Here is a 103296-nt window from a genome sequence, read left to right as displayed (position 1 = left end):
TGTCCTCACTCTGTGCGTGGAGTGACTGACATTTTCTGAACTACCTTTTCTCATGCACTTTTCACAACAACATTAAAAGGTGCTATCCCATTTTACAGATGAGGAAACCCAGGCTCAGCGAGGGTGAGGTTGGATGTGAGACTGGCTGTCTCCAACTGTATAGCCTGTGCTCCCCTGCACCACTCTGCTCAAGTCCCCCAAAGTCCCCCTGTTCTTAGAACAGCGGTGGGGATTTCCGTTTCCCTTGGTAGTGACTTTACTAGTTTTACCCCTTTTCATTGGTGTTCACAATCATGCCCATTATTGCTGTTCAAAGAAATAAAAGATAAAATGTAGGTTTTTAAAAGGTGCATGGGCATGTGTGCGTGTGGATTGAGAACAGAAAGCCGAGGAAGACCCCCCGCCGATCTTTTTGTGTACATGAGAATGAGGGTCTTCTAAATGGGCACAGCTTCCAATTCCATCACGCTGAGGCAGAGGAGCAAATGTTTGCTCGTAACTGGGTTGTCCGTGAAACCATGAGTTTCAGGAAGAGGGTTTGAGGCGACTCCCAGGGTGAGGGGAGAGAAAGAGGAGCTGCCATGCTGGGGAGGCTGGCCAGGCCTTCTCATCAGGAGTGATTAAGAGACACAGTTTCCTTTGCATTTCAAAAGGCTGCCTTGCTAGGACTTTTGGGGCTCAGAAAAGAGCAGCCTGCACTTACTAGGTGCATCACAGAATGAAATAAATATATGTACCCACACACTCAGTCTACAAAACGAAATATTATAAAGCCCATAACAAGACAAGTATGGTATGAACAGATACTGAGTACATTGATCATTCAGGAAAACACTTCTAGAATGTCATTTCAGAAGACAATCCTGTAAGCATGCAACATGTTATTCAGCACCAGGACAGAGATCCTAAGCTCATCCCTCCTGCAAACTCATAGAGCTAGTAAGAAAACTAATTTGCTCCTCCTGTAGAAGAGCTTTCAGCTCACTGGAAGAGAGGCTGTCCGAGCCCAGATGCAGTATTTAGGCTATGATTTATACCTGCACATTAATCTCTTAAAGAACACCTCATTCCGATTTGAAATGGGGCCAGGATGCTGAGTTTCGCTGGCTCCAAGAGCCCTGCTGCCACAGGTGTTTAATAACTCAGTGTCAGCAGGATCTTGATTTAATACCTGCCCAGTTGTAGTTGCTACCAGTGAGTGAAAGGAGGAGGTAACAGGCTGCTGTGCCTGTACTGAGATGCACCGAAGAGGGGGGTAAATCAATATATTTTTAACAGGACCTCTTAACTACTTCCTTTTATGACAAAGTTAGCATTGTCTTTTCCTTTGTTTTTCTGAGGCTTGGGAAGTAAAGCTTTATTTTCGTCAATCATCAAATAACATGATATAAAAGACTAAGAATTGACTTAAGAATTATAAAACTCAGCCGGGCCGGGTGTAGCTCAGCGGTTGAGCGCCGACCCAGGATCCAGGCCACCGGCCTTCCAGCCCGGTCAGGGCACAGGCCTGGGTTGTGGTCCCATCCCCAGTGGGGGGCCTGCAGGAGGCAGCCGATCAATGACTCTCTCATCATTGGTGTTTCCATCTCTCTCTCTCCCTCTCCTTTCCTCTCTCTGAAATCAATAAAGATATATTTAAAAATTTTTTTTATAAAACTCAGAAATACAGTACCAACACCGGTGCACTTAACACTTCCACAAGCATGTTCTGAGCGCCTCCGGTCCAGACACTCTTGCACACCGAGGGTGCCCCGCCCAGGGCGGAGAGGAGGCGCGGGCCGCGCGGTGGTGCGTTCGGGTGGGGGGCTGCCCCACGGCTCCCGCATCGCGCATTCCCTGAGTGCCCCTCGGGCCCGAGGCCCCCGCCCCGCCGTGAGGCAGCCGAGCTGAGTCAGAAAGAAGCCTCCCCCGTCACCCTGGGAAACGGGGCGCCGCCGCAAGGGGGCCGCGCCCTCGGCCGAGTCGCAGCGCAGTTAGTGGGACGCCTGGCGCCAGACCCTGCGCGAGGACCTGCTTCTGGGGCCCGGTCCTACCAGCAGAGCAGCTCCCTCGCTGTGATCTCTTGAAAGTCAGCCCTGGGCGCTAACGGCTTGTCCCGTCCTTCCCCCGCCGCCACGGGGGGATGGGGGGGGGGCGTGGCGCCCCGGCGGCGACCCTCGTCCCCGCCCCGACCCCGCCGGGGCCGTCGGGACGCGGGCTGGGACACGGAAAGGGGTGGGTGGCGGCTGAGATGGGCCGCCTCCCTCCTCCCCTCGCCCCTCCCTCCTCCCCTCGCCCCTAGAAAAAAAAAAAAAAAAGTCTCCTCCAGCTGAAAGCAGTGGGAATCCTGAGCAAATCATGCCTTCCAGGATCAGGGGCAAGAACTGAGCTAGAGGGTCCTGTGCGGGCACCGAGGAAGCAGCATCCTCTGTGCTAGCAAACTTTTCCTGCGAAGAGCTAGAGAATAAATAATTTAGACACTGTGGGCCATTTGGTCTCTGTTCAACTATTCATCTCTGCCACTGCAGGGCAAAAGTAGCCGTAGGCACAAGTGAATGAAGGTGGCCGAGTCCTAATACAACTTCATTTATAGACACTAAATTTTTAATTTCATATACTTTCCATGTGTTGTTAATTTTGTTCTTTGATTTTTTCCCCCTACCATTTACAAATGTGAAAACCTTCCTTAGTTTGCAAGCTGTTCAAAAACAGGTGTTGTATGGATTCGACTTGTGAGCCAGTCCAACTTGTGACGTTTACCATAAACCCTTGACCAAAGTCAGATATGGGGTCAAGAAAAGCTTCTCAGGGAAGGTGATTTGGATTTTTAATGAATAGAGAAGATACCAGGCTAAAAAAAGGCTAATGATGGGGGTGGGAAATGGGGAAGGACATTTAAGTTTGAGGAACTAGGGTGTTATAGAAAATAGTGGAAAACCATAGGATTAAGATATTTCCAGAAAAACATATATTTGGTAAATAGTATTTGTCTTTTTTTCTAGTATTGATAGTTTGGGTGAATTAAGAAGAGGACTATCCTATTGGCCTTTTCTTTTTACAAAAATAGCACATGATCATTAAGAAAAATCAGAGTATTTCTAAACTCTCACCCACACAGAACTACTGGTAAGCCTTTAACATATATCCTTTTACATCCTTTCTAATGCAACTTAAATACACATATAACTATGTTTTCTACAAAAAGGGGAAGATTTCAATAACTGTTGGGTATTTAGGTTATTTTGATTAGTCCTATGATGTCGGATATTTAGTTTGTTCCAACTCATCCCTTTGAGTTATTCTAACTTTTAACTTTTCCTAAAAACCCTTAGAAGAAATGATTGAATGATTGGCAGCTCACAGTTGACAAGAGTTATGAGGCATTATTGTGGTATACCCAAACTGGAAATTAGGTTTCAACCAAATTGTCATGTTTAGCAACTTTCTCTCAGCCAAATTATATGCTGATCTGAACCACAAAGGCATGCCTCGCTAAGAAGCATTTCAAAAATGCACACAAGTTTCTGTTTCTGCATAAAAAGGCTGGGCTGGATTGAGAGTCAGGAGCCGTCCTGAACAACGGAGTGTAAACTAAGGCACGTGCACTCAGCTATGAAAGTCGTGGGGAGCATCGAAGGATTGCAAAAGGAGTGACATAAGGCTTATGCAGGTTAAAGATCTGACTTGTGTAACTGAGAAGGGTGGACTCAGGGAGGCCCACACTGGTGCAGGAAGAACAGTTAGACCATTGTAACGATCCAAGAACACAGTGGTGCAGACTTGAACTGTGAACGCTGCATAGGTGTCCAGAGGTCAGGATAGATCAGAGACAGAAAGCGTATGCTCAAGAGTTCAGTTCCTGGTTAGAAGGGGCAGGAGGTAGCAAGCGAGGAATCTAGGGTGACACTTAATTCCTGGCTGGGCCATTTGGGTGAATAGTGGTGCCACAAAATGGGACAGGGAATACAGCAGGAGCAGATTTTGGATGAAAAAGATATGTTTAGTCTTAGATATATTGTTTTGGAGGTGCCTGTCCATTTGAATGTGTGGGTCTAGAATCATGGGGGTGGGATTTGGGCTGGAAATAAGGATTTGGGAATCATGTGATATGAGTGGCCTTTAAAGATGGGGGCTTAGATCAGGTCACTCAGGGAGAGTGTGGAGAAGAGCAGAGGCTGAGTATGACCAGAGAGAAGCCAGAGGAGAATCACGAGGCAAAGCTGTTACACTAAAGGAGCCGTCAGCAGCATATAATGCCTTGCAAGTCTGGAGCTTGAACAGGTGATCTTGGTGAGAGCAAGTCCATGGGAGCAGTGGAGATGGAAGCCGATTGTCGGGATAGAGTGGGAAACTCGCCAAGATGAAGTACATTGAGGGCATTGCTTCATAAACGGGTGTGTGACCTCTGAAGGGTCACAGGGCCCACAAATCTCAGAACAATAAAGGCACACCTTCCTGGTATGTCGCTTTCACTTTACATGAAAAATAAAATTATAATGTATGCCCACATATATACAGATATTTTTACTTGACGGGAGAAAAAATGGATTTTATGTATATATAATATTATTTATATATTTACACATAAATAGACTTATGTACTATATCTTTTCTCAGGTCAAGTAAAAATGTCATGTGTGTGCATATATATATAATGTCAGCTGGAAACCTCATTCCACCTCGGTGACAGCCCAAAGTCTTCTGCCAGATTTCTGAGAATTCCTAAGATGGAGGGTGGTGGCTGGAGACATATCTGCTCATGATTGTCTCTGGCTCCATGCTCAGTGCATGAATCTTACAAACCTGTGATTTAGTGGCCCAAATTGCACTGACCAAAATGGCAACTGACCTGTGGCAATCAGCCCTCAGTCTTGAGTTCCACAGGCTCGACACTGCATGAAAATGTGGGAAATGAAGGTGGGGTTGACATTACAGCAATACAATCGAACATGAGACATAACGGTTACTAGAAATCCTCTGGCTAACTCAACCTCAGAGATTTGCTTTTCCGCTGGTTACTTTAACCCACATAATAGTTTCTTTTCTTGCCAGTTTATCACTTTTTTCTTCTCTCATGATTCTGTCTCATTGCTGTCCTCCTAAATGACTGCTGGGAATTTGAAGTTCTTTTCAGGGTTATGCACAGCAAAGTCAGGTCCCCCTAGATCCTCTCCCAAAGAGCAGCTCCAGTCTACCTTTGCATATCCCAACTGGTCAACGTGGTGCAGATCAAAGAGCCTTTATTTAGCAGGAGCCAGCCTAAACTTATTTTTGTGAATAGAATTTCTCCCCTCTGAAACATGGTGTATCTCCTCTTCAACCATCACAAAAACTCTGTTGACCCACAATCTGTTATCTGGACTGTTGCTTCTGAACTGGTTTCTTCCCAACTGGTTCCTAACCAGTTTCTGACTAGTTTCTCTGTCTCCATGTGCACTCACCTGCAATTTGTCTTCAACATGCTAGAGTGAGATTTTTCCAAAATGCAATTCTGATCACGTCAATCTCCTGTTGGAAATTCTTCAGTGGTAACCCATGTTCTGCAGAATGAAGTTCAAAACCCTCTGCATGGCAAACATGGCCCTGGTTATCTGCCTCATCCCCCCTCACTTGTCCTCATGTACCCTGTGCTTAACCAGACTTTGCAAGTTGCAGTTCACTGAACAGTTGCTGCCCCCTCTGAAATACACCTTCTCACCTACCTTCTTACCTGTCTGGAATTTCCCTCCCGCTCTGTTACATCTGATTAGTGCCTACTCAGCCTTCAAAAAGGGCCTTGAAAGGTGAGAGTAGCTTATTGCCCCAAGGAGATGGGGAAGAGGCACCCTTCCAAAAGAGCCTCTGTTCTCCTGCACACTCTCCCTGGGTGATTTCATCCAAACTCCTATCTTCTTTATTTTTTAAATTTATCTTTATTGTTGAAAATATTGCAAGTGTCTCCTTTTTTCCCCATTGACCCTTTCCACCCTGCACCCACTCTCCGCCCCAGGCCTTTACTACACTATTGTGTGTGTCCATGGGTTATGCATATATGCATATAAATTCTTTGGTTAATCTCTCCCACCCACCCCCGCCTTCCCTCTGTCTGTTCCATGCTTCTATGTCACTGAATCTGTTTTGTACATCAGTTTATTATGTTCTTTAGGTTCCACATGTAAGTGAGATCATGTGATATTTGTCTTTCTCTGCCTGGCTTATTTCACTTAGCATATTATTCTCCAGGTCCATCCATACTGTCCCAAAGGGTAAGGCATCACTACATGTGAGAATGGCTCCCATCAACAAATGACATGTGCTAGCGAGGGTGTGGAGAAAGGGTAACCCTGGTACACTGCTGGTGGGAATGCAGACTGGTGCAGCCACTATGGAAAGCAGTATGGAGGTTCCTCAAATAATTAAAAATGGAACTGCCTTTTGACCCAGTGATCCCACTTCTAGGAATGTATCCTAAGAATCCTGAAACACTGATCAGAAAGAATATACGCACCCCTATGTTCATAGCAGCGCAATTTACAATAGCTAAGATCTGGAAACAGCCCAGGTGCCCATCAGTAGATGAGTGGATACAAAAGCTGTGGGACATTCACACCATGGAATACTATGCGGCTGTAAAGAAGGAGCTCATACCCTTTGGGACAGTATGGATGGACCTGGAGAGTATCATGCAAACTCATGTATTTAAACATCACTCCTACCACATGACCCCCCAATTCCTACTTCCAGCACAAATCCCACCCCCATGATTCTAAACCCACACATTCAAATGGACAGGCACCACAGACACAGCGTGTTGGAAACTGAACTCACCTTTCTCCTCCAGTACCTGCTCCTATTAGATTCTATATTCCAGTCTCACAGTCCGTTTTGTCTTGCATTACATACTATTTACGAACATGTCTTGATTTTTCCTTTATTGTACTGGATTTATATTTTGGAGATCAGAAACTGCATCTTATCTCTGTGCCTAATAAATCACCAGCACTCCGTATGCACATTTGAATAGCTGGAGCTAATTAGCTACTCAACGACAATGAAGAGAAAACACGATGGTATCTTCTCATCATTCCTCAAAGAGTGGCCATAAGTGGTATGGGATCAAAAAGGATCATAACTGAGAAACGACATTCGAGAGGCAACATTGGTCCCAGGGTCATGGACAGGGCAGGACCTGCATGCTGCGCTAAGGGATTCCAAGGAGCATATCACACAGGGACAGCCATGTAGGCACTCCCTGTGCGCACGCAGTAGGGCCAGAATTCTGAATGTCTATACCCACCCTCACTGGCCCTCCTCCTTCGAAGACCTCAGCCCTTTTCCATGTGTGATCTGGGGCAGTGGTCGGCTGTAGCCATGAGCGGCTGTACAGGATACACTTGGGAGAATGTACAGTCTCAAGAATGTTTGAGCAAACCAGGGACTGACAACTGGAAAATCCTGTTCCCTAAATAAACAATTCTGAAGTAAAATTAATATAACCATTAAAACCCTAACTCTTGAGCTCATAGTCAAATTTTCATTCTAAAGCAGAGGCTTTTACTTTTCTATATTATGTTTGTACATTGGTTATTCTGCACTAATTTTCAAATATCACTTATTCCAGATTTAAACATTGTGTAATCAGTCATATAGTCTTTAGTAAGAATTAAACAGTTTCTTAGACATTGGCGAAGTCACATATTTTTAAAAATTAGGCATGTAATGGGAAAGTACACCAATCTCTCAGATCAAAACACTGTCAGTAGCATAAACTTCTAAATTCTCTGTCGTCTGAATGAACTCTCAGATGACCCAACTGAGTAATCCCCATTACATAAACACAGAAACAAATGATCTAAAGGCAGTCTTGAATTTGCAAGTTACCTTCCCTGAATTGATCATGCATTGATTCCCCTTCAAGCCGGGGCTGCGTGGAGGCAGCACCCCACGTTAAAAACCAGTGCATTCATGTGATCAAGTGATCCAACAAATAGTAACTCAGAGGAACTCTTTACATTGAAGCAAAATTGTGAAAATTAAGCTTTTTTGACATTTAAAGAGAGGGAAAATACAATTACATGGATTTGTGAATGCCTTTCTAGGAGTTATACTTTAATCTCTGTAGCTCTCGCGTTATCAACATGTCACCAATTAGTTAGTTGTAAGACTATACAGGAGAGCAGCAGAAAGCTGAAAATGTCACATTCCAGAGGAGCAAGGTATCACTTACTAACACTTTCATTTATATTTCTCTAAATGCTGCCAAGAAATTTTGGTGACTCTTTTCAGACTCTCAGGAAGTTTATGACCTGTCAGAACTTGTTGGGATGGTTAACTATGCTTTTACCCCAGATGTCACTAGTAAAAGTTATTTTTAAAGAAATGCAAATAATTTTTATCATTTACAAAAAAAGGCAAAACAAACCATCTTCTCCATATGTAGTATTTATAAATTAAAAGTCACTACTAGGGTGATAAAGGTATGAAATAAATGGAGAATGCTTAAGGAAAGACGACAGACTGGAGAGATTACTTAAAGTTTGGAGAGAGGATTCTGAGGTAATTCCAAATAAATTCTTGTGTAATCATTTTGTTAAGCATTTGGGATTACTCAAACATGCCAGTTACCTAATCTCTCAAGTAGAAAAAAATATTTTAATGATGATGGAAGGAAAATTGGGGGTTGGGGATGAGCAAACCCTTTTCTATTCACTGAACAATCCAAAAATCTGGGGTTGTACTAATCTCAAAACTTGACTTGCTTTAGTGGATGCTGGTTTAGCTGCATTATTCTTATTTATGTTGCATTTATTTTATTTTTAAAAAATATATCTTTATTGATTTCAGACAGAGGAAAGGAGAGGGAGAGGTAGAAACATCCATGATGAGAGAGTCATTGATCGGCTGCCTCTTGCACGCCCCCAACTGGGGATCGAGCCCACAACCAGGGCAAGTGCCCTGACTGGGAATCGAACCCCGATCGCCTGGATCCTAGGCCGACACTCAACGGCTGAGCCACGCCCAGCTGGGCATATGCTGCATTTTTAAATTTGGAATACAGAATGACAGCATTTCCCTTTGGGTCTTTGCACACACATACATAAGCAGAAAAATCCCAAGCCTTCTACATTTGAAGAAAAGATACTGGAGTAATATTTTTTTCACCTAGCCAGGGGTGGGGAATGTCTGGCCCATGGGCCATATATGATCGTTGAAATCATTTGGTCTGGCCCTGCCAAGGCAACTGCAGGCGGGATTTGAAATTCATTAATCTAGGAGCTTTTTTCATAGCTAATTTTTAAGTTGATAATTTTGTATGGCCCACAAATAATGTCATAAATATCCAAATGGCCCTTGGCAGAAGAAAGGTGCCCCACCCCTGAAGACGATCACTGGTATGTTAATGCACCTGGAGGCAGGGAACTACATTGGTTTAGGGGGATAAATGGTGATGGGGAAAAAAATTTTTAATGAAACCAGAAAAAATAGGATTAAAAATATTGAGACTGTCACTTCTTAATTCTACTTGCAGTGTTCTTCCAGTCACCAATATCTTTAAAAATAAAATTTATTGATTGATTTTAGAGAGGGGGGGAGAGGGAGAAAAAGAGGGAGGGAGGGCAGCAGGGAGACTGGGAGAGCGAGGTGGGGGGAAAGGGGAAAGAGTGAGAATGAAACACCTATTTGACTCACTGCTCGGCCCACCCATGCACTCATCCGTTGAGTCCTGCATGTGCCTCCACCGGGATCCCACCTGCAACCCTGGCACATCAAAGCATCACTCTAACCAACTGCACACCGGCCAGGGCCTCCCTATCGCGAATCTTTAAAACACAAGTTCTTGCAAACACAAGGTCTCCCTTCTATTCTCTGCCTTAGACTCTCGTCCTAGCTAAAACAAACAAACAAACAAACAAAATAGAACAAACAAAAAGAACAGGTTATTTCTTTTAGGTTCAGAAGCTATTTAAGGGGCCCATTAGGATTGTCTTTTAGACACTTACAGAATTGAGACATTATAAATAGCTTTGTTTCCTTATAGTTAATTGTACAAAATGCCTTTTCCTTTCACTTAATTTGTTTCTTTCAACACCGCAGACACTAGATGTGCTTTATTTTGCTGCCTGTTTTCCAATAAGGATAAAGTACATGGAACCAAATTAGAAATCTCCCCTCTCTTACTACTAAGAAAACCAGAATGTTGCATTTAAGTGTTGTATTTGTCCTCATGCTCCTTGGAAGAACTTCCAGTCAGTAAACTGACAGTGCAGCTGTTGACTGAAAATTATACAGAAAGATTAATACATTCTCAAACTAATTTTCTGTCTGGCAAATTTATTGTAAGGGTTTACAAAATACGTATGTTTAAATAAAGACAATGCCCATTTACATTTATAAGACACTAAAAAATAATTTGGATGTAGAATATAAAGTTCAATCATTTCAACCCAGTACTAAATGACAGGAGTGTCTGGTGATGACTAAATGCTTGGACAATGTGGGATGACTGCCATCATTGAGCCAAAGTCTGATCACATGCTCCATTCAGTCAGAGGCTGGCTCCCTAAAGCAAGCCAGGTTTCCCAGGCAAACACAAGGACAGGATGCTGTGAGAGAAGGTGACCTGTGAGAGAGGGTGAAATTTGTAGCCAGTCTTTCAGAAAAGAGTAAATATGCAATTTATCCATAACTGAACAAAAGCAGAGAACACATGGATAAAACACTATTACAGTTCATAAAAAAGAGCAACAGAAGTAGTAGTCAGATCTGTCTTCTAATATTAGCTCCTTCTAACTGACCTTGGGGCAAGCCCCTCAACCACTCTGAACATGGGTACCTTCACCTGGGAAATGAGAGTAGGCTTGATGTAACTCAATGGTCTAACTGTCTTTCAGTTGTGAAATAAATATTTTAGATTTAAGGAGGGAATTTAAGGAGGGATTTACACCATTGTTATATTTTAATACCCATTACATAGTCTTAAATAGTTGTTTAAATATGGTGATATTGTTTAAAATTTTTTTTATACTTAAGCCTTGATAAAAATTCTCACACATCAAGCAATAACTAAGATAAAACTGAATTTAGGTCAAATATGTCAACCAATTCAAGACAGAAAATTATGTCAATATGACACTTGTAATTTCAAGTTCCATAATGCAACCTGATAGTGTTAAAACTGGACTTACTCTTAAAAAGTTAAAAAAAAAATCCTTATTTAAAAATTAAGAGGCCATTTCAAATTTACTAGATATTCATTAATACAAGAATATCTGGCTAAACTAAAAACCACCTACAAGGTACTATCTATTCTATTTTACTCAAAATAACTGTGTGCTATTCATATTTTGATCTGTCAATCTTAATGGTGGTATACATAATCAGTTTAGATTTACAATGGACTTGTATGAAATTAAATATTATAACAATAGTTAGTATGACTACTGATATATATATATTTAAAACAAAAAATTATGGCTGATTTATCTAGACATGTTTTGTTATAAAGCCAACATTTTCACTGGGCTCCCTCATGGCAATGGAGGGTACCATGTACCACATATAGAAAGTAAAGGCAGTCTTACTGTGAGCTACAAAGTATGTTCCCCATCATAGTCATAACTGCCCACTTATTACACCTTTTCCCAGTGGCTTCATGAGAAACAAAGTTTTAAAAAATTCATGAATAAAAGACCAAGATATTACAAGAGAATGCTATGATTTGGAGGTCAAGATGACGTCAATAAAATGAGCATGCAAAGTACAACTTCTTCACTTTTCCATAAGTGTTTTCTGTTGTACTATAAATAGGCCTTATCTCTATAGTTGTCCTTTAAAAACTTCCTTTAGAAAGAGTAAGTTATTTCAGGAATTTTTCTTGATTAGATAAATATGTGACAAGAGCAATTCCCAGGCACTTTTCTCTTTCAAACTTTTTAGTAAAGTTTGATTAATACTTTCTTAAGTGTTCACATTTGTACAACACAAGCAACTTTTTCATAGAACATATTATTCTTGAAAATGTTTGTTAAATTTGGCTAAAGCTCTTAGAAGGCATTTTGTACCATCCTACACACTGGATTCCATAACTTAATCTTCAGACACCCACTTGTTACAGGGTGAGTAGAACAAAAAACTCTATCAAAAACTGAGCTTCCAGTTTAAAGCAAGCACCATCTCTAATGCCATTTATTAAGAGCTATTAAATTCCACATGAACTTCTATATTTGGCTTTTACTGAAACTACCAGTAAACTCCAATATTCTGATTTAGAAACTTGAACATTTTGGCTACATGAAAGTTTCTTTCAGTTTGACCTTGCCGCGGGAATGCTCTGTATACAACAGCGGCTGCCCGGGGAGCTGCTGAGCAGCTGTCACTTCTCCCAGCAGGACAGGGTGTAACATTCTTTTGCTCTCCACGTTTACTTAATGGCACACTAACTCTCGGGCATGCAGTCTGCTAAAAACTTCAGCCATTATTGTTCACTGCTGTGTACCCTTTCCTATACTATACGGTTACAATTTTTTCCCCATTTTAATCTCTTAACAATAAATGAAAACACTATTTTATGTATATGGGTCAAATTAATTTTATTACGTTCCATGATGAATTGCCACCAGTGCAACATCCTATTCACTATACATTTCAAAAATAATTCACATACTAAACAAAATTTCAGTTGATAAATGGAAATGAATGATTGAAAGTCTTTATGAATCTCATACATACAATATGTGGCTAGCTGAAATTGTCTATCACATAGCATTTAGATTTAAAAAGCCTCATGCTAGTTTGTTAAATGCGAGGGCTGTCAGACACTCGTTTAGCTGGAGTATATACAGGAGGCTTCCAGACAGTGCACAGGTACAGTGCTGCCCACAGTGCAAGGCGGTGGAGACTGAAACATGCAGCCTTCACATCTAAAGCAGATTCAGTCTTCATGCCCGGACTGAACTCCACAGCTGCTGTGTTTCAACCAATAGTAACTTAAGACTCTGCGCAACAACAACAAAAAGTCTTCCTTTTCTTTAAGAAGGAAGAATAAACTCAAATACCTTTGGCAAATTTTTACCCATCTTACATGTTTAAAATCATGTTTCCAACTCAAAGACTTGATAGCCTCTGCTCAGAGCAGCTCCTGATAGTTATACCAAAGTTAGCTGGAAAACTGAATTCCCTGGCCAAAGTTGGAGAGATCTTAAATTGGCATTACCTTAAAGACATTTTTAGGATATGTAAAATTTTTTATAATGTTGAAAAGAAAAAAATGGAAAATATTTAATATTACTTAAAATAAGTATCATGTTCTATTTACTATTTGCACAAATTCCTAATTTTATTGGTTAGTAGTTGTCCAGCCTCATCCACACCAGACTCAACTGAGTTCAAGCCACAGTAAAAATTATAGTAAGCAGAAAAAGGTTTCCAGCAGCAGAGGGCACTGTTTCTGCAAGAACCGAAAGTCTAGAATCTTTCCCGTATGCTTAAATTACTCTTGCAAGGTAACATTCTTTGAATAACTTAACTATTTTACTGCACCACTTAACTGCTTTCAGCAACAAAACCTTTTAAATTATTTATGATAACTAGATGCATGATCACTAGAGTTATGTGATAACTGGTTAAAATTCAAGCCACATCTTGCAGGTCCAGCCTGTCAAGATCATGCCAATACTAGATTTTGGTCGGTACAATTCTAGAGAGCTTAATTTTTAATTGGATACTGTCACTACAGTAATGAAATACATTTGGAACTACATTCTGCATATGACTCAATGTGAGAAAAAATATGTCTTTATTTAAATCAGATAATTTTTCTATCTAAAATTTAAAGTAGGTAGGTATGATAATTAGTGTTATAAATATGAAAACCACCTTTAGGCAGATTAGTGTACTGTACAGAGGCAAGGAAACCCTAGTTTTAACATATCATTTACTATTCATAACAAATGTGCAGGTTGTAAAGTTTTATTTTATTTTTTTAAAAATCTATTATGTTTTCCAAGAAATTTGCCATTGGGAAAACCAATCTTATAAGAAAAATGTAACCCTTCACCTGAATTTGACAAAAGCTTGGAGAAATTATAAAAATTAAAAAAAATATAGCATAATAGATTCAACATTAGATTCTTATGGTTGCTATTTTTGAATACCTCAATCTATATAAACTGCAAAATAAAAATTGTTAATCTCAGATCACTTTTATAATGTTCTAATTTTTGTAGTATTCTTAACCAAATATTGAAGTAATCATAATACAGTTGCCTCCAGTTCATATGAAAATTATCCCCAAGATCCCCAAACTCCAATAATTTAAGTAACATTTGTTTGAGAATACCAAAAATATTTTTTAAATTTTTGCCAGAAGAGCCTGCCACATTTGCTATAGCATAAAAATAACTTCAGTCAAGAACAGGTATGTAAGGGCTCCTTATGATACCAGCCTCCAAATGCCACTGCTATACAGTCACAGGCAATATTGCTATAAGAGGTGTGTTACTGATTTCTCCAACTAGCATCTTTGTAGTGATTTTATGAAGAGCATATTGCTAAAATCTGAGAAACTGCATCAGTGTAGTGATGTCTAGAGAACTGTGCAATGTATCAGCTTCAACATTCATGTAGCATTGTGTTCAAAATAAAGGGGCTAAATAAACTAAGGTTTGCATCACTTAAAAAGAACGTAGTGCTATACTAGATTTTAATAAGAAAATTTAGGTACAGAAAAAGTAGGGTATGAAAATAGTGTTTTCCTTCTGGCATTATAACTAAATTACATTAAGGTTTTTGTCAGTCTCACATATAATATTTAAACTCCCTTGTTGATGGAATGAAAAATATTCACAAATTGAGTGAGCATCCTGTGTAAACTGGTACACAATAACTGGGAGTAGCTTTGCAGAGGATTTTGACAAACCTTTACAGATTAAATGAGGTATTGCACAGATTAATAAAAAAAAGCAAAAAATGCAACAAAAATATACAGCAAATTGGTAGAACATTTACATGATAATTTTACAGAATCCATAGACAGAAAGTAGTGTTTAGTATTTCACCTTAAAAATATATATATAATATATAGATCAATCTTCCCACTCATCATCGTCTTCAAAATCTTCTTCGTCATCCTCATCCTCATCTTCATCTAGAAGAAAATCACCAGACAAAGAATTAAAGCCTCTGTATAAATAAAGTATTACATAATTTTTGGGTGATTTCTCCAATTATTCAACTTCTGAAACACAAACCATTTTCTACCTGGAAGAATCTAGTTACTAAGACAGTTTAAAATGAATCTAATAAAAATGCATCTGAATAGTATGGTGACAAGTTAAGATGAGAGCAGGAGTCAAAAAACTTGGGGTTCTGGCCCCTTAGTATTTATATTACAAATTTCACCCTGTGTGTCTCTTCATGTGTAAGGTTGACCTCTCTGGATTTCAGATTCGCATATCGCAAATCCAACCTGCAGTCTTCACCGGATTCTCACAGTGGGAAGTTCTCAAGTTTCACCTCCTTCTCCAGCCTGCTTTTCCCCGGCCACCCTAGTCTGCACCCTGTCTCTCAGGTGTTTAGGCCCCTAGTCTGCACCCTGTCTCTCAGGTGTTTAGGCCCCAAACCTAGAAATTTTTACTGATTCCTGCTTTCCCACCACTCCATCCAATCTATCAAGTCTGCCCCTTTCCTCCACTCCCACTGCTGCTCCCACACCACCACAATACCTTGCTTGGATATTGCAACCGTACAGTCCATTTGCCTTAAAGCAAATGGAGTGATATTTAAATTCTAAGTTTTAAAAACATCATTTTTATTGATATGTGTCTGACTACTGTTATCTGAATAAAACGTGATGTTACCTCAGTCTATAAGACCCTACATAATTTTCCCAGTTATTGTCTTCCCACTCCCCCCAACTTTTTTCATATGCTATCTCCTAAAATTCACTGTTTCTAGATGCATGATCTTCTTTCCCTTAAACATGCCAAGTTTATTCTTGTTTTAGAGCTTTTGCAGTAGCTATTTCTCTGGCTGAGTCTTCTCATCATTTAGATTCACTCAAAAAACACTTCCTCAGAAAGGTATTTCCAGACCATCCTATGAAAGTATAACCTTCAGCCACAATCAGTAACCCTCCCATTTTATTTTTTCATAAGATCCACCACTACCTAAAATTCTTATATTTTGTTTACATATTTGTCTTCACACTAGAATATAAGCTCCAAAACAGCAGGGACTTGCCTATCGTATTTATCTCTGAATTCTTAGCATCAGAACAGTGTTTCAGTAAATACTTCAGTAAAACATCAGAAGCTGCTCACTAAATACTTGAGTGCATGAATAAGTAAGATGGCACCAAATTCTATAAGCAATCTTCTATATTATATACCAACTTTCCATAATTACTGACCTTTTAAAAACTATGCAACTCATAAAACCCGTGAAGGCCAAATTTGTGAGACAGTGGCTAAGCAACTGCACTTGATAATACTCTATTAAAGCACCAATAGGAGCTGAATATGTGACATATGTGAGCTAGGGCTACAGAAGACAGAATAACCTTTGCTGCCTATAAAATAGATTGTTTGAAGGCTTCTACAAAGAAGTACTTGAGTTCTAGTATTAGAACTTGAAAATTAACAGAAGCCAAACAAGAGCAAAGATTTCTTTTCTGAGCCCCTAAGTTTTACTTTTACAATAATAATAGTAATAATAACAATAATAATAATTTTAAGTAATTAAGACTTATGGTCAGCTCCAAATTGTTAAAAAATTTATTTGGAAAGGAGTTCAATCAACTTCAAGTTAGTTAACCTCTCTGTTTACATTACTAATAAGAGAAAAAATTTGTTCCTGTTAAGAGTAGGCAGCTACGTAGATATGAGTTGGAAGAGGTAGCTCAGGCTTGGAGGGAATATGTGTGAGATGTGACAAACTGAAAACTGACAATGGAGGTGGCAGGTCCCTATGTGAGCAGGAATGATTCAGAGTCCCCACAGGATGTGGTCTAACTGGTGGCACAGCATTATTAGAAGAAGCCTTATAACTTAAAGATAGTTTTTTTGTGTGTGACATGTGCGAGGGGGTAACTTGCTCCTTGCCTAGGGGCATTCCAGCCTAGGGATATAAATATCCCAAACCCCACCCAAGTGGGGCACTCAGTTTGGCTTCGCCCAGCTAAGCTGTCCCCTCAGGTTCTATCCAAGTGCATTATTTTCCTTGCCTGCTTTTGCTGCCATTTGTTGTCTTTGTTTGAATTCCTTCCTATAAGCAAGATAAGAACTGGGGGCGCAGAGTACTTTCTCTGGCCAGAGGTTATCTCCGGCTAGAGATCCCCATGACCACTGCTGACACTCCCAGAAGCTTTCACTAGACATGCTTTACAGAATTCACCTGGAGGAAGGCATCAAGTACACTCAACTATGCATGCATTTACACTGTGACAAATACAGGCATTTATCAGCAGCTATGGTGGGGAGGAAGTAGCTAATAATTCTATCATTAGGTACTACCACAGTGAAATAAAAGAGATGGTTCCAAAAATAAGAACCATGTTATATATTCATTTGATCAGCACAGCTATTATATAATGGTTATTTATATCTTTACAAAAACTTAAAATAATTTTTAGCAGAACGCTTAAGTGTCTTGAGTGGTATGAATACATAAGTGGATGAACTGAGACTTACTACAGATGTTCAAACTACTGCTGGTTATTACCTAACACCCAACCAAGAGGTAAAGATAGAGTGAGATAATATTCTATCAACAAATAGCAATTTAAGTAATTATACTTTTTACAGTAATGTCGCTATCAATTGCTGTTTTGAAAGAACAGTTCAGCTAACATTTTAGGACCAAATAGGTCAGAACGTCAAGTTTTTCAAGAGAAAAATTTGGTCACCTGCTGATTAGAAGAATGTAACCTAGTAGATGAAGGTTTTCTAAATAAACACTCAGAGAAGTAAACAAGTCTAGGGGAAAAAAAGGCATCTTTATTATCTTTAAAAGAAAGGCTGTAAAAATACAACCGACATACTGTTAAGCTACCAATTCCAGCGACAGGCGGGAACCTCATGGACACGAAGCCATAAAAGAAACAGACAGTTTCGCAACCCAGTCTCCCTTTCTACCTTCCTGTTCTTTCTTGAATCCACTGACCCTGCTCCTTCCAGGTCACCAATGACCTACTGCTGCTAAGCTGGAGCTTAATTCCCTGTTCTTGTTTTCTTGACCTATCAGACACATTTGACACAGATGATTACCCTTCCCTCCTTCAAAAATTTGTCTTTCTTTCAGTTTTTTATAGAGAAAAAGGGAGAGGGAGAGAGAGAGAAAAACATTGATGTGAGGTAGAAACATCGACCAGCTGCCTCCTGTACCCATCCAACCAGGAATCGAACCTGCACAGGACAATGCTCCAACCAACTAAGCCACACCAGGCAGGGCCAAAAATTTCTTCATATGGCTTCTAATGTACAACATTCTACAGCCACAGACCTTACAGACTATCTCTACTAACATCCACTTCTTTGCTGATCTCATTCAATTCCATAACCATAACTTTAAATACCTTATATATCCTAATGACATGAAAATTTGTATTAACAGTCCAGACCTCTCCCCTGAATCCCAGACAGATAACCAAATGCCAACTGATATCAACTTTTGCATTTTTAATAAGGATCTCAAATTTAATATGTATAAAATCAAACTCCTAATCTTTTTTCTCAAACCTGCTGCTTCTCCTAAATCTTTGCCCAATATGTTAATGAAAATTTCATCCTTCCAGTTGCTCAGGTCAAAAACCTTGGGATTATTTTCAAACCTCACTTCCAATCCATCAGCAAACCCAGTAATCTCCACATTCAAAATAAAATCAGGGTCCAATCACTTCTCACTGGTGCAACTGGATTCAAACCTCCATCATCTCTTGCTTGGATCATTGCCCTCCTGTTAAGAACCTTCCAGTTGTTTCCCATCACATTCCTGGCCTACAAAGCCTTACTATTGGCCCTCTACTACCTCTCGTTTTCCATTCCTTAGTATACTCTTTCCCTCCCTCACTTGCTCTAGTCATACTGACTTCTTTGTTGTTTCTCAACCTCAGGGACTTTGTACTTGCTGTTATTGTCACCTGACACCTGAGCACACGTTGCCAGTGGTTCACTCCCTGAACTTCTGGTATTTCCTCAATTGTCACCTCAGCTATGACTCATCACCCTATGTCAAAATGAACTTCCTCCCAAAGCCTATAACTCCCTGTATCTCCCTTTTCTCCTTAGCATATATATACTATCATTTACCTTGCTATATATTTTTACTTATTTTATTTATAGTCTTTCTCTCACTAGAATGCATGCTTCATGAAGACATGGATTTTTGCTGGTTTATTATTTTATAATTATTCACAATAAATATTTGTGGACTGAATTAAACTATCTTTATAACATATGGGAATACATATGACAAATTAAGAAAGACAAATGTTGCTCAAGGATCTTATTATTTTATTTAATCTTCACATCAATCATAGGATTTAGAATTCTCTCCATGTAACAACAAAATTGGGGTCCACTGAAAGTAAATGATAGATTTAATAAGAACAAAGATCTGATTCTAGTACACCATGCTGGAGAAGTTAAACCTCAACTCTGATATCAGCAAAACCCATGTTCTTGCTCTTTTTAAAAAGCAGTATTTATTTACATGTGGTGTGCACATGCTTAATAACCTCAGGATAGGTAATAGTTTATTCACATAAACCTTTTTAGGAAATGACCAAAAAAAAGAGGAAAAAAACCCAGGATTCTTTTAGTAAACTCCAGAAATAGTATAAATTATCTAATTTCTTAGCCCAAACACAAATCAGGAAAATCTCCTAAACTGTTTATGTCATAGGTATGTTCATGAGACCTAAGAATCTCAAGACTGCTTAGAGGATGTTTGCCAGGCATTCTGTCAGTATTGCCCGGTATAGGAAACAAAACTTCCACTTTTCCAAAGTTGTTCTTCCAAATTATAGTTATGGCTGTGGTGCCCTAACATCCATTAAGCTTTAGATAGACTAGTCATAGTGTTTGACAACTTTTCAAAATATGCCCTGGAATCCACAACAATAAGTTATTCAATAGAAGAGGAAAAGCTAGCAAAGACTGAGTCATAAAACAAACAAATAATAGGACTCAAAAATGCAAATTTATTAAATATACATGTACACATGCAAATATACCTGAAGAATGAATGGCTTTGCTCCTTTTCTGCATCACTTCCATTAATGCCCCCACAATTCCTGAAGTGGGTGCAGGTGTCGGTGGTGTAGACTCCTGGCCATCAGATACCTTGGAAAAGAAAGTTAGCAAAATTAGAAAGAAATCCTTTGCAAAAAATGTTGTCCCCAGAAAGTCTTACTTTCTTAGAATCAGTTCTTACTTTAAAAGAAAAACAAAACAAGCAAAAAAAATACCAAGCAAGCCCAGAACAGGATTAACTAAATTAAGAAGAAACAACCTACTGCCTTAAAACAATTACTGAAGACGTATTTCCGCTCCTTCGTAATGTATAAGCCATCATCAATGTATCTCCAAATTTAGAATAACAATCAAACCTTTTCTTGAAAAACACTTGCCCTTGCAGCTGAGTTATTTCTGTTTACTCCAGTACACAAAGTCTTAATTGATGAAACTAATAAACCAAGGTAATACTTACATTCCTAGAATTGTTAGGTGAGAAGCACACTTAAGATACCTATGAGCAACGGAAGCGATATATGTCCTCCTAGAAAAACTCAGCTTTACTAATAATTTAAAATGAACCTCCTTCTCATAGCATATAACTTCTCTTTAAGAAGAGTTGGGTAGCTTTCAAAATGTACCTATCTCACCAGGCAACTAGCCCTAACTAAAGTACTTCTCTCTGCTACAAAGTATATTGGGGAAGAAAAAAATCAACATCATAGACTCTCTTTAAAATCTAATTTTTACACAAAATTATCTTTAATTCCAACACTCATATTTAAAAAGATAAGATACAGAAGTCTGGAGAGATTCAGAAAAAAATACAATTTAGAAAGTACTGCTCAAGTACACTATGACAAAAATTAGTAGTTGTATATACAAAATATTTGTTGTTAATTTTGTCCCTGCACTTATGCATGTAAAGGTATTAATACTGGTATAAGTAAAAATGAAACATCACAGGTGTACTAAATAGTTATTCAAGTTTTAATATAAATAGGTAGATAACTATAATTTAAAATTCTAAATCATTTCCCAAAGAAAAATTACATTATTAGGATAAACTTTGTATTTTTGTCTTTACAAATCTTTTCTTAATAATCACTGTCTTTCTGGACTTCAAGATGATTTACTTTAAAAATATTCAAATTAGGGGATCCAAGATGGCAGTGGAGTAGGTAGAAGCTACAGTAACCTCCTCCTAGGACCAAACTGGAATTAAAACTAAATTATAAAAAAAATCCTGAATAACCAGCTTAAGACTAGCTGGAGAGAACATTTATAACCATGGATTTACAGAAGAAGCCACATCGAGACTGGTAGGAAGTGCAGAGGTTCAAGAGGACTAGCCAGGCTCCCACAGGCAGCAGCTGAAGTTCTAGAGAGATATCTCAGCTGTTGGGGGTTCCCCCAAGAAGTGTGTGGTCTAAATCCCAAGCTGGGCTCCCCACACTAGAGAACCAGAACTGGGAAATATGCCCACAAAGCATCAGGCTGTGAAAAGCAGCAAAGTTTCTGTCCATCTAGGAGAGATGGCTTAGAGACACAGGCACCCTTTTAAAGGGCCAACCACAATATTTCATGTGTAGCCACTCACCCTGGGCTCTGGCAGAGGGAGGGGAGAGCAGACTAGAGCCCTGTGAGGAGAGTCTGGAGTTGGTGGTACTGGGGAGAGAGCTGAAGAGTTAGATGCCAGGATCCCTGTGCTGATTCATCCCCCCATTCTGCAGAAGCCATCTTTCTCAGGCACAGTATTCCCCTCCATGCGCGTTATCAACCTGGGGGAAAGCAACAGCCTGACCCACTGGAATGCCTTGCCCCACCCTGTGGAGCTTACACCCTGCTGTAGAGTACAGCCGGAGGCTCTTTAAGTGACTAAGCCTAACAGACAGCCTGCAGGCAGAGGTGGATCTCTGGGTGCTCTGAGACTTTTGCTGACCTGCCCCCGGGTCCCAGTGCTGGTAAAAGCCAGCCTTGGTATGCAGCTTGGTCAATTCTGCATGCACCCAGGCCCAGCAGAGGGAGCAACAAGTGGAGGACTGCAGATAGCTACAAACAGATTTCTCAGGGCCAGTCACAGGCAGCATCTGACATAGGCTTGCACTGGAGTCCCTCTGGAGAGGCCCAGAACCAATACAACCAGTGGCCAGCTTCAGACAACAACAGAGCAAGATCCAATAAGCTTCACGAGCAGCATATCTACAGGGAGATCTTGGCCAGCACCAAACCCTGCCAACGCGAATTCTGCTTTGTGTGATCAGCACCTGCACAGCAGCCTGCACGCTGTGTTGGTAGTTGAGCCTCACAGTCAGCCAGCCTGACAGCTGACCCCATGCATGAACGAGCCAATAGCAATCAAAACTCAATTACAACAGGAGGGCCCACATAATGCGCACATGGGACATTCCTAGAGCACCCACATCAGCTGATCAGGGAGACTGTGCCACTGGGTCCCACAGGACACCTACTATATAAGGCCACCCTACCAAGACTGGGAAAAAGCAGATCTACTTAATACATAGAAATAAACACAAAGAGGCAGCCAAAATGAGGAGACAAAAAAAAAACAAACAAAACCAGGCCCCAAATGAAAGAACAAGAGAATTCTCCAGAAATAAAATGGAGGCAAGCAATTTTTCAGACACAGAGTTCAAAGTAATGATTATAAGGATGCTCAACAGCATGAAAAAAGACAGAAACCATACAAAAGTACCAGTCAGAACTGAAGGATGCAATATCAGAAATAAAGAATACACTGGAAGGAATAAACAGTAGGTAGAATGAAGCAGAAGATCGAATCAGTGATTTGGAAGACAAGGTAGAAAAAGACCTAATCAGAGCAGCAGAAAAATAATTTTTTTTTTTTTAAAAAAAGGATATTTTAAGGGACTTTTGGGACAACATGAAGCACAACACCCACATTGTAGGGTTACCAGAAGGAGAACAGAGCAAGGAAAAGAGACTCTATCTGAAGAAATAATGACCGAAACCTTCCCAATCTGGTGAAGAAAAAAGACACATAAGTTCAGAAAGTGCAGAATGTCCCAAACAAGATCTACTTAAAAAGGCCCACACCAAGACAGATCATAATTAAAATGGCAAAGGTTAAAGACAAAGAGAGAATCTTAGAAGCTGCAAGAGAAAGGCAGCTAGTTACCTACAAGGGAGCTCCCATTAGACTGTGAACTGATTTCTCAACAGGAACATTCTAGACCAGAAGAGGTTGGCATAAAATATTCAAAGTAATGAAAAGCAAGAACTACAACCAAGGCTACTTTACCCAGCAAGGCGATCATTTAAAATTGAAGGAGAAATAAAGAGCTTACCTGACAAGAAAGAAATAGCTAAAGGACTTTGATTCCACCAAATCAGTATTACAAGAATTGTTCAAAGGGGTGGTAGGGAAAGGAGGAGGAGAAACAAATGGGGGAACATAGTCAAAAAATGGAAGGAAAAAAAAAAGCTGGTGTAGCAATACTTATATCTGACAAAAATAGATTTTAAAACCAAGGCTATGATAAGACACAAAGAGGGATACTAAAGGGGATAAAGGGAGCAATCCAACAAAAGGATATAAACCTTGTAAACATTTATGCACCCAACATAGGAGCACTTAAATGTGTAATGCAAATCTTGATGGGCATAAAGAGAGAGAATGATAGGAATACAATCATAGTAGGGGATTTTAACACTCTGTTGACATCAATGGATACATCTTCCAGACAGAAAATAAACAAGATGACAGAAGTCTTAAATGATACACTAGATCAAATGAATTTAATTTATATCTTCAAAGCATTTCACCCCAAAGCAACGGAATATACATTCTTTTCAAGTGCACATGGAACATTTTCTAGAGTAGACCACAATTTAGGACACAAAACAAGTCTCGATAAATTTAAGAAGACTGAAATCATGCCAGGCATCTTCTCTGACCATAATGCTATAAAATTAGAAATCAGAACTTAAAATAAAAGCAGAAATTAAAGAGGAGAAATAACAACTCACACCAAAAAAAATCAAAGGATTGTAAAGAAATATTACGAACCATATGTCAACAAATTGGATAATCTGGATGAAATGGGTGAATTCCTAGAAACATATCATCTTCCAAAACTAAATCAGGAAGAAGCAGAGATTCTGAATAGACAGATTACAACCAGTGAAACTGAAGCAGCAATTTTAAAAACTCCCAATAACAAAAGCTCTTGACCAGATTGCTTCACAGGTGAATTTTACCAAATATTCAAAGAACTATCACCCATTCTTCTCAAACCATTTCAAAAATTCAAGAGAAGACTCCCAAGCTCATTTTTGAAGACAGCATTTTTTCTAATTCCAAAACCAGATAGACACTACAAAGAAAATTATAAGCCAATATCCCTCATGAGCATAGAGGCAAAAATCCTCAACAAAATATTAGCAAACTAGATCCAGCAACACAGTATAAAGACCATATACCATGATCAAGTGGGCTTTATTCTGGGGATGCAAAGTTGGTACAATATCCACAAATCAATAAACATGACACATCACATATAAAACTGAAGGATAAAAACTACATGATCATATCCATAGATGCAGAAAAAGCATTTGATAAAATCCAGCACCATTTCTGATAAAAGCTCTCAGCAAAGTGGAAATAGAGGGAACATACTTCAACGTAATAAAAGCCATATATGGCCAATCCACAGCCAACATCATACTAATGGGCAAAAACTACAGATGTTCCCTTTAAAATTAGGAACAAGACAGGGATGTCTGTTTTCACCACTCTTATTCTACATAGTACTAGGAGTCTTACTGACAGCAATCAGATAAGAAGAACAAATAAAAAGCATCCAAAACAAAAAAGAAGTGAAACTGTCATTATTTGCAGATGATATGATACTGTATATAGAGAACCATGAAGATTCCAGCAAAAACCTACTAGAACTGATCAATGAATTCAGTAAATATCCAGAAATCAGTTGCACTTTTATATACCAATAACAAGGTATCAGAAAGGGAAACAAACAAAAAAATCCCATTCACAATTGCTTCCAAAAGAATAAAATACGTAAGAATAATTTAACCAAGGATGTAAAAGACCTGTACTAGGGTAACTATAAGACACTGACTAAAGAAACTGCATATACTATGCTAATGGATAGGTGGAATTAACATTATTAAAATATCCATACTACCCAAAGCAATCTACAGATTCAAAGCAATTTCTATCAAGATACAAGGCGTACTTCATAAAACTAGAATATTCCAAAAATTTATATGGAACCAACAGCTATCTTGAGAAAGAAGAACAATTAGAGCAATTACACTACCAAATATCAAACTATACTACAAGTTCATAGTAATCAAAACAACATGGTACTGACATAAAACCAGCTATATAAATCAATGGAACAGAACAGAGAGCTCTGAAATAAACCCACTCCTTTAAAGTCAGTATTTGACAAAGGAGGCAAAAACGTACAATGGGCTAAAGATAAGTCTATTCAATAAATGGTGCTGGGAAAATTGGACAAATATGTGCAAAAAGATGAAATGACCACCTTCTTACACCATACACAAGAATAAACTCAAAATGGATTAAAGACTTAAATGTGAGTCTCAAAAACCATAAAAATCCTAAAAGAAAACAGTCAGTAAAATCTCAGGCACTTATTGTAGCAATCTTTTTTCTGATATATCTCCTTGTGCAAGGGAAATACGAGAAAAAATGAACAAACTGGACACCAAACTAAAAAGGTCTGGAACAGCAAAGGAAACCATCAACAAAATGAAACAACAACCAATGAATGGGAGAACATATCTGCTGATACTTCTGATGAGTTAATATCCAAATTTATAACTCACTTATAAAACTCAACATAACAAACAATCCAATTAAAAAATGGGCAAAGAGCCTGAATAGACACTTCTCCAAAAAGGACAGATAACCAATAGATATATGAAAAGATGCTCAACGTCACCAATCATCAGAGAAATGCAAGTTAAAATCACAATGAGATACCAACTCACACCCGTCAGAATGGCTACCATCAATAAATGAACAAACAAGTCCTGGCGAGGGTGTGGAGAAAAAGGGAGCCCTCATGCACTGTTGGTGGGAATGCAGACTGGTGCAACCACTGTGGAAAGCAGCATGGAGTTTCTTCAAAAAATTAAAATTGGACCTGCCTTATAACCCAGCAATCCCATTCCTGGGAATTTATCTGAAGAAACCCAAAACACTAATTTGAAAGAATATATGCACCTCTATGTTCATTGCAGCATTATTTATAATAAGCCAAGATTTGGAAGCCACCCAGGTGTTCATGAGTAGACGAGTGGGTAACAGTTATGGTACATTTACACAATGGAATACTACTTGGCCATAAAAAAAGAAAATTTTACCCTTTGCCACAGCCTGGATGGACCTAGAGAACATTATGCTAAGTGAAATAAGCCAGTTAGAGAAAGAAAAATACCATAAGATTTCAGTCATATGTGGAATCTAATGAACAAACTGAATTAACCAGACAGTCTCACAAATAAGGAGCAGGCTGACAGCTCTGCAGGGGGAGAAAAGAGGGACTGAGCAGAAAAAGAGAAAACTCCTGGACAGGAACAAGTGTAGTAAATGCAGGGTGAGGGAAGTGTGTGGAAGTGGTGGAGGACATGGGGGGGATAAATGGTGACGGGGAAAAAACAAAATAAAGAAAGGAAATATTCAAATTAGTTGCCCACAAGATACAGACTCATTCATTAGTATTTAGGCTTTCAGAGACTGTATATAAAGTATTTCTGGTATAGAAGTGCCACATATGAAAAAGATAACAGAAATAGTTTCAGAACTTTGAATTGCAGAACGAGGCACTACAGGAAGTATAACAGTAGCAAGGAGAATCATTTTGACCCCCTTTGAGAAATTTGCTAATACAAAGCAGTGCAGGAGCACAGCACTGTCATAAACATGGCTTCTAAAGCACTTTCTTGGACATGATGCTTTCTGGAGTACTATGAACATGGAATTCAAAATGTATATAAGTAAATACCTATAAACTTCTTGCTAGCATTTTAAATTAAATCTGCTGTTTTATGTTAGTCATATTCACACACTAAATTGATGATTTATATAGAATATTTAAACAAACGCAGCCAGAGAAATTTCAACAACAGATTGGTTATTTGAAGTAAAATTATGGACTCAGATCACATGTGTAACATGCCAATAATTTACTGATTATGAGTTTTACCGGCCAGGTAGCTCAGTTGGTTAGAGCGTCATCCCAGTATACCAAGGTTGTGAGTTAGGTCTCTGGTCACGGCACGTATAAGATGCAACCAATGAATGCATAAACAGGTAGAACAACAAATCGATGTTTCTTTTCCTCCCTCCCCCTTCCCCTCCCCTCCTTTCTTCCTTTCTCTCTCCCTCTCTCTCTCGCTCCCCCTCCCCCCCTTGATCCCTTCCTCTCTGTTTCTAAAAATCAATAAATAAACATTTTTTTTAAAAGACAAAAAAAGAGAAAACATTCTAAATGCAATAAAAAAAGAATTGATCATTTAAGATAAAAATAGCCTACTATTCTACACTTAGAATAAAAAACGTATTCCTCTCTAAAAATAAATTTAGGGAACAATTTATAGGTTTTACAGGAGGGGGGGTTGGGATGGAAAAAACGGGGAAAGAAATTAGGAAATAAAACCCACCAACTGTTTAAATTAAGAAAAGAGGATACAATTGTATACAAAAATAAATACCTTATTTTTACTAAATGAGAGAAAAAAACCAAAAGTTGGTTGTAAAGATGAGAGGAAATAGAAATGAGAAACAAAGAGTATGTTAGGAGTGGGAGATGGGAATGAAAGTGACATAGGAACTAGCATAGGTTACAAGGTAAAAGTGGAAAGTAAATGACCCTATTAAATAAAACCTATTATTCACCCAGGCTATGGTCATTTTGACACTAATTCTCCCCACTAACAACTATTCAAAGTTCTTCAACTGCCTCCTGAAGAACCTTTAGTCTGAACTAAATGAGAAGAGGAAGCAGAGATGATTGCTCACAGGCTGATTTAAGTATCAGCCTGAATATACGTCAGCAAAAAACCCAGATATATTTTAGCAATCAGAATTTTCTTAAATCTGTGATATGCTAATGTTTAAATGTTTTCATTGAATCTCTGTGTTCCTTATGCATCATTCTCTTTTGAGAAAGTTACCATAATTTTCTACATTCCAAAATAATTTTCAATTAAAATCTTCTTTAGAATGAATGAAGAAACCTGAGGGGGGGGGGGAATCTTCTTTCATCTCCACTTACTGCATAGAAAAATCCACCACTGATTACCTGTGTGAAGCCCTGAAGGGCAAACGTTCCTCTTGAACTCAGAGACTACATATATAGACTCAGAAGGACATTCTGAACGTAGGCAGGTTGCCCTAGGAAAGGGGTGGGCAAACTACTGCCATGAGCCAAATCTAGCCTGTCCTCTGTTTTTGTATAACCTTAAAGTTAAGAACATTTACATTTTTTAATGGTTGAAAGAAAATCAAAAGAAGAGTATTTGTGACATCTAAAATTCTATGAAATTCAAATTTCAGTGTCGTTGAGTTTCATAGAACACAATCATGACTCCTCATTTACATACTGTTTGTGGCTGCTGCTTTTGTGGTTCAATAGCAGAGTTGAGTAGTTGTGACAGAAACCATATGGCCTGCAAGCCTAAAGTATTAACTATCTGGTCCTTTAAAGAAAAAAGTTTGCCAGATCTCTGCTCTAGAAAAATAAAATGATCACCTCATTCGATTCAGAGAATTCAAAATTATCTCTATCTTGTCAGAAAGTCTGTTAGAACTCTTTCAATTTTCTGTGGAGTCTGATTCACTACTTATCTAAATTTACAAACACAGAAACTTTAGAATATGGTTTTGTTTTCATGAAGTTAGTGATTTGAATTTACCTAGGTAATCAAAATTGGCTTTAAGTAGGGCTATTTTTACTTCTCCATAGTTTAGTAAAGATTTTTCTCTAAAGTACCTTTTATTTAAAAATAAAGTCTAGGAAATTAATTGTAAACATACTGTGAAATTCCATTTATATGAAGTTCTAAAACAGGAAAAACTAATCAATCTATGGTGATAGGAACCAGATCAGTAATTCTTTTGGGGAGGAAGACTTAACTGGGAAGAGGCATGAGTGAACTCTGTGGGGTGATATTTCGATATAGAAGTACAGGTTACAAAAATATATGTATACATGTATGCATTTTATGGCATATAAAAACATCAAAAATTCATAGGTTAAAAAAATGAATACCAAGAGAAAAAGTAAAAAAAATAAAGACTTTTCAAAGATGTCTTACAAATTACTTTAAAAATCCATCATGATAGTCTAAAATGAAAAGAACAGATTACTTACAGATTTCAGTTGAATACCCTGTCGGATCTGGTCTAAAAGTGCATCCCTCCCAGAGCAGGACACCGGTCGATTGTTCTGTTCCACTTTTTTTAGCTGAGCACCCTCTCTAATTTGATCTAAAAGAGCTGCTTTGTTTCCGGAAGGAGCTGGAATTTGATGGTCACCATCAGAAGGGAGGCCAGGGGGAGGTGGTGGCCCAGGTGGAGGTGGAGGTGGAGGTGGTGGGGGTGGTGCCGCTGACCCTGCCAATGACAGAGGTGGAGGTGGCGGTGGAGGCCCTGAAGGTGCTGAGGAGGGAAGGGCTGGAGGTGGAGGAGGGTACATTCTATTTGGTGGCGGTGGAGGGACTCCTACGCCTGGCCTGGACGGAGGTGGTGGTGGAGGTGCAGCTGTGGGAGCTCTTGAAGGTGGTGGTGGAGGAGGAGCGCCTCTTCCTCTGGCAGGAGGGGGAGGAGGGCCTGAGCTATGTGGAGGGGGTGGAGGGGGAGGAGGCCCTCCCCTTGATGGTGGAGGAGGTGGTGGTGCTGAAATAAAAAAAAAGAAAGCATGTTTTGTGCCTATAAACGTCATAGTGAAAAAGTAACTCACTTCAACATACAAAGAAATTATACAAGACAACAAAAAAGCCTCATCTTTGTGTTTTATTTTGTAAAGATATCTGACCACATATGATATCTTACAATTCTATTTAGGAATACTCAGCTTAAAGATCACCTTCCTGTTGTTTCTTAAAAAAATATTAGCTAAAACAGTAAAATTTAGTTTTTAGGAATCAACACTTTTGAAAGCAAGGCAATAAACACTTTTTTATATAATAATAACAAAATAAGCATAGATTAAATATTTTTGTCAATAGCATTATTTTATTTTAGTAAAAATTAATAGATACCTTCTCTCTTTAAAGAATCAAATATATTTAGTTGTTTTATAAAATCAATTCACATTCAGAATTAAATAGCTAGTGTAGCATAACCTATTAGAATTTATTCAAAGTAATGTAAGCTAAACCCAAATATAATATTTTTTATTTTAAAATGTAAACCTTTGCCACTTAACTTACATTTTATTTGTACATTATGTCCTATATTTTCTATATAGGGTGTCCCCCAAAAATATATACACACTTTAACAGCTGATAGCTCAATTTTGAAAATGAAATGTATTTTAATAAACAGTACTTATAATTATTCAAAGTGTGTGTAGACATTTTTTTGGGACACCCTATATATAGACTATATAATAGCAATACATATGTTACATAAATATATTGTATATAATATAAAAATAATAAATAATGCAATATACTATAATAATACGTAACATAACATATATAATGTCCTATATTTCTAAAAGATGGTCAGGAATTCTCGTGATGGCCTTAGGGAGGAGGCAGGCTGCTCAGCTGAAATGTTCAACTACTTATTCAGGAGACAAGAACTATTAACAAATTAACTTGAGAATTTCTACACACTATAAAATTAAAGTTATTAATAAAATATTAGCATTACTCTGGTAGTAATGATAATTTTACTCTTATTATACTAAGTGAAAATGTAAGATATAATTGGGAAACCAGTTCAAAGTACCATTTTATTACAATTCTAGAGGCACGATTTTACCAACAGTATATACACATTTATATAATAATGAACTCCATTATTTCTCCATTCATTTTTAAAACTGAATAGAAAAATTAACTATTTTTAGGAGTAGAGAAATCCTAGAATCCAAAACAGCTATTTGTATTTGATGCAAATTCTAATATATTATTGATGGATAGTTCTACAATCTATCCAAATGTAATTACCTACCTTAATTACAAACAATAATAATGCAATGATACCAAAGAGAGAAAAAACTCACTTCAAAAATGAAATGGCATCTTCAAATTTCATTTGGGACAATCATGAGAAACATGCTATTAAAAATATGCTATCAAATACAATCATAATCATTGGATGAAGTATGCAGAAAGGCCAATAAACACAAGGGTATTGTTTCCTGGCATACAAACTTTTATAACTAAAAATAATATACAGCTGAAAACAGGAGCGTTATTCTACTTAGATACAGGCCATCACAGAGGGATGCTCCTATGATCTGCACTCAAGGCATACTGGAGATCTAAGTGTTGCAGCTAAGATATGCCCAATTTTCTCACCAGATCCAAAGCAAGGAGACCTATTCTAATATATTTTGTATAAAAGGGCAAAATCAAGAGGGAGTATTATGTATACTCCCTGAATAAGAGAGTACATACAATCCTTCAAGCAGATACAAAGCTTTCATTTTATATTTCAAATATTAATGATATTTGTCTAGACTGGCACTTTTATGATTTAGTTTTGTTAATCAAGAGGGAAAGGACCCACCCTATTTACTATAACAGATATTAGTCAACCATTTCTCGTGGTTTCACTGAGGACTTTCAATCCATAATCTTTTATATGTAAAATGATATATTTCTTCAACAGAGAGAAATTGCAGTAAGTACACTTATTGAAATAATTTGGGATCCAGCTAATACCCATTCAAATAGACACTAAATCATTGCTTAGGGGAGGAGCTGTAATTTATAGTGAAAAATGGTTAGCTGCATCCAGTCTGGGGGACAGCACAAGGTCAGCATTTCTATTATCTTGAAAAATAACTGGAAATGTCTCTATATTTTTTGTGAGGAGACATCATGCCGTATCCCAAGGTAAATATGTAAATTAAATAATTAAATTCACATTTAATTCTTGGCACAATGTTAGTTAGGTTTACATGCACAAAAATGTTTGCTAATCAGATACCACACAACACCACTATGAGAAAGTCTGATGGCCTACAGATTTTTAAAACTCTTAAGAGTCACCACAAACACTAGAATCAGAATGGCAATAATATTCCTTAGATGAAATAAAAACTGTTCTTAATAACAAAACTTAAGTTAAAATGAAAAAATATTGAAATTTACAGAAAATTTGATGGTATACTCTTAAGGTCAATACTTTAAAATAATTAAGTTTCGCCCGGCTGGGCATGGCTCAGCGGTTGAGCATCGACCTGGGATCCAGGGGATCAGGGTTTGATTCCCGGTCAGGGCACATGCCCAGGTTGCGGGCTCGATCAATGCCTCTCTCATCATTGATGTTTCTGTCTCTCTCTCTCCCTCTCCTTTCCTCTCTCTGAAATCAATAAAGATATATTTAAAAACTAATAATAATAAAAATTAAAAAAAATAAAATAATTAAGTTTCAGATATTAATATTAAGAGTAACTGGTAGGTAACTCTAGATATTTGGTATTTATAGAAATTATAAAATTATCTAAATTGCAGACAAAATATAAGCTCTGACTCATATAGAAATAAATTTTCTTTTTTACTTTAAGCATCTATATGTCCAAAACATTAGTTTGAGTAGAGGGCAGAAGATCCCACAGGATGACAGATTTGGTGGCAGGGTAAAATCAACTCTAGCTTCTTTGAAAATAAACACACCACAGCATGCAAAATTTAGTGCACTAGGTCAAATAACATCCCACATACATACCACTCCACTGTGGTGGACCTATAGGGGCAGATTATTATGAGTTAATGGACTTCAGACAATTGCACATATACACAAAGAAAGATACACAAGTCTAGTGTTTTTTATAAACCTAATTACATAATTTTACAAAATTAAGTTTTAAGAGATTTGATTCAACAGATTTTACAGACAACTTCATAAACTTCTCCCTCTCTAAATTTTTTCATACTTCTAAAAATCATTACATGCTCTGCCTAGAATATAGTTCCTTAATAAAAAGAAATATATATTTTTTCTTCCTTTAAAAAAATTTATCTTTTACAAAAACCACCATTTGGTATCTAAAAGGTTCCACACTAGGAGTTAGGTTCTTGAGTACATTAATAATTAACTCTGTTCCCAGTGCTGTTTTTTTAATGTCTGTGTCTTTTTTTGTTTTAGGTAATTTAATTGAGAAAAAGCCTTGCCTATTTTAATATTTTAAAATCGATGAAAATGACAAACAGTAATAACAGAGTTTAAAAAAAAACCCACAAACCCAATCAAGTTAATATAGTTAACTTAGTTACAGGTATTCAGGTGAAACAGTAGTAGTATGGATGGTCTAATAAATGTCAACAATAATTTATACTTAAAAAAACAGAGAGCTGAGACCCTGAGCATCATTTGGTGGTATGAGGTAAAGGTGAGTGGTAATAGTGGAGAAAAGGAGAGTCAAGGAGCACACAGGGGCCCTCAAGACCTTCCATCATCTGTACACTAACAGTAACTGACTTACTCTGGGAGCAGTTATAAAAACAATGGTACAGTGGCTCAAGGTGTTTTTTATTAAAAATCCACAGAAACTAGAAGTAGAATTATTTCACAAAGTAAGATAAATTAGCATCATACTAGTTTCAGTGGTACTAGCACGGCATTTCCACAATAGTAATTAAGACCAAATGCCTGTTTATATATGTTTCTGCACTAGACTCTAAGATTTCTGAGGACAGAGACCATATCTTTATATTTTAATATCCTGAGTAGAGACTAGTGCTGGCATAACAATATTTACTGAATATATGAATGAACGAACGAATGAACGGAAGATTAAATGAACATCAGCAGTGAAAAAAATTCAGGTAAGTCAAACACCTAAGTTAAAATGACAGGTAAATTCTTCAGAAGAATGCTTTAACTAGAGGCTTTTGGTCTGCTCAACTGTTTATTATAAGCATGCAAAAACAAAAAAGAGGAAAAGCAGCACCAAATAAATAAGGTGCCAAAGAAACGACTGCCATATTGGAAAATTTAGAGTTACTGTATTTGCATTTTATTATGACAATTATTAAGATACAACTAAAATACAAGGTGCTTTGATCTTAAAAGGTTGCAAATTATTTGTGCTTTCAGGTACCAAAGGACAAATTTTATACTTTATCTAAGAAAAAAGTTTGTATTTAAAAATAAATAGAAATATTTTCATTATTTATATTCTGAATATGCTTACACTTTACTGATTAGGTAGTATTATATTTAAATTACTACTTTTGTATTGTAATAAAAACAACTTTACTGGCTTCTAAGATTCATTAAGAAAAATATTAGGCAACCATACTTTTTTATTCTAAAATAGAACGGCCAGAAGATTCTGTATGAATTTTCATAAATTTAATATGACACTTTGATAATAAGCAAAACTTTGTCAAGGTTTTTAGTTATACAAAAATAATGTAAAACATAGTACACTGGGCCAAACTAGTTAGGCATAAACTCAAACATTTGCTTAAGGAAGGTTCACAATAATGTGTGTGGTTATCTTCCATGAAATTCACCTCAGGTTTCAAAAGAAAAAATAGATCAGGATTCCTAAATAGAAATAAAAGTTACCTTGCCTTCGTAGTTCATTTTTAACAGCTTCAACACCTCCTGTTTTTTCAATAAAGTCATATATGACTTTTGATGTTTCTCTGTCTTTAAGTTGTGCCTCTGAGATTCCACACATATCAAAAAGATTCTTCAATTCTGGATCCAAATTATTCAGCTACAACAGATAAAATAACTACTAACTATAAAATCTATCCTAATTTTTAAAAACAAGCATAATAAAATTTAATTCTCATCTGTGCTCTTTATGCAATTACTTTAAGTTTATAAACTTTTAATACAGTTACATTATTTATATGCTAACTAAACTTTCTTATTAAAAGAACAGATAAGAATTGATTTTATATTTTATCTCATCTTTTTGTTCCTTGCCTTCAAAAATAGGACATTTCATTTAGATTTTTTCTAACCCATTCATGATTCAGACAAATTTAATGCTCAACTATTCTACATTTTCCTAAATAAGATTTGGTTATAACCACAAATAAATACAAAAACACACAAATCAATTTGAAAATTTGAGAATGAGACCTCCTTATAACCTCAAGCACCCTGTATAGTGTCCAACACAAAAAGGCCCTCAATGCTGTGGAGTTAACATTGTAGTTTTAACAAAAACAACAAAAAGGATTTTTAACCTCAATCACAAACATTCCTTTTCAAAGTAATTCTTCCAAAGTAATTCTTTTCAAAGTAATTCTTCTTTCACTATTTGTCAATTGTGAAATACCTATTACTTAGGTAACCAAAATAGAGATAAAATACTGAACACCTTTTTTTGCCCCAAGTTCCACCCATCTTGCTCACAGTCTATAAATTAATTAATGAAATTACCAAAAAGAATAGAATGAAAACACCTAGGTAATTCAACAACTGGATATTCAGAATTTGATTATAGTACTTTCCAACAATTTGGCATATATTTATTTCCCTGAAATAACTATAAAGCAGAAATAATTTTCTTCTCTTTCCTTTCAAAACACAAGGATTTTACTTATATAGTAAAATAAAGCCAAGGCATATAAAAACTTTCTCTTTAGAGACCTAGCCATAGAGCAATACTGTGGTTTCAGACCTCAGTGGTGGTATGTGTACATAAACACAAGCACATTCAAATAAACACTAAAATTCACAAAAATAAATAAAAACAAAAATCTAAATATAGGCCATAATATTCCCACATATTTAGAGTAATGTTTATGGCTTGAAAAGACACTTACATCAAAGCCAGTATTTGGATCCCAACCAACATGTCCAATGTGCCTAAAGTAGAAGATAGGGAAAAACATGCACAAAGGGCATTAAAACCATGATATATATGAAATCCAACCCACTCACTGAATTGCTGGCCTTAGCTAATAGTTTTCATAGACATAATGACATTCAAGGAAAAACAACACAAGTAGGCAGGAGACCAGGATTCTAGCCCAGGCTCTGCTACTGAGTCTTAACATTTTTGCATAATCTTTCTGAACATTCATTTCCTTAACTGTCAAACTAGCATATTAATACAAACATTATATGAGAGGAAAGGAATTGTAATGAGCTAATAAAATAATAACTGCTTATGTATTCGGAGACTGTTTGTCTCCCAAAAATTCATATGTTAAAACTTAATTCCCAATGTAATGGTATTTAGAAGTGAGAATTTTAGGAGGCGATTAGGCCATGAGAGTGGACCTATCATGAATGGGGTTAGTGCCCTTAAAAAAGAAGCCCTAGACAGCAAGAAAACAGCTGTCTATGAACCAGGAAGTGGGGCCTCACCAGACACCAAGTGTTGCAGTGCCTCAATCTTGGACTTCCCAGCCTCCAAAACTAAGAAATAAATTTCTGTCGTTTATAAGCTACCCTGTCTGTGGTATTCTGTTATAGCACCCGAACAGAATAGGACAATGCCTCTAGGCAATTGCCAAATACCATTTTTTATAGAGAAAAGTTTGAGAAATCATTTTTATGTCCAATAATTAGTTAAAGAAACAACTTTATCTAATTTTTCTTTTCTAATAAGTGAAAAAGTAAAACAAACTTTAAGATTCACAAAAAGGCCACTGAACAATAGCTTAAAAAACAAACAACAACAAAAAAACTCCAGCAAAATCTGTAACTGAAAGGTATGCAAGTGATAAATGTAAGGGTTCTATCAAAAGAAAAGAAAATTTTCTAACAAGTTAAAAGCCAAGAGTCATAATGAATCAATCAAAAATAAAGAAAAAAAAAAAACAGCTGTATTACTGGAAATTGCTTGGTGTTCCAATATCCGCCTTTGTTAGCCTCTTCTTTTTAGCTTTCCCTTTTTTCTTTTCTTTGGTATGGAAGGTGTTGCTGACTTGTGAACCATAAAATCTATTGGTTGTGATTTCTGGATTTTTAATGTCAACTGTTGCCATGGGTAGATTAGGACCTGCAAATAAAGTCAAAATAATATTAAAAGGATGTAATTTAAGATAACAATGACTACCATCATAATTTATAATTTAAATGTCTTTTTCTGAAGGACCGCTTCATTATTATAAATTATTTAAATTTTAAACCTGCAGGCTAATTTTCATAAATAATGAAAAAAGTACTGCCTAAATTTTAAAAACCTGTAATAAATTCTTAAACATATCAGCATACATACATTATTTCAAAGCAAACTTGTATTTTTGTAACATTAAATCTCATGAAGGATACACATTTTCAACAAGAATTTAAATCTAATTTGTCTGGTCCCTTATATATTTACTGTAATTGCCTCACACCCAACACACTAGTCATTGATAAAGTGGTATATATCACATAACAAGAATAGTAACAAAGAAATCTAGTCTTACCTCTTCATTTCAATTTCAGTAGTTCATGAGGAAAAAAGTACTTATGCAATTACTGTTATTTTCCCCCCCAAAACTGCCATATTTAAAGTCCAGTAATATTTTCCCCATCAGTATATATATACTTTGACTTTCAGGAGTTAGAGCTCAAAAATTTAAGATGAAAAAAAATTCTCAAAACACTCATTTTCTGCAATGATCCAACAGTAAAATTATCTCAGGCACCTTCAAATATTATTAATAGCATCTTTAGAAGTTGCACAAAAAATAGAACAAAACCTGTTTTATGATTCACAAAAATATTTTTGGTCTTAAAAGTGTAAGTCTGAACAAAATGGCAGTCAACTTAAAAATTCCTTCTAAAATTACCTGGAGGGCAACACATGTTCCTTAGAAGTACCATTTTAATACATGAGTCTCCTTTTTATTGAATTTATTGGGGTGATAATGGTTAACAATTATATAGGTTTCAGGTGCACAAATCAACAACACATCATCTGTACAATGTGTTGTGTGTTCACCACCCCAAGTTCAAGTCTCCTTCCATTACCATTTATTCCCCCATAACCGCCTTCCCCTTCTCCCACCTCTCACCCCCAATTTCCCGGCAATCACCACACTGTTGTCCAAGTCCACGAGTTCCTTCTCCTTATTTTTCAAGCCCTCCAGTCCCGCAGCCCCTCAACCCCGCCCCCCCCCCCAGCTGTCAGACTGCTCTCTATCTATGAATCTGTCTCTATTTTGCTTGTTAATTCATTTTGTTCATTAGATTCCACATATGAGTGAAATTATGTTCCTCTGACTGGTTTATTTTACTTAGCAAAATGCTCTCCAGATCCAAACATGCTGTTGCAAAGGGTAAGATTTCCTTCTTTTTTTAGAGTCAAGTAGTATTCCATTGTGTAAATGTACCACAGCTTTTTTATCCACTCATCTACTGATGGACAGTTGGGTTGCCTCCAAATAACACATGATTTGAGAACAAAACCTAACAGACCAAATTCCCGAGATGATTACATTAATGACAACTTTCTAAATGCTGTATAAAATACAATCACAGTGTGCAGAAAAACAGTAAACACAGCAGGCCTGACACTACCCTTTGAAAGGCCTGCTTGCAAGGTTGGCCTTTAGCTGGTATCTGGAAAGTTGGATTTCAAGAGGGTTCTCAATATTCCCTGATAAGATTGGCTCACTATTTCTAAACTATTTGTGGTAACAATGTGATTTATGCTAAACAGCTGCTTCCCTTCTGGGAGTTTAGGATCTTGGTTATGTACTATGTGATTAGCAACCTATGTGACTAGCCATCAATAAACCCTGGACTTTAAACAATAAACTGAGACTCTCACGAGCTTCTTTAGACATTTCACATGTGTTGTCACAATTCATTACTGAAGAAATTAAACGTGTCCCCTGTGACTTCAATGGGAGAACACTCTTAACGTAGTTTCCCCCGAGGTAACCCTATGTGTCTTTCCCATTGTTGATTTTATTGTATGTCCTTTCACTGTAATAAACAATTGGCATGAGTACCACTATATGCTAGGTTCTCTGAGTCCTTCTAGCAAATCACCACCTGTGGAGGTGGTCTTGGGGACCTGAACACAAACATGTGGCAAATAAAAATCCCAAGAAATTACAGGCTAATGTATATTAAGTGATCACTAAATGCCAATTTGACTGTAATTCTTAAAAAATTGTGCTGAAAACCTCAAAGGTATCCTATTAAAGTTATCTGAAAGAAACATATTTACCTACATGGGTAAATTATAACCCTTTTTCTCTCTGCCATTAAAGATGAAATAAAATTACCATAAAATTATGAAAGCCATCTGCACCTTTCGAACAAGTAAACAATTTGGAAATATATGTATGTTTAATATCATCAAAACCCAGCTATTTTCTTTCACTATTTCCTTCACTTACATATAATATGCAAATGTCTAAAAGTTCTACTTATAATTTCATATAAAGTTCCACAGAAAGTTGCTTATGTTAGCAAGAAATAAATTCTTGGAAAAAATGAAAGCTAGTGAATATAATATGGATAAGATCATTAAGAGCTAATTCAGTGTCAAGAAATAATCTGAAAATAACTGGATCAAGAATTACAGGTTTAGTGTCTGCCCATTTTTTTAAATTGGATTGTTTGTTTTGTTGAGTAGCCTGAATTGTTTATATATTTTGGATATTAACCCCTTATCAGAGGTACTGTTTTCAAATATCTCCTCTCATTCGGTTGTTTGACTTTTTGTTTTGTTGATGGTTTCTTTTCCTGTGTAGAAGCTTTTTCAGTTTGATATAGTCCCATTCATTTATTTTTGCTTTTACTTCCTTGCCTTTGAGGTAGACTCCTAAGAAGACATACAAAAGGCCAACAGATAATATGAAAAGATGCTCAACTTCATCATCTATTAGGGAATGCAAATCAAAACTACAATGATATATGACCTCGCACCTGTCAGAATGCCTACTATTAATAAGACGAGTAATATGTAATAAGTACACGTTTCTAAATTTTTTACTTGTTCGATAAACAATTGTTGGAGAGGTTGTGGAGAAAAAGGAACCCTCATTCACTACTGGTGGGAATGTAAACTGGTACAACAACTATGGAAAACAGTATGCAAGTTCCTCAAAAAGTTAAGAATAGAGTTACCATATGACCCAGCAACCCCTCTTCTGGGTATCCACCAAAAAATTTTAAAATACTTGTTAGCAAAGACATAAGCACCCCTACGTTCACTGCTGCATTATTCACAGTGGCCAAGACCTGAAGACAATTGAAGTGTTCTTTCATAGATGATTGGATAAAGATACACAATGGAACACTACTCAGCCATAAGAAAGGATGAAACACTGCCATTTGTGACAACATGGGTGGATCTTGAGAGCACACGCTAAGCAAAATAAATCAGACAGAAAATGTCAAGAATCATATGATTTCACTCATATATGGGATATAAAAATGAAAGCAACAAATGAACAAAAACTCGTACACACAGACAACAGTATGGTGGTTACCAGAGGGAAAGGGGTGTGTTGGAGGTAGAAAGGGTAAAGGGGGTTAAATATCTGGTAATGAAAGGTGATCTGACTTTGAGTGGTAAACACACAATGCAATATACATATGATGTATTATAGAACCGTACATTTGAAACGTATGTAATTTTATTAACCAATGTCACCCAGATACATTTAATTTAAAAAAAAGATAAAGAAGAATTAAAGGTTAAACAATAAAGAAGGTTTATTAAACAGTACATAAAGACTTGGATTTTCAAAGTTGTTCAGATATCAGATTTCTGTGTTTGCTGTAATTTCACAAAACAAGGGGACTTACTGAGAAGACCCAGAATTTGCCTGTTAGAGGGTCGAACTGGGGTTCATACCCATACTCTCACAGACTTATCTAGTGATCTGATTTTACTTCTCATTCTCCCCTTTCTGCTTCCCTTCTTTTTATAATTTATCTTTACCATCAGTAAGAGCAACACTGTCCACAGTAAGATACCGCAAGTTATTATTTTTACTCTCTTATCTTGATACTCAATAGTATAAATAGAATAAGATTTAAGCACTGACTTAAGACAGATTCAGGAGTATCAGAGTTGGGCACTCTCTTTATACATACCACCCTTCCTAAAAAGGTGTTCATATAGCAGCTACAGGGTAGGGCAAAACTAGGTTTACAGTTTGAGCACGTGAAACAGAGAGTTTATTCTTGCATTATTACTTATTAATTATTATATTATTTTCCATAGGAACAACTATAAACCTACTTTTGTCACACTCTTAAAAAAGCAACCAGATTCACCATGAAAACAAAACAAAACAAAATTAACAACCATTCAGTTGATCCTTGAACAACACAGGAGTTAAGGGTGCTGAACCTGAGCAGTCAAAAATGTGTGCAAAACTTTTGACTCCCCCTACTAATAGGCTATTGTTGACCAGAAGCCTTACCAAGAACAGAAACAGTCAATTAACATGTATTCTGTATGTTATGTATACTATACATTGCATTTTTACAATAAAGTAAGCTACAGAAAAGAAAATATTATTAAGAAAATCATAGGGTAAAATATATTTACAAAACTGTACATATTTATTGAAAAAAATCCTCATATAAGTGGACCTAAGCAGTTCAAATCACGTTGTTCAAGGGTAATCTGTAATTAGCTTTTATAAAAAAGCAAATAAAAATATTTTTATGCTGCTTTAGCTTATATAAAATAAACTATTATACTACAGATGTTCTAAGGTCAGAAATGGGTAAAGTTAAGTTTAACAGTTTAAATTATCCAAGCTATTTAATTCTTTTCTGGGAAATAAAGTAAAGGTTCTTATAAGTGTAATTCATAACTCACTAGAGAAAATAACTCAGCCACTTCTGAAGAAAGTTCAAGGATGAAGAGGACAGAAACAAAATAAAAGCCGTATGTGGAATGAGCAACACAGCTGAACTCATACTGTACTCACACTGTGTTTCCATTCCTCCCTCTACCCAAAAACCAGAAATGGGTATATTGTTACACATCTGCCATACAGTTATAAAGCCCTGGCACTGGCTATTTAGTGTCATTACATATAAATTACATTAGTACTTGTTAAGACATTATTTAAGTCTATTTAAGAAAATCCAGATTAAAGACATGTATAGAAAATTACTATTAGCTGGGAGATCAGAGTTTTTCTAAATGTTTCATTTTATATATGAAAACTGAGGGCAAGAAACATCAGATGATCTGTCTAAAGTCACACAATTAGTATCAAAAGCGAAGGTGAAGTCTATCTTGGCTCCTAGATCACTAGGCCTTTCTGTTAACTCCTGTGCCTTCTACACAAACTTCAAATCATAAAGTGATTAATAATACTAACACTATAAATATTATCATTTTATCAGTTCCCTTGGTCTGTAGTCCAATAGTTCATCATTCAATAAATATTCACTAATAACTTTCACAATTCAGAAAAAAAGTTTTCTACACATTCAAGACATGAGGTACTTGGTTATTTTGGTTGACCATAGTCATTTACTTTAGAGTTTGAAGGTGTTGGGAAATAAATTTAAAATGGTGTTCTAAAGCCCAATTAAATAGTTGTTTCAAAAGTGACAGTAAAAAAAGTGATAACCAGTAAAAGGCAGAGTCATTTTTTAATAAGTAAAGTTTAGATGATCTGGCAACAGATACCCTTGAATCATTTCTAATGAAGTTTAATTTAATTATTCCGTTTATGAAATTACACTCATCCTAAGAACATGTACTAAGTAAATATATAATGGAGGGGGCTATTTCCTTTCCTTTTTTGGGAAAACAAAACAAAACCAAAAAAAAACAAACATCAAATTATCTTCTTCTGATTAAGGACAACTATCACAGAAATGGTTTTTTAATATTCTCATTGAATAGCATTTCTAGTTAGTTTTAAAACTAAAAGAATAAACTAAAGTCTTCCCCTTAATTACATAAAAAGCAGGAACTCTCACCAAGGTAAAATAGCTGAGAAACAGGTGGCCCAGAGGCCTCTGAGGTCAAGCAGGCATGAAGTTGAGAACAAATCTTATTGGAAAGTGTCTAAGGTAAAAGGTGAGATTAACCAATAAAGAAAAAAGAAAGATGTATGGATTAAGAGTCAGTGAGAAAGACACTGAATTGCATTTCAGGAATGTATGTTACTTCTACATAAAGTGTCCTTTTAATAGTTACAATTTGAAAAGCTCTGCTACACTGATACTCTAAATGATGATCTGAGACAAAGCATGGAAACTGCAAGGTGGTTAAGGTATCCATTGCCACCTAGTAGTATTGCACCAAATGCAGAAAAGTAATACACTGCTTCCAAAACAGGGGTCTCCACACAGTAAGGAGAATAAGACAAGCGACTGTACAACAAGAAAAAAATATTAAAATTTCTATTAATAATTATTTCATTACTTATTGTAATACATATAATATACATATTATATGTATATTTTATAAATAAATAAGTATATAAATATTGGCAATATATGCTGTGTATTTTTGCCTTTTAATGACTCTATTTTTTTAACTATCCATTTAATGAAAAAAAGTTTGGGACAACACCACCAAGGGGTCAGCTACAGATATAAAGATTTAAAACCAAGATCAATCTCAGAGAAAAAAACTACATTAATTATGAGTATCTCTCTTAGTAGAGGTAATAAAATTGTGAGACACCACTGTCACATAATGAAGAATATACAAATTCTATCTATTCATGGGTCACGTATCTCTTCAGAAATTGATATGTATTGAAAAGATTACATATTTTTTACAAACCATAATTATATCCTTTAATTATGTTATTATTTGTACAACTTCTACCTTTTAAAATCTTAGGTTAGTTTCTCCAAAGAGGCCACCACCAGGAAGCCTTCCCCACTGCTTGATATATGCTCACAGAAGGCAAAATAATTTAATAAACTAAAAAAGAGATTAAAATATTGAGCACACAACAAGGAAAAAGAATTACAATACTGCTTTAAAGGCTCAGAGATGAATGACTTCGGACTCAGCTGCTTCTTCCTTTGCCTCTGCAATGTACTAGCTGTGTAAATTGAGGCATGTTACTTACCCTCTCTACGTCTCCGTTTCCCCTTCAAAATCATCTTGACATAGCACAGTAGCTAAGAGGCCACTGGGAGTTCGATCTCGAGTCTGAATCCTGCTCCACCACTTACTAATTAGGTGACTTTGAACAAGTTACCTATCTCTGCTCCAGTTTGTTCATCTATAAAATGGGGATATTAGGAGCTACTTCATAAGGTTGCTGGACAGTTCCTGGCAGGTTGTCAATGATTAGTAAATAGTAGCTGCTATTATTATCATTGTTATTGTCTTCATCATAACTCATATTTATTAAGCACTATGCTAACCACTTTGAGTACTTTATTTACTCTCCACAGCAGCCCTATAAACTTAGTATTAAATTTTCCATGTAAAAGAGAAAGTCAAAGTATACAATGCTTGGCATATGGTAAGTACTACTGAAGGTAGTCAGACATTAAAAAAAAATAAAAACTGGTAAGGCAAGTAATCCAAAATTTAATACAACAATATTTGGGTCATGTTTTTATAGTGGAAAACAAATTTAAGGACAAAATCAGAAAGCAATATATCTGTTTAAAAGAAACAGGCCTTAACAATCATTAACAGTTATATATTAAGAACTCTATATTATATTGTTTCCATGAATAATTATTCTAAATTCTGATGAGAGGATGAGATGCTTTTAAAAAGCAGCAGCTATATTCCCCATTATAATGAAAGCTCCTGGGGCAATAGTTATTTAATTCATAGGGTCAGGGATACCACTTAAATGTGATGAAAGTCATGGATTCTCTCTCCCCAGAGAAAAGATCATATACACTTATAAAATTTAGCACACAATTTCAGGGAGGATTTATAGAGTCCAAATAGAATTTCTGCCCTAGAGGTCTGGGACTTAGTCATTTATATCTTGGTATTGCTTTCAGTATACAGTACTTTTTTTAAATAAATGAATCCATAATACTTCAAAGTGTTCATTATCAAATTGAGGAGGGTTATGTGCAGCCATTAGTAGTTCTAAACATTGAAAGGAGCTAGTTTCATATTACCAGTGTGAAAAGTATTTTGAAATAAGACAAAAAGATAAATCTAAAGTAAGAAATAAACAAATATGCTAGGCAAAATTTAGTGCCTTTAAGAAAAATATTAAAACTAGATTGTACAGTTTCTAAATTTACTTAATTGTGAATACAGAATTAAGATATAAGATTAGTGATCGTCACTCTAGAAAGTATTCCTTCATCCTGGAAAAAAGACAAAAAGCCAAATAGTACATTTCTAAGCCTCATCTATCATCTGTTATTTTAAAATAAGAACATAATAAACTATAGTATTAGATCAGATATTAAATATTAGTTATTAATGTATGATACATGTTTCTATAAGGATTAAACTATAATCTAAGATGTATTTGATCAATAATTATTAAAAAGCTTACCGTTAGGGGCGTCTCGTCTTTTCTCTGTTAGAAAATAGGTTAAAAGAATATTATTAGACAGATGCAATACAAACATTAACATAAAAAATTAATTTACCTAAACTCCTATCTTATCCCTACGTTGATGTACAGGTGGTTAAGGAAGGTTTTTCTGAGGATATGACAATTGTGCAGACATCTGAATAAAGTGAGAGAGGGAACAACATATTCAAGGCCTTAAGGAGGAAAGAGCAAGAAGGAACATCATGAAGATAGGACTGGAGTGAGAGAAAGGAAGAGTGGAACAGGTAAGTTAGGAGAGCCAGGGACTGGATAATGTAGGGTCCCACAGGCCATGGTTAAGGTATACAGATTATATTCTATGTATAATATGAAGCTCTTCTAGGGTTTTGAAAATGGCAAGTGGCATGATCTAATCTATGCTTTTAAAAGTTTACTTTGGCTACTATGTAGGAAGATAGTAGGAGGCATAGACTGGCAGCAGGGAGATTAGTCAGGGCATTAGAGTGGTCAGATGACAGATGATGGTGGCTTTAATTAAGGTGGTAGCAGCAGAGGTGGTGAGAAATAGATCCAGGACATGTTTTTGAATGTGGAGCCAATGAGACTCACTGACAGGATTTATGAGGGACCACAGTGAGCCAGAGTGATCAGGTGGAGCCGATGCATCTTACTGAGATGGGAAAGACTAGGCAAGGAGAAGAAACAAGTCTGGGGTGGGGAGCGCAGATCCAGTGTTCTACTCAGATATGTTAAGTTTCAACCCAACTAAAGTAGACAAATATGAAGGTCAGGGAGAGGTCAGTAGTGGACATAAAACTTTGGGAATCATCAGCATAGAGACAATTTCCAAGCTACAGGGCTGAATGAGAGCACAAAGGTAACAAGAATACCCAGAGATGTCTGAGCAATGGAGCAAACTAAAAAAATATTGAAAAGCTGTAGCCAATTAGGTAGGAGTAAAGCAAAGAGAACTGCTATCAATCCTTTGTATTCACACTCTCACATATCAGGTTTGACACAATTCTGGCTTTAAAAAATTCGAAAGTAGTTGAAGAATTTTAAACAAATGTAATTTCCAGAGATTTTCTAATACAGGATTATCCAAAATTATAAGAGAAAAACACGAACATGATAAAGTAATTAGATTATAAACAGCCATAAACTAAAATTAAGAATCCTGGCAATGGTAAATACAAATGTATTACTCCATCTGGTGGTGTGATGAAGTAACTCTCTGAAACAGTTGTAATTTAGCCCTATCGACGTCAATGAATGTCAATCTCCAATTTCCTAGGTGATGTTATCTCTTTATCCAGAGAAAATACTTCTTAAATTGGTGATGACACGGATATGGAAATATATTGAGATAAATATGAAGTTGAGAATGTAAGTTCTAAAAAGCATCTACTTAGATACATGACACTCTCCTGATTTAAGAGGCATTCATGTGAGAACAAAAAAGGGAGAGTTTGGTTGAACAAAGAATGGGAGCGAATGCTGTGAGTTATCTGCTAGAAACATTAGCAGAAGAGTGCTTCATCAAATCAAGAGTCATTTTAGTATTACTAGCCAGACTACTAGCCAGACTACTTTTGGAGTATGGTGTTCAAATCTGGTCATCATATTTGAAGCTGGACCATTTCTTCAAATCTGGACCATTTGAAGAAGACACAAAAGTAGATTCAGAGCACAATGTAATCAGGATGATGAGTCTGTAAACTACATCATGTGAGAAATAAGAAAATAGAACTGCTTAGATTCAAGAAGTACATAATAGATAACTTCCAAAATTACATACATGGCTACTGGGAGGAAAATAAAATAGACTAATTCTTTGTTGCTCCAAAAGTTGAACCCCATACATGTAAGTTAAAGAGAGGTGAGGTTGGAATTTGAGTTAGCATGAAGAGCTAGCTACTGAATGATGAATCAGCTGCCTCCCTAATACTGTGATCTTTCTCCTTTTGAAACACTATGTCTAAAAGCTCAGGACTATATAAAACAGAATTCTTGTACCAGATAAAAGAGTAAGTGAACTATCAATTTCAAAGTCACTATTATATATTTTAAGAAGTATTTTTTACTCTTTTGCATATTGAAAATGTCACATATTCTGACTAAAAGAAGTCTCAGGGAGCCCCTGGCCTATCACCACAGCTTTTCACTGAAATATGCACTGAACCACAAATAATTCCATAGCATTAAATCCTTTCCTAACACGGAATCAAGTGGTAAATGCCTTAGCCCCCAAAAGAAGTCACAAAAATAATAGGCCTCTAATAATTCTCCTATTCACTCATTACAAGAGGAATATAAGTGAGGCAACAACCTAGTTCATTTATTTTCATTTTTACCTCATCTTCTACTTGGAAACCCATTAAAAGAATAAAGATGTAAAAACTGAAATATATACTTTTACATTCCTGTTTTCCAGATTCAGTTTCTACCATTTTTTATGGCTTATTTCCTCTTATTAGTAAAATACAATCTTGAATACAGTGATCTTCAAACTGGGGTAACATGTACCCCTGGGTGTAAAGAAAGACCTTTCAAGAAGTATAAGGGAATGGCTAGTTTTAAAGGGATCTATTTGCTCATCTCAGCTCCATGTGTTATTTCTCCTACAATTGATCTGCTTAAGATGATTCTGAAGAGGTTCACCTTTCTTAATCACCCTTCTCCTACTTTACAACAGAAAGGCCTGGCACACTGCTGTCAAATAGTTCTATATCAATGAATGTAAAGCTCTGTAGTGCAATGCATCATCTTCTAATTGTTTTATATGTATTAGAGTCTTATGCATTAAGCTAAGTTCCTTATGGTTTCATTATTTACATTAGTGACAAAATAGAGACAAGGCAATGTTAAAAGATCTTGTTTACAACTTTGCTTATTTGCTTCAAAACTTGCCTGAAGTATTTGTTCACCAAGTATGAAATACTTTTTAAAATGTAAGTTACAAACAGTGCCATAAAAATGCAAATTTAGGTATCATTTAAGAATTAGTAATTTTGGGGGGAGGGTAAAGGGCAAGGTAGTAAATATTTTAGTTTTTCTGTGTGCCATTTGGTCTATGCTATTTGGTCTATGTGTTGTGGCAAAAAAATCATAGATGATATGTAACCCAACGAGTATAGCTGTGTTTCAAAAAAACTTTATTTACAAAACAGGCAGTGGGCCAGATTTGTTCTGTAAGCCATAGTCTGCCAGCTCCTGTTTACAGGAATTAAAAAAAAAAAGTTTACCAGATTTCCTTTGTCGTCGGCCCAACAAGTCTGTAACTGCTTTTCGAAATTTTTTTGCTTCTTCTTCATTGGCAAAGTTAAGAGCAACTTGACAAGTCTAAAGCATTTTCATCAAAAAGTAAACAACAAAAAACATGAATTTAGTTTTATATAACAAAAAAGGTGATAATCAGTAGAAGTACATTTCTGAAGAAGGAAAGTTTGACTTTATTAGCAGATAAGAACTCATTTTATGACCTGAGTAACTTAAGAAGGCAAAAAATAAAAAGGTAAAATAAAAGACTATTATTAGAAAAGTTACCTATCACAGTAGGTACTCAAATATTAAATTCAATATATTCAACAAAAAACAAAGTAGCAAATTGAATTTGATCCTTCAATAGAACTCTGAACATAATTTAGATTAGAAAAGGCACATTATTAAAGTTGATAAAATGCAGGTCAACTATCTTTACTAGTTTATGTTTTTATTTTACAGCTTAATAATAAGCATTATTTAAATTATAGCCTTAATTCAGGCAAATTACTAAAAATATGGAAACATACTGACATTAATTATTATTAATGGCAATTAATGTACTTTTAAATATATAGATATATCCTATCAAGAGAAATATAAAAAATCATAGCTAAAAAAGTACTGTCAGGAAACATAAATATATCATCTAATTCAAACCTCCTTTTTTTCATTAACGAAAATTTACAAAATACAAAAAACAAAGAAAATTGAACTCACCTATAATCCAGTTACTCAGTTAACCCCTGTGAGCATATGGTATAAAACTCCTTCTAATATTTCCCTAAGTATGTGCAATCAATTTTTAAATTGCCACCACCCTCCCCCTTCTACTGTATTTTAGCACTCTTCTAGGTCATAAACTATTCTTTCAGAAAATAATTTAAATGGCAACAGAATATTCAATATTTAAAAATTACCATGGATTAGTGAACAATGAAGACTTTGATTTTATGCGTAAGAGAACTAACGCCCCAAGCAGCTAATCTATTTGCCCAAAGTCACATGGATTAAACTACCTGCCCACACAGACAGGGAGGGTAAAATAAACCCAACGTCCTTCCACGCGGCAAATTACACTTACTGTTCCCTAAAACTTTCTATTTTTGCCCATAAAATCATAGCCATTTCTTCTGCTTTAGCTCTATGAAGTTTTTAAAAGTGAAAGAATTCTTTTTCTATGCAATGTTTATACAAAAAGCTCATAAATGCTTTCCACAGACAAATGTAAAAGGAATTACATTAAACAGGGCAATAAAGAAAAATACAACTTACATCTCCAGCAAAGGTATGAAAATATCCTCTAGGACTATTATATACAAAGTTATTGTATAGTTCTTGTTCCCACAATAGTTTCCCATCCTAGAAAAAAGTAAAAGTTACAGAGCTACCAAGAAGACAATCTCTAGGGAGAAAACAAGGAAGATGACTAGTATTAAGGGAATTATTTATATTAACAACAGCTTTTACATATACACATACGACATATATAATACATAAGTAACACATCATATAATTTAATCAGTAATTTCTTAATAACAAAACAGTAAACACTGGATAATGTTTCTCTCATAAAAAGTACATGCCAAGTGAGTTTAATTCAGTATGCTAAGATATAACCTCGTTAACCAAGCATTCCCAAATACAGTTATACTTGTTCAATTACATAACTAGAACAGTTACTAGATCAATGTTAGATAGGAGTAGATGCACTGATAATCAACGCATAATTTCATCAGCAATATTTATAGACTATATGCTATCAGATATTATAGGAAGACTTAATGTTCTTTATCTCAATTCTATGGATGCTGGGAGGGTTCTCTGTACTGCTCATTAACAATCTTTGAATTCCTAACTTTTGCAGAGTAGCCTCCTAATTAAACATTGGTATAAGTAGTATCAATCATGTGCAGGAAACCAATGATTAGAGTGCACCATGGTTAAACTATGCTTAAGAGAGCCATGGATAATTGTCATATCTATGGCCCTACTATAAGAAGAAATATAATTAACCTTAATACCAAAGGTAGCTAATTAAAAGTATTCAGCAATGGTTATGTACAATTAAAAATAAGTGGTTAGGGAAATATAATCATTGCCCAATTCTGAAATGCAGGTTATACCTACCACAATTTAAAAATATTTACAACATACTATACATGCATTACAACCATTATAAAGGAATTCCTTTCTTCTCAGTGGAGTTGTATGTGCATTCCATTTCTAAACAATGCTTCTCACTGGTGATAAGAAATACAGAGTGGAGCAAAAGTAGGTTTACAGTTGTGAGTATTTGAAACCAAGTTTATAAGTGTATTGTTATTTATTGTATTATTTTCCAAATGAACAACTGTAAACCTACTTTTGCCCAACTCTGTATGTCAAAGGACTTAGAGATTTCTTTCAAACTATGTGTGTGTTCCCCCACCTCCCAGAATCACTGCTATAGTAAGCCACTGTGAATAACAGGAGTATGCCACATCTCTCAGCTATCTTAGGGTATAGGGATACGGATGTTAAGAAGCACTAATTTACAAGGTGCAGTGCCCTGTCCAGGTAGCTCAGTTGGTTAGAGATCGTCCAGATATGAGAAGGTTGACGCTTTGATTCCCAGTCAGGGCACATACAAGAATGAACCAATGAGTGCATAAATAAATAGAACAACGTATCAATATTGCTCTCTCTCTCTCCCTCTCTTTCTCTCTCTCCCCCCCTCCCTCCCTCCCTAAAATCAATCAGCCAATCAATAAACAAGCAAAAAAAGAAATACTTCACTTGGCAATATTTGGCTGTTTTAAAAATACCCCCCCAAAAAACAAAGTGCAGTAACTTAAATCTCATTTAATCTCTGGGAAATACTTTGCAACAGACCCAGTTGGTTATCCCATTTTACAAATAAACTGAGGCCTAGAGAAGTAAAACAGTTTGACTACAATTTATCTGACCATAAGCATCATCCAAGAGTTCAAAGTCAATTTTAGTTTTTTGTGATTATAATTCCATTATACTTATTGCCACATACAAATACTAAAGAGGCTTACCTATGAAAAAGGTTTTAAAAGATAAAGAGAGACTTCATCTAAGCAAAAAGAGAGTTACTTTTATAATAACTATAATGGACAAATATCTGACAAAAGCCATCCAATCTAGGACAACATGAATTTATGTTTCAGAGTGAGGGATACAAAGCTGTAAAAATGTGAACATACCTATGTTGAGAAGGAACATAAGGAAAAATGGGTGGCAAATACATTATTATTATTATTAATCCTCACCCAAGGACAGGTTTAGAGAGAGGAAGGGTGAGTGAAAGAGAGGGAGAGGGGAGACGGTGGGGGGGGAAGGGAGAGGGAAAGGGAGAGAGGGAGAGAGAGAGAGAGAGAGAGAGAGAGAGAGAGAGAGGGAGGGAGGGAGGGAGGGAGGGAGAAAGAAAGGTCGATCGCTTGCTTTCTGGATGTGTGCAGACTGAGGATCAAATCTACAACCTGGGTATGTGCCCTGACCGGGAACTGAACTGGCAACCTTTCGGTGCAGAAGACAACGCTCAACCAACTGAGCCACTTTGGCCAGGCGCAAATACATTATTATAGATATTGTATAATTTTTTTAACCTGGGCTGAAGTACATGACAGTACATACCAAACTAAAATATACTTTTGTAGTTCCCTGAAAGGACTATATATGCTAGTCTATAATAGACAGTATGGCATAAAAGAGTATCATCAGAAAAGAAGAGAATGTGGGGAAAGCCTAAGACCCAAAGGCATAAAATGAACAAACAAAGACAGCAGAAAAATAAGATAGGGAGCTGTTCAAGTTCTGGCTTAGGACATGTTCCCATTTGGTCTCAATTTCCAAGCTTCAATATCTAAAACCATGTTTCACCCTTGTAATATTAATTTAAGTATAATTTAAATATTATATATGGGATAAACAAACCTATACTAAATTATAACTGAGGCAGAAAACCTAATTACCTACAGTTTAAAGAAGAAGCAAAACAAAACTCACCTTGATATCAAATATTCTTAAAAAATAAGATCTCTGTGGATTGTCTTTAACAAGACAAGCAACACCACTGCACTTCTTTGACCACATACAATTCCGATCTGCTGCATATAACTGTACCACTGCTGAAGACATAGTCTGCAACATGAAAAATTTACAGCCATTAGGTTCAAAATAACACTCAGCCCCTGCTGACATATTGACTGCAATCCCATGAGAGACACTGAACCAGAACCACCCAGCTAAGCTGCTCCTAAATTCCTGACCCACAGAAAAAAGGAGATAATAGTTATTTTAAGTCACTACTTTAAAAACAATTTCTTATGCAGTAATAAATAACTATACAATAGCTATACTAAAAATAATTATTGAAAGCTAACATTAACTGATGCTTAAAATGTGTTAGGAAATGTGCTAGACACTTTCAAATATAACTCCATTTAATTTTTGTTACTATTATATCCTCATTTTATGCTTGAGAAACTCAAGGTTAAAGAGAATAAATAATTTGCCCAATAGCACAGAACTAAGTGGCAGAGTTGAAATTCCAATGCAGATAATTTGTGAGTTCAAATCCTATATTCTTACTCCCTGTAAGAAACTGTTTTCCAATAAAGTGAACACTCAAGCAATTAAGTAGTAGTATTAGTAAAGGCTGGCTTCTGTATAGCAATTAATCACTTTAGTATAGGTATTAAGTCAAACTCGAAAGCAAGCTATATGATTACTAATTACAGTGCAGTAACCTTTTAGATGCATAGGAGAGAGCTAACTCATTACATGAAATGGACACCTTAGGTTTTCCCATTACACAATTTTGCCACCTCCCCCTCATAAATGTATCACAAAACAATGGAAACTTTCATTTAATTCTAAATTTTTTATATCATAATCTAGAATGTAACTATTCGGTCTTAAGTTTCTGTAAGAGTGGAACACACATATAAAGGTAATAGCACTTACAAATCCTTCAAACACAATAATCATGTTTTCTGATCGAGTAATTTCATTTCTAAACTAGAAATTAAGAAACTAATTTAAAATATAACCAAAAAATGCCCCTGACCAGGTGGCTCAGTTGGTGTAGTCCCACACACCAAATGGTTGTAGGTTCGATTCCTGGTCAGGAAACGTGCCTAGGTTTGGGGTTCCATCCTAGGTTGGGGCACGTGTGGGAGGCAATCTATCGATGTTACTCACAGATATTTCTCTCTCACTCTCTCCCCCTTCCTCTATAAAATCAGTAAAAACATATCCCCAGGTGAGGATTAAATAAAATATAACAAAAAAATGTGTTTTATTATGAATATAAAAAGACAAAATATGTATATAAAATGTACATTAATTTTTTTTAATAGAAAGAGTTTAAATATCCAAAAAAGGGAGATGATTAAATAGTCATGGTATATCAATTCAATGAATACTGGGCATTGTAATAAAACATAGACTACATTAAGATTTGGAGATAATGTTATTTTGGGTTATTTAACTATGCCTAGGGAACGGCCCCATTTGAAAAGAGGATTGCAAGGAACTATTATATATATATTTACAAGTCTTTTATAATAAAGTACAAAATGTAAGATCAGTATACTGTTGGAGATCAAAATTTCATAGAGTTTTCCCAATATCAGTGTTCCATATTATGTTTTTTAACTTTTGCAGACCAAACATCTATGAATTTCACAGTCAGTCATGAAGAGGACACAAAGTAGCAGGAAAATGTCCTCAAGAGCCATTAAAAATTATAAAAATAGCTTAGAAACTACGATATTGGCTTAAAAAAGGAGATTGAAGAATGTGGATATGAGATTAAAGATGGCAGCAGACTGAGTGGAAGGTACACTGACACTCACCCAGGACCAAATGGGAATTACAACTAAAATATAAAAAAACCATCCTGAATAATCAACTGCAACTGAAGCCGAGCTGGAGAGCACCCTCATCACCGAGGAGGAAAAGTGGAGACTGCACAGAGACTGGTAGGACGTGCAGAGGCGCAAGAGGGCTGGCTGGGCTCCCAAGGGCAGAAGCTGAATATCCGGAGGGAGATCTCAGCTGTGGGGGGTTCCCACTGGACTCTGGGACCTAAACCTCACACTGAAATCCCTAGCCAAGAGCACCAGAACTGAGAAAGGTGCCCGTGTAACTGGCTGTGAAAAGCAGTGGGGTTTCTGTCTGCCAGGGAGAGATGGCTGGAAATGCAGGCACCCTCTTAAAGAGCCAACACAAAAAGTTTTGTGGACAGCCACACACCTTGGGCTCCAGCAGAGGGTGGGCAGTGTGGACTGGAGCTGTGTGAGGAGAATCTAGGGTTGTGGGCTCTGGAGATAGAACTCAGAGAGTACTCCTCTGGATTCCACTGCCAAGTCAAACTGCAGAGGACATCTTTCACAGGAAGACATTTATCTTCCAAGCAGCTTTTGCCTGAGGAGGAAGCAACTACCCCACCCTGCTAGAAAATCTCTAGCCCTACCCAGAGGAGTTTTTATAGCCTGAGGCTCATTAAGAGAATCAGATTAATCAGCCTGCAGGTAGAAGCAGACCTCAGAGAGCTTTAGGTCTTTGCCTTATCTGCTTCTGGATCTAGGCCTTAGAAAAGCAGACTTTGTCATGCATTTTAGTCTTGTCCAAATACACCCAGCCCCAACGGAGGGGACCTCAAGCCATGGGTTGTTGATAGCTACAAACAGGGTACTCAGGCCAGTCACAAACAGCATCTGACATTGGCTGGCACCAGAGACCTTTCATAAAGACTGAGAGTCCTAGCAGGCCTACCAAATACACAGAAACAAACCCAAATTGGTAGCAAAAATGGCGAGACAAAAAAAACAAGCCCTAAACAAAAGAACAAGAGAAGTCTCTAGAAAAAGAGCTAAATGAAATGGAGACAAGCAATCTATCAGATACAGAGTTCAGAATACTGATTGTAAGGATGCTCCACAGCACAAAAAAATATATGAAACTATGAAAAATGAGCAGTCAGAAATGAAGAATGACATAGAAGAAATAAAGAATACATTGGAAGGAATAAACAGCAGATTAGAGGAAGCTGAGGATCAGATCAGCAAATTAGAAGACAGGGTAGAAAAAAAAATCAGAGATGCAAAAACAAAAAAAATAATGAAAAAACAGGACAGTTTAAGGGAGCTGTGGGACAACACGAAACGTAACAATATTCGCATTATAGGAATGCCAGAAGAGGTAGAAAGCAAGCAAGGGTTAGAGAACCTGTTTGAAGAAATAATGGCAGAAAACTTCCCTTAGTCAAGGAAAAAGTCACACAAGTTCAGGAGGCACAGAGAGTCCCAAGCAAGAAGAATCCAAAGAGGCCCACATCCAGATTCATCGTAACTAAAATGGTTAAAACTCAAGACAAAAAGAGAATCTTAAAGGCAGCAAGAGAAAAGCAATCTGTTACCTACAAAGGAGCTCCCATAAGGCTGTCAGTTGACTTCTCATCAGAAACTCTACAGGCTAGAAGGGAATGGCATGAAGTATTCAAGGTAATGCAAAACAAGGATCTGAAACCAAGAATACTCTATCCAGTAAGGCTATCATTCAAGATAGATGGTAAAATAAAGAGCGTCCCAGACAAAAAAAAGGTTAAAGGAGTTCATCACACCAAACCAGCATTGCAGGAAATGTTACAGGGACTGCTGTAATTAGAAGTAGAAATAGAAGCACTACAAGAAATGTTAAAGGGACTGCTGTAATAATAAGAAAAAACAGAGAGAAGCATAGGCATAAAGAATTAAAATGGCAATAGACAAGGACCTATCAATAATAACCTTAAAGACTTTAAGGGAGAGATCAACTACAATACAGTCATAGTCGTAGACTTTAACACCCCACTGACTTCACTGGATAGATCTTCCAGACAAAATGTCAACACAGAAACAGTGGCTCTAAATGGCACACTAGATCAGATGGATTTAATTGATACTTAAAGAACATTTCACCCTAAAGCTACAGAATATACATTCCTCTCAAGTGCACCTGGGTCATTCTCAAAGAAAGACCAATGTAGGACACAAAAAAAGTCTCTACAAGTTCAAGAAGACTGAAATCACGTTAAGCATCTCAGATCACCATGGCATGAAATGAGAAATCAACAATAGTAAAAACATTCAAAAACATTCAAACACATGGAGGCTAAATAGCATGTTATTTAAACAATGAATGGGCCACCAGTAAAATCAAGAAAGAAATCAAAATCTTCCTGGAAACAAATGAAAATGAACACACAACAACCCAAAATCTGTGGGACACAGTGAAAGCAGTCCTAAGAGGGATGTTCATAGCACTACAGGCCTACCTCAAAAAGTAAGAAAAATTTTTAGTAAACTATCTAATCCTACAGATTAAAAGAATTAGAAAGCTCCCCATGAAGCCGTCCAGACCAGGGCTTTTGTTTGCTGAGTTTTTTTATTGCTGCTTTAATTTCATCCATTGTTATTAGCCTATTCAGGTTTTCTGAGTCTTCCTGATTCAGTTTTACATGATCTCACTCATATGTAGACTCTAATAAACAAACTAAACTGAGGAACAAAATATATCCAGAGACATAGAAGGATGGAACAGACTGATGAATCTCAGTAGGAAGGCAGGGGTGGGGAAGTGGGTGGGAAGAGATTAATCAAAGAACTTACATGCATATATACAGTACCCGTGGACACAGACAATAGTGTGATGAAGGCCTGAGGGTGGGGGCGGATGCAGGGTGAAGGGGATCAATGGGGGGGGAAAAAGGGGGATATCTGTAATACTTTCAACAATAAAAATAAATTAAAAAAATTAAAAAACGGAATGTGGGTATGGCTTTGGCCTGCTCAAAACATACTGTGCTCTTCCTAAGTACAGTCTCAACATGAGAGCTCCACAGACTCTCTAACTCTAAACCTTAGCATTGAAAACTTCAGAAAAATGAATTTTGTATATATTAACCAATGGCATAAGCAGCAAGGTTAAAGAATTAAAAAATCATATGAGAAAATGTGTTTTGTAAGTAAATTCCTATAATTTCTAAGTAAATTGCAGCCCTTAGGATGTTATTATCCAAATGCATTCATTTCTAAAAAGAAAAGCACTTAGGAAACCAGATATCATTAGAGAGATTTAAAATCCTATTTTACTTTTTAACCAGAAAACAAGAAGTAACAGCTTGCAAAAGAAAAAAATGTGTTATTAAATAGAGTCTATACTTCCATTATGGAAATCCCTTGCCATAGGAGCACATATTAACATTGTAAAATACTGTCTAGACATGTATGTGAACTTAAAAAACCCCCACAAGCTCCCCAAACTAAAATTTAATTTTAGTTTAAATAAATTTAAAACAAAGTTTTAAAATATTTGCTTAAGAAATAGTGACCCATGAAACAGTTTTATAATTTCCCACACAAACAAGGTTGGAATTCTAACCTTATTCTAAAACAATTTATAAAATGTTAATATTAAAGAACCCAACTAATCATAAGCAATTTTCAGTAAGTGGATTATCAAAATTTTGCTACAACCTTTTGTTGGTCTATTTCACTCCTTATCTAAACTGGCAAAGTCTGAAAATTACATACCAGAGCACCTTTTAGTCTTTTCTAATTCAGAATTATAGTGAATGCAAGAATAGTTTTACCCACATAAAATTTAAGATACAAATGCTAGAAATAAAAAGTGACTATCCCTTAAACTCTAGATTGACAGTGGTTTAACTGAGTTTTTAAAAACATTCCTTCCATTCCTTTAAAGTAATTACAGCTAATCAACTCCATTACTTCTTGTCTTTCATAATCAAGAAGGTATTACTTGAAAAACAACCTAAAGACAAGTACTTAGGAAAGGAAATCTATTTCTTATTAGCTCAATGTTAGGGTTAAAATCAGTTAATTAAAAGTAAAAATAGTACTATATCAACTTTTGTAGAAATAGAGCCTATTTTATACATCCTGATATTATAGTACTGAGTTACTGCAATAATGCATTCATCCTCAGAACTTTCACTGCTGGGGCAGGAATAAGATGGAGAAAGCCCCTGGCCCATGTGGCTCAGTAGGCTGAACATCGTCCCATGTACCAAAAGGTTGCCAGTTTGATTTCCAGTCAGGACACATGCCTGGGTTGTGGGTGTTACTCTCACATCCATGTTTTTCTCTCTAAAAAACAATAAAAATATAATTTTTAAAAAGATGGAGGACGAATTCTGGGATGGGAATCTGTCCCACCGTCCTTTGGCAAGTCACTTTTATATGTCTCCTGGGATGACTCTGCACCAGTCAAGAGGTATTTCCAATTCCCTAATATGAAATTACTTTTTGCTTTTCCTTCATGTTTCCTTCATGCCTTTGTGTGTGTCTTGTATAAATCTTGTTACACATCTTATTCTAAAAATAGGATAATTTTCTGTATTAACTTATTATCTATTGAATATACTGTTATTCCCTTAAGAACCTAAAATAGTTTTGCAAACCTATACTTTCATTTCACCATTGCTCCATGTAAGCAAATATTTGTTAAATTATTTGTTAAACTGCATTTTCTGATCATGATAACGAATAAGGGAATGATCTTGATTTTAGGATACACACCCTGAAGTATTATAAAGGGACATCATTTCAGCAATTTACTCTCCAGTGACTCAGAAAAAGATACTATGTATGTATATATGGAGAGAAAACCATGGTAAAATGTTATAAACATTTGACTAATCTAGGTTAAGGATATATAAGAATTCTTTGTACTTTATTTGCAGCTTTTCTGTAAGTATGAAATTATTTTGAATAAAAAAAAAATTTAGAGCACAAATGATTCATTAAAAAGTAAGACAGTCTCCTTCTATAGCCATGACAGTCTTGGGAAGGCGGCTCTCTTAGAGCCATTGCCATCTCCACATATATTAGCCACTGCCACAATGACCCCGAACTAAGAAAGCTGCCACTTCCTCCAATTCCCTCTATACGTATACCCACTTTGTTAAAAAGAACTCATCCTGAATAAGAAATCACAAACATCCACCACTTATATAGTTTGAATTCCTTTCATATTTTCCAAACAACCACATTAAATAACAGGTCAGAGTAAGAATTTGATTAGGAAAAAAGAAGTCCCTTTTATCATAAAATCAGCTAATGACACGGGAAAGACTGGGAAATACCAGGATTTGTAGATCCTTCCTCGACAACCAACGGCCTACAAGTACTAAAATAGCTTAATCCTGAATAACTGTCTGCAACAATTACTATTTTAATAATCCAATAAAGATACAACGTTGTTAAAGGAAATAACTTTTAAAGGTATAATTTCAATGAATGTCCAAAATATACTGAATGTGGAAATAAAAATCAGTTGACTTAATATATAAAGGTTTTTTTTCTGTGATTACAAGGGCTTATAGTAATGGCCAAAACACTCAGCTTTTGTGTGTCTCTGTGTGTGTCCCCCCAAATTTCTAAAATCTATTCTGGGAATACTCATCCTAAGTGTTCTCATTATATAAAAGCTAACCTTTCAATGTTTCTAGATGCTCTGATGAAGTAGTCACATCAAGTGTCTCATTATTATCCTGAATATGAAATTTTGATATGAGACATTATAAAAGGAATTATTTAACAGTAAAGATAAAAAGAATTGGTTGAATTCTTATAATTACTTAATTATGCAGTGATCTCAAGGAGTAATTTCCTAAATAAAGTATAACACCTCAGTTACATGGCAACCTAAAAAACAAGAAAGGAACCAGCAATTTAAAATATAAAAACAAAACTCCTGAGTGATTAGTACCACCAAAAATTATCCAGGAAAAGAAAACAAATGATTCATTCTGGAAAGGAGGAATGTTATCACCTGGCAATTTCCACAATGAGAAATAACTGGAAAAACAAAGAAAAGAAAAAAAGAAAGGTAGAGGTAAAAAAAGAATACATCAAAAACAGAAGATGCCACAAGAAATAGTTTATTTTTTTAAAAAGCAAAGTTGGAGGATTGGAGAGAGAAGAACAAATGCCTTAAGTAACAAACAGAATCCCAACAGTGAAGGGAAATGGAGCTGGATGAAAAAATAGCTGCTGTCTTAGGAAACAAGCACATCAATACTCTTTTAGGTCTCAGTAGTTATTAAAAAAAACTTGCCCGGCTGGGTGTGGCTCAGCGGTTGATCACTAGGATCCAAGTGATCGGAGTTCGATTCCCAGTCAGGGCACATGCCCGGGTTGCAGGCTGCAGCCGATCAATGACTCTCTCATCATTGATGTTTCTATCTCTCTCCCTCTCCTTTCCTCTCTCTGAAATCAATAAAGATATTTTAAAAAATAAAATTAAAATAAAATTAAAATAAAAAAACTACCGTGCCAGGCATATTCATTCACCAAATGTTTACTGAGTACCTACTATGTACACAGGACTGTAATAAATGAATGTGAGGTGGGAATGAAAGTGGGGTTAAATACAAAAATGAACTAGATACGGTCCTCATGAAACATGTTTTCTAGTGGGTAGACAGACATTAATTAATAACTATTACTATTATAATGGAAAAATCCAGTATGCAAGGAAAATGTAAAACCTACCTAGTATGGGAAGGCTTCCCTAAACTGACAATGTACCTGAAGAATGCAAAGCAAAGTGGAGAAAAGGTAACATTCTAGGTAGGCACATCAATACTCAACCATGGGGAAGTGCTAGAAGAGTTTTCGGAGCTGTGTGGAGTGGAAAAGAGATTAGTGGCATGGAATGAAGTTGCAGACTTAAAGTCACATGGAACATGGCTCTACTCTGTGGTTTAGATAGATAAAAGAGCCACATACCATTTGGAAACCTTGTTTGGAGATGTGGTACAGTGGTGTATCATTCCTGTAATGATCCTTAATGCCTCTCAGTAACCAAGTTCTTGTATACTCTCCTCCCCCACTGACCCTAGGTGTGTCCAGATGACTTGCTTTAACCAACAGGACCTCAGAAAATGTAAGAAGCTTGAAAAGTACTTGCACGTTGTGGCTTGCCCTCTTGAAAGTGCTGCCCTAAAATCTGGAGTGAAATACCCATGGAGAGCAGGGCCCCAAGTCATCCTACCTACCCTTGTTGAGCCCAGTTCCCATTAGACATGCCAGCTGAAAGCTTCTGCATGAGTGAACCTAGGTGACAGAAAGAGACTAACCACCCAGCCAATCCACAGAACTGTGATAAATAAACTGATATTCCTTTAAGTCACAAAGTTTTGAGGTGGTTTTTTGCAGTAACAGATTAACAGATATACAGGATTGTTTAAATATACTAAAAAACAGATTGTTCCAGCTCCTTCCTCCATTCCATTTACATTGGACATATGTTTAAAATTACCAGTAAAGTTACCAAAACTTTTAAACTGGAACTCATAAAAGTTTTAGAGCACACTCTCATTACCAGCACATATTCTTTTTTGGAACTATTTTTAAAATTATTTCATATCCAAAAGCCTTACTAAAAGGTATGTGCCAGGCAACAGAGTAGGCTTAGTCACTAAACCATTCATAGCCATACATCAATCTCATATGGTACCTGTGATTTAAATTCATACATTTACAAAACTGTAAATTATGTGGCACAGACCTGCAAACAATCAAATTTATAGATGCTAAAACTACAAATCGTATTCTTAATTTTCTACTTCAAGGACAATCATACACAGATAAGGTGATCTCATTACAGACTGTGCCATGTTTATTAGCAGGTAAGGACACTGTTAAAAGGGTAGCACAGAGGTATGGCTTGCTCTTTTCTACCTCTCCCTTCCCTGTAGCTCAAGTGGACCTGCTTAAAGGAGTTTTTCTTTTCTTTCTTCTTCCGTCTCTTTTTCCTTTTTGTCTGCCTCTCTTGAAAAATTAGTTGATTATCTGATAAAACCTGACGCTTGGGTGTGAATTTTCAGGGTATAAAAGTAGAAAAGAGCTCCCCTAAGATTCCCACTTCAGCTCACCAAAGTTTAACAATACCAGCTGAGACCCAAGCCCTGATAATAACAGCAACCACACACACACACACACACATATTCTTCAACCACTTTCCTGAGCAAAGAACAGTTTGGAATAAGAGTGGAAAAGTACATACTTTGGTCACTGATAGGATTTGGCTACTCCTGAATCCTAGAGCCAAATACCATTTCACGATAAATTGATCAAGCATGTGATCCAATTCCCTCACTTTACAGATGAGGTCAATTTATTTGCCAAAGGTCATATACTGGTCAGCTCTGGATGAACTTCGCAATCAGCTGCTCATTTTATATTTACCACACATTACTTACTGACTCATCTCAGTTCCTAATTTTTCATAATTTTGCCCTATCCCATCTAAATAATTTTCCAAGAACTATATGTCTTTGATCTAATTTTATTCCTCTACTGATTTGGTTTAAGAGGAAGGTTGGTAGAGGTGGTGATAGTGGAAAATAGAGGACTGCTAGTGCATGAGAAAAAACTTCAAACAGATGTAACTGATATGACCTGGAGAGTTAGGTAGATTTACCATGAAATCAATTAAATGTTCATTTTAGGGTCCTTTACTTGGAAGAGCTCCCCCTACAAGGCTTGGCTTGTTCTCCTTTGGCGACACATGAGGTAGCTTCACGCCTGGGCACTCCTCTCCAGCTATCCCTGAAGGTGATACTGGAACTTCTACCAAGGATGCACTACACCTCTACATCTGCCCAACCCCAGCAATACCCTGCCTTCTCTTGAAACACATGGTACATTTAGACCCAATCTTGCCTGGCCAGAGTGGTCAGTTGGTTGAGCATCATCCCATGCACCAAGGGGATGTCAGTTCAATTCCTGGTCAGGGCACGTAACTAGGTTGCGGGTTTGATCCCCAGTAGGGGAGTGTATGGAAGGCAGCCAACTGATGTTTCTCTTCCTCTCTCTAAACATGTTCGTGGGTGAGAATTTTAAAAAAGAAAAAAGAAATTAGACCCAATCTTTAACCCCACCGAAAAGTGTCTAAATGAGTACTGCCAAGCTTCCTGCTAGGGCGGCATACCATGACCAAACTTCACGGATACTTTTGGGGGAGGGGCAGTGATCCAGACAATTGTGCTCAAAAAGCTGGAGTTTTCCCTATGCAAGATATACCTAAACAAAGTGAAGGAAATTATAGATGTGCCATTACCAGTAATTGGTTTCAAAAAATTCCTTTCAGCTTCACAACTATCAATAATAAAAATAATGTAAATTTTGAACAAACATGCTAGAGCAGGAGCCTTGTTCTGTAAAGTGCCAGACAGTTAATATTTTAGGCTCTGTGGACCATTTGGTCTCTTTCAGCTCTGATGCTGCAGTGTGCATAGGCAACCCTAGGTAACTTGGAGATGCTTATGTTCCAATAAAACTTTATTTGCAAAAACAAGCACGCTGGATTCGGTATGGGTCACAGTTTGTCAAGCCTTGGGCAAGATTAAAGATCCTCTACAGCAAATATAAAATTGTTCTAATGGAAAGATGTGATCAATGAATATGTGGCCAAAACAGGTAGGAAAAAAGCATGAAGGAGGTGTGTCAATTAATAACAGTAAAAAATTATACTAATAAGCTATTTTTTTAATTTTGTGATGTTTATATTTTTATTTGTTGTGATCATTTTTATACTAAATAAATATTCATTTTTAAACTTCATTTTGTATTCTTTTTTTAAACAGAGCCTCTCCAAAGTGTATAAGCTCCTGGCCAGAAAACCTGGATCAGCCTTACTTGGGGTGGGAAAATGATACATCAGTTATAGCAATAGAATGTTGTATCTAAAGAAAATGAACTATCTAAGCCAATATATTCCTTTTTCCAAAGTTAACTTTTTCACATACAATGACCTTACCCACTTAAGAAAACTGTGGCTGAGCAACATGTATATATATGTGTGGGGGGGGGATTCTTCTATAGTCAATCTTCTATCCAATGTAAGAATCCTGCATATAACATTTTAAATAAATGATTACATAGCATTTGCTTGAACGTTTGCTGTAATGGGGAGCTCACAACTTGGGAGCGGGGGCAGAAACTATCTTATTGTTGAGCAATTAAATTAGAAAAAAATCTTAATACTGAACCTAAACCTGTTTTCCTGGCAATTCTCGCTTATGGCTATTTTATTCTTTAAACATTCATTTAAATATCTGTTGAGCATTTGCTGTGTAATAAATACAGTGCTAAGTACTGTAGCTACAATAATGCAAAACTTAAGACATATACTATCCCACTAATTACAGCATACTTATTTCTGTGTAGTGGACATAATATTTTCACTTCCATAGAGATGTATCCCCAACAACCCTCTCTTTCAACTAAAATTTATTCTCATCATTCCTCATCTGACCTGATTTATAAATTCCTTATCAGTCTGGTTGTCCTTGATAAAATGAAGTAGATGATATTTTGCATGTGATCTGAGTAGTACAGAACATTAACAAAATGATGGGGAAATAATTTGTTACTAGTAACAAAGAAACACAAGTGCAGCCTCATTCCTGTCTGTCTCATTAAATTCCAAAGACACACGGGGCAGGCTTTCTCTAGCCCATTATCCTCTCTCAGATCCTGACCTTCCATTTCACTTCCACGCTCCCTCTTTCATCCTTCTTTTACATGGCTAACACTGCTCACCTTTCAAACTTCAGTTTTCAGCTATGGGATCCCTTGCCTGACCCCCCAAAAAAGCATAAAATAACACTTAACCTACTGTTATATCCTACTAATTATGAGGATAAGCAACATGAGCTTGCCTAACAAAACACTTTGGTCAGCTTCAGTTATCAAAATCAGAAATGCAGCAGCAGTTCCTCTTTTCACTAAGCCTTACCAACAAAATTATCTCCAAAAAAGTTAGTGGGCTAGTCAGGTAATTAGGTACTCTCATACTACGCAAATGGTTGGGTTAAACTTTTTTTGTTGTTAAATGAACAGGAATTGCTAAAAAATAAGATGAAATATACAATCACAAAGTTGACAAGAAACAAACATGCTAAGAAATTTAAAATTCATTTAGAAAAAACAAAAAGCTTGGAACAAGAAAGAGTATGATCTCTGATACAGCTAGTACACGGGTTTCCTGATTAGGACTCATAGATATTAATAACTTTCTTGATAGGAAGCCCAACTGAGTGCTTCCTCAACAGCACAGTTGCCCATAAGTTCTCTGCAGTCTAGCCCACGTAATCAGAAAATATAGGCAAGCATTACTCAAACAATCTTGCCTATGCGGAATAGTAACAAATCTATAAAACAATGAGGTATAAGTTTCTGATAATTAGCAGGGATGAGAAATATTACATAATCAAAGATAATACAATATACTGTGTGAAATGAGCTATAACTGGCTGACAATAGCCCTGTCTCGCTGTGGTCAAAATGAATAAATTCAAAAGATGAAGCATGATGATATGGCAATTTGCATTCTATGATGGACTTTGGATTAACAATAGACTTTGGAGTAAATATAGCATAATAAAATATATGGTACCCAAATTGTTCACATAGATGACTAGTTTATCTTATGTGCATTAAAATAAGTTCAGTAATGTGTTTAACTAAATCCAGATAAAAAGGCAATACATTTTTTAAAGACTTCCATCAAAAGCATTAAAATATTTCAAATCTTACATTTATTAATTCAAATCTTTAGAACCAGAAAATTATCCAAAATTACTCAGGCAAGTGGAGTTTTCTAGATCATCAAGAAAAATACCTGCTCAGTTAAACCACACTTCAGTTACACAAAAGAATACCACACAGCTGCTTAAAGAAGGAAGAGGCTCTTTAAGTAGTGATTTAAACATCCTCAAGATACTTTGTTATAGGAGAAAAAAGAAAGATGTAAAATGAAGAGTATAGTATACTTGTGCACAAAAGCAGGAACAACAATAAATAACTTGCATTTGCCTAAGTATAAATAAAACTGTTTAGAAAGGGACACAGAAAACTAGTAACAGTTGCTAGCTGTTAGGGGTTTTGTGTGTATGTGTTTTGTCAGGGAAGAAAGAAGTGGGCAAAGGTATGAACAAGATGGAAGAGAAACTTTTCAATTGCTTTAGATACTTTTTGATTTTCAACCAGGTGAATATTTTAGCTTTTCAAAAAGAGTAAATATTGATCTCACACACACACACACACACACACGACCAATTCAAGTCACATTATGGTACAAGTCTGGAAGAAAAAAACAAACACAAAAAATGTCTTTCTTATCTAGAAACTGTAACCCAGGAAGAATTTCTAGTAGCTTTTAAGTTTCCCTTTAAAAATTAAAAGTGAACATTGCTGAAAATAGCATACTACAGGTGTCTAAAAGCATAGGGTAATAAAAAAAGCAAACTTTGGCAATGTTAGTCATGTCTGTAATGAAAGCCAAAGTCTATTATTTCTTTCACAAACTGTCCTTTTGAGTCTTTTGAACACTTAAACATGATTAATTAAGACAGCAAGTTTAAAATTCAATTGGCTTTGTCTTCCATACTTGTCATTCTATATGTAGCAACTCATATTATCCAAGCTTTTAAAGACAGTCACAAGTGTGTGTGTGTGTATAAACACATTTAATTTGCTTGACTTTCATACGTTATAATCAAGGTGGGGGAAGGACATGCAGATAAGGTTAGTCTGAGAGTAAGTAAATTCAATGTACAATCTAACAAAGGACATTAAGTACAACATTTGAGACTCTCCCATACATTATGCACAAGAATTAGGCAAAACAAAAGGAGTGGGGGGCAAGAGCCTTTCTGATGTTTTTAAGATTGGCACTTTATTCACAATTGCAGACTTAAAATTGTAGTGTAAGACATTAATAATTATCTAGTCAAAATTTGAAAAATAAATTACTCAATAAATCAGGTGTTATATATTTCCTCAGAAAGCACAATGTTGCTAGTCTCAGAAGGCAAGTTTTATTCAAAATGCATGAGCATTTCTAGCTCCGGTTATTACCACTGAAATGAACACCCATAACTAGATGTTTGATTGCAACTCCCACAAAAAAGTAGGAAGCTAACTATGTTAAAATAAAAGGTACCATCAATAAATCATGAACTCGGGGGAATGTGAGGATTTTGTGAGGATTTTATATAACAACAGTAACTCCATAAAACTATATTCTGCACTATAAAGACAAAATCAAGCCAATGATGCTGTCTTTAAAAGGATGACTCTTAGATCCCATATATACATTTAATAACTTGAATGTTTTATATTCTTTAATGTGTAAATTATTTAGGAACTAATTCACTTTCAGTCAAGTAGACCTTTTACAGTGTTATTGTCCTTTCCAGGTAAGCTCATACCTAGGTGGCCGGGGGCAACTAAGTTGAGAGGGTGCTGTTAGGTTCTGGACACCTCCTCCTCCTGCTCTCTCGAGCTGTACTGTCTAATGAGGTAGTCACTAGCCATATATAGCTATTTAAATTTAAAGCTGGAAATTCAGTTCCTTGGCCATAGAAGCCATATTTCAGATGCTTAATAGTCACAGATGACTACTATATTTGACAGTACAGATGCAGGATATGTCCATCATCATAAAAAGTTCTACTGGCCCGGCCGGTGTGGCTCAGCAGTTGAACATCGACCTAGGGTCCAGGAGATTGCGGTTCGATTCCTGGTCAGGGCACGTGCCTGGGTTGTGGGCTGGATGCCCAGTAGGGGGCGTGCAGCAGGTAGCAATCAATGACTCTCTCATCATTGATGTTTCTATCTCTCTCCCTCTCCCTCTCCCTTCCTCTCTCTAAAATCAATAAAGACATATTTAAGAAAAAAAAGTTCTATTGGACAATACTTGTCTGGAAAGTCCCAGGAAAGAGATTTTATACAAATACTTCCTCAGAACAAGACACTGACTTCATAAAGTTAAGGGCAGGACCAAGTTGGGATCATTAGACAAAGGAATATTATTCATAATAAAAAGAATTAGCAAAATCATATTTATTCACAAAATGTCTGGCTAACGTAAAAACTAAATTTGAATAGGGCATTAAATTCAATTTAACAAATATTATGTGCTGAAAATACATAATTAAGTAGTGGCCCATCTTAAAGGAGCTAATAATTTAGTAAGGGAGATATAAAAATATATTTTAAAATAATAACAAAGTGTGCCACAATTACCAAAATGAAAGCAGAAATAAAGTGCTCTGGCTAAGAGGGAGCCCTGAATTGTGACTGGCAACAAGGTGAGGGCAGAAAATCAGGGCTGTCCCAGGGAAGAATAGTGTGAGGACTGGAAGCACCTGACTCTGGGACAGATTCCACCACTTATTAGCTATGTGACTTTAGGAGACTACTTAAATTCCGTATCAATTTCTCCACCTGTGAAATGGGGATAAAATTACTAATTTTATTTTGGGTTATTGCGAAGATTAAATTAGTTAATGTAAAGTGCTCTGAAAATTGTTTGGTACTGTATGTATTGAATGTTAATTATGGTATTCATATTACCAGATTTATCAGTTGTTATATTTCCAATCAGATCATTTTAAAGCTCTACTAGCTTAAAAAAACTGGTACAGCATAGATGTCCCTCCATATGCATGGAGGATTAGTTCCAGGACTCCCCACAGATACCAAAATCCTACCATGCTCAAATCCCTTAGTCAGCCCTCTATTACTGGATGCAGAGTCTGCGAATATGGAGGGCAACTGTAATTAGAGGACTAGTATTTCCTGTTTTCAGAAAGCTGGTCAATTAAAAAAAAAAAAAAAAAAGAACCAGGCCCTGGCTGGTGTGGCTCAGTGGTAAGAGCATTGGCCCGCAAACCAAAGGGTCATGGGTTGGATTCCCAATCAAGGCCAAGTACACAGGTTCAATCCCTGGTCAGGGCAAGTTGGGGAGGCAACCAATGGATGTGTCTCTCTCACTGATGCCTCTCTCTCTCTCTCTCTCTCTCTCTCTCTCCCCCCCCCCTTCCACTTTCTCTAAAAAAAAAAAAAATCAATGGGAAATATATCCTCGGATGACGATTAACAAAACAAAACAAAAAAACACAAAAAAGAGAGAATGAGAACCAACCAGATGTGCTTTCCCTCTAGAGAGCAGGCCCCCGCCTTTCCCATCTCCCCTCTTTTCCCCCCCAGGTGTGTTACCTCTGCCTGTCCCTCTCCTAGGCTGCAAGGGCCCTTCTTTTGCTTCTGTAACTTGTTTCCTGAGCCTAAGTAGCCTAGTTGGCTCACTCCTACTTCTATAACTTTCTAAATAAACTTTCTCTTATAATTTGGAAAAAGGGGGGCAAGGGGAACAGGAAAAAAAATCTCAATTTCCAAAATTATGAAGACACCCTTACTCCTTTACTGTCTGCAAATGTGGTATTGGAGTTGTGAATAAAAAAGCCCCTCAGTACAGTAGTAAATCTTTGTAACAATGGCATCTAAAGCAGGTTTAGGTCAGTGAGAGACCAAATAAATAATCATGTACTACCTATTAATAGCTACTTTAAAATGGAGCTGGAGCTGCTATTCTAGCAGAACTGCCTTGCATGTTTTATGCCTCAAATCTTTGGAATGTTAAAACAGGGAAAAATAACCTCTGGAATTTGTCTAAAGCCACACTGTGTACCAAAGAACTACTTGCAAAGATAACAATAAAGCAGTTATACTACTGAACTGACTACTGGACTGAACATTAAAAACACTGTTTAGAATTAACATCACTATGTTATGTTATCTACACCAATAGAAATGCCTTCCTTCTACTGCTATAATTGTACTCCTTCCCTTTCTCATAAATACCCATTGCCTTTGTTTCCTAATCAGAACACTACTTGGGCTTCTGCTTGAATCAGTGCTTTCCAAATAACTATTCTTAACGATCTCAAATAAATGCTTGTTGCCTCTCACTCTGAAAGGCCTAAATATTTTTTAAGGTAACAATGGGTTCCTATTTGATAAGAATAAGGTCCAAACTCTTTGGCAAGGACTCAAGCTCTTTCTTAACCTGAGGCAATTAACAACTTCCACCTTCATCTCCTGCTATTAACTCAGTATGTGAGAGATAGCAGCCAAATAATCTGCAAATGACCAACTATACCATACTTTTCATCTTAGCTTCATCACACCAGGATACGAATCATCACTTTGTCCAGCATATCCATGCTGTATACACTAACCACCCATTAGTCACTAAGTAGCTATCTTGGTTATCAGATCAACTATCACAGTATCATAGTGCTTGTATTCTAGTAACCACTATTTTACTTAGTAATAGCCTCAAGTGTAAGAGTAGCAATGCTGTCCCCATCCCCGGGGATTGGTAAATCCATATGTAGTCACTGAAAATGGTATACTTACTGACATGAAACAATGTCAATAGAAAATTAATGTCCATGCTTGTGAAGGCGTGTTTGCCGAGAGTAAGCACACATGTACATTTATCACTCAAGAATTCATACAAAAGAATTTATGCAAAACAAGCCCAGAAGAATATAGACAAAAATGTTAATTTCTAGGTGATGGGATTTATAGATGATATCCAGTTTTGTCAAATTACTTTGCAAACTGCCAAATTTGCACTGTACAATAGAAATACCATGTGAATCATATCAGCAATTTCAAATTTTCTAGTAACCAATATGTAAATCAAAAGATTATTTGCCCTAGCTGGTTTGCTCAGTGGTTAGAGCGCCGGCCCAGGGACTGAAGGGTCTCTGGTTTGATTCCCAGTCAAGGGCACGTACCTCTGTTGCGGGCTCAATCCCCAGCCCCGATAGGATATGTGCCGGAGGCAACCAATCAATGTGTCTCTCTCACTTTGATGTTTCTCTCTCTGTGTGTCTCTCCTATTCCCTTACACTCTAAAAAAAAAAGGTGTCTTTGGTGATTATAGCTTATGGATAAGTGAAATGAGTAACAGGAATGTTTTAAGAGGATGCAATGAGCATTACCTGTTATAAGGTACTGCTACAGCTCTGGCTGGGTAGCTCAGTTGGTTTAGTGTGCCGTTCAAATATGCCAAGGTTTTGGATTCGATCCCAAAACCCTAGTCAGGGCACACAGAAGACTCAACCAATGAATGCATAAATAAAGTGAAACAACAAATTGATGTTTCTCTCTCTCAAATCAACAAATAAAAATAAAAAATAAAAAATAAAAATAAGGTACTGCTACTACCCACGAAGTAATAGTGCTATTTAAAATCGAAGATAGATTGGTTGTAAATATACACTGCAAACAATAGGGAAAAATCTTTTTTAAAAAGTATAATTGACATCTTAGGAGAGGAGAGAAAATGAAGTCATATAAAATGCTCAATTAAAACCAAACAAAGCAGAATAAGAGTGGAAGAAAAAAAGGAAGAATAAGGGCAATGAATAGAAAACAGTTAACAAATATAGTCAATATTAATACAATTATATCAATAATCACTTTAAATGTAAATGGTCTAAAAACACCAATTAAAAGACAGGTTGACAGAGTAGATTAAAAGAAACAATCAACTATATGTTGTCAACAAGAAACCCGTATTAATTATAATGACATATAAATTAAAAGCAAAGGGATAAAGAAAAATATACTCTGCCAACACTAACTGAAAAAAGCTGGAGTAACTATATTAATTTTGGGCAAAACATGCTTCAGAGCAAGGGAAATTATCTGGGATAAAGAGGGGCATTACATAATGATAAAGGGGTCAATTATCCAAGAACACATAACAATTCTTCATGTGTATGCATTTAACAACAGAGCACCAAAATACATGAGGCAAAGCTGAAAGAATTACATGGAGAAATAGCTGAATTCAATATTTTAGCTGGAGATTTCAATACCCCTGTCAGTAATTGACAAATTCAGCAGGCAGAAAATCAGTAAGGACAGAGTTTAACTCAGCACCATCCATCCATCAATCAGCTGGGTCTAGTTCACATTTATAGACTTCATCCAACAACACATTCTTCTCAAGCTCACATGGAATAATGACCAAGAGAGACCACATTCTGGGCCATAAAATACAACTTAAATTTAAAAGAATAGAAATCATACGAAGTATGGTCTCAGGCAACAATGTAGAAATAAGGGGGGGGGGCAGAAAATGTCAAAATATCAAAAGATTAAATATACTTCTAAATAACACATGGGTCAAAGAAGTCTTAAGAAAAATTTTAAAATATTTTGAACTACATGAAGATAATATAACTTACCAAAATTTGTGGCATGCAGCAAAAGCAATGCTTAGGGGAAAATTTATAGCACTGAATGCATATATAAGAAAACAACAAAAAAGGATCTAAAATCAATATCCTAAACATCTACTTTAGGAAACTAGAAAAAGAGCAAATTAAATCCAAAATAAGCAGAAAAAAAATTATAGCAAAATCAATGCAATTAAAAATAGAAAATCAATAGAGAGAAAAAAATCAATAAAATCAAATTTTTAGACAGGGTAAGGCAACTAAGATAAAAAGAGGGAAGACACAAATAGCAAAAATGAAAGAGGACCAGCACTACTAATCCCACAGACATTAAGAGGATAGCGAAGAAATATTATGAGTAACTCTATGTGCACATATTTGAACCAATTCTATATAAACCAATTCTTCGAAGGAAATAATCTACCAAAATTCCTACAAGGAAAACTAGCTAATCAGAATAAACCTCTAGCAAGAAATTCAATCTATAATGAATAACCTTCCACAACAGAAAACACTAGGCCCAGATGGTTGCACTGATGAATTTTATTAAACATTTAAGGAAGAAATTATACAAATTCTCTACAATCTCTCCCAGAAGACAGAAGCAGACGGAACACTCCATAACTATTCTGTGAGGCCAGTTACCGTAATACCAAAACCAGACAAAGATATAAACAACAACAAAATCAAAAAATACATATCATGGCCATAGATGCAAAAATCCTCAACAAAATATGAGCAAGTTGAAACCAACAATATATAAAAGGAATTATGCTTCATGATCAAGTGGGATTTATCCCAGGTATGCAGCATTTGGTTAAGCATTAAAAAATCAACTAAAGTAGTCCATCACATTAGGAAGCTATAGAATAAAAACCAAATGATCATATGAATAAAGGCAGAAAAGCATTTGATATAATCCCACACCCATGATAAAAACTAAGAATAGAGGTGAACTTCCTCAACTTGATAAAGAACACCTATGAAAACCTAACATCATACATACTAGTGACAAACTATATGCTTTCTGCCTCAATATCAAGAACAAAGCAAGGAACAAAGTCCCCTTTCACCACTCCTATTCAACTCTGTACTGGAAGTCTTAGCTGATGCAAGGAGAAAAGGAAATAAAAAATACACACTGGGAAGGAAGAAATCAAATTGTCTTTGTTTGCATATGACATGATTATCTATACAGAAAATCCCAAAGAATTAAAACAACAACAAAACTCCTGGAACAAATAACCCAAGTATAGCCAAGTTGTAAGATACAAAGTTAATATACAAAAGTCAAATGCTTTCCTATATATAGCAATGAACTGGGATTTATAATTTAAAAACAAATACCAATTACATTAGCACACACAAGAAAAGAAAAATACTTAAGTATAAATCTAACAAAATATATACAAGAGCTATATATTTACAAAATTCTGATTAAAAAAATCAAAGAAAATGTAAATAAAAAGAGGTATTTTGTTTATGGATAGAAAACTAAATATTGTTAAAATGCCAGTTTTTCCCAACCAGATCTATAGATTCAAGGGAATCCCAAAGTTATTTTGTAGCATCAACAAACTGATTCTAAAATTTATATGAAAGCCCAGCCGGGCATGGCTCAGCGGTTGAGCATCGACCTAGGATCCAGGAGGTCAGGGCACATGCCCAGGTTGTGGGCTCCATACCCAGGCAGGGGGCAGCCGATCAATGACTCTCTCATCATTGATGTTTCTATCTCTCTCTCTCCCTCTCCTTTCCTCTCTCTGAAATCAATAAAGATATGTTTTTTAAAAAAATACTAAAATTCATATGAGAAAAACTATATAAAATAAAATTAAGAGGGAAAAAAAGTTTATATGGAAAGGCAAAAGACCCAGACTAGCCAACACAATGAAGAAAAAACTGACACTATTTGACCTGAAGACTCACTATAAAGCTACAGTAATCAAGACAGTGTAATTTTGGTGAGAGAAGATACTAATAGATCAGTGGAAGAGAACAGAGAGCCCAGAAGTAAGTCAACATATTCAACGGATCTCTGACAAAGGATCAATGACAATCCAATGGAAAAAGAATAATCTTTTTGAAAAATGGTGAAAAACTACATATCCATATGCAAAAAACAGTAACAAACTCCAATCTAGACACTGATCTTACACCTTTCATAAAAATCAACTCAAAGTTGATCAAAGACCTAAATGTCAAATGCAAAGCTATAAAATTTCTAAAAGATAATAGAAAATGTAGGTGACTTTGGCATTCAAGATTTTTTTAGAACCACCACCAAAAAAAGCATAACCCATATAAGAAAAAAAATGATAAATTGGACTTCATTAAAATTAAAAACTTCTGCTCTGCAAAAGACACTGGCAAAAGAATGAAAAGCCACATACAAGGGGCAAATATATGAAAAAAACACATATCTAATAGAGAATGTGTTTAGACAAAGAACTCTTAAAACTCAGTAATAAGAAACAAACAACCCAACTAAAAGTTGGGCAAAGGATTTGGATAGTCACCTCATCAAAGATATACAGATGGCAATTAAGCATAAGAAAAGATGCTCTACACATCATATGGCATTAGGAAGTGCAAATTAAAACAATGAGACATGACTTATAAACCTATTAGAATGACTAAAATCCAAAACACTGGTAACACCAAATACCAGTAAGAACGTGCAACAACTGGAACTCTCATTTTGCTGGTGGGAATGGAAAATCCAACAGCCACTGTGGAAGACAGTTTGGCAGTTTCTTACAAAAGTAAGCACAGGCTTACCATATAATGCAGCAATCATGTTCCTAGGCGTTTACCAAAATGAGCTGAAAACTTATATCCACACAAAACCCAGCACGTGAGTGTTTATATCAAGCCACAAAATGACAAGGAGGAACCTTAAATGCATATAGCTAAGTGAAAGAAGCCAGTCTATAAAGACATTACTGCATGATTCCAGACATTCTGAAAAAAGAAAAACAAAAGTAAAATTACACACACACATCAGTGGATTCCAGGGTTACACCAGGAGATGGGAGCATAAGGGTATTTTCAGGGCCATGAAACTATTCTATATGACTGTGATGGTGGATATATTACATTCATTTGTGAAAACCAATACCTATAGATCTGTACAAGGACTTAAACCTAGAGTAAACTATGGAGTTTAGTTAATGATAATGCATCAATATCAGTTTATTAATTTAAACAAATGTATTACACTAATGCAAGATGTTAATAATAGGGGAAATTGGGGTGGAGGAGGAGAGATAGGGTATATGTGAACCCTCTTACTTTCTGCACAATTTTTTCTGTGAACCTAAAAATGTTGTATAAAATAAAGTCTATTAATTTAAAAGAAAAGAAATCCAAGCTAGCTAGCTATTTTGAGAAAGCAATCCTTTAAACACAAATTGGGATCAACAACCAAGAATAATCAGATAATAAGGAAACAGCAGCAAATCAGGGAGGGACTACTACATGAATACACATCGAAAAATTTTTCAATAGAGTTAAAAAAATAAATAAATTAGTATCTTCAGATATACTTAACTAATTATTATTACAAAAGGGGGAGAGTAGCAGGCTGGTCTTAAAATAAAGCAATTTGCAATTATAGAAAACTTCAGCAGACAATAAAAATTAACACACTACCTCTAAAAATTCAAAGGACTAGTTAAAAGAGTCAAGATAAATTTCACAATACCTGATATCCAATCAAGCATTACCTAGCATGTAAAAATGCAGAAAAATATGATCCAGAGTGAAGACAATACATCAAGAGAAACTGACAAAGATGACAAAATTAGTAGACAATAACATTGAAGTTATCATAACAATATTAAATACATTAAGCCAAAGCGAAGGCTGAACACGTTAAGTAGAAACAGAAAAACATGTATTTTTAAAAATCCAAATTAAACTTCTAGAGATGAAAACTACAACATCTGAAATGAAAACCAATGTCTGGATGGTACTAATGACAGATTAGACATTGTAGACAAAAGATCAGTGACCTTAAAGATGTAGCAATAGCTACTATCTAAAAGAAATACACAGAAAGAGATGGAAGAAAAATAATGAACTGTACAGTCATGAGGTGTGAGACAACTTCAAGCTATTCCAACACAAGAAACAATAAGAAAACTACACCAAAGCACATCATAATCAGATTCCTTAAAACCAATAATAAGGAGAAAACTCTTAAAAGCAGTAAGAGAAAAAAGATACATTATGTACAGAAGATTAAAGAAAAGGACAACAGCAGACTTCCTATCAGAAATAATGAAAACTAGAAGATCTAAAGCAACATCTCTAAGCTACATTAAGAAAAAACTATCAACCTAGAATTCTATATTCAGAGAAAATATCTTTCAAGAATCAGAGCAAAATATATAGATTTTTTTCAGATACACAAAGCTGAAAGAATTTATCAGCAGCAGATCTGCACTATACCAGATGTTTTTGTTGTTGTTTGTTTGTTTTTTAAATAAGAAAAAATAAAAAAATAAAACACTATGGCTAAAGAAAACTGAAAGCACAGGAGTCTGGACCTAAACAAAGGAATTAAGGGCACCAGAAATGCTAACCAAGTGATAAAATGTTTTTCTTTACTTTTCAAATCTCTTTAAAAGGTAACTGAATCTTTATAGCAAAAATGATGACAATGTATCATGGAGTTTATAACATAGGAAGAAGATAAATATATGGCAACAATACAGCATAATGGTTTGAATGAAAGAAATGGAATTATGCCATTTTAAAGTGCTTGTACTAAATGTAAAGTGATACAGTAGCCTTTGAAAGTAGACTGTAATAAATTAAACATATATACTGTAAACTCCAAAGCAACTACTAAAAACAGAAAGAAGTTATAACAAATTAAAAAAAAAAAAAAAGATTAAAAGGAAATAAAAATACTAAAGCAATCTAAAGAAAGGCAGAAAAATAGGGGAAAAGGGACAAAGAACATGTGGGGCAAAGAGAAAACAGCAAGATGGTAGATTTAAACACAATCTCAATAATCACATTAAATGTAAATGACCTAACCATCCAAATTAAAGGGCAGATATTGTCATTTTGGGTTTAAAAGACCTAACTATGTACTGCCTACAGGAAATCCACTCTAAGTGTAAAAGACACAAAGAGAATACAAGTAACAGGATGCAAAAATGATTATAGCACTAATCAAATGAAAGCTTCAGTGGCTATATTAATATCAAAGTTGATTTCAGAGTAAAGTACATCAGGGACAAAGGGGGTCATTTCATGATGGTTAATTCTTTGAGGGGACATAACTATAAATGTTTATGCATCTAAAATATATGAAGCAAAACTATAGACTTACAAGGAGAAAGACAAATTTATAATTTTAGTGGAAGAACTCAGTACCCCTCTACTGACCAACTTGATATAATTAACATTTGTTGAACACTCCATCCAACAAGATTGGAATACATATTATTTTTAAGTGTATAAAGAACACCAATTTAGGCCATATTCTGGGCTTTAAAACGCTGCTCAATAAAAGGGATTCATACAGTCTCAAAAAAAAAAAAAAGGCATTAGGTTAGAAACTGATAACAGAAAGACATCTGGAAAATCCCTAAATCTCTGGAAACTAAACTGCATACTTCTAAAAGAACCAGTGGGTCAAAGAAATCAAAGGGAAAATCAGACAGTAACTTAAAAAATGAAAATGAAAATACAACATATCCAATATGTGAGATGCAACTAAAGCATATTTAGGAGGATATGGGGAGCACTAAATATCTATATTAGAAAATGAAAAAAGGTCTCAAATCATCTTAGTTGTTACTACCTTAAGAAAAACTAGAAGAAAAAAAAGGAAATTAAACCCAAACTAAGCAGAAGGAAATAATAAAGATCAGAGTAGAAACCAATAAAATATAAAAAAAGAAAGATAATAGAAAGCAATTAAACTAAAACCTTTTTTTAAAATCCTTGCCCAAAGACACGGTTATTGATTGGGGGAGGGGAAACAAACAGTTGCCTCCCATATGCACCCCAACCAGGGATCGAACCTCCAACTCGGGTATGTGCCCTGACAGGGAATCAAACCCACAACCTTTTGGTGTACAGGACAACTCTCCAAACAACTGAGCCAGGGCTAAACTAAAACCATGTTTTCAAAATAAAATTAATACCTCTAGCCAGATTGGTCAGAAAAAGAAAAAAAAAAAAAAATCACATGCCTGGGATTTACTTAAAAATAATACAGGGGGAAAAAGAGTGGGTAGGCATATAAAGCAAACAAGACTAGCTATGAGGTAATACCCACTAATGCTAGGTTTAGGTATATGTAGGTTCATTATGCTATTTTACTTTGTATGTTTTTTTAAAAGTTTCCATAATAAAAATTTAAAAAAAAAAAAAAAAAAAAAAGCATGGCCCGGCCGGGCGTGGCTCAGCGGTTGAGAGTCGACCTAGGATCCAGGCGATTGGAGTTTGATTCCTGGTCAGGGCACATGCTCAGATTGAGGGCTTGATCCCCAGTCGGGGGCGTGCAGGAGGCAGCCGATCAATGACTCTCTCATCATTGATGTTTCTCTCTCTCCCTCTCCAAAATCAATAAATATATTTTAAAAATAATAAATAAATAAATAATAAATAAATAAATAAATAAAAATTTAAAAAAGCATGAGGTAGATCTAGATGTACCTCACATAAACTGTCCAGAATATGACCCCTTTTAGGTAAAATGCAGACAGATATATAAACACACACACATATCATATGCATATAAGGAGGATGGGATAGCTCTTCCCATGGAGCCTAATTGTACTGGGAAATGAGAGAGGTAAAGGGGTATTTTAACTTTTAAAATACCTATACAGTGCATTAGAGGGGGAGTGTATGTGCACTTTAAACAATGAGTATAACTGGTTGTTACTTTTGTACTAAAATAAATTATAATGGTTAGTATACATAAGAAAATTATAAAACTACATAATGAAATTAGACTTGCTTTTCAACAGAAGACCTTAGTATGTCAATTCTTCCTAAATTAATCTACAAATCCAATGCTATCCCAAATTGAAGCAAATATTTTTTGGTTAGAGATAGGGGTGAAAAGTAAGGTCTTGAAAAAATACTATGCATAGGCACATAAAAATAGCCAGAAAATATTGAAAAGGAGAGTAATGAAGGACTTAATGCTAATTAAACTATATCATCATTATAAAGCTACACTAATTTAAAATTCTGTATACTAGAAAATAAATAAGTAGAAGAGAATGCAGAAATGAATGTAAACAATCTGGTAATTTAGTAAATTATAAAGGTAGCATTTTAAATAGGTAGGAGGAAATAAGTGATACTAGAATAACTAGCCTTTGTAAAAACATAAAGCTGGATTTCTACTATACTCATTTTCCAAAGTCACTTCCAAAAAGATCTAAGATAATATGTTCAAAACAAAACCATAGAAGTACTAGAAAAATGTGAGTAAATATTTTTGCAATTCTGAGCTAGAACAGTATTAAATAAAAACCTGACATAATAAAAAAGATTATTACATTGAACTACACAAAAATTTAAAACCTATGCAATGACCAAAAACACCAAACATAGTTCTGTCAAAGATAAACAACTGCCCAAAATACTGTACTTTATAATTTAATTACTATCCCTAAAGAGTTCAAGTAATTATGAAAAAACAAAGTAGAAAAATAGACAAGAAAAGGCAATTCACGTAAGAAACATAAATGACCAAGAGACATGGAAAGATAATTAACTACAAATAGGACAAAGAGACCTTTTTGACCCGTGCAACTGTCAAAAGCAAAAAAATTTTAAATCCTAGTGTTGATGAGAATACAGAGTTTGGTAACAACTATATCAGAAGACAATTCAGCCATATCTATTAGTATTTCTAATGTTCATGCCCTCTAACTTAATTTCTCAGAATTTATTCTATAGAAATACTTGGAAAGGATACATAAAAATATGTACAGTGGTATCTCGGTTTTCGAACATCTCCACTGTCAAACATCTCAGTTTACGAACGCCATAAACAGAGAAGTAAATGCTTTGGGTTTCGTACATGCCTTGGAAGTCGAACATGCCACATGGTTTCCACTGAGGGCAATATCCTGAGGCGTAGCCGTCCGCTGTGGATCCCTCGGTTTTCGAACGTTTCAGAACTCCAGTGGTCTTCCGGAACAGAAGGCACCACATTCGAAAACTGAGGTACCACTGTATTTGAATGTTCATTATAGATAGCACTGTTTCTAAATGCAAAAACTTGGAAAGTAAACATACCCACTGTTACGAGTTGAATTGTGTTTCCCTAAAAGATAGATGGAAGTCATAAACCCTGTATCTGTGAATGTGACTTTATTTGGAAAGAGGGTCTTTGCAGATGTAACCAAGTTAAGATGAGGTTACATTAGTCCAATGACTGGTGTCCTATAAGAAGAAAAGACAGAGACAGACAAGTAGAGAACACCAAATCATTACATAGGTAGAGAACAGAGTCATGAATCTATAAACCAAGAACATCAAGGATTGCCAGCAAATGCCAGAAGCTAAGAGAGAGGCATGGGACAGATTCTCTCTCAGTGCCTCCAGAAGGAATCAACCCTATGACACCTTGAGCTAGAACAGTATTAAATAAAACCTGATTATGGACTTCTAGCCTCCAGAAGTGTGAGAATAAATTTGTGTTTTAAGTCACTCAGTTTATAGTACTTTGTTATGGCAGCCCTAGGAAACTAAATAGAGGTTAAGAAGTTACAAGAAATGCATAAAATACAGGCTGAAGTAATAAAAAGTATGCAACAGAAGCAAATGGAAGTGCAAATATATCAAAGATATATTAAGGTAACTGAAAAAGTTTAAATTACAGAATATGTATAATACAATTTTTCTGGTAAATTAAAGGGAACATCTTTCTTCCCCTTGAACTCCTCAGTGAAATCTATCCTTAAATGCTGGCCAAGTCAAATAGGAGCTAGACCGCCTCTCTCTGTAATCCTGACCTGCACTGACACCATCACAGATCTAATTCCACTCCCAAGGCCTCAATAACGACACTCTGCAAAGGATTCCAAAGCTCTAGCCGTGCAATTCACAAAGCCAACTAATTTTTTCTTCAGTGTTTTCTAGAATATAGATTTGGAATGGCAACCAGATTTCATCTATGAACTTGGACTGATTGGTAGTGGCTGCCTGTAGGCATAAGCTGAGTATTCAAAGACCACACCTGGAAGCAGTAGGAAAAAAAGTTCTGAGGGCTAGATGGTATGTGCCTTGAGCACAAAGACCAAGGATTCACTATATCCCTTCATAATCCTTTTTATGTTCCGGATGCTGCTCTAACTCAGGTTCCTTATCCAGGCCAGGTCTGCTGAGATAAGGAGTGTGTTTAGTAAACTTTAAAGCATTCCTATTATGAATAATAATTTCCAGTTTCCCGTATCTCTAGGTTCTTCCTATTTTGATACTTTTTTAATCAAAAATCTTTAGATCCCTTACTACTTAGGGACTAAAGTTCAGCCTCCAAGTCTGAAGTTCAAGATTGTCTAAAATCTGGACTCAGTTTACCCTTCCTTACTGTTCCTCAAGCAAATATCATTCTCAATTCTAGCCAAGTCAGTCTATTCAATATTTCCAAACACTCCATGCAAATTTTCTACTCCAAACTTGCTCCCGTATTTCCCTATACTTCAACTGAGCTGCTTCCTTGCTCATGACATAAATTCTATAGACCATTTACAGTCCTCAGGTCCAAGCTCCACAATGATGTATCCCACAGTGATATACTTCTTTCTTCTCTATTCAAATTTTTATTATAGACTGGTTTATAAAACATATTTTCTTGTGTGCATGATTTGTGTGTTCCCCAGCTATACAGTAAGCACCTGAGGGGTAAGAGCTGAATCTTCCTTACCCCTTCTATGTATTTCAAGATGCAAGGAGGTTGTTATGTACACACAAAGTCCTCAATAGTTGATCATGATATTTCATTAATAAAAAATAAAATCATTAGTTTCTGGCAAGATTTATGCCTTACTTATAAATCAGTCAGCTCCATTATTATGAAAATTTCTTAGATATTTAGGTATTCTCTGATATTTTTATGGCAACAAAAGTATTCACCATATCAGAGGGTCCATTTCATTTAAAATTTTTAATTTTGGAACCAGAGGTACGATAAACAACTTGGCCTTTATTTTAATACTTAAAAATACTAGATAATTTTAACTTCTCCAAATCTAATATAAAAGTTTAACTTTAAAATAAAACTTGAAAAACATTTCATTGCCCTAAAGTTAATGTATAACTTGGCTCATAATTATTTCTAACTCTTCATATCATTTTTAACAACATGTTATATTACTAGATATCTTCCTTATTTCTCATTTCAATTTGTCTGATATTTAATGAATATTCATTCCTTTTACAGCAAGAGATTTCTGTAGTAAATAAGTTTTAGAAATTCACTATGGCAGAGGAAGCAAGGGGCCAAGGATATTGAGGAACAATTAAAGTACACTAACAGATAATCGTAGTAATTGAAATATGAAGTTACTATAAATCTTTCATTTGATTATATTTTCTAAAGGGGGCTTTTCTAGATTTGCCTTTTCAACATTACTTTACACCCATTTGTTCTCTTTTTAAAAAGGGTCACAATTCCTCCATAACACATTGACTCCAAAATGGAACTGATGTTTCCTTATAAATTTCATTCTCCTATATTGATATTATAGTGGTGTAATCTACTACTTCTAAGAATACTGATATGCATACAATGAATAAATGCAGGATATACTTGTTATACTGTATTTATAGAAAGTTAAATATGCCAAACCCTTCTAATTACTAAACAATACTTAACACTTAAAAATACTAGGCTATTCTGTCATACACCAACAAAAATTATATCTACAGTTAATAATATATGTTACTGTGGACAAGAATGTATGAACTTGTTTTGCTTCCAGGACCTTTACAGAAATGAACTCTATTAATAATGTTGGGTTCTCATCTATTGGATCAAAGCTATGACTCCTAGACACAGTAATTCATATGAAGCTCAACTCTATCTGCTCTTTTCAACTTCATTTTTAAATCAGTCTCCAAATAGACCAAGTCTGTTCACTATAACTATTGAGTCTAACACAAACTAAAAACTTTAAAAAACCATATTTAGCTTAAATAATAAGCAACAAAATGTAACACCTAAATATTACACCACTAATATAATTTCGTGTAAGAAATAAGGTTCTAGCCCAGTCGGGAGTAGCTCAGAGGTTGAGCACTGACCTAGGATCCAGATCGCAGTTTGATTTCCGGTCAGAGCACATGCCCAGATTTTGGGCTCAATCCCCACAGTCAGGGGCCTGCAGGAGGCAGCCTGATCAATGATGATTCTCTCATCGTTGATGTTTCTATCTCTCTCCCTCTCCCTGAAATCAATAAATATATATTTAAAAAAGGAAAGAAATTAGGGTCTAGATGGAATTAATTGGTCAACAAAAGAGAAACTCTTAAAAACAACTCCATCTTAATTAAGAGGCACCATACTTCTAATAAGCCAAAAATTCCTTGCAATTACAAGGGATAATTCATAATAATAATTTAAAATTAGTTAAGACTGACTATCCTATTACTGATGCTTTTTAATGATGTTCACACGACTTTTCAAAGTAAAATGTTTATTAAATTGTGATGCTCAGAAAAAGGTGAGTTAGAAATGGGAATTGACAATGAAATGATTTGAGGTTATCTACCTTTCACTTAGATATATACTATTTTTGACTCCAGTGTGCAAAACACACATATGCCAAAATTAAATGGCATCTAAAGTCAATGGCATCTAAAATAGTTATAATGATAGAACATTACAGCTGAAAAGACTGGTGTTACCTTGTCCAAGCCCTCATTTTCAGATTAGGAAAATGAGGTTCAGGAAGGTAGAGATTCTTGTTCACGTTCACAATTAACTGGCGGCAAAGTACAGACTAAAACCCAGGAACTCTTAACTCTTATACCAGTATCCCGTTTTTCCTCTTCGGTCAGCAGCCAGGGGTGCTAAGGCTGAATAGAACTCCATGGAGTTTAGTTCCAGCTACTGCTTAACTTTAATTTACATACTCTATAATTAACTGACTTTAAATAAAATTGTTAGAATTTACCTAAATCAAAACAAATACAACACAGCGTTCAAAATTTTACTTTAAAACCTACCTGCCAGTAACAGGAATAGTACTAATGACAACAATCTTTCACATGCTTTTCCAAACTCCCAGAACACTTTATGTCAGCATTCTAAGTGCTTTACATACATTACTGCATTACTTTCTAAATTCTTGGCTAAGCCCATTTTACAAATCTAAACACTAAGGCTCATACTGATTAAGAAGTTTTCCTATATTATATAGAGCAGTGATTTTCAACTGGTGTGCTGCAAGAATTTTTAAAACATGCAATGCCTGATTATTTAGTCAGGCGCACTGACCTCTTTTCCCTTAGATTGTCAAATAAAAAAATGGCAACAGCCAATACAACAATAGCCATCTGGTGTGAATGAATCAAAATTATACCTAATTTTTTTGTCATATGGGCAAAAAATGTATTTTTTGGTGTGCTGCAGAATTTTAGTCTTTAGTTTATATGTGCTATGAGATGAAAAAGGTTGAAAATCAATGTTACAGAGCCAAGAACAAGAAACAGGATTTATAACCCAGGTCTGCTGGATTCTTTTAAATGTCCACTGTATGACACTTTGCAGTCACCTTTTTCCTCTATACTAGGCAAGACTGCTTTCTCATCTTTGTGTATTACAAAGTCCATGAATTTTCCTTTCACATTACTCAAGGTGAAGTACATTCTCAGCTCTAACTCCCTTAATTCAGGCCTTCATCAACACAATGATCGCTCTAGGCACCCTTCCCTCTAGACCTATTTAAGGATTTGGAACAGAAACAAGTAACTGTTGGACAGTTACTGATACCACCTATATCAGCAGCAGCATTAAACTACTTTGTTCTCCTAATAAATGCAGACTTAAGTCAGATACCATCTGCATTAGAAATGGAAGGTCTTAACATGATCAAGCAAAGAAGTGCTGACTGAGATCCTAAGTAATAAACAGTTAGCAGTAAGAACTCAATAAGTATTTGGTGATATGTAGGTAGATGTATAAAAATTACATAGAAGACTACACAGGCATAAGGTCTAATCTCCCACAATTATATACAGGGTGAGAAAACAAACATACACCTAAAGAATATAAACAAGTTAAAACAAGTGTTGAGGAATTAAAGGAAATGAAGAATAAAGTTGGTTAATAAAAATGGTATCACTAAATCTTGAAACCAACCAACCAGGTGAGTATGGCAGGAAAAGGTAACTGCCAACATCATTACTAAACCCCAATCCTTTTGGACCAGAGATGGTTGCAGAGAGCTAGTATAAGGTTTTATTTTTTTCCCAATCCTATGTATTGGGAAATATATATTAAACTCTCCTTGGCAAGACAGCACATACTCTTTATAGAAAATAAGTTAAATCACACTATATGAAAGGCAACAAAACTAACTACAAAACAAGATCTGATAATTTTGTTTTTTAACATTTCTTAATTGTTCTAAGAAAATACTACCAGTTAATGAACTATTTACTTTATGTAAAAGTACATAACACACATACTACATGTAACTTTAAATGAAACCTCAACTTTCACAAAATCTATTTTTAAAAACTGTGACAAAATGATAGATTTACTGAAGATTAACCTCCTCCATGAAACCAATCACCAATACAGTCTCAATTGACATCTAGGCATATTTTCATGTAGTGAGTGAGTTCTGCATACTCCTGCTGGTAGTTATACCAGCCTTTATACCAATTCCCTTCCCTAACTCCCTTTATCTACGGGGGAAGAAATGCTACTGGGATCCTTTTAATTGTCCTTGAATTCCCACCAGCACTGCCTTAATTCAGGCTCTCATCATATTTCACATTGACCACTATAAACACCTATTTGACCTCCTTTGTCTTCACTATCACAATCTTCAACCCACCTCCTATCGTGCCTCTACCGTTCTCCCTAAGCTTCCTAAAAGTCAAATCTGATCTTGTGGTTCCCCCCTAACTAGTGCAATACTTGAACTGTATCTCTCTCTTACATCTATGAAATACACATTGAAATCTTAAGAGGTTAGAGAAATGCTATACTAAAAGAACTTGTTTTAACTTAATTTTAACCTTAATTCAGAAAAATGTAGACCAAAGACTGAGAGGAAACCTATTAACATTTCCAATGTGCTTCAGGATTGCCCTATCAGAAAACAGTGGACATCAATCAGCAGTGGTTCTCAAACTGTGATAGATGTTAAGTCTTCTGTTAAGCCTACTAAAAATAGAAATGCCCAAGTTCCACATCAGATCTACTGAATTTGAATATTATCTAGGAATTCAGCTTAGTCATATGCATTTGTAATATAATCTCCACATAATTCCAATGCAATCTAAATTTGAGAACCCAAGCAGAAACCCTCCTTGCTCCATAACATACTATTAGTAGGTTTCCTGACTTTCCAAGCTGTTTCATACCTCTCATCAACCTGGAGGAGTACCCACTAATCTTAAATATTTAGGTATAGCCCATTCTGAAAAACTTTAACTCATCCTCTCCTTTGGTCCCCTAAATCTTTATAAAAATAATAGCATCCATAGATTTACATACAATCCTTCTAATCCACCCCCCATCCCCCACCCCATAAGATGGTATCCCTATTCCAGAGATGAGAAAACCAATTCTAGGACAGGGAGCTTAAGAAACTTCTCCAAAGTGACCACATGAGTTTGAACCCCAGTCTGCTGACTACGAAGAAACACATTTTCCATTGTTACATGCAGCCTCTTACATATCACTCTGAAGTATTGACTTACTCATCAGTTTACACATTTGTTTTCCTTTTTTACACAGAAAGCTCCCTGAGGGTAGGCATCAACCCTGGTTTTGACCTCAACATTTAGTTACTCAATACATATTTGTTCAGTAAATGAAGGACTGAAATGCCTTGAGAGCTGGCACTATAAGGACTCCTCTGAACATACTTAACAAATTTGGTCTGACCTATAAATCTTATTGCTGAATTTTCTTTTTAAGTGAAACATTGTATTTCAGTATTATCTTAAACTACAAAACAAAACTGCACAGTCAGCAAAGGGTTTAAAAAAAGATTGTTCCAAAAATTAAAATATCATCCTTACTTTACTTTCTAATAACTGGAAATTTCAAATATTAAAGTAATCATTGCATAATTTCCTACCAGAAGAGCAGGTAACTATAACAGTGTGGTTTTAAATGACAGAAATTCAAAAGGTAAAGTTGATTAATAATAGATGACATAAAGAAATTCAGCACTGAATACAGACAGCTTATTTAGCAATCCATTTCCACTAACCAGAAAGCAACACTATCTTTATCATAGTATTCTTCCACATCTGTCATTTATTGAAACCAGTAAACCTTACAGGTAAGCACAGAGCAATTAGTCAGTATATTTGCAATGTCCTTCCTGCCTAAAGCTAATGTGTCTGGTATGTAAAACATAATACATACAACTACTTCCTTTCTGACAGCAAATGTAATAAACCAGCAATATTTTAATTATTTTCCATTTGTATATAATTTAAACATTTAAAGTACTAGAGATTTTCCTAAATTGAAAATATGCAATAAATTAGTGTTGCTTTAAGAATCTTACACTTTAATTACATCAGTTTTGGGTTAAACAAAAGTGATTCTTTTAACACCACTTTTAGAAATATCAATAACAAGGAAGAAAAAAACCCTTCTAAAACAACATGATGTAGTGGAAAGTACAACAGACTAGGCATCGGGAGTCCTGGTTTTCTAGTTCTGGTTACATTACTAAATTGCTCTGTGACTTAGGGCTCACTGGCTCAGTTTTCTCATTTGTTTAAAAAGCTGAAAGGAGGGGGAGACTTGATTATCTTTAAATTAATTTCCAAAAATTCTGATTTTAAGCCACTTCTCTTACTTCATTCTTCTAATAAGTAAACTCAACGTATGTTCTTTAAGATCCAACTTCTGAAATATGAAACACATCTGAATTGAATGTACTGATTCAATCTCCAATTGGATGGGACAGGATACAAAAGGTAGACTCCTATAAAGTTAACAATTAGTCCACTAACTTTCCAGAAACTGTCTAATCTTAACTTTTAAAGCAGGTGTAGCCGGTTTTGACGTACTTAACACTACTATGGAAAGTTGTAAAACTGCTCTGTTGACATTTCTGTAGGTATTTCTTGGGTCCCAGTGGCACATACTCTGCAGGTGCTAACAAGCAAAGAGGGGGGAAAGGGGCCCAAACAGCGTTTCAACAAACTCAGCCACAGTTCAACCAGGCCACCGCAGTAAGATGCAGCTTGACAAGGCCTATACCACAGAGCAGAACCTCCCCACCCCCAGAAGTGCCAGCAGCCAATGTAATGAATGCTTCCGTCAACAACACACATTCCCCTTTCCACAGAACTGCTTGCTCCCAACCAGCCATCTGGGGTCTGAACAGGCCGCACACCAACCTAAGAATCATTCGCAGGCCCCAAAAGGTCAATAACTACTACGGATTGCGGTTCCCCTGCGCGTGGTTGTGGGGAGAGCAGCACCTCCTCCCACCAATGCAAAAAAAAATAAAATAAAAAAATCCGTGGGGAGGAGAGTAATAACCAGGCCTCGGCGAGATTCCTAGAGAAATAAGCCCTGTTTCTCTGCAATGGGGAGCAGTAGCATTTCCTGCCCTCGTTCTGAACTGATGCACTCGACTTCAGTCCCTCCTGAAATTCTAAAGCATGATTAAAAACAACTTTATGGCCCGTTTCATTCATATTTGGGCTTCACTTCCTGACCTACACTCTCCTAAAACCTTTGGTATTGTGAAGATCAAGTGCTAAGAGGTGAAGCGAGGGCCAGGGCAGGGGCCCGGTTAGTAAAATCCAGCAGCTCTTGCAGGAAGAAAATCGCGCCGGGGCCTGCCCGAGTAAAGTTTGAACCAGCAACGAGGGCGCGGACCCGGCCGAGCGGGGCTCCAGGGCAGGCCTGCGGAGCCGACGTTCCCCACTCCCCGGCAGCTCGGGAGGCGGCGTCCGGCTGCCGCGGCCCGCACCGCCCGCACCTAGGGAGCGGGGCGGGGGCCCCGGGGTAGGCCAGGCCGGCAGCGGACCCTCCCCGCGCCGCTCCCGCCTCCTTCCCCACTCCCACTTCCCAGCCACTAAGCCCGGGCCCGTGAGGGAACGTCGGCGGTGGCGACGCGGGTCTCGGCCACTGACCACACATTTCTTGCCGAGGAAGGTGAAGAGGGACTCGTTCTCCTGCGGGGTGAGCAGCAGGGACCCCACGTTGGTGGCCCTCCGCGGCGGCGGCTGCTGCTGCTGGCCGGTGCTCATGGTTTCGACGGCGGGGCTGGGAGTCCGGGGCCGTCTCCTCCGGCGAGTGGGCGAGCGCTCGTTGCCCTCTCGGTGACAGGGACGGGAGGAGGGGAGTCACAGGCTCGGCATCTCGCAACTCCTCCGGCGCGGGGCGGAGGAGGAGGCCGCGGGAAGGAGGAGCCGACGGCAGGCCGCGCTGAGAAAGGGGAGCTCCCGGCTCCCGCCCGGCTAGACTCTGGCCGGATGGCCGTTGTCCTCACGCTCCCGCGGCTGCGCTAAACTCGCACCTCCTCCCCCAGCCCTCCTACCGCGGCGGCGGAGGCGGCGGCCGCACAATCCAACATGGCTGCGGGGGCGGGCGAGACCACAGCACGCAGGACGCGGGGGAGCGCGCCGGAAACGCGCGGCTGCGGGCCCGGCCCCGGCCTCGGCCCCGGCCCCGGGAGGAACCACCCCCAGCGCCGCGGGTCTCGCCGCGCCGGCTCGAGGCCCCGCCCCCTTCCGGCAGAGGCGTCGGCTGCGGGGTGGGCCTGGGGCTGCGGCTCCGGCGCGGGATCCGCCTGCGGTCTCGTCCCCGGACGCTCGAGTCCGGAGGCTGCCGCCTGGAGAGCAGAGAAGGCGCGTCTCCCCAGCGGAGCCCCGGGCCCTTTCCGCACAAGTACACCTTTGCGGAGCGTGCGCGCGGACCCAGGCCGTCCCCCCGGGGCTCCCCGCAGTGGCTCTTATTTCTGGGGCGCGGCGGACGGCCGCTCCCGCCGCAGTGGGAGAAGCGACGCGCCCGCGGGCGGCTCGCGGGGTTCGGTGGGAGCCGCAGGTGCCTGGCTCTCCGCTGCGTCCCGGCTCAGCGCTGGGAGAGGAGGGACAGACTGCGCTCGCCCAGGCTTGTGAAAGGGAGCTTGCTGCCGGATGCCTCAAACCCACACGCGCTGGGAAAAGATCTCTGTCGCGCCTTACGTAGGGTAAATGTGTTTGTAACATTAAACTCCAGCTCTTGTTTTAAGGATCCTGAACACGTTTTTTTACCCCCGTCTTGTGAACTGGAAAATATTCCTTTTTCTCTTCTCGTTTTTTGGTTTGTTTAAACCTCGAAGTCCTTGTTTTCCTTTTATCCAAAAATGATTGTGCCTGTTTTGGAATGTCACACGGAAAAATAACATCTGGTTTAATACTTAGAAGTAAATCTCAGGAATTAAAAAATCGTATGTCTCAGAATATTACCTAAGATGAACCCCTTTGTTCAGTAAATTAAACACTAAACAACTGTTGTAAAATGAAGTTTTCGAATATGGAAATATAAATACTACCCACAGCGGTGAATTATAGACTGAGCATCAGACTTACCCACTTTAAACAAATCAGCATTTATTGCATAAATTTTAACCACCGTGTCTGCTAATCAACTCCAATTAAAAAGTTACCATATATTAAACTTAAACCATACATCCTATGCCAAATAAAATTTGGGAAAACTATTTGATTTTAACATCTTTGATAGCTTCCAATACAAATCTTGGAAGTACTAAAGGGATTGATAAACCCTTATCAGTGCGCTTTGAAAATATAAAAATTTAACATTAAAGTTGCCCTTAATGAAATTAGCTAGGTAGGAGTAAATCTACAAAGGAAAATGAGACCATGTAATCCTGGGAATCCTCATAAAATATGGATATTTCAAAATTAAACTTGATTAATCATGTTAGGGAAAAGGTCACTTAAAAAAAAGCAAGTGGACTGTTTATTAAGTAATTAGGTTTATAAAGGCAGTGGTAGAAATGTAAATCTGGAGTTTCCTCTGAATTACAGAGCTAATAAAATAAACCTAGAAGCTAAAACAGTTTGTTTCTTGAATCAAAATTGAGGTTCCTATAAATTAAAACCACAGTAACAGTGGGAAGCATTACAAATTATTGAGGAATGATTAGATCCCTAATATTTTCAAACTTGTGAACCAGGTTAGTAACAAAAGTATAGACTTCAGAGAGGCCTAAATTGGAGTTCTTGTTCTGCCACTTACAACCTTATGGACTTTGTTTGGACAAGTGCTTTTCTGAGTCTCAGTTTCCTCATCTGTAAAAGAGAAAATTATTTTTATTTAATAAAGGTATAGTATAAATAGAGATAATTAAACCTACTTTGAAGTTGTAAGATTTACCAGGACGACTTGTAAAATACCTGATACATCATGGTTACTCAAATATTACTTGTCTGCCATTGACCATCATTGCCTGTGATCTGCTCTGCCTTTCCTTAGCTAAAGGATCAAGAGTTGTGTTGAAATGGGGATTTTTTTTTTTTACCTTTGTTCTATCTAAGCCTGATACTTTGAAAACTGTCCTTCATACTTAGAATTCTATGTAATTCTCCAAATATATAGGGATGAGTTTGGGCTATAATTCCTTTGCTAGCAGAATTTCTAATTAGGCTATATATTATGCCAATAGCTTATATGTCCCAGTATGCCAAAATTACAATACCTTTTAAAACTAGAAATCTAGGGACAGAGTCATATTAGTTTCTAATTAATAAAAACTGAAAGATAGCAATTTTTACTCTAGAATGCCAGCTTTAAAACTTGTAGTCCACCGAAAAATATGGAAGAGTTGTGAAAAAAAAACAGCTGTGGGAGGCTGGCTGAATGAATGGACAGTAGCTATGAGTTGGAGACTCTATCCCACACAGAGAACTATTGGGTTCCAGTCATTTCACAACCTCTTGTTAGCTGACACTATTTGTTTTAATTGCCTTTTTTTTTCTTTCAGGAAATTTTAAATGTCTTATCTATTTCTAAGTGTAATTTTCTACTTGCCCTGGTTCTTTTTTGTTTAGAAATGGAGATGGAAAATTATAACCACCATAGGCTTTTTTTTCTCAAGCCCTCATCTGGGCTTTTTCCAACTCCTTGTTCTTAAAAATGTGGAAAATGTAAGTGTGAACACTCTGTTGGAAATATGACTTTCTTCCTCTTTGGAACATGTGAACAGCCAATATTTGGGGTTATCCCCCTTACCATGCATACAAGCATTCTATTTTTCCATGTCCATTCTGAGACCAAGCAGTACTATCTGTACTTGTTTCAAAAGTTTTAGCAAGCCCTTTCTTCCTTTCATTCTTGATAGCGTATCCTCTCTTTAGCAGAACACAAGACATCTTTCTCTCTGTTTTCTTTGGCAAGTTATTTTCTTATCTCAAATTCTTTTTACCCAGTTTGAGAGAATGGATTTGAGCCAGGAAATAAGAAGGGTTCTATTTCCCTTCAATTAAGTTTCTTGAAGTTTGTAGGCTAGGTTAAGAAGACAGTAGGGATTTTTATCTTCATATACAAAAGAAATACATATACTGTATTGTGAATATAAGAATAAGGCAATTCTTAAGTTTAATTTCTTCTGTTTGACTTTCCTTGACTCAATTAGAACCTATTCTAGTACTTTTATTTTTTTCTTTCTTTGCTATGATCCTTTAAGGTAAAGTCCTCATTTTAACAGAAAACACTAGGGTAGCTTATTTATAGAAATGAGGGCAATTTTTCAGATGCTTTCCCTGCTGTTATCATTATACCTTGCACATTTCTTCTGTCCTGATCCTTTGCTAATACAGTACACTTTTCTTCTTTACAAATATTATTGTTTATGTACTGTTACAAGTCCTTTGAAACACCCTGTTCCCCTTGCTAATGTTAATTAAAAGGTAGTGACACCCTTCATTGTAGGGGAATGTAGAGGCATGTGCACCCAGGGATCTATGCCATTCAGCGGCCATTGTAGCCATAATTACCGGTACTGACTTGACTGTTACTGCTTGGCTATGGCAGAACTGAGCTATAGAGACAACAGCAAACCTGGTTACAGCAGGGAATGAATTTCACTTCTCCTATGTGATCTTCAACTGTCACGGGTTTAAAATGTTCACATTGTAAAATACCTCTGCACATTTTTATGTAAATGCATAACACTTTCAACAATAAAGATGAATTTTAAAGGAGAGAATTTGTCCTCGTACTTGTTTTCCTAAGTTAAATGTTTAACGTTTTATTTTTCATTAACTAAAATCTTGAAAAGTAAGCTACCAAACTTTTTCTCTCCCTCTCCCTTTGTATTTCATTTCACAAAGCCTCTTTGGGGCTTTCTTTTTTAGGAATATGAAGTTTATTTACAATCCATTCTGATTTCTTATGGATGTTAGTGGAAAACCGAATTCTTACTCATGCTAGTGAATTACCAGTGATAGTTACTGCCACTATATGGCCTAGTCTCCAGATACCTAATAAATACCTTTATTCAAGAAATGATTTGAAGAACTAAGTATATTATTAAGTATGTTATAGTTCCCAGGATGCTGCTTATTGGTTTTCTTACCTCTGCTCCTTAACTTTAATGAATATTAAATGACTCAGTTTAATTAATTCCAAATGAGAGGGGGGAAAACATTTGCTGCTTTATGATAATGTGCTCAAGGACAATTTACATTATGGAGGAGCAGGCAGTGTGAATACTCATGATTTGAAGATGCCATGTGTTCCCATTACCTCACTCAAAAGTTTTGGGGTGAAGAATATGGTGTCTACTATTAACTTTTAAAGTCAATTTTTAGTTTTATAAAAGTGATATATGCATATAATTTTAAAACTAAAAGAGTACTACAAAGCTTAAAACAACAAAACAGAAGCTCCAAGCTTCCTTCTCTATCCCCATTTGCTCTCCCCAGACACATCTACTTTATACTTTCTTCTCGTATTTACGCATGTACTTCTAAATAATATGGGAAGCTGCTGTGTATTGATCAAGTTAAAGCATTATCTATTAACTTCCTACTATTAATGGTGAGAATTTCTCTCTCTTAAACTACCACTTTCCCTTTTCTCCTCCCCCAATATAAGTTATCGCACAATTTGTGTTTAAACCATGATCACACAGCACGAAATTCTCTAGTGAGTCAAGTATTGCACTATGATTATATTTACATTGTACCATTTTAATTTTGTTGTTTTTTATCCCCCCTCAATGATATCGTCAAATTTTTTCTGTTTAATTTTTTTTCTTATTCTTTAACAACTATAAACTCTCATCCAATATATTTTCCACATAATCAAATGTATCAGATACCTATTAGATCTACTTATGTTGGTTTTTGTTTGTTTGTTTGTTTTATTCAGAGTCCTCCCAAAGCCTTTCACCTTGTTTTATTAATCTAGACATGTTGTCTTGACTACATGGCTATTGTCTGGAATTTTGCATAATCTCTGTTCTGTGTTTTACCCTCTATTTTTGGATCTTATGTTAACTACATTGGTTTATTCCCTTGTTTTGACAGTATATATTGTTTTGGTAGTATATATATTTTTCCCTAGGAAAAATGTATAGAAAGTAAAATTTTTGAGACCATGTATATCAGATCATGTCTTATTCTAATCTCATCCTTGACTGATAGTTTAACAGGGTATAGAATTTCAGATTGAAAATAGTTTTCTGGGGTTTTTTTTCAGAATTTGAAGGTGTTATTCCATTGATTTATAATTTTCAACATTGCTGTTGACATATGATGATATTATTATGATTCTGATTCTCTGTGCATGACTTTTTATTATCTCTAGAAGTTTTTAGAATCTTTTGTTTGCTCATGGAATTATGAAATTTGATGATGTACCATAATGAGATCTTTTTTACATTCATTGTACTGGGTATTCTAAAGGCCCTCTCTATCTAAAAACTCATGTATTTTAGTATTGGAAAGTTTTCTTGTTTTATTTTACTATTTTCTTCATTCAATCAGTCTCTTCTCTTTCAAATGCCTGTTGGTCAAATGTCAGACCTCCTGATTCATTCTCTATGCAACTAGAGAGTTTCACTCTGGAACTGCTCCAGTGAACTCTCATCTGTAGACACAGACACTGTAAGTTCACTGTTAAAGTTGGGAACTGGAAGCTAGAATTTCTTCTGGGTTTCTAAAAGCTGTGTATTTCTTTGCCAGAATGGATTCCTTGTGCTACCTGCTTCTTTAAGTGTTTTGAAATCACAGTTGTTCATGGGTTTGACCATTTAGAGAAAAGTCACATACTTGTATCCTAGCTATAAGAGAGCCTGAGATTTCAAGTTCAGCTTTAGGGATCTACAGATTCATAAGGTCAAAAATTCTTCAAACATAGGAAGGCTATTCATAGGCACTCAGCAGCTAGTTAAGTTTGGAGAGAGGATGGCAACAAATAGTAAGAACTTTAGGAAATGGAATGTGTGGGGCAGAAAAATAATTTTTCCTTTTACACTTCTAAGTTCTGACTGGAATAATAATCAAATTAACATGAGACAGATTTACAGAAGAAAATGACCGAATGTATTATGCTTGTATATAACAGGGGTTCCATAAGAATATGAGACCTGAGGACACATTCAGCAATTAAGGCTTATGTGCCATTCAGAACTAAGGAGAGGGAGGCAAGGGTCTGGGACTTCAAAGGGAAGGTAGGCAATTAACAGATAGATGAAGGAGCACATACTTGGTAAACAAATTTTTGCTAGGCCACCCAAAAACACTGGGACACAGAGGGGAGTCTAACACACATACTGTGCTTGGTTTCTCCCTGTCTGCCGCATTTACTTTATATTGTGATGATAGGTGATAGCTTCCTTCCTTTAAGCAGGCCTTTCTATATGAATTCTTTTAGGCACAGTCAGTGTTTCTTCTGAGTCTTTTATTTTTTTGTTTGTTTTGTTTTTTTATCTTTATTGTTGAGACCATTACAGATGTCCCCCTTTAACTCCACTGATCCCCTCCACCCCACATCCATCCTACCTCCAGGCCCTCCCCACACCAATGTCTACATCCATGGGCCATGCCCATAAACATACAAGTTCCCTGATTAATCTCTCCCTGCCCACACCCCCTCCCTGCCTTCCCTCTGAGATCCCTCAGTTTGTTCCAAGCTTCTATGTCTCTGGATCCACTTTGTTCCTCAGTTTATTTTGTTTATTATATTTCACATATAAGTGAGATCATTTGGTACTTATCTTTCTCTGACTGGCTTATTTCACTTAGCATAATACTCTCTAGTTCCCTCCATGCTGTTCCAAAGGCTAAAAGGTCCTTCCTCTTTACAGCTGCATAGTATTCCATGGTGTAAATGTGCCACAACTTTTTTATCCACTCATCTACTGATGGGCACTTCAACTGTTACCAAATCTTAGCTATTGTGAATTGTGCTGCTATGAACATAGGGGTGCATAAATTCTTTGTGATTGGTGTTTGGGGTTCCTTAGGATATATTCCTAAAAGTGGGATCACTGGGTCAAATGGCAGGCCAATTTTTAATCTTTTGAGGAAACTCCATACTGCTTTCCATAGTGACTGCACCAGTCTGCATTCACACCAACAGTGTCCTAGGATGCCCTTTTCTCCACACCCTTGCCGGCACTTGTAGTTTGTTGACTTGTTGATGGTAGCCATTCTGACAAGTGTGAAGTGATACCTTATTGTGGTTTTAATTTGCATCTCTCTGATGATTATGATTATGATGATAAGGTGATAGTTCCCTTCCTTTAAGCAGGCCTTTCTATATGAATTCTTTTAGGCAGGGTCACTGTTTCTTCTGAGTCTTTTATTTCTTAAAAATAACCAGCTTAAAATAATATCCCAAAAAGTATATTTTGGGGTGGCAAACTCTGCTTCCTGTCAAATGACTGGGAAGTCTTTTAAAATACAAAACAATAATATATTAAATATAAGTAAACTTGCTTTCCAGTTTTATCGTGTACTGCATTACATGCATATTATATACATGGAAGAATTGTAAAGCTTTGTCTCTAGGAAGTAAGCAGTCTTTTTATTCCATTTTTTTAATTTAATAAGAACTAACAGTGTTTTGTTTGTCTCCTATACATCAACTAGGTTATTTGTCTTTGGAAAGTTAGTAATGGCTGAATGGGTTGGGAATATTGTTACCATTGTAATTAGCTAGTTATTAATATTAATAGGAAAGGAGCAAAGGGAAGGCCAGGCATTATAAGCATGGCCATCTGGGCAGCTTCACCAGGAAGCTGCAACTTTACACTCCTCAGAGAACCACCAGTCCATTCCCTGCAAATCACTGGGGGAAGGGACTGAACAAAGGAGAAGATGGGCACATGATCAGTAAAGTCAAGGTGACATAGGGAAAATACTTGCCTGTCAGTCTAGTTTGGGAAACCATGGATTGGTTAGAGGGAGTAGAGCCACTGCAAGCACACAAAATCTTAGAAGGTTAAAATCCCTAGACAGAATCATCTCTCTGTTCCTCTTGCTTTGTTTTTACTTCCTTGCATTTGCCTGTATTCCCTCCATAGCCATGTGGTTCTAGAAGTAACATGACCCATGGCCATGCAGCCCCCAGCCTGATGCTGGACTGGACTGCAAATATGGAGCAGAAACTCTGGGCAATGGCTTTAATCCTAGCTCTGCTGAAGATACAGCTGGACTTCCTCCATGGTGGTCTGGAGAGAGGAGAACTTGGGAACTCAGGGGTTTTGTTCCAAGAAAATAATACCATTCATTCTCCCATACGAATGTCAGAAAATTCCTTTCTCCTGACATCACAAGAAACCCACTTCCACCAGCAACAGGTAGGGACACAGAGGGTACCCCACTGATAACACTATAAGTTCATACACTCATTTCATTTATCTATGAATAGCTGTTTAGCTGATCTATTAAAAAAAATTGTAGTATGTCATTTTAATATAATATGTTGTTAAAGCCAGTGATATACAGATTTGCAGTTGGAAATTACACCTTTTAAATGTTTGTCCCCCCTATTAGCCTGAAGATTATTTGGGAGATGGGATCAGGTCTTATTCATCTTTATATCTTCTTATTTGTACTATTGCACCTATACAATATTGAGGATATGTTTATAGGTCAAATGATCATTTCTGATTCAAAGAACAGAAATGTGTGTGTGTGTGTGTATATATATATATATATATATATATATATATATATATATATATATATATATATTATAAGGTACAAAGGTAGTTAAACATGCTCTAAAATCAAGTCAAAAAAGCTTATAGCCTTGTCCAAATTCTTCCACATAGTACTAAACATGTGGTAATTCTGAGAGCATCTCAATAGAAAATACAATATGCAGAAATCTGCATACAACCTAATGGGAGCAGGGAAAGGGACTGTGGCTAACAGCAGTAGACAGGAATGGCCTCCACCTTAGATGGCCCAGCAAACTAATTCAAGTCCAGAACATGTAATGATTTTTTTTCTCAAGCAGTCTTGGGTATCTGGGGACCCAGTCTGAGAGGAGAAATGTGGGGCACATTGCTAGGGATTTCTGCAAATAATAGTTTTTAACCTGACTTCGTCTGGGAGAGCAACTCTGGAAGCAACCCCAGAAGTATTGAAAACTGGAGTGAAAACAAGAACCAGGATAAAAAGTAGACTGGCCATCCCTAGGACCTGGGGAAATAGACCAGTATTTCTCAAAATGTGGCTCCCCCAACTGACTAATAGCAGTAGCATCACATGGAAACTTGTTAGAAATACAAATGTTCAGGCCCCATTCTCAAATCACAAAGTGAATCAGGAACGCTGGTGGTAGGACTCAACAATCTATGTTTAAAAAGCCCACATCCCTTTGGTATTATGTAGTGACCTTTTGTTTCTTGTTATGGTCTTTATTTTGAAGTTTATTTTGTCAGAAATAAGTATTTCTACCCCAGCTTTGTTTTGTGTGTTTCCATTTGCTTGTAATATTTTTTTCCATCCCTTCACTATAGATCCAGTGACATAGAAGCATGGATCAGACTGATGAATCTCAAAGGGAAGGTGTGTGTGGGGGGGGCAGGAGTGGGGTGGGGGGGATTAACTAAAGAATTTATATGCATATATGTATAACCCATGGATACAGACAATAGTGTGGTGAAGGCCTGGGGCGGGAGGCGGGCATGGGATAGAAGGGGTCAATGGAAAAAAAAAAGGGGACATCTGTAATTCTTTCAACAATAAAGATAAATTTAAAAAAATAAACATAACTTTAACAATAAAAAAAAAGACCTCCTGGGGATTATGATGGACTGACCTTCAAGAGGACATCCAAGGGATTAAATTTACCTTCACCAACAAACACCTTCCTCCCTCTCCCCCAGGATATAAGACATACAGCATTATGCAGACTGTATATGAATCCCATTCCTCTATTTCTTTTGGGGGGAAGGAACTCATAAAAACCACTGGGATTTATTCTTCTCAGTTTAAGGCCTAGATGAGGTAGAATCTATACACACAATGTTTTCATTTTTCACAACTGGCAAAACAGTTGCTAGGGCAAACAGATAAACTGTTCTAATCTGAGTTTTTATATTAACTAGCCTTTCCATCTTAGTAGAGTCACTCAGCTTCTAAATACTTAAATTTATTGATTTGTGAAATGAAAGGAATGAATTAATGATTGCTTAGTTCTTTTCAGCTCAAAATTATATAATCCCATTCCTTTTTGGATTTAAAAGGCATCCAGCATTTTAAATAGTAGTGGATATCCCTGGCTGGGTAGCTCAGTTGGTTAGTGTTGTCCCGATAGGCCAAGGTTGCGGGTTTGATCCCCAGTCAGGGCACATACAAGAATCAACCAATGAATGCAAAAATGGGTGGAACAACAAAATTGATGCCTTTCTCTACCTCTCTCCCTCCTTCTCGCTTTCTCTCCCTGTCTCTCCCCCTTCCTCTTTCTCTCTCTAAAAAAAAAAAAAAAATCAATAAATTAAATTATTTTTTAAAAAAGTAATGGGTAAAGTAGCAGTGCATAAGAGAATGTAAACAATATTATTTTTTTCATTATGACAGATACCATTTTGGTGGTATAAAAGTGACTATATAAGCCTTATTATAAGCCCACTTCTATTGGAATAGTGGTAGTAAAAATTATAAGCCCCTGAGCATAAAAATCTTATTATGAATTACCTCAGCAGACAGGAATGCATAATTGGTGACTACGTTTTCATGGAATTACTGATCCAATATGTATCATTTATATTCAAAACTGGATTGTATAATACTTGATATTTGTTATGCCTCTCAATTCTCCATGGCTAGTAGTTAATATTATTAGTTTTTTAATAGATAAGAAAAAACATTGAGCACAAGTAATTTAACTAGTCAGTGGTCATATTAGAATAAATTTCTTATTTCTTGTTTGAAAGTCGTTTGGCTCAATATCTTTGCTTTGAGTCAGTGTGTCAGAGGTTTAGGGGACTTTAACAGCTGAGTAGTTCAGATTCCTCATTCACCAATGCCTAAAAATGGGAAAGGCAAAAAAGTATAACAATGTATAGGGATGTATTTATTTGGTTTGTTACATTGCAACAGGTGTTGAATAAATGTGTCTAGAAGTCCATTGAGAGGCAGGATAATGTAATGAAAATAATGCAGACATTACAGTCAGACAGACGTATGCTGAAGACCAGCTCTACAGTGGTCAAATGAACTTCACTGTACTTTAGTTTTTCCTCTGTAAAATGAAGATACTACCTATCTCATGAGATTGTTGTAGGGAGAAAACGTAAAATAATGTATGTCATAGCACCTACTGCAAAGCCTGGCACTTAAAGGTACTGTTACTGCTAAATGGTAGCTATTACTACTAAATAGAACTACAGTCCAAGGATTTCCCACAAAAATGATTTTCAAGAATATTACATCAAACTACTCAGCCGTATTTATATGTACTTTAAACATATAAACATGTATAGCCCAGAAACTTAAAATAAGTTTCAAACTTATTTCCCTGCTCTGTTCTCTCAGTTCTTGTTTCCAACACCAAAAGAATATTTTGCCATCTCATCAATAATTACAGATCTGCCTATTATTTTAAGATTGAAGCCCTAAATCTTAATACTAGGTAACTGAATCTAACTTTTTGTTCAATTGTTACGACCTCTCTCCAGAGTCTATTTATCTGTCCTTCTCTAGGGATTAAAAAAACCATAATTAGTGTTTGTATTAAACCAGTTTTCCTAGAAGCAAAGCCTGAGACAAGGATTCAGGCACATATAATTTATTGAGGGCATGTTCTTCAGGAAACACTCAGAAGGGAATGAAGGAAACTGCATAGGGAGGGGAGAGGAAATGGTCATGCAAATGACCTCTCAGATGCCTCAGATAAAGGCTAGCCTTAGCTTAATCCACAGAAAACGAAGCTCTGGAGCATAAGTCATTCCACAGACATGTCCCCTTGAGGCAAGAAGATTAGCTTTTTGTATGTCATTTATTACACAGCCATTGGCTTTGGGAGGAGGGAGCGGTTTGGGAGGTGGCTCCCAATAGCTAAGGCAATGCCAAATCTCTGGAGAAGGGAGCAACTGTGAGCCGTTAGCAGGCAACACTACCAGCAGTGGGAGCTAGGTGCAAGGACTGGCCCAGGGGTTGTAGTTCATTTTACTGGAAGACTTCTAAATCTATGATTTTTCCTTTGCACTCACAGCATGCCAAATGATAATATCCAGGCTTATATGAGCTGAAATCTGGTTCACACTATGTTGGCCAAGCGGTGCGTGGGCCCTAGCACTCAGAGGAGAGACCTTTTGCTAACTGCTACAAAAGCACTGAATAGACTAGTGATAAATCTGAAGTGTAAGCTGCAAGTGAAAGGCCTCAGTAACTACTGCTCAGCAGGGCAAGGAAGGCAAA

The 103296-nt window shown here is 36.5% G+C and overlaps 1 protein-coding gene across 1 annotated transcript; it reads right to left on the bottom strand.

Moving 5' to 3' along the window:
- Positions 1–12534: 12534 nt before the first annotated feature.
- WASL (WASP like actin nucleation promoting factor) lies at positions 12535–91121 on the bottom strand. Its single transcript, XM_081148011.1, has 11 exons — positions 90538–91121; positions 53088–53222; positions 50349–50435; positions 49058–49154; positions 45810–45833; positions 37216–37384; positions 36201–36243; positions 34984–35137; positions 29600–30123; positions 20189–20297; positions 12535–15103 (listed from the first exon to the last, which is right to left on the bottom strand). Exons 1-11 carry the CDS (start codon positions 90652–90654, stop codon positions 15042–15044), a joined length of 1521 nt encoding a protein of 506 aa, XP_081004137.1. The 5' UTR covers positions 90655–91121; the 3' UTR covers positions 12535–15041.
- Positions 91122–103296: the final 12175 nt, after the last annotated feature.

The sequence above is a fragment of the Miniopterus schreibersii genome, assembly GCF_964146895.1.
Source record: "Miniopterus schreibersii genome assembly, chromosome: 9".
Lineage (NCBI taxonomy): Eukaryota > Metazoa > Chordata > Mammalia > Chiroptera > Miniopteridae > Miniopterus > Miniopterus schreibersii.
The sequence above is the reverse complement of the archived record's forward strand: the minus strand, read 5'-3'. Positions and strand labels throughout refer to the sequence as shown.

Excerpts from the sequence above, each read along its gene's own strand:
- WASL (XM_081148011.1), bottom strand. The coding sequence starts at position 90,654 with ATGAGCACCGGCCAGCAGCAGCAGCCGCCGCCGCGGAGGGCCACCAAC. Across the intron at positions 45,834-49,057 it reads CCGACGACAAAGGAAATCTG|AGAAAAGACGAGACGCCCCT; the intron begins GTAAACTTTTTT and ends ATTTTCTAACAG. Across the intron at positions 30,124-34,983 it reads AAATGAACTACGAAGGCAAG|CACCACCACCTCCTCCACCA; the intron begins GTAACTTTTATT and ends TTTTTATTTCAG.